At 37.9% G+C, this 116,314-nt stretch overlaps 8 protein-coding genes across 21 annotated transcripts; 4 read left to right on the forward strand and 4 right to left on the reverse strand.

The window, feature by feature from the left end:
• Positions 1-15,768: 15,768 nt before the first annotated feature.
• Positions 15,769-22,015, reverse strand: mtfp1 (mitochondrial fission process 1). Its single transcript, XM_005803743.2, has 4 exons — positions 21,879-22,015; positions 20,631-20,758; positions 19,185-19,417; positions 15,769-18,157 (listed from the first exon to the last, which is right to left on the reverse strand). The coding sequence occupies exons 1-4, from the start codon at positions 21,937-21,939 to the stop codon at positions 18,091-18,093; spliced, it is 489 nt and encodes a 162-aa protein (XP_005803800.1). The 5' UTR covers positions 21,940-22,015; the 3' UTR covers positions 15,769-18,090.
• Positions 22,016-23,572: 1,557 nt separating this feature from the next.
• lman2l (lectin, mannose binding 2 like) lies at positions 23,573-31,134 on the forward strand. Of its 3 annotated transcripts, none has more exons than XM_014470502.2 (9): positions 23,573-23,771; positions 24,122-24,240; positions 24,457-24,574; positions 24,678-24,760; positions 24,885-24,917; positions 27,309-27,470; positions 27,560-27,674; positions 27,914-28,039; positions 28,154-31,134. In XM_014470502.2, the coding sequence occupies exons 1-9, from the start codon at positions 23,573-23,575 to the stop codon at positions 28,294-28,296; spliced, it is 1,098 nt and encodes a 365-aa protein (XP_014325988.1). In that variant the 3' UTR covers positions 28,297-31,134. The 3 variants fall into 3 exon arrangements, with proteins under 3 accessions (XP_014325988.1, XP_023194282.1, XP_023194283.1); XM_023338515.1 differs by lacking the exon at positions 23,573-23,771 and adding an exon at positions 23,775-23,850; XM_023338514.1 differs by lacking the exon at positions 24,885-24,917.
• Positions 31,135-33,571: 2,437 nt separating this feature from the next.
• On the reverse strand, positions 33,572-42,785 carry LOC102217523 (WW domain-binding protein 1-like). The gene is made up of 4 exons (XM_014470505.2): positions 42,568-42,785; positions 41,525-41,627; positions 40,451-40,618; positions 33,572-38,151 (listed from the first exon to the last, which is right to left on the reverse strand). Exons 1-4 carry the CDS (start codon positions 42,628-42,630, stop codon positions 37,595-37,597), a joined length of 891 nt encoding a protein of 296 aa, XP_014325991.1. The 5' UTR covers positions 42,631-42,785; the 3' UTR covers positions 33,572-37,594.
• Positions 42,786-44,212: 1,427 nt separating this feature from the next.
• LOC102217774 (ADP-ribosylation factor-like protein 3) lies at positions 44,213-48,964 on the forward strand. Of its 3 annotated transcripts, XM_023338649.1 has the most exons (6): positions 44,213-44,271; positions 45,798-45,941; positions 46,107-46,223; positions 46,963-47,013; positions 47,216-47,401; positions 48,585-48,964. In XM_023338649.1, the coding sequence occupies exons 1-6, from the start codon at positions 44,269-44,271 to the stop codon at positions 48,630-48,632; spliced, it is 549 nt and encodes a 182-aa protein (XP_023194417.1). In that variant the 5' UTR covers positions 44,213-44,268; the 3' UTR covers positions 48,633-48,964. The 3 variants fall into 3 exon arrangements, with proteins under 3 accessions (XP_023194417.1, XP_023194416.1, XP_023194418.1); XM_023338648.1 differs by lacking the exon at positions 48,585-48,964 and having other exon boundaries at positions 47,216-47,539; XM_023338650.1 differs by lacking the exon at positions 45,798-45,941 and having other exon boundaries at positions 44,247-44,271.
• A 16,386-nt stretch (positions 48,965-65,350) lies between these two features.
• pax8 (paired box 8) lies at positions 65,351-80,798 on the forward strand. 10 transcript variants are annotated; one of them, XM_023337731.1, is made up of 12 exons: positions 65,351-65,489; positions 67,815-67,973; positions 71,494-71,659; positions 71,783-71,980; positions 72,118-72,194; positions 72,399-72,524; positions 73,230-73,414; positions 73,616-73,736; positions 73,939-74,196; positions 77,075-77,176; positions 78,221-78,310; positions 79,920-80,798. In XM_023337731.1, the coding sequence occupies exons 2-12, from the start codon at positions 67,952-67,954 to the stop codon at positions 79,991-79,993; spliced, it is 1,419 nt and encodes a 472-aa protein (XP_023193499.1). In that variant the 5' UTR covers positions 65,351-65,489; positions 67,815-67,951; the 3' UTR covers positions 79,994-80,798. The 10 variants fall into 10 exon arrangements, with proteins under 10 accessions (XP_023193499.1, XP_023193500.1, XP_023193501.1 ...); XM_023337732.1 differs by having other exon boundaries at positions 73,236-73,411; XM_023337733.1 differs by having other exon boundaries at positions 71,518-71,659.
• Positions 80,799-89,789: 8,991 nt separating this feature from the next.
• Positions 89,790-103,359, reverse strand: LOC102218022 (PH and SEC7 domain-containing protein 4-like). Its single transcript, XM_005803773.2, has 16 exons — positions 103,030-103,359; positions 100,135-100,724; positions 99,765-99,846; positions 99,116-99,632; positions 95,715-96,635; positions 94,291-94,371; positions 94,087-94,199; positions 93,938-93,996; positions 93,770-93,859; positions 93,636-93,679; positions 93,380-93,546; positions 92,350-92,420; positions 92,125-92,270; positions 91,867-92,011; positions 91,003-91,149; positions 89,790-90,923 (listed from the first exon to the last, which is right to left on the reverse strand). Exons 2-16 carry the CDS (start codon positions 100,597-100,599, stop codon positions 90,639-90,641), a joined length of 3,333 nt encoding a protein of 1,110 aa, XP_005803830.1. The 5' UTR covers positions 100,600-100,724; positions 103,030-103,359; the 3' UTR covers positions 89,790-90,638.
• A 1,928-nt stretch (positions 103,360-105,287) lies between these two features.
• On the forward strand, positions 105,288-108,399 carry LOC102218284 (zinc finger protein 771). Its single transcript, XM_005803774.3, has 2 exons — positions 105,288-105,595; positions 106,707-108,399. The coding sequence occupies exons 1-2, from the start codon at positions 105,397-105,399 to the stop codon at positions 108,269-108,271; spliced, it is 1,764 nt and encodes a 587-aa protein (XP_005803831.3). The 5' UTR covers positions 105,288-105,396; the 3' UTR covers positions 108,272-108,399.
• Positions 108,400-111,179: 2,780 nt separating this feature from the next.
• Positions 111,180-112,347, reverse strand: LOC106699756 (proteinase-activated receptor 3-like). Its single transcript, XM_014470492.2, has 2 exons — positions 111,464-112,347; positions 111,180-111,379 (listed from the first exon to the last, which is right to left on the reverse strand). The coding sequence occupies exons 1-2, from the start codon at positions 112,255-112,257 to the stop codon at positions 111,313-111,315; spliced, it is 861 nt and encodes a 286-aa protein (XP_014325978.2). The 5' UTR covers positions 112,258-112,347; the 3' UTR covers positions 111,180-111,312.
• Between the last annotated feature and the right edge of the window lie 3,967 nt (positions 112,348-116,314).

The following is a 116,314-nucleotide window of genomic DNA, read 5'->3' on the forward strand; positions in this document are numbered from 1 at the left end:
CAAAGTCTGGGATTACAATCCTGTTAAGTATCTGTTTGATGAGACGCTGGGTAGCACGATGGAAAAGCCCATCTTACTGGGAATCCTTTTAAATCCCATCTATCCCCCTTTTAGCGAGTATACTTTCTAATATTTTGCTCAGTTTTCTCATCACTGCGTGGTGTCATTCTGCATGCATCCGTTACATAATATAACACTTCTCACAACAAGAGGGTGTGACAGAATAGAGGTCAGCATGACTTACTTAGCTTACACTGTGTTTCATAAGAGGTACAGAATCTATGTAGGTTAGTCTCAGAAGCTGCAAAATTCACTCTGGAGAAAAAGACAAGATCTCTGCTCAAGATCTGGAGCTATTCAGGACTTAAAGACAATAAAACACAACGTCCATCTCTAACCACCCTGATAACCTAATTTATTCACCAGACAAAATTAGGATTCATGTTCATAGTGGCACCTGATAGATGAGAAATATCTTGCAACAAGTGAGCATTTTCTCTTAAAATGTGTTATGTTAGAAGGGACAAAAGAGGCATTGGAAATAATGAAAGCATGTTTGACAAAAGCTAAATTGTGCTGCTTATATGGCCAGAGCTTCTTCAAACCTGCAAATCTTGTGGTTTCTGGTCTTTAAGATTCAGTTTTAAAAGTGATCCTTGGGGTGGAGGGGAGTATTGGTTCATCAGAGAAGAAGTAGTCAATCCTGGTTCTGATAACATTGCACGATGAACTACAGTTTGTTGTAAATGGAAGTTTATAGTTTCAGATCAGAGTGCCTATGCTGATCATGAAGCAATGGACGACGGCCTTCCATTTTCTAAAACAATCCCTTTCTAAGTCAATGTACAATGTTGCAGTCAAGCTGAGGCACTGTGGGGCTTTGGACTTTGTTTCATTCAGAAACTTTGGTTCCTGTCATTCAGTTGGATGTTACTTTGACATACAGTATATCACCTAACTAAGCATTGTTGCAAACCCTGTGTATTTTCAGAAACAGTTCAAAAAGGATTTGAAAACAGCTTTAAGATGTTTACTTTGTGTGCAAATTTATTAGACCCACAAGGATGCTCTGGATAAACAAGCAGAATCTGTGGAGGCCCCACAGCCTGAGAGACTGTTACTGGCCTACAGACTCTTTTCCTACATTCAAATTTAAAATCAAGAAATAATCAACAGTGCCGAGAATTTCGATCACTTTCTTTTCCTTCATGCCCGGAGAGAATGGTGTTGCACCATATGATGTAGCTGCCTCTCCAGAGAGACTCTTAGTCTGTTGACAGACTCTGAATTTCAGCAGTCTGGCGCTGGAGGCTCTGTCTTGTCCTCCAGCAGATTTAATGTAACAAGAATCTGAAGCTGGTGAAGAAACTGCTTTGTGGCATAGATCAGTTCTTTCAATGTATAAAAACTTGTGCTCCTGACTTTTGCTGATTAAAGCATTAAAGTTTTAATGAAGAACTAATTACAAACATCAATTTCTGTCTAATTTAAGAAAACAGAGGTTTATAGTTATTTAGAATTGACGGCTCATGTTTCCTGCCATTCAGGCAGGACCAACAGCTCATTAAGATCTGCAAGTACCGTATTTAAATTGCTGGCTATTATGCATAGTTATAGATATTTGTATTAGAAATGGAAATCATCGTGTATTTTTTCTGAACATTACGTAATTTCCCATTACGTAATACTTTTGAATCCTGTTTTCTAAGACATGTAATGTTTACATTATAAACACTGAGTGTTTGTATTTTTTTTCTCAATTTCATTAATTCCACATTTCATTCCCTTACCACTGACTGATTTATTTTCTTTCACCCAAGTTAGGTAACTCCAGACTTTAATTTCTCCACATTTAATGTCTCCATAACACTTTTTTCTTCAGCATTTAGTGATACCATTGTTTTCTCAATGGTGAGTGATTCGATAAATTTTCTCTCAGCAGTAACTCTAATTTGTGTTACTGACACAAAGCGATTGTAGATATTTTTTATTCACTTAAAAAGAAAACCCACTGTGATGTATTATGGTTTTGCGTGGTTAGCTGCCAATAACAGCTTTTTCGTCTTTGTGCTCTTGCTACAAATGACTGACTGAACGTGATTCAAAGGGATTCTCTGGTTTTGCCCGTGGTTGTATGCTAATGAGATTTGGGTGGGGATCAAAAGAATGAGATTGCAGATACATAACAAGATTTGCTTTCTTGTTTCAGCCTAAAGAATGTGTATTTACATGATGACTGCATTCTCTTCAACTACTATGGGAATGTTTCATTCTATGTCTGCAAAGAAAACTGCCGAGGCGGCAAAACTGTAAAATGTTCTATTTCAAAAAGAGAGAAAAATGAATGGAGATTTCAGTTGTTGTTTCTGAATAGCTTAAACTTTTTTTGTATGCTCAGCATTTTTAATCCAGAATTACTTCTTTTTTTTTTTCGCACAGGAAGTTTAAGTTCTTACAAAAACCTGAACTGATACTTTATGTGCAGTCAGGCATTGATGTCAACATTGGGTGAAGGTTGTTGAGAAGCAACAACAGCAGAAACTGGAGTGTCAGGTATCTGATATGATTCTGTGATCCAGCCCAAAATTCAAGCAAATATTTAAAAAAAAATATTTGTTATTGAAATTTGTTTTCCTCCAATAAAGTGCTTGGTGATATGTTCTAACATTTTGCATTAAATGTTTGTTAAAAACGTGAAGTAAGATTATATTGACCCAGTATTATTATTAATTATAAACATATGCAACATGTTTAAACTAGTATTCTCTGGTTTTATTTCTTTATTAGAGTAATTTTCATATCATGTCAGTATTAATATTAAAGTAATATTAAAGAATATTATTCTGTCAGTAAGGATTCTGTCACTTTATGAAACCTTTGATCTAAAATAACAGAGTTTGTACCAGGTACAAGCCGGCACATGATCTGCGACCTCTTATTTCTTCAAAAAAGCAGGGGACGTGGAGGAGCGCTGGTAAGGGAGGGCGAGTGGTGAAAGATATGAATCAGATGGATGAGCAGGGGCTTAGTCTGGCGGTTATTGATCCCTCTGCTCCAGGAATGATCCAGATCTCATTTGGACACTTTTGTCTCCTTTTGTTCGAAACATCCTCAGCGGCTTTGAAAAGACTTGTGCTCGGTTTGACACACTTGGTATGGAGCTGATGGGATGAGATGCTTATCGGTTTGAATAAATCTATTTCAATATGCTGCGTGTTTTCACTCATCAGGCCCCCGCTGACTTCATCTGCGTGAGGAGAAGAGATGCATCTTTGTTCTGATTAAAGATAGCACAGTTGTCCTGACGCTTTGTTGAGACAGTGTGACGAGATTAAGCATATTCATATCTAGACACAAGATGAAGATATTGATGTCGATGTAGATAGACTGAATCATTGCCGCTTAATGCGGTAGATGTTTATTTGCTGACAAAACTGTGGCTTAAAACCGAGCATGGATAAAAGCCAGAAATAAAATAATAAAAACACAGAAAATACAACTGTCTGCTGAGAACATTACCGCATTGCATATTCATGAAGGTATACAGTGCCTTGCATATTTATCACATTTTGTCACATTACACCTCCAAATTGTATTTTGGGTGGTAGACCAACACAAAGTAACACGTGACTGTGATGTGCTAGAAAAGTCTTTAAATATCTTCACAAATGAAAATCTGAAAAGTGTGGCTGCATTTGTATGCAGCCCTAAAAAGTCTGATACCCCTAAACAAGTTAGGCTATCACCTTCCGAGGTCAGAGAACATGATGGAACAACTTGCCTTATTAAGACCAACGAACACACCAAGCTGTGGAAAAGTTTGGAGATGTATGAAGAAATTCACACCTGCTTGTCTTGAGACAGAGTCGAGACAAGAACTTTGTGGTAGGCAAGACAAAGGCTAAAATCAAACTAAGGCAAAAACTAAGTCCGTGATGATAAGAATCCTGTTGTTACTCCAACTTTTCGAAGTTAAAAACTTGGTTGCATTTCAGTGCAACAAGGAGTTTCACAGCAAATTGTGGTTAAAATACATGTTGCAGCTGTGGTCTTGAAACCAAGAGTACTACTTGAAGCTCAAGTGGGGGAGTGTGTGAACCGGACAACTGTCCGTTGTGCCATCTGCAAATTAGGCCTTTACAAAGGAGTGGCATGAAGAAAGTCAAAGTCCTTTTGCAGTTTTCAAAAAACCCAGCAAACAGGTGGAAGAAGGAGAAGTGATCAAATGGAACAAAACTTAACTTTCTGGCTTACATGCATGTTGTGGGAAAACTTTTCTAAAGATGAGGCAATCCTGGAAGAAGGCATGTCCTACGCTGCACAAAACTTGGGGTACGTGTTCATCTTTTAGCAGGACAATGACTCCACACATACAGTCGGAGCTGCAAAGGTAAAACTGGCTGACATCAGAACATTTCCATGTATTAGAATGGCTCAGATAAAGTCCAGAGCTGCGTCTAATTGAGAATCTTTGGTAAGACCATAAAACACTCTCCATGCAATCTGAATTTGTAATCATTATTATTACAGCAAAAATGAGTTCTACAAAGTAATAGGATTGAAATGCTTACCATGCTTTTCAGGGTTTTATTTTCCTTCCACTTCACAATTATGCACTGCTTTGCATTCCATAAAATCCCCATAAAATGTAACGATGTATTGTTTCGCAAAATTACAAGATATGAAAAAGATCAAGGGTTATTGCTTTTCCCAGGCTCTGTGAGTGATACTCTTCAACTCTTTAAAGCCACAACTACAAAAAGGTTCAGATTTCTTTAGATACCAAACTGTTCAAACACTGCATACTTTCATTAATTTGCTTTTTAAAATTATACATGCCACATTAGGCTTTTGAAATCGTGCAAGAATCATAGATGCATGCCCTTTACATTTTAAATATATATATATATATTTTAGCAGCACTTTTTCTTGATGCAGAAAATTTTTGAGAAAAGTTTTAACATTATATAAGAATTATACTTCCCAGAAACCCTTTTATCAAAACCGTACACGATTTTGAGGCAAGGATTACCGGTTCAAAGCAGTTTCCTCAAAAACATACAATATGTGGCCAAATATAAAAATACTGTATCTGACTTTAAGCTATGTCAGAGTAAAGATTTTGTGACATAGCCAATAATGAAACTACTTTCTTACTTTTCCTTCTGCATAAACATGATTGTGATGGTGAGTGGACAAAGAAAGAACCAGGACAGAAATGGAAACAGATGGAAAAAAATTAAAACAGCATGATTGGAAGGAATTTATAATGTGCATTCAGCAATCTGACAGGGAGACAAACAGCTGGACAGTCCTGCTTCCTGAGAGTAAAACCAGAAGTGGACCGAGCAGTTTGGAAAAATAACAACAACGAGCCGCTGACAGTCTGGGACGCCTCAGACCTGCAGACATTCTGTGATTTAAAGTCTCTCGCTTTCCCTCTCTTTTCTGGCTCTGCTATAATTTTCCCAGCTGGAATGATGGATGAGGTGGTGTCAGCCCATGTTCATTATAATGCACACCATCTATTCTTCTCAGCCGCACTCTGCGCTCCAGGAAATGCCAGAGCAGTATTGGACCCACGAAGAGAAGAGGAGACTCCCATATGATTTCGTGGGGAGAATTTGCTGCTAGGTGTGTGTTAAGTCGGCGCACAGTAATCCATCAATCACTAATGAAGATACTTTTAGGCTACAGCTTGCTCTTAAAAGGAGCTTTGCTTTTGGTGAACAGCCTTTGATGCCCATCATCTCCCTTGCAATATGCTCATGTTGAATTAATAATATTCAAGACCTATTTGCCACAGTTACTTCAGTTCAACTAAAGAGAACTTGTTCCCTTGTTAATAATTCCTAGATTTTTTTTTTCTTTTCTTTTCAAAATGACATCTTAATCAAAGAATCTATTAGAATTCATTATGCAAAAAATGTAAATCCAAAATGTAATTTATTTATATTGTTTTTGTTTATCTTATATTACTCCAGCTCTGTCATTAAGAAAATACTTATTTTCTTTTAAAAGTTAACTGTTCTTGCTTTCAGTCTAATATTTCTGGCCCTCCTAGGAGATACTTTTATTTCTAAACACAGAGCATTTTACTGTGTAACGGTTGTCTTTTTTTTTTTTTTTTTAATCAAAAGTCCTCCTGTTTGGTTTGGTGCCATTTTAGTGAAAATATGCAGTGCTTTCCCTGAATAATTGATCAAGCCAGGAGCATATGCTGCTTTAAAGCTATGTGTGTCACTCAGCTTTAATAGCGTCTTCACAGATGTACAAGTTACTCATGTCACATGCACTAACTGAAGCGTTGATAAGAGGCCTGAGAGTCCCTCTGTTTTGCCTGCAGGATGCAGCATTCAGGGTTTTTTTTCTTTCAAGATTCATGTTTTTGTTGTGTCATATCACTGATGAGTTTTCCACATAGCCTCAGTTCTTCTTAAATGACCCTTGACTCAGAAAATACAGAATTGTTTTTGTAGATTTAGGGTTTACTTGAGAAGGCAGCAACTTAAGTATTTTAATTATAGCAGTTTAAAAACATTTGTGTTCCTATTTTTACTGGTTTTGATACCCGCAAAGATATTTATCTGTTGATTTTCAAAATGTTTTGGCATAGTATACACTGTGCACTATATGCAATTTAAAAGCCCTTTCTTGAAATGATATTATGAAGCGCCTTGAACAAAGACTAAAAGTTGCAAAGGAATTCATATCTCTAGATTTTTTTCCCCCTAGATTTTATCACAAAACAGCACAACCACAAATATTAATGTGTTCTTCTGGATTTTGAGTGAATCCGGAAGTGAAGGGAAAAGGTTACATTGTTTTCAAAAGGTTCTACAAATAGAAATGTGAAACATTTGGCATAAATTTGCTTTGAGCTCTAAGTTAATCTTCAGCTGCAATTTCGTCACCAAATTTATTTATATATATGATTTTGCTATTCAACAAAGCATTGACTTTACTGCATCATAGCTCTGGCTGAGTGTTTAAAATTGATGTATTTCTGGAAGGTGAACCTCTGGCCAAGTGCAAGTCTTTTGCAGCCTCCAGTAGCTGCGTCCTTCTTCCTATTGAGTTTGTTACTTTTCAGAAAATATTTAGAAGATTTCAGAACAGTGTCATTACAGATTCATATTTATGTGAATGCTTGAATTAAGCCCCTTGGTAATTATATTAAGATTATGTATTTCCATATATCATGCAACAAGTTAGATGTCTATGCATCAGTCACAAGTTCTAAGTCACAAGGCGTCCAAACCCTGAAGCAAATTATGCCTTATCATATAGTTTAGTCTCTAACCCTCCTGCCATTTTTTTCCTGATTAATCTAAAAAAATGCAATGACATTCACATGCCATTTTCAATGCTATGTTATTTTTTTAACTACTAAAAGAGAGGCAATGTCTGTGTATTATTGTGTTGTAAAACACAAGGTAGATAAGCTTTTCTTTAATGGTATATGAGGCCAGTTATTCTCTTAAATGAGAATCTATCTTGCTTTACAGGACCCAAACATATAAGATCTTGGTTCAGTAAATATTTAATGAAAAACTGAAGAAATCTGCTATATCAAAGATAAGGTACGACAAAACAGGTGTAAAAAAAACCCAAAACACATCTGAACTGACGAAGAGTTACAGATAAGGCAGAGAAGATCATGATAAGGATGAAGAAATGTAGCTAAATCCTACAAGCATTTTCAAGGATAGACAGAATCCTTCTTTTTTTCAAATGACAAACAAAAAAAGAAAAGTCAGTACAAGACTTGTAACATTTCTTTCAATACAGCAAAGTGGGCAAATCCTTTTTACATTTCATTGATACATTGATTTTTCAGGTTCTCTTTCTACTTTCTTTCATTTAATTGCTGAGCTGATTAAAAAATACACAATAAAATCAGTTTCTACTTTTTTAATATCAAAATGTGAAATTTTGGAATTCTATGAGTGCTTTTAGCTAGATGATTTTAGTCCATGTGGCAAAAAGCTAAACAATAAATCAAGGATTTAATCAAAGACTAAGCTAGAAGTTTTGAGAAATGTAAAGAAGATTTTCTTAAACTGACGCTAATTTAAAGAAAATCTTAAAGATCAATCTTTAAGATTCCCTCCCTCATTAAGTGAGTGGGAGGAACATTTTTTTATCTCATATCTTTGCAGATTTCTGCAAAATCTCACTGTCCTTTTTACTGGATACTGACATTTAAAAAAAAAAATTCAAGGCAATGTCTATTTCCAAACATCTCTGGTTCTGAAGAAAATTGCTATTGGAACGATTCCCTTTGAAAGCTGACCCAGCGAGGATCTCCGTAGGAGGAATTATCTTACCTTCGACCTTTTAAGGATTCTATCTTCCAGCCCAGTGCCTCCATGTCTGCCTGTGTTTTCATCATACTCTGCTGCATATTGATCCCACGATGAGCAGGAGACGTGTTTACAAGCTGACCCAAGAGATGGGAAATGAGATGTTATTTAATGAGATCAGAAAATTAGCAATCATACAGCATCTTGTTTGATTTGAAAAACTCACTGAAAGAATAATAAACAAAAGACGTTGCTCAGAAATGTGATTAGAGTAGAGTAGAGTAAATTTAATAAGATTGCAAATGCAATTAAAATCTTAAGTAACAAAACTAATACAAGTTAACATATTGACTTGAATGGAAGCATAAGTTATTTAATTCCCAGTTTCTCCAGTAAAGCTGCTCTCACATAATTCAGATTCTACTGCACATTTTAACCTGCAAACAGCAGAGTGTCGTCCGAGCAGTGTTAGGCGGCTTTCAGGAGAAAGATTACTACAGATACAGTGCTTTAAGTGACCAGCCGGCATTTCCACTTGGCTGCTCCCTCTGATGCCACCTGAACAGGCTTCAGCAGGAACCTTCAAGGTCCTCATACATAATGCATCAGGAGAAGGTCTGCTCAGTTTTCATGTCCTCCTAATTCATTCCACAAAGAGGCTGCGGTCTACCGGCACACAAGGTGCCCAGCTCGGATCACAAATCAGAAATTTTCACTTTACACCTGACACTCCCCTCAACCCCCTCTTTAAACAAGTGCTATCATCAGGTTGGTTTCCATTCATCTTCAGAGATCAAAATGTTACCTACAGTGCCTCAAAAAGTATTTGTTTACTCTTAGACATTTTAAATTTTTTCACGTTACAACTATAAACCTCGATGTAATGTATTTTTATTTTACCCTCAACAGAAAGTCATGCATAAGTGTTTGGTGAAATGAAAATAATTAATGTTTTTCTCTTTATTTACTTATAAAAATATGACAGGTGTAACAATCATTGGTATTCAGCTTCCCAAATTCTGGAAGAAATATATTTTAAATACAATTACAACATCAAATCTTTTACTAAAAGACAGAAAAAAAATTTCTAAAAATTGAAGCACATACTAAAAGACTTTTGATAAATGCTTCAAACTTTAGAATTTCAAATTCTTTGTCTAATGGCACAATGTTAGACAGACAGAATGGCGAGCTCCTATGAATAAATTTTTTTAACATATCTCTACTTATTCTCAGTTGGGTTTGACACAAAATTTCAGCACACTTTCATTCTTAGATCTAAGCTGATCAATTAGTTCTGACTAAATGCTTAGGGTCATTATCTGGTAAGAATATGAACCTCCACCCTAAAGTCTAGAGTCTTTTATAGATCTCACTAAAAATACAATCAAACTTTTTTTGTTCTGTGATTTTGTAGAAAAGTTCAAGGGCATTTGCAAGACATTGTAAAATACAACAAAACAATATTACTAAATAATGTCCTAATTTCATCCCCATCACAGGTAAAGCCTTTGATAGAATCAACATGGCGACTTATCCAGCATCATTCTCCATATTCTTTGTCTTCCCAATTCAGAGACACTTAGTGCTATTTATTCGTTTAATGCTCGGTGACACTGCCGTGGCCTTGGCCATCATTTTTTATCCTGCCCTCTGCGTACTCCTTTTGTGACTGGATTTGATGTGCTGCAATTGTCTTTTGTTTCTCTTTTGCTCACAGCATAAGATCATTCATGAAAATCAATCCAAGCCAGGCCCCATCATCTCCATGCGTTTCAAAACATAGCCTTCTGCTGACCTCAATAAATTTACCGGCGAACATAAAACATTTCAGTTAATGCCCTCAAAGTGGCCTTTCCACAAACACAGTCCTTCTATAAACGGGGCCCACTTAAAGCTTTCTGTGTGCCTGCGTAGACAGAGACTGGTAACGTATTCACTAACGTCGCATAATAGAATTGGGACCCATTACTTATAGCTAACGATGCCATGTGGTTCTTATATTTTATGGTATTTATGGAGCAAAGTCCTGCTGTACTTTTATGTAAAAGTCAAACAATAAAAAGTCCCAATAGGAACTGTATGCAGAGATCAAAACACTTTGTCAGGAGTATTTCCTATTAATGTAACCCAGTGTGCTTTCTTATCTTATGAAACGTCAACGTCAGAGCAAGATGTTTTATACAGAACCACAGTGAAGCTCGCATTTGTATTTCTACATAAAATAATCAGAACTTGTCATTTGTTCTTGGGTGTATTCATAATTAAGGAACAATTAAACCATCTAATGTGCATTTAACACTAGAACGTAAAATGTATATACATTTAAAGAGTCCCAAGTTTAGAAAAACAAAACAAAGCAAACAAAAATGATCACGGTTTTTATTTCATCCTAAAAATTTGTCCAAGAAGGTTCGAAAAATCCCTACAGGAAATTGTGCGAAATTTAAAAGGTTGGATTTTTCTTAGTTCAGAGCACAAGTATTCAGTTATAAGATGAAAATAGTTTAGTTCAAGACAATTTAAACCAGTTTTCATAGATGCCAATGTGTCTTATAAATAAGAGACACTGTGAGCTGATGTATACTTAATTATTCATATCCCAGTCAGATTTAGTCTGAATGTATCTTTTAATTTTACCAGCATGCTAATTCTGAATGGAAGTAATATTACTGTTTTAGAGTGGCCCAACCAGAGTTGAAAATTGAATCTGATAGAGAATCTGTTGCAGGAGCTAAATATTAAAGTCTTTGAACGTCAAACACTTGAAGCTAATTCCCATTGCTAGTTCATCAATATACCAACGAAAATTTGCCAAAAGCAGCTCAGGAACCACAAGAAAGTCTGATTCCTGTAATACCAATAAGGATATTTCCATTGATTAATGAGAAAGGCATCAATACTATGCATTTACCATTTATTTTTTTGAACTGATACTCTTTTTTTATCATTTTATTTTGAGTGCTTGTCTCAGTTCTTGCTTCTTGTTTAAAGGACAAATAATTCTAAATATAAATCTAACAGGTGTAATAGTTTTGGCTGAACTGATGGAATAAACAGGACCTGTACACGTCTTCATCACCGTGCGCTGACCTGTTGTGAAACTCTCTTATAAGTATCATGCAATGCCTCATATTTTAGAGGGAATTTTATACAAAACAGCTGTAAACGACATATACAAGCCTTGGGTCTCTTTACTTACGTTGAATGCTTTTAATGTCTAACCCCTTGCAGCAATATTTCATCTCGTGTTGTGCAGCTACAACATATGAATTGTGGACTCCTTCTCTGGCTTGTTTGTCATTAATTTGACCTTTTTTGTGAGGTTAATTTTAATTTTATGTATTTACTCTGTGTGTTATGTACATGGTTCAAAAACTAGCATCTGTTTACAAGCCTGTTTGCCTTTGCCTCCCTTTTTGGCTAAACATTGTTTCAGGCCTCCTTCATTTTTTTGCATCTCTTGGTGGTGGCTCAAGTAATTACAAATTGTAAATAAATTTGTATTTTTACCTTAGTATGAACTAAAAAAAAAACCTGTACATTCATTTCCATTCATTCATTATCTTCAATTGAGAGTGCCTTGGGCAAGAGAACCATCTTCTTCAATGTAGTCTAAAGTAACTTCTCTTGTTTTTGGCAAATCACTTCTGCATCCACGTCTACAGTGATTACAGTTTGCGTATCCATCAGTCGTTATGTGGCAGAGCTGTCTCTTTACTTTCAATTCACCTGCAGATATTGCTTGGTTGTTTTTTTTTTTTTCTTGCTCTAGCAGCAGGTTATCTGATAAATGATTAGATCTGAATTTGTAATCAACTCTTGGCACAGAAGCACTGAAGAAAATGGATTCTCCATTGAATCACTTGTTAGCCTTAAGCAGGACAGCTTCCTTTGAAAGGAAAACTAAGAACAAAAGAATAAGGGTGTGTGCCTGAAGTTTATAAAGAAAACAACCATAACTACACATTATCTATACAAATTGGCAGGCAGCATAAAATTATTTTTTCAGGAGCCTTAATAAACCCCCCAAAAAACAAAACAACAATTCTATTTAAAGACCCCTTCAAAACTCAACAATAAACCATTTGACTAAAGCAGAAGATTAGAAAACAAAAAATTGCTTTCTGAGTGCGCATCACAATGAAGAGGAATGATGAGCATTAGCTAAAACAACAAATCCTAATAGATTAAATGTTTACATGCCTTGGAAAATATAAAAACACCTTGGAAAAAAAATCTAAACCATGTGTCTTTTTCCTATCACTTCAAGTTGGTGCGTCATATCCTGGTAAATCTTTGATTGTACTTTAGAGTCCTAGAATTAGCAGATAATATATTTACTTATATTTTCTGGTCTTTTAGAAATTGTTTTCCCAATTGATGGTGTACAATGATGATATGTTAAAATGTCATGTGAATATCAATGCTTTTCCAGGCAGGTCACCTTTTTTTGTTTGTGGCAGACATTTTAACATCCTATCAGGAAAAGTCAAATAAAAATATAGCAAATATTGTGGCTCTGTTTGAATTTATTGCATTTGGACTTGGAGCTTCTAGTATTCCTGCTTTGATGAATTAAAATTTTGAAGGCATAATTGTAAAATAATCTAACGTCTGCACATCAGTGGCTTTGCTGCCACTGATGTACAAAGTCTGCAAAAGTCTGAACAACTTTTAAACTTTTGAAATTGTTGCATTCTGAAAATGCAACAAATTTTTAAGGTCTTCTGTCCAGCCATGCCATAAAATCTGCTCAGTTTGATTGATATTTATCATAGCTTATTAGAAATGAAAAGACTAGTTTTGCATATGGATATTAGGGTCAGTTGTGGGGTGCAAATGAGCAGCTGAGGGGTTAAAAAAAAAGAAAGAAATGGGGGAGACAAGTGAGAAGGAGAAAGGGAGGTCTTTTGGCCACTTGTGGCCTTCACAACACAGGCACAAATCATAGAGGGACATGGCAATTGGAGTGACAGATGAACAATGCTAGCGTTTTCCAACCCCCTGTGAACAGGCTCATCCATCACAGCAAGGGAGATTAATTCAATTCATCAGCTTTTTGTCTCCTTGGGCCCCCTAATGCCACCTGATATTGCTCAAGGAGGACTTATAAATGTTTGTGGGTTTGATCTGTGCTCGCTTGCCTGACACTGAATTAAAACATTACTCTCTACTCTTAGCAGTACACTGGTTTTTGCCAACATTCTGACAGCCACTTCTGCCATAACTCTGATTGAGATGAAGTTGTACAAAGTCCAAAACGTTTGCCAGAGGCATCCAACAAGACGTTAAAGCGAAGACTAAAAGAGGACGGACTGATGGGTCTAAGAGAAAATACAGACTTGAAGAATTTATGGGAGTTGCATTTAATAACTGAGGGGAAACATTTAAATCATTGTGACAGAGAAAGATACAGAGCCTTCAGGTATTATGGTCATCTGAGGTTAAAAGTTAAGATTGACTGTTGGTTAATGAACGTCAATAAATTAACCAACAAACAAATAAATTCCAGAAATTCATTATATACTTTAAATAAATTTAAAATGTTGTACTTTGATCAAAATAAGTGAGTAGAGGCAGGATCAGTGCACCCTTCATTATGAATTATTGGCCAGCGTGCACAGATGGCACAAGTGTTAATACTGACATCTAGTGGCTTTTTGATGTCATGTCTCTAATATGCAGGAAAAAAGTAAATTTTCACTTTGAGATTTTTTCTTCGTAATTTAGACATTGACTAATGAATATTTAAAGGGATTTATTAGCAAATAAATTTAAACAGACAACATTTATGGTGTTCAAAGCTAAACGGCCTTGTAACCAACTCTGCTACTGGCAGAGAAACAGTTGCAGGGAAGAGTTTAGTCTGTCATCTGTGGCCACAGCTAGCCTTCCCAACAGGGGAGAGAAGGTACATGGTCAACCACATGAAGATGTTGGCGGCACCAACACCCTCCTTCTGTCTCCGATTGGTTGCTTCTAGATACCATTGGAAGGCAGTGCTTCTTCCCCTCCCACAAAGTTTAAAATTTCATAAGTTACATACTGCAGTTTTACTAGTGCAAAGAGAAATCCCCATTAAATAATAAAAAACTCAAGTTAAATGAGACTGAAAATTTAAAAATTTGAATCGTAGGATGCTTTATTTTACATTTAGGCAAAGGTCTTCTGAGGCATATAATGAATCCTGCCTCCTCTCCAGATGCAAAAGTAATAAGCGGTGCCCAGACATCCTACTAGAGACATCAGCAATACAGCTGTTACAACCACAGTCTTCCACACTCTTGAGTCATGAACTTCATTAGAATCTGAGGGAGACAAACAAGAGTTACACCAAGATGGCCCCAAAGCCGGAACTTGTGAGTTTTAGCAAAAAGCAACCCACCTTTACCCAATAGGAGAGAAGATTCTGGAGTCGTTTGCAAATTGAAGATTTCATGCGGCAACAGTCCATCTTCTGAGGAGTTGTCAGGCAACATACTTTCATCTGGTATAGCAGTATCTTCCTCCATATCGTAATATTCTTCGTTATCCAACTGTGTTATCCAGCGTCCATTAACAAAGACAGGAGAGCCTGAGCAAGATAACGCATGTATGAAAACATAATGAACAAGTCAGTTATTGATTAACTGCAAAACAGTGTCACCTTCTTACCTGCCAAAACAGTTGATATGGCCAAATGGGCCACAAGCACAAAACAGAATATCAACATGACTGCATTGAAACACTTGGCAATTTCCCTTGCCTTTTATTTGCACTCTCTATCACCACAAGTGGAATCAGCTGTGCTCTGACTCAATGACCAATAACCTCAGCTCTTAGGTCAGCTGGTTTTCTATTTGAATAGCTGTTTTATTGGCCTACAGGTGACAGGTATCTGTCAGGCATCAAGGGTCATCAATATTTATGTGCAGGTCATAACTCAAAACTAGTAAATGAATGTGTTCACACATGAGGATTTACATCTTAAAGCATAAATCCTGAATAAATAAATAATCGTATATTTAAAAAATATATTTTTTTCTGGATGGCTTACTGTGATTTTGTGCATTATACTAAGAAATTGTTTAAAATGTAGCTGTGGCTACACAACCATGATAATACTGACAGTGATGAATTTGCACACAAGAAACATGATTAGAAATCTTCAACCAGACTATAAACTGCAGTCCTGTCCACTGACTTGGATGCAGAGTTAAATAAGTATCCATCCATGTGCTATACCTACTCATCCTTGCAAAGTGGGACAGTGGTGCCATCTCTAGCAGTTTTTGAGCAAGAGGCCTGGACAGGTTGCCAGTCCACCACAGAGCCACACACACTCTAAAGGTGATTTAGAGAATTCAAAACCATAACCACCAGTCATGTTTATGGACTGTGGATGGAAAGTGGAGTACCCAGAGAGAACACAGCCACAGGGAAAACATGCTAATTCCATGCAGAAAGACCACAGGCTGGGACATTTCAGACAGTCCATATTTTATTTCCCCACGGCCCAAAAACAACAGAATATGAATTGTGCACATGTTCGTCATACAAATGAATTTAACTTTATATGTCAGATCTGAGTCCCCACAATGTGAACAACAGCAACAAAACAAACTGTACATTTCTTTTCAGCTAAGGCTAAAAATGTGACTCAAGGTCACATCAAAAAGTAAAAAGTTCTGAAATACAATTTCTAAAACCTTTTAAAATATCACGTGAATATCAATGTTTTTTTGTTTGTAGCAGACATTTTAACATCATATCAGGAAAGGTCGAATAAAAACATAGCAAATATTGTGGCTCAGTTTGAATTTACTGCAATTGGACTTGGAGCTTCTAGTTTTCCTACTTTGATGAATTAAAATGTCTGGCAAATGTACTTATGCATAAAGAACACAATGTGTGCTTAAATGTGTAAAATGGTCAGTACAATAAAGACATTTATTTCAATGCTGTCAAGTCGGCCCAAGACAAAGTTGTGCTAATTGCTGATGTCGACACCCAAACTTGTAGCAAAGTTTTTGCATGAACAGAATAAACGGAAATGAAAACAAGAGGCGACATATTAAAGGGGCAGTACAATATATTTTGTGGGTATAGTGTAATTTTATAGCACAATTAAGTAAATATGTTATCTTCAGTTATAAAAATGCTATAAATATCAAACATGACTTAAAAGAAATTTAAGTCATACCTTGAAATTGGGCCTCTGTCTCTTTAAGAAACTCCTGCTCTTTCTGATCCTCCGTCTTTAGGAAGTCATCACAACAACATGTTTCCATTAAGCCTTTAATGTCGATCTTAGGAGCGTTGCACTGAGAAGTAGCTCCTATGATGAGCTCAGAAGATGAGCACTTCCACTACGTGTTTGCTAATTGCTGCTGACTAGTCTGGAGGAACCGAGTGGGGGAATGGGTGCTCTGTGAGGCGGAAGTTCTGCTTGGAGATTGCAGCTGCAAGGAGGGGCTGCATGGAAAAGGCGATCAGTGAGACCAAGCGTTTTGCACACCCGATTGGCTGTCGCTTGAGATTCAAGGATTGCTCAAACATAAATGAAAGAATCAAAGCAACACTCCAGGTATGTTTTTGATTAGGGAATAAAATTAGAACACGGTATAAAATTCAAAAAAGTTGATTTTACATAATACTGCCCCTTTAAACAGATGGCCTAGCGTACGGTATTCCCAGCTGCCTGCAGTTCTTGTTATCAGATTTCCCTTCTTGATTTCTAAATATTTGTAAATTGAGGATTTTTTTAAATGCAGGAAACAATCCTTGCAATTTTAAACTCATCTATACACACAAAGTTTCCCTTGCATAGCTCATGATGAATTGTAGCATCTGACTTAAATTGTCACAGTCTTGGCAAACAGCATCTTAAAATGTGTTATTCATACCTGATATCTATTCAGAGATTACTATTCCCTAATGTCTAATGTACCTAATCTGAGAACTGAAAAACTAAATGTGATTTCAATGCCCAGCCTTTGGAGGTAAAGTCAAATTGCACAGTTTTGCTTTTTCATCAGCTCAGGCAGAGTATACCTACAGTAGATATAAAACTCAGTACTGTATACAGTATTAAATGATCTAAAATTGCTATTTCTAACCGTAAACTGATTTTATAGTGCATAGAATCAAAGAAGCTGGAACTAATGTGAAAAGAAGGCTGTCAGTGAAAGCTCATTAACCTTCAAAAGAAAAAAAAGTTTGAAAAAGTGCACCAAGTAACATCTCTTAAGTGCTGCAGTTATTTTCAGTAACAGAAACCTTTGACAGTGACCTGGCTCATTGACCTGCCATTATACTACAGTGCCATTGAATATGGCTAATTATAACACACTAAGAGCTCACTGATACAAATGCACCTTGATGTTTAGATATTAAGAGCTGCTTCACAAGCCAGAGTAAAAAGACTCATTTCTCTTTTGAAAGATGGCAACATTTTAAGTTTTCTTTGTCTTCTAGGAATTTATTATATCTAAGCTAAACAAGCAGGTAAAGTGAAGATGTTGTGTCATTTCTATATTACTACATTCTCATTAAGATTTATTTTGGTAATATAACCCACACTGCCCTGAGGATAAAACTGAGCCTGCTTTGGAGCAGGATTTCCCTTTAAATCACCTAACCTTGTACATAAATATCCAGCTCTGTCATAAAAACTATGGTAATACAGTTATATCACCAAGCGAGTTTGAAATCTTGCACCATGAAATGGCTGCGTTCCAGAGTGTCTGCATAATTGGTGCAAGTTTGCAGGCTGGTGTGCTTCCAGTCTGCATGATCCTCTTTATTCGTGCTTCTTTCCATCATTGTAGACCTTCCTAAGGCTCGAGTCCAGCAGGAAATCCACTGACCTACAGTGTGCACAGAGCAGAACATGTGATAAATAATGCATTATGTTAAAAACTGATTCACTAAGCAAAAATGTCAGATTCAAATTAAACTTATGACACAAATAGATGGTAAAGTGAGACTCAAGTGGAACAAAAGTAAAGGAATTAAACATTTTGACTGTTATCAGATTTAAAAATGTGATTACACCAAAATTATTAATTATATGAAATGTGTATAATAAAAATAGATTTATTAATTAATTAATTCACCAAAAAAAAAACTACTTTTTTTTTTTAAATGCATCACTTTAAGTATGTTGGGGAAAATCTAATTTGGACATCACCTAAATTTTATCCACTACCTATGATGTTTACATTAAGTTTGACCTTGTTTCAGGTGAATAATGCTGTGAAGTGCAGAGGAAGCCATTTCCATATTGCTGTTTAAAATAATATGATGACAAAGTTTTCTTTGACCCTCCTGTTTTCGCCATTGCAGCTGTGTAAGAAACCGTAGTGCTCCTTAAAAATCACAAAATGTTTCAATGTCACATCAAGAAAAGGCAAAAACAAAATGCCACTCAAACACTTTTTAAAAAGTAAAATGTAAAAGATTCAAAACCAGTTTCTTTTAGGAATTTTTAGAAGTACCAATAATGTTGCTGCTGGTAAAAACAGCATATTTCAGACACAAATAAATCCTACGCTGACTTAAAGTTTGATTTTTCAAAAATGTTCACTGAGATGATTCTGTTGCAGTGAAAGTTGACTTCAAGGGTTCTTGTTATACATCTTAACAAGGCTGCATATAATCATGGTGGATAGTGAAGAGTTGCTATCAGGTAAACCCAGGTTTACACTGTAGCTGTCATCTTGTTGGGGTTTGCTAATCTGCTAAAAATAAAATATATGTCAAGGTTAATGTAATTTTAGCAGCAAGAACAGCTAAAATGACTAATCACAAGTCAAAACCTCAACTGTGAAGTCTTACTGCAATTTACACATGATCCAGATACGACCAGGACAAACACACACATCTTGTGCTAACCTGTCTATTGGAGTGATGATGAAGGGGATGGTGGAGAGCCCAATAGCTGTGGTGGTCCACTTGCGAACAGGCAGAGGCCACTTGGTGGACTTGCCCAGCAGATACAGGGACGCTGCGCACACCCGGTTAATAGTGAAGCCCGGGATGATTACAGAGGCCAGGGCCTGCCACACAAACGTGTCCACGACCGCTACGGCCACTCGTGTCGTCTTCCCTGGATTGTCTCCGTGGGCCTGGAGGGACAGATGGAGGAGCAGAGGAGGAGGTATGACACTCAGTGGGTGGACAAAATAACTGGAGTGTTCTTTTTATCATCTGGTGGTGCATTGTTTCCTTGTTTTCTGCTTTCAACTTACATCAACGGAAAATCACGTTTACCTGTGTTTTATGTGTAATAAAACTGAAATTGCACACTCCACAATATATTTTAAATGATGACTGTATTATTATTAAGGCTGTAGTTCATGTGTCTAATTTAAAGACGTGTATTCTGTCCTTACACAGGTGTGCTGAACTGCGTTAGACAGATAGCCACAAAAAACTCCAAACGTTGAGCCGTCTGGGCTTTAATTTTTGTAAAACTGAAAAATAAGCATAAAAAAAAAATCATACATGAACAGTTTGCATGTCTCAAGTACAGACATTGCTATATGAAAGACATAACTTTAACATATAGTGCCACGAAGGCTGGACACGTTTAATAACGTTAAAGAAAACACAAAAACTTAAATAGCAGACAAACGTATGTCAACCAACATTTGAGCACAATAACACTACTTATGGACAAAGATACTTGTGACTTGAAGCAAACTGTCGCCCTACCACGTTGCAGGTCGAAAACGATAGACAGACTGAATTTTAACGAAAACAAAACCTAACTTAAATCCTGCCACAAGGGGGAAATAAAATAACAGAAAATAGGATACTAAGAAATCTTAGTACTACAATACAGCATAGAAAGCCATAGTTATTTTACTCTGACCAAATTTGTAAACTGTAGAAATAGAAGTTGACTTTCTTACCTACAAATTAATAATTTAAATGTCATTTAAATTATAAATGTCATAAATGTCGCAATTAATCAATGCTGATTATTAACATTTTTGAAGGACAATTTTGTTTACAGGGACTTCATAATCCATTTCAGTTGTGTGTGGTTTTTATTTCCTTTTATGTATTGTTTTTGGTTGTGTTTTATTTTGGATTTATATTTAAAATATTATCCCATTTCAGTGTGGAATGTTCTATATAAAATTGAAGTTTTTAGTGTTGCATTATTACACCATAATCATATTAGCTGAAAATTGTCTCAAAACGTCAATATTATCATTTTTCTCAATGATTTCTGGGACAATTTATCGTCCAGCATGATTTGTTATTGTGACAGGCCTAGCTATTACCACATTTTTTTTATGAAAATACAATAAATAAAGGGTAATGTCTTACCACAGCTGCTTTTTTGCCTTTGTCCACTGCATCTGCGGTAACATAAGCAGTGGCCACAGCATAACTACCCCAAACAAAGCTCACTGGCACCAGAGCACGGAAGGCCTCCCCGACTTCATTGGCATAGCCTGCGGGAATACAAAAATAGATGCAGTTAGGACTTTAACCTTGTTGTGTTCTCCAGATGTAAGAATAGTCTTCTTCCTGCAACCCAGAAGTCTGTTTTTAGATCTGGAAACCCAATACCTGATGACATAACTGAGTTTTTTTAAACCAGAAAATGGAAATACCTGAATATGTTAAACTTGTGTGTGTGTATTAGTATTACATACTCGCAGAACAATTGAACACCCACAGTCTATTTGTGATACATTAACATATCAGCAATATTTGTATTTGATATGCAGGTCAAAGATGTACAAACGCAAGTTAAGAGACATTTAAGTGCACAGTTATTATTCAAATCACATTTTGTTAATGACTTTTTTCCATTGCTTTTTTATATGTAAGCAAACCAGAAAATGAAAGTGATACAACAACAAGTTTTGATTTGAATAACACAACAATGTTCCAAAAAATTTGCAAATATGTCCAGATTTCAGTGTGCACACTCCTAAATATTGATATGGAAATAATTCTTTAACAGACAGGATTAGAGCTGGAAGCAAGCAGATTATGATTTTATAAGGGGGATGAACAGATTTCCATGTCAGTACATGGATACTGCCCCCCAAGTAAGAGGGAGGAACTGCTGCGGTAGATGAATAAAATGCCCTTCAGACAGGATACTGCCCATGCCCTTTACTTTAAATGTTTACAGTACCAACAGAGACAAAAGTCACTATACTGATGCTGAGTACTATCTGCAGAACAATCAGACTGGAGTCTCAATTGGACTGACAGCAAGTATAATGTTCCTTCTTCCTGTTTATAAGTCACTGCCTAAACTTGCTGCACGACTGAGCGAAACGCTTTAATACAGAGCTAAAGAGACTATTCGAGTCTAACTATGCAGCCATTCGTTTGGAGACAATCTTCTGAACAATGCAACACACACACATTGTGTCATCTGGTAGCAAACAGTCCTTCTGACGCCAGGTTTGATACAAATATAGCTTTTAAAGAGAGGGTAGCCAACTATGCTAACTCTGCTAAAAGCTGTGTTGTTCCGACAGTTCCGGTGTCCTCAACATGCTCTGTTTTCTTACACAAACAGCGAGTCACTTCAAACACGTACTTTATACATACCTAAAAAGCGGACCCATGTGTCACGATAAATGTCGACCGTTTTTTCTTCACTTGGACCCATACTTCCCTCTACTCCATCCCCGTATGATGTCCACAACTGCACGACGCGTGACGGGATCCGACGAACCAGCAGGGTCGTGAAGGGGGCGCGGTCTTTCCCCCAGCATCCGACTGGCAGTACGACAGGTTACAAAATCCTAAGTATGGAGCATCAAAGGTGCCACGATTACATAAAATCAGTCAGTCGATACATAATTATTAATAAATGTCATAACTTAAAACAAATATAATTCATTTGTTCATTTAGTTAATGTACATTGTTTTTTTCCTCCTTTCATAGTTCCATTTTATGAACAAGCCATTTTGTATGCATGTACAGCTAAACCATGACGGGTGCCTTTATTTTCATTTTAATTCAGTCTTTTTTGTGAATAATGGTTATACATTGAAAGTCATAAAAATGTTCAAATATCACAAGTAATTAAATACTGTCTGAAAACTACACCTCTATTTCCACTTATTTTGTTTCGGATCCCCATTTGGGCCAGCCGATTCTTGGAAATATGACACATTATGACCCCTGCTCAAACCAAAATAACTCTAAGTGACCGTCTGTTGTTATCTTTATTGAAGTTATATTTTCTTGCACATATAATATAGAAATCTGTCAATTTGTGGATGAACTAAAAATTCCTGGTCAATGGAAAATAAAAGGTACAAATTGATCAAAATTGCAAGCATACTGCAGAGCGTGAAATGAACAGCACTCAAAAGTTTTAACACTTACTGGTGGTTTGCACCGATTGTGATTCAGCAAGGAAGTCCCTGCATCATGCAGGTGCTTTGAACACAACATGCTGGATTCCCCATTCAAATTTACATGCGACACAGAAAGAGGTCAAAAGAGTTGCAAAATACATATACAGAAAATAGAGGCACAAAATTCTATGACAGGGTTGGTCTCATGTAATATGTGATCCCCAGAAACTTATATTGTGTCAGTGCAAATTTATATTATCAGTGGATAGTTATGTACTAAACTCAGGTTGCTTTGATAGGTTGTCATGGAACTTGATCTGCTGTTTAATGTGAAACAAACATCTTGACATCCGCCATTTATTTTGTACCTATAATGATTCTGCCCTTCTGAAAAACCAAGATGTCAATAACGTCATTATAACTGTACTAACAGACTGTTGATACCATTAATCTAGTTAAATAATTTATTAAACATCGTGCACCACTAAAATGTTTGTTTGATGTGTTCACTGACAAACTTATTTGATCATTTATGTTTATTTTACCAGTGTAGTGGAAAGTTTAAATTTTCTCCAGTTTAAATATAGGTTTGATCCGTGGAACAATGCTCATTCTTTTATTTTCTGTTATTTTTGAATACCTGCCAACAAATAAATATCAATTTCCTAAAGATATTTCTTTAAATTGTGGATAGTTTTTATATTGCGTCAAAGCACATAATTCAGGAAATTTACCATTGCAATCTCTTAAACAGCTGTTTGTTTCTAAGGATTCGTAGAGACTGTAAATATTCATTTCTGTTTCTAAAGTAATGCGACCAATTATAATCACGTATTATGACTGACAATCATATTAACCAATTAAAATGGGTCAAACAACACGGTGGACCAATAGAGACGAAGCTTGCGTTTTTGCATGGTGAGTTTTGACCCACCATGGCTGCCGTTAACAGCAGCAAGCACAGCCGCTCCAAATCACAGCTGAACGCTATTTCCAAATGGAACATAATGCAGTACAAACTGTATTTAATTTGTACTTTCCTTCTTTTATTTGTAAGTCTGTGCTTTTCCGACGATGACCACGAAATGGAAGAGTTCCTGAAGCGGGAGTTTTCCCTCTCCAAGCCTTACCAAGGTATGCCATCCGTCCAGGAAAAGCGATGCAGGGGTGGGGGACCGTCTGGAGGACAGATGTTTCCAGAACGACGTTTTCAGTAAATAAACGACACCTTTGTTAAAGTTTATCGCTCACAGTTTAACATGTACGGAAGTCTTTTTCGGACAGAATACAGCTTCCCATCTTAGATTTAGCTGTTATAGTTTACTGCTGCGTTACCACACTATTATTATTCTCTCTTAATCTTTTTTGTCTCTTTCTTTATTATGCCAGCTCTGTTTTTAGCTGACTAAGGAGACCTGCTTTGGCGTTAACAACCACCTGCCGAGTCAGCTCTTTGGTAATGATTGTATCGTTTGTGGTCGCAGGTGTGGGATCTTTAGGCTCCTCCCACTGGGAGCTGATGGGGGATGCCATGGTAACCACTGACCAGGTGCGACTCACACCTGACATGCAGAGCAGACAGGGGGCAGTATGGAGCCGCATTGTGAGTAGCATAATCTATTTCTAATAATTGATTTACTCTTTTACATGATTGATGCTAGTAGACCAGGCAGTCTCTCTCTCTTAGCTCTAATGTTAGCATAACAAATTTCTCCTATGTAGATCAACATTTACTTTAGGAATTAAAGCAAAACTAAAGGTTTCTTTTAATATTCTTTTAATTGAATGATGTCACTTTACCTTTGGCTTCTTCTTTTAGCCATGCCACTTAAAGGACTGGGAGATGCAGGTGCACTTTAAGGTTCATGGGCAAGGAAAGAAGAACCTTAACGGTGATGGTCTAGCCATTTGGTATACCAAGGAGCGCATGCAGAAAGGTGATTATAAGACATAATGTAATGTAGAAATAACTCACTAATATTCACGCATATTTCTAACGTTTCTCTCCATCTACAACACTCTACTTTGATGTGCCTCCAGGTCCTGTATTTGGAAATATGGACAACTTCACTGGCCTGGGTGTGTTTGTGGACACCTATCCCAACGAGGAGAAGCACATAGAGGTATGCTTCAGCTCTTCTGCCTAAATCCTGGTCAGTGAACTAGCGCCTCACACTGGCAAGGTGTTGTTGCAGATTCGTGTAAAGGGGCTGTGTTTCTGTTCTTTGTGCAATCATTTGGACACAGGCGCAGAAGAAGAGATACACCCCCCGCACACAGGTAACCAGGTTCTGTGTTTAAAACAATGTAATGGAAATCCATCCTAGAGTTGCATGTCGCTCCCAAAACCAAAACATTCTGGTTTGCAACATTTTTGTTCCTGCATGGTTTGCTGTGGGGTTCACTGACTGTTTTACTCACATTAACATACTTCACATTTCACAAGCCATTCAAAATATTTTATATCCAACATTACATAAGAAACAAAACTGAAAATAGGAACCTTGCATCAGACTCCGAAAGGTTCTCATTAACAAGAAAATTATATAAGAAATTTTAAATGGCACTGATGCAGCTGCTGTTATAGGTTTAAAAATGTCAGCATCTTAAAGCTTTCTAAATAAATTGCTTTCGATGAGTTGAAGGCATTGACTTTATAATTACTACATAGCCTTGCAATAGTATCCACAGCTTCCTCCACATTTCGTCACAACCTAGATATTAACCTAAATATGTTTTATTAGGAATTTATGTAACAGATTAACACAAAGAAACATATTTGAAATGGAAATAAAATGATCTGGGGTTTATAAAATATTTTACCATTGAAAATCTTAAAAGTTTGCCACCTGAGTTAATATTTAGTAGATTTAGTACATTTAGTTGTTCTTACAGCTGCAAGTTTCTTTATACGTTATGCATCTAAAGATAATTCTTTTGCAAAATACAACAAGTTCAGTCATCTTGGATGGAGAGCAACTATGAGAAATCAAGTCTGGGCCTTTATATCACATAAACTTGCTTCAATCAAAACTATTCCATAATAGTTGTGTCTGTATGTTTAAGGTTGTTGTTTTGCTGGGAGGTGAACCTTCAACCCAGTCTCATGTTTTTTCAACCTCTAGCAGCTTTTAAAAAAAAATTATTTATTATTTTTCCAACATGATGTTACAAAAGTAACATTTTGGTCTCATCTAGCCAGAGCATCTTTGACATGTTTGTCCTCTCCTACTTTCATTCAACTTTCAGAAAAGGTCAGCATAGTAGAGTGTTTGACAGATTTTCCTCTCTAGAGCTTTTAATATGTAAAAAAGACAACAACTTTAAAAGCCATTTATACGTTTCCCTTCACTTCACAATGGTACACCACTTTATCTAGGCTTATCACATAAAATCTAAAAAAGTTGTAAAGTTTATTTTCATACAATAAAGAATTTGGAAGTGGAGTGTAAACATTTAATATGTAAGATGTGCATTGGGTTTATGCCATTTAAAAATGGGCTTTACTGAAATGAACATCTAGTTGGCAGCAAATACTTATTTAGTAACAATAAAAACAAGACCATCAGTTTTAGATATTTTTTATTCTGAACAGGAAAAAAGATAAGAAAACACTACAATGTTCCTACATCCTGGGTACTTTTCTGTTTCATTATTATCGCTATTATTAATACCTTGATTTATTTATATAGGGATTGCTTTCCCAAACATTGATTCTGTGAAATGTTTCAGAGCTCCTATTGTGATTTTCACCATGAGATTTTCACCAAGCAACATCATTGCTAATGATGATTTTAGAAACTTTTGTGGCATTATTTGCCATATTTATGACCTTGTTGTTAATTAATCTTCATATTGTGGTTATATGCCATGTTAACCATTTTGTCAAAAGAAGTATTTAGTATTAAGTATTTAGGTGTTTTCTATTCTTTAAACATTTTGTCAGCATTAATGCAAGAAAAATAAAATGTTTGTTTTTAGCTTTTTTGTCTTTGTCCTACTTTCATTCATATAAAAGCTTAAACAATTAGCTAATTCACAAATAATTGTTGCACCTTTTTACGTTTTTGCTCATATCTTATGGTGCATCTCAGCATTTTATTTTGTTTTGTCTGTCATGATTGTATTGTGACCAGAAATCATCGTTTGTCAAAATGTGAGTGCATGACTGGAGTCAACTTGCGTGACTCCATTAAAAAACCCCATTATTCACACAAATAAAAAGGAATATTTGAATGTGAAATGTGCGGAAAATGTAAAAGGTTCTTGCTACAACAATGTGTACTGAAAGTGGAGCATTCTTTATATCCTACCCACAACTTTTCAACGTTCTGGCTGCCATTGCATCTGATCTGATTCAAATAGTAAACTCATCCCACTCATCAAATTTTTTCTCCCAGGTTTAAAAACAGCAGTTATCAAACCATTGATAAAAAAAAAAAATAATATGAACAAACCACTACTGCAGAATTACAGGCCAACCTTCCATTCATCAAAATTATTGAAAAAGCTGTTTCAGCGGTTAAATTTCTTCCTATGTATGACCAATTTCTTGCATAGTGAACATCCTCAAAGTGATCAGCATCAACATCTTTTGATAAGAGATGAGTTTAAATCAGATTTTCCTGAATTATCTTTGCCGTCTCTCTCCTCCCCCTTTTCAACTACAAGAGGATCTTCCCGTTCGTTATTGCCATGGTGGGCAATGGCACCATTAGTTATGACCACGAGCGGGATGGTCGCCCCACCGAACTCGGTGGCTGCAACGCCATGGTGCGCAACCAAAAGCATGACACGTTCCTCTTCATTCGATATATCCGCCGCAGGCTCACGGTGAGAAACCGCCGACAAAGAGACACGGATAAAGAACGCCTACGCCAGAAATTAAAAATGCTTTTGTTTGGCTGCAATCTGTGGGGCAGGTGATGATAGACATTGATGGCCAGCATGAGTGGAGGGACTGTCTGGACATACCTGGAGTGAGGCTGCCTCTGGGATATTATTTTGGAGCTTCAGCAATCACCGGAGATCTCTCGGGTAAATCATTGACACTCTCTGGAGAACAGCACTGAAAATGTTATCAGCCACTACAAATTGTTCTGCTTCATTTAAACAGAGATTCATCCAGTTAATATGTAAATACACACACACAGACCAAAATTAAGTAATCACACAGAAGGAAGGTTTTGGCTCATCTATGCTCGTTAAATCATTTTGAAAGACTCAAAATCTAAAACGTAGATTAATTGTGCTTTGTTTTTCTGAAACTTGATAAGATAATCATGACATCATTTCCCTCAAACTTTACCAACTGACGGTGTTGCGGAGTAAAAAGGAAGAAAAGGAGGAGGAGCAGGATATAATAACTATCCCCAGCGTGGACAATATGGAGCTCCTCAGACGTAAGACATGCAAAAAAAAAAAACATTTGTTCCATCACATTTAGATCATTCAATATTCTCTCTCTCTCTCTCTGTGTGTTATATTGACTTTTGTTGTTTTTCTCTTCTTCTCAGTGGGTCAGAATGAAGAAGGGATGAGCGGATTAGCCATTTTCTTCACTGTGCTCTTCTCCATGCTGGGATGCATCTTCCTCATCGTCATCGGCATGGTGGTCTACAGCCACTGGAACGAGAGCCGACGTAAGCGCTTCTACTGAGGAACGCCACGAAGGGCTCAGGGATTATTATAACTACTGTGGGCCACTGATCCACAGCTGAGATCAGATGAGAAGTAAGACGCTGCCACTGAGCGGCGGAGCAGCAGAGGCTTTTACCCAGTTTGACAGGAGAAGGAGGACAGGCTTTCCCTGCAACTGAAGCCATTTTTTCAGGAATGGTTCTGAACCAGCTGGAGGGATTTGCATTTTTCACCTCTGATAATTCTTCTAAGTAGTTATGTTCACTGCACTTACTCATAAGTTCCTTAAATGTAATAATTTTGTCCAGATGACTTCCTAAATTAACTTCTCAATATTTAAACCATGTTAAAAGGGTTTGCTCATTATCTGTGGTATAAGTTTGCTGCTATGAGCTTAGTTTTGTCTATCTTACTCGTGTCGTTATTGCGTCGTTCACCACTATCATCGAATTTCACGTTTTCCTTACATCATGCAGCCTTATTCTTTCCTTAAGTAAATAAATTAGTCATTTTAAAATTTGGTCACTAAGCGACATTCAGATGGCATTTTTAGTACTACATTTGATTATGAGCTTGAGAAAAATGTTCTACTTGAATTATTTATTCAGTTGATTTATTATTTAATTTGCTCCAAAGCTTCTTACTGCTCTTTATGAAAAAAGCAAAAACGTTTAAGACAAATACTATGTAAGATATTTGATCAGGTCCATCCATTTATACTTTACATTAGTGTAGTTGTTTTGAACTTCTTTAATTAATATAATTTAAATTGAATCTAGTTCAGGTTCTTCCAGCTGTTATGGGGCACAAGAGGTTGAATTAATGTTGAAAGTTTGGTTTGGTAAAGAATAACATTATGTGAGAACTTTTAGGTCATTATATTTTCAGTTTAAGAAAAATGAGGTGAACTTGTATGTTATTGGTTCATTTTGTGTGGGATGAAGAACACATGATACCTATATAGGCTCTTTTTATGTGAAGCAACAAATGGTTGGAACATAATATCAACCCTGCTGCCCAATATTTCTGAGAGGTTTATAATTCTTCATTGAAAAAAAATACAAACAAACAAAAACACAAAACCTGTTTCTAAAAGATAAACGAAAGCAGACTGAGATGGTTCGCAAACTAGTGTAACAGTTTTTTTTTTATCATCTGGATAAATTTAGTAGTGCCTTCCCTGAATTTTGTCTGGAAGGTAACTTTGTACATAAATCTCAGATTTGAAATAACAAATTTTTCATGTTGCATTAATGGATACTCTGTTTCTTGATCTTAGCTTAGGAAGGGATTCTGGACCCAATTTCAGCATTTTCCACTTGTTTATTGATGTAACTTAGGGTTCAGGTCAGGATTTTTAACAAAGCTGCCTCCCTTCTTACCTTGTACTATCACCATGGTAACTTGTGCTAAAAGCCTAAGCTGCTCCATGGGCACCTTTGGTTTCCTTTCGCGATCCAGTACTTATAAAGCGCCTCCTCTTAACTCATCAATGCCCTGAGAAAACAGAGTAGCGAAAAAAAAACATTGTGTTGAAGGAGCGGCAGCGTTTTCTATCTCCTTTCACATGATTATTTTATGTTCCACATATATTTTTGACACCAGATTGTCTCACCAGAATGGATCCTTATGTACCTGAAACAGACTGATTATGCTAAAATTTTCAGTCTCAGAAAATTAAACTTAGATTTAATAATGTGACATTTTTGTTCCTGTTTCTTCATTGTTATTGGCTCTTTCTCTCTAACACCATCTGTCCTACAAGAACATGCACCTGCCCAAAGTCACTGACACGGCTTTAAATTAACTAGTATCATAATACAACTACAGCATTTGTTGGACAGATTAATAATAATAATATAAAAACAAATATGTTGAAGCTCCTTTCTATTAGAACTCTTGACTGTTTTTAATCCAATGCTGATTTAGCAAATGTCTTGATGCAGAATTTTAACCTGTTTACAATATTTTCATGGAATCCATTAATGCTTAAAGTCATCATCCTCCAAATTCACAAACTTTTCATAAAATGGTGAATGAGGCCAACCCACATGCATTCACATTTAAAGAGAATCGTAACTTAAAAACATGCTGCAGTATCAAATCTGATGTTTGCATGCCTTTTTCTTAAAATGCAAAAACTTTGTCCATTTAAAATAAAATTGAAGTTTTTGTTTTATTTTGAAATGTATCAAGATTTTGTTAAATGATTATAATGTGCTTGTTTATGCATTCTCAAAGCAACATGATCACCTCTCAGTGCTTTTTAGAGCTGGAAAATCTCAGTTTTTCAGCTTGTATGTTGTCTAGACTGCTGTGCCAGTGTACGTGCAAAACTGTACAAAACTGATTTTAAAATGTTCATATGTGTTGAAGGCAAATCATTTATTGTTGGATGTGAAAAAAAGATATGAAAATATTTTATCTTTGCCGTCTTCCACCGTTAGAGAGTATGAACACGACTAGTCTGGGTTTTTAGGCATTTACGAGATAATGTGGGAGAATTTAACTTTGAATATATTTATTAAAGATATTTTTCCTGTGAGAGACTTGAGATTTGCTAAGAATGTAAGCAACATAGCTGCTACAAACAGTCTTTCTCTTTCCTAACACTAAAATGACCTTTTGTTTGTTGTTTCTTTTGTTACGAGTACAAACATGTACAAACATGTCTCCTGTCTCTGTTGCATATCTTTGCTGTAAGCCCTGCGCACATACAGGTCTGACGCAACAGGCTGGTGTTGTTGCACATCATCTTTACGCTTCAAATTGATTTGATTCTTTTTCGTAAGATGACTACTTATTTCTACTATCTTATTTCCCATCACACTCATTTGCTTTCCCTGGTTGTTTTGTTTTTTAATAAAATGTGTCTTATCTACTGTTCAATATAACAAATCACTTCTGCTTTTTTCCTGAGTATTTCACTTTGGCATATTGTAGGACAAAAACATATTTGCAAAGGTGCACTTTATTATTTTAGTATATTTTGTTAATAGCACAAGCACTATTTCACAAACTGAAATAAAGACCTTTGATTACATTAAATCAGGGAGGAAACTGTTATTTCTTTTCATAATTGTCAGTAAACAGTTACTATTATCAAAGTATAAACATGCCACAATTTTATGAGGCAAAATGTTTCAGAAATTTTCAATATATAATTATATATCACTATTTCTATTTCTTTTTTTCATAGTTCTGTGTTGCCGGATATCGTCAAATTATTTTGTCAATTAGTCTGACCATCAAAGTCAGTGGGTGGGTCCACACTGCTGTAAACAAGGCGATTGGTTGAGATACTACACAGGTTAGCTAATCAGATGCTTGGGTCTGTTTGGGGTATTTTTGAGTTGCAATGAATAGATTACCATAAAACAAGAGTTTGTAGTTAAATTTAGAGGATTTAAAATCAAGAAACACAGACGGTGAGCAGAGCGCCAATGTTTGTTTTATTAAAAAAATAAAATACAAACGATGACCCAGACAGTACACAGTAGACTTGTAACCAAAAACCAAAGCAATTTCATCTGTCAGTCATTGCTCTTTTTTTTCTTCTTTTTCTTGTATTCCACTTTACTCAATTTGGCTTCTTTAAAAGTTACCAGAACAACAATGTAGAAAGAGTGGATTTTCCGTAGATGGCTGCTTCCCTTTCAAATTTACATGTTTCTCATTTTCAGCAAAAAAAAAAAAAAAAAAAAAAACATCCTAACCACAGCACCTACTTGTGCTTGGTATTACCTATGGTTTAGAGGAAGGAAAAAACATAATTTGTAGATTTTGCAGAAAAAGTCCCACTGGCAACCTAGACAATGTTTCTTTCGGCTAAATGCTGAGGACTCATTTTGATTGGCCCGATAGCCTAAGATCTGCTGGTTTAATGTAAGCCAACTGTGTTCCATGGTGAGGTCCTTCATGTGTATATTATAGAAATATTATGGTGCTGTATTGAGAGGATTAAAGGCAACGGTTAAATATTCTCTGTAAATTCATAAAGACAGAAAACAAGAAGAAAGTTGCTCTGAACGGCAGCAGCAAAAAGAACATTGTCAACATTTCTCTTTGAGCATGCACAGCTTTGACATGTGGTTTATCCAGAGTTTATCCATGAGTCAAGAGTGGAAAGTTATTGGGCAGCAGATACAACAAACGGCCAAAAAAAAAATAAAAGAAGGGGACGAAACATTTGCTTTTTAACTAAAACCCCTCGGCATACAGAGTTATCATGACATTGCAGTAGCATTACAAGTACATTATTTTTAAAATACATACACATAGACTGATCGATTACAGTACAGCGCAGTGCCACGAGTGCCGACAGTCATATTGCTCGTACTGGTGCCCATGGACATCTGACGGAGAAAGGGGGTCGCAGCATATAACAGTAGGTTTATGTTTTTTGCATAGCCTAGTTGAGTAAAGTTCACAGAGATGCGTGATGTAGGGGGAGCGAATATCAAAACACGTGACAATCATGAAACGTTTCCTTTGGCTTTTTGAGAGACGGTGATCTGAAATCTGTTGTCGCTCTGCTTTTTCCACGATAATAACCCTGAGAGTGAAACCGAACAGACCACGGTCGGGGCGACCTCTTGGGCGCGACCCCTGGATGACCTGCGAAGCGTGGAAATGACGAAGGCCTTTTGCAGATCTACGTGGGTGGATGTGCCCCTTTTCGAAAGGAGTTCAAACGGAGGCAAACAAGCAAATGCAGTTTCTGAGGGTGGAGTCACAGTCCACCGGTAACGTTCCACACATCCACGCATGCAGACGGTTACATGTGCTTTCAGTGTGAACATACGTGTGAGGAGAGACCATCACGCACCTCTGTTAAGGTTGACAAAACAAGAAGGCAAGGATAAAGCCTAAAATAAAGAACAAACACACACACAAGTTCATATACAATAGATTAATATATAAATATGAGCTCCACCACATTGAGAAATGACCAAAGTTCACTTTACGCATCTCTGTGTTCAGATAGTGGATCGCTGTAACTGTGGTTTGAAAAAAGAAAAAAAAGAACAAAACCGATTAATCGCTCAGTAGAGCATATGTCTGATGACAATTTATGATTAATATTTAGCCCTTAGTCTCGGGAAATGTGTAAAAATCAAGGAGGGATTTACAAACGAGCCCCTAACCTCACTGCCCTCCACTGCTGTAATTGGTATTAAATATGTACATGTACAACATGCCTTGTATCCATAGCTCTTGAAGATCTCCACATTTTGTCACATAGCAACCACAAACCTCAAGGTACCTTATGCTTTATGACAGACCAACACAAAATAGTGCATAACTGTGAAGTGAAAGGAGGGCTTCAAATTATATATATATTTTTTTTACAAACAAAAGATTTCAAAAATGTGAGGTATCCACATGCATTTTCTCTGATACCACTAATCAAAAGTACAACCAATGACCTTCTGAAATCACATCATTTTGTAAACAGTCAACCTGAGTATAATTTCATCAAAGGCCTCAGAATCTGGTTCTATGACGAGTCAGCCATGTAGGAGATGCAGCGGTCATGTAGAAGGAAAGATTATAGTCCAGTGGGACCAGTACGGTGGAAAACAAACACGGCGCAGGGATCTGAACATGCCGTTCCCACTGCAAACCATGGTGGTGGCAGGGTCATACTGTGTGGATGCTTTGAACCAGTGAGGCAGTTCAGAGTTGGAGAAAAATCTTTTAAAAAGTCTATAAAAAAACAAACAAGCGAAAAAAAAAAACTTTGGACTGGGGGAAATTCACCTTCCAGCAAGACGACACTAAAGACACAGCGAGAGCTCCGATGGAATGGTTTAGGTCACAACATATTCATGTGACAGAATGGTCCAGTTAAAGCCTGGACAAAAAAACAAACGAATAAAAATCACTACTTAATCTTCAAAGAATTGGTGAAAAAAAAATCTCTAGATATTAGACACCCATACATGTTTTTCCTTCTACTTATGCTCTATTTCGTATTGGTCTGTGATATAAAATACCACAAAACGATTTGTGGTTGTTGGATGAAAGAGGATGGAAAACTTCAGCAGGTGTGAATATTTTTGCAAGGCACTGTGAACAATGGTGAGTCTTTTCCAAAAAAAACAGTAACAGCAACAATCTTGCTTCCTCGTGCTTCAATCTAATGCACAGGAATGCAAAAACAAAACTGAGCACAATAAATCTGGTCTGAACACATTATATCAGTGCCACAGCTATAAGTACACACAGTATTTTTTTAATTCAACAACCACTTCTCAGCAACAAAACCACGTCAGTTCAGTGGCTTTTAAATGTACGCCACATCCTCTAAGCACAGAGCCTGCGAACGTTTCTAAAACGAGATTAAATGCTACTTTCTACTGACACAACAGTGCTCATTTGCTCTCTAATACAACCATGCTTGCACAACTATTACGATTTATAAAAAAAGAAAAAAATAAGACGACTACACCTACTCTAATAAGGCAGTATTACACCAGTTTCCACATACAGAGGTTATATATTATCTGTGCAGCTCTAATCAAGACATCGGCTTTATAGAAATGCAACAAGGCAGTTTAAGGTGTGCTGTCAAAAAAAAAAAAAACACGTTTTATCAAATCTGCTTAGGGGTGTGCAGGCATGCTCACATTGCAACCGCTCCTCTGCAAAGGTCATGTCAGAATGGCTTCATGTTCAAGCACCTGTTAGGTGACACAGCACTATCGCAACAAAAGGACTGGGAACATTTTGAAAGTTTCAGCCCGCAGTGCGTGTGTGCATCACTCTGTCCCGACACGTTATGCCGTGTTCCTCTGCTACATTCTAGCCGCAGCAGCACTCTAACCTAACCAACCACAACCTAGAAAAATAATTTAAAAAAAAAAAAAAGCTGCTGCAGGCCGGTGAAGAGAGGAAACATTTTCATTCTGATGCGCACAAACAAAATGACTTTATGTGTTTTGTGTGGAACTAATAAGAGGAGAACTTTTTTCTCAAGCAACACTGAAGTGTTTGTGTTCCTCCTCTTTATGAAGCCATGGTGTAAACTTCTTGTACAAAAGTCGGACTGGTGTCTGATTCAGGCACTGAACCCATTTTAAAAAACAAATAGGCATGGACCGGCTATCGGGATCGAGGCTCAAGTTTTGTCCAGCTTTTTCAAGCGTATTGTGATCAATTAACAGCCCTCGCCCACTTGTTGATGCACACTGCTTTTCAGCTGGTAAGGAAAGAGCTACTATGCTTTTTCACTTCTAAATTTAGCAAGTGTTTTATTGTGTAAATATTTTTAAAACGTTATATTTCACACCCTGATAATCTCCCAGCCGCCCATGCCTGGTTGGAATATTAAAGCCACTGATATTGCCAAAGAAGCAGCTTTAGAGCATTGCATTGTGGGTGCATGCGTGCACGTATGCTGTCAGATGACCTGAGTTTTTACACACAATCAGAGCAGATGTATAAAAAGCTTGATCTTTTTTCTTTTTTTTTCTTTTCCCCAAACTTCATTCTTTTAAGGTTTATTTCCTGACAACAACTTGTCTCAGACAGAAGAATGTCCATGGAGGAACTTCATTATGCTGCGGCTTTCCCCATCTGCTTTCTTTTTTTTACATATTCCAAGCAAACAAACTACAGTTTGGGAAAACAAGCTGCATGCATTGGTGCGGAACATGCAGTTCATTACAAGCATTTCTGTGGTCGTGCCAAGACCAAATCGACTGTCGAGCAGAGCTTGCAACCATCTCAGCTTGCTAATGTACTGGCCCTCTGTTGCCAGTGGAAAAATGCCACTGCAAATCCCTCACACTGACAAAAGCTATAGAAAGAACAGAAACCCACGACAGCACCAGCTACCTAGTTAGCACTCATCAAGAAAACTACATCAAGACATCGAAAAAGGAATCAATCCACCGCTTTACCCCTAAAACTATTTAAACTGAGTTCCTCAGCCACCGCAGGGTAAGACTGTTGGAAGTGATGAGCAAAGCAAGTATTAAAAATGACGGAATATGCTAATTCACTCAAATATAAAACACCAAGTCATGCCTTGTGCAAAAAGAACAAAAACCCCATCAAAATCAGTGCTTTAAATTTTTACCTCACAGATCTCCAAAGCATATCTCATAATTTTGTCACTGCACTGTCAACCGCACACACCCGCATCCAGGAAATCTGCTGCAAGGAATCATGACACATGTGGCATTTACTAAAGCAGAGCTGGTTATGTGATGAAAAAGCAAAGAGCAACTACATCCTTCAATATTGACATAAAAAAAAACAACATGCTGAGTGATAAAAATTCCCTCAGCGAAAACAAGTTAAATAAAACACAACATAGATCTCCCCTCAATACCTTTTTTTGACTAAAAACCTGCCCATGTTGTTAGTACAAGGGTTTTACTGCAGCTAGGAACTGAAGTGGGGGAAGATCGCATGCATACATGCAGACAATCAATAAATCACTACAATGCTGAGCACCACATTAATCATTCTAATTAGATACCAAGCAGCCCTGGTGACAACATTATGATATCAAAACAAGAAAAAACAACAAGAAAAAACAAACAAAAACAAAAAAACGGGTGGCATTTAAAACACAAGAAGCTGATCTCTTCTCCGCTCAAGTGTTTTAGCCCCTCTGCCCCAACATGGGCTGCCATGACCTCAGAGATGACATCACTGTGCAGCTGTGGCCTAGATTTCACAGCAAACACTCAGTACTTCTACGCATTAAACGGCTTTGGGAAAAATAAAAAAAAACATAATCTGATTCTAATTTTTGCAAGATCAAGCTGATTGCTGAAAATGTTTGTTCTTCCCTCAAACGTGTTCAGTCTTGGGGGAGACCCGAGAAACGTTGTTTTGCCGTGTTTTGCAGCATGCTTCAAACCTCAGTTGGGAGGGCAGGGCGGAAATGTTCTGACCTACGAGGGTTTTGGAACAGAAACGTGAAAGCAGCGCTGTGGAAGATGGCGAGAGAAATGGTCAATTCTGCCTTCAATCCAAAATGGCCGCTTCCTTTCTTTTTCACCACTCAGTGACGTTCTCACGCCGAACAGAAGGTAGAAATATACCCGACAGAGAAGCAGAACGTTTGCTGGATCCCCCCGCTAAGAGAAGTATAGGGGAAAAGCCGTGCCTTGCCCACATTGTTATTGTATCAATCCTAAACAAAAGCCAGAACTGATTAGTTAACATCATCATTTCGCAAATATTAGTTCAGAGAAATAAAGCGTAGCCATTCCCCCTGCGCCAATGTCGGTGGCGATAGTTATGGCCCTGTGTGAAGCTGAAAGCTGCATTAGTTTGCTGGTTGTTGATGCTGTGGATCACACCATGTGGTCTCCAGTGCTGGTGTTGGCGGACTGGCATGGCAGCTCAGAGCTGCACTCCTTCTGCCTGAAGGTCTCCTGCGGGCGTCCGGAGCAGCAGTCCCTGCCGGCACCTTTGCACATCTGGTTTTCCTCATCGCTTTCCTCCTCCGGCCCTGAGCCCTCGTCTACGTCCAGCTGGCAAACGCAAACCTCAATCCCTGAGTCGCCGGTCACGTGCCGGCGTCGGGTTACGAGCTCGTCGTCCTCCTCATCTTCCCCCTCCACCGCCGCCGCCCCCGACAGCAAAACATCTACGCTCTCCTCTTCCCGGGTCTGTGGTTGGTCAGCTTGTGACATTGCCCCCTCAACTGACGAGACGCCGGATGCCTGACGGTGCGCCGCTGGCTCTGCGTCAGGGAACATTCGTGACACGGAGACAGAAACCGGCTGGCTTATTTGAGGAGCGGCCCCCGGAGCTGACTCAGGAGGGTTTTCGGAGTACGGGGGAGGCGGGGTCGGGGGGTGACCCACGACTTCTTCGTAGTCGGGAAGCTTGCAGTCATTCCAAAACCCTGAGGATCATAAAACAATAAGTTGTAGGAGTTTAGTCCTTCACTACGTTGATCAAAAGAAGAGGAATTAAAAAGGAAAAGGATATAAATTTATCTGAGCTCGCTTCCTATAAAAGCAATTAATAAAGGACAAATAAATCTAACTTTAGATTTTTTTTCAAAGCATAGGTATAGTTTTAAAAACGCATTTTAACAATAAAAACAAGTCTTTGTAACCACACCTCCCACAGGAAGTGAGTAACGACAGGCATTTTGTCAATAAATTGACAAAATGATCTAATTATAATTTCATAGGAAAATTACAAACTTTTTTTTCAGCAGCTGGCTGTACTAGTCATTTTTCTAGGGTTTATGCTTCACATGAATGCCAAGCAGATACATTAATAATGTTTGCTTATTTGGGTTTGTTTTGCATCCATTGTTTGGTTTGCAAATTTTGCACCTTAACCTATGTCCTGGTCAAACATCAGTTGCTTTTCAGGTTAAAGCAGGTTGCAAATAATTCACCCTTTCCTTGTCAAATCTACTGAAATTTTCTGTCATAATTTATTTGCAAAATTCTTCTTTTACTACAGCAAAGTGCATTCCCTCAGGTTGTATTCAGCAAAGAGTTCAACTCTCCCCCATCTGGTTCAGTCCATCAGTCGGCTGTTTACGACAGCCAAAGATGGTGATGATAACTGTGAATTTCCCCACACTGACGGGTGAACGAAATTTAGTTACCCAAGACTGCTCAGGTAGCAAAACAAACAAACAAAAAAGATGAAGGGTGTGGCTTTGTAACTTAATTGGTTAATATTTTAATAGAGTGCCACTCATCAGTTTCAGAAAAATGCTGCTTTGACTTGTTTGTAGCAAGATGCAAAGAACACTGTACAAGAAGTAACTCAATTACGCCTTACCAACAGAGCAACAACAAGAGTATTAGGTGTTTGAGTTTTTCATTAAACTTATTATGGATACTATTACAATCTGATGATGCAGTGTTTTTTTAAAAGATGAGTTGTCTCCGTTTTTACTGGATGGAAGGCCTGCTAGACATCGAGAGTGTCTCTGTGTGAGTCACTGTCTAGATATGCATGCAGGTTGGAGTTGTGTTGTCATTCTTGACTTGAAATCAAGCTTGCTCCCTCTGGGTTTTACACTCTGACAAATGGGAAGCTTGTCCAACTGCCACTTGTGATATTAATGGACATGATATCCTTTTTCCTGCCAAGGTCTAGAGTGACCACTGACATTAAGGTGACGTCTCTGCTGTTGGCTGTCACTGCTGCAGTTTCAGCTCAACCACAAGTCTTCAAAACACAAAGATTTGCAGTCGAGTGCGACAAGATCAGGATAAATATCTGGTTTTGGCTCATTAAAAATCAAGAGAAATCGACAATCGTCTGGTATCAGAAATAATAAAAGCATGTGAAGATACGGTAAAGGAGATTAATAAAGTGCAATCAAACTAAAGTACATCAAGAAAGTTTGTCACAAAAGAGATTTTCTGATCGTTTAATATTACTTGACTACAAGTCTGTATCTCATGATCTGTGTTCAGTATAAAGAGATAAATGTGAAAGAAGTTCCTTTGGCAAACAAAAAAATAAATAAATTGTCACATACATTGAAACAAAAACAATATGGACATTAGTTGTGAGATATAAAGTTTGGGCATGTGAGACAACAAAAAAGAGAAATTACAATAATTCCTTGCAAAAGTATTAACGGTCTTTCAATTTTTTGATACTTTTGTCACTCCTTCAACCACAAAATTCAGTGTATTCATTAGGACTTTTTGTAAAGACCAACATGCAGTGTATAATTGTAAAGTGGAAGGAAAATTATATGATTTTGTTTTTATTCAAGGTGGGGATGATGTGCTTAGGGTTATGTGCAGTGTTAGTGTTAGCCTCGCCTCACACACCCAGTATTTTGCATATATTATTAAAATTAAAATTTTGATCTTATCTATCCAGAGTATACTGTGTTCCTTTTTGAGGCTTGAAGCAAACATTAAGCATAATTTAGAGTTGCAAATCTGAAAAGTAACAAATACAAATACATTCCACAGTTTCTGATCTTTATTTGTAACAAGTGTGGAATACCATGCAATGGTTTCTTCCCCTTACAGTTGTGCACTGCTTTGTGTTGTTTTTCCATAGAAATTCACAAAAAAATTCAATTAAATTAAGTTTGTGGTTGTAACATGACAAAATGTGGAAAAAACTTACAAGGGGTGTATAGTACTTACTTTTGCAAGGCAGCATCTTTGACACAAACATTTTAAACCACAAATAAATCACAATCTTACTTAAATTGAGAGGTGGCGGTGTAATGAAGGAGCTGGAAGCACCCTGATAGGCCATTAGGCTGATCTCACGTTGCCGTTGCTCCTGTTGCAGACGCATTTTAACTCTCCGGTGTCGGTAGGCACAACAGCAACTGAGCATTATGATTAGCGTCCATACCAACCAGAACCCTGAGGGAAGAAGCAGTCTCAGTTTAATCTTAGCACTGTACAAGGTTAGGTATAGCTAAAACAAATAATGAGGAGTAAAACATCTTTAATTTTATTGTAAGAAATTAAAGAGAAGGAACTGAAATCAAAGTAAAACACCCTTTATTGCTTTTAGAAATTTAAAATGTCATTTTTAAAATAAGGGCACAGGCACAAAACATAGAAACTCCTAGATTTTTATAACTATTTTTTTTTTTACATTTATCCAAAGTTGAAAAAAGATCAGGTGAGATGTAATAATTGCATCGATTTTTCCAAACTGTCCAGGAAAGCAATCCTTGTAATACAATATAATGTAAATATGTTCTCAATTCTTTTTAGATTATTTAATTTTATAAATGTACTTTCACCTTCCTAGGGTGTCTGGCTTTAAATGTGGAGCATATAATGTGACGATAAAGGAGTGAAAAAATAGAAAGATGAAAGATGGACTTTCATCTTCTGAATGAACAGAATGATGCCATAATGAATTGATAGTCAGCCAATATAATGTAAGGATGGATAGTGAAAAATAAGAGTGCATGTGAAGATAGATAATGGAGATTAATAAATGTGCAATCAAGGACAATGGGTAGATTGATGGATGGTTTGACCAAGCAGGACTACTTTCAGAAAATGGGATATAGTGAAATGCCTGGAAATACAAATATTTTTCCATACTTGTCCAGACCTTGAAAACACTAAACTCCTTACTTTTTCAGACTGAAAAGGAACCTTGAAAGCACCTGATTCAATCACAAAGCAGGTTCTATATTCAATTTAATAGTACCTCCAGAGAACCAACAGTGACAAAAAGTGTATATTCTTTATCATATAGTAGTCACACATTAAAATGTTAACACACACACACTACACATTTGTACTTACACCATAGTTCGTAGTAGTAAGTGCAGCATTCTGTCTCCCCACAGCAGTAACCCATCTCACAGCGGTACTGTTCATTATTTACCCCCGAACAAAATTCTTTTCCCTTCAGTACACAGGAGAGGTAGACACAGAGGAAGGCAGAGTAAATATCCGAGCAGAAAAGTAAACAAATACAAGGCCAGCCAAGCTTGTCCTTTCTCGTTGTCACTTCAATGTCACTTTCTATAAAGTTGGATATGTCTGTCAACTATACATTTAAGTATATGAAATGTACTTTCTTGTGGTAAATCCAAAAATGCTAACACTTGGCCAGTAGATTATTAAATAAAAGCAGCAGCTAAACCATTCAAAATGCTGTTTAAAATTACAAAGAAATTATGCTGTTTGAGTCACATTAGTTTCGTTTAGCTAAAGGCCAAATTAATACACAATAGTTGCTTTAAAAGGGCCCGAGGGGAAAAACATTTTAGTCTGGCTTTATATTTTATGCTAATAAGATTTTAGAAAATACGCGATAACGAAATTCCTTCACTGTCAAAACTATTGTTTAACTATTATCTAGATGTTTCAAATATATTTATACTTTAGACTACCTTTGAATGAGGTCTCTTTCTCATCAAATTGCTTGTACTAAGTTAAAACGTTTATTTATGGTGAAATGTTCTGTCAATAAGTTGCCTACTCGGTCTGGCGAGCTAACATCAGCAGCTATGAATAAATATGTCGATTCGCCGGGTACCCGTTAGCAAAACCGCTAGCGTTAATCTTAACACCTACGGTTCTAACTCTCAAAATGGGCCATTGAAACACCATTGTGAATGTACTTTAGATAGAAAACAATTCTAGTTTTTACAATAATTCTTAAAATATGAAGGGAAACTTTTGCTAACTGACGTCACCCACGGCAAACAGAAGCGAACCGTGCCCCGTTTCCTTTGTGGAGGAGACAAAAAAGAATCGCAGGCGGGCCTTCACCAAGCCCCGGAGCAGCGGTCTGGGCTGGAAGCTTACGCCGACAGGGTGAGCTCACAGTACGGTCTTACCTGCACCAGACAGGTCCCGGTACAAAGAAGACCTACAATTGATCCCAGTGCTTTCTGTGGCATCTCTCTGGGTTATCTGCCGTGAACACGACAGGAACCATAAAGCAATCGGACCGGACCACCAGCAGCAGTGACAGCGGATGGCTGAAAGCTACCAACTAACGGTTCAGCCTGTCACACTCAGACATGTTTTTGTTGTTTGACCGAGAAACACTCCCCAGTACGGATATGAGTCTTGGAACGGGTATTGAACTGTAGGGGGCGCTGTGTGTAAGTGTTTAAAAAACCAAATTAAAAACAAGATTTTACGAAATGAATCTTTTCTGTATAATATATTAACACTGTAGGTAAACTCTAAACTCAATTAAACTCTAAAAAACAAAAAATGAAACAGGATAGAGCAATTCTTTTTTTTTCGTCCCAGTGGGGAAATTCAATACACACAAAAATAAAACATAAAATTGTGCAAAGGAAAAGTAAAATTGCACATTTTGTTTACGTTATGCTTTTAAAACATTTTCAACAAGAAAACAGCTTGCATAAAAAATAAGAAACTTCCCTGTCTTAAACCATGTTCTGAAAAAATCCTGTCCAGTAAATGTTGTCACATAAACATTACACATAAATTAAAGCATAACAGTGCACATATCCCTTATATTTTATTTGTTAAAAGAAGTTAGATGAATAAATAAATCACAAAAGCTAAGAGATATTGATTATTGGAAATAGTCAGAACAGAAATAATAACAGACCAAATAATTACTAAATATCAAATAAACAAATTAAAACTATTAACACTACAATAACAATAACATTATTACAATAATAATAATAATTATTATTATTATAAATAATAAATTATAATAATTCATATACTACTATCATTAAGTAATGTAATAGATATAGTTTTGACAGCCTCTCAACTCATTAAAATTATGTAATGCAAAAATATTATGTTAACATGTTTGTTTTGTTTCCATATAACTCTTCTAATGAAAGTGAAACCTATTCAAAAATCCAATTTGAAAACACAATCTTTCTTCATTACTACTATTTAGACATTTGAGAGAGTCCCTGTTGTAGTAATGGACTTTTGAGTTTCCTCTTTAAGGCAAATGGGCTTGTAAAACAAATCCATTGTTTTTACATAAACTGAGCCCAAACTCTAAGCAGTTCTTACAAAGGTTATGCATGAAGTAAACATCCCAGTGCCGGTGTTTAGAACTGTAACATCTGAATGTGGTACACCTTTTCTTGTCTAAATGAAGCAATATATGCTTATGTTGTATGAATATTATTATATAATAATGAGTTGTGTTTGATCTGTGTATTGGAATGAATTGGATTGGTTTTATTAAATTCAAACTAAATTTCTTTTTATATTTCTATACATAAAATGAATCTGTTAAAGATCTTTGAGGCTACATTAGCTATGTGGTGTGATATGAATAAACTTAGTTGAAAGAAGCAGAATAACAGCTGTGGTACAGTCGGGAAACACTAAATAATGAGAATACAAGAAACAAAATTTTTAAAAATTATAATTTTGATTATTTAAGGATCCTTTTTTGTTTTGTTTACGCAGGCGTCAGAGTTTCCCTGAAAAAAAAAAAAAAGGCAGCTGTTCTGCTGAGACACATGGTGAGGAAGACGTTAATCCACTCAGGCTGAGAAACAACCGCAATAGGACCCGTGGACACCATGGTGAGTTATCTCAATTCTTATCAGCAGGAGCAGATATTTAAAACCTGGGCTGCCTAACTCATGTTTCTCATAGCTATAGACTGATTTAGTTCTGCGGTATTTATTGGAGTTCTAAATATCTCTTGGTAAGGTTGATGAGGCCAGAGTTGATTCTGTTGGCCGTCATAAACACTTGGGGCTTTATTCCATTCTCAGTGCTAGCTTTAGTTCAAGAATCTATTTAGTAAATTGTATCAGATATCCCTCTGGATAAACTAACAAGATAATACCTGATTAAGTAACTGTGACTGTAAAGTCAAAGCTGCAGTGATAAAAGGCTAGTTAACCAATTAGATTTCTCCAAACTCAAAAAACCACCTCACAAAACTTAAAAAAACATAAATTAGCAAAATTAATAACTTTTATAATGCTGATGCCTACAAATATCTTCTGAACATATTAGTGCATTTATTCCACAGATTACCAAGCATTTCTGCAGCAGCAAATTACTCTGCTATAATCAAAGCCTAGCATGCTACCTTCTACAGATGCCTAATCTCAGTCGACTTCAGAGCGTCTTTGAGCTTCTAGTACATTTATAGACGACTTTATAGACTAACAGCTAAATCCTTTGCTCTCTTCATCCATGGTTCTCAAACTACACTACTAGTACCGCTGGTGGGTGGGTTGCTTTTACAGTAGTGGTAAAAGAAATGATTTTTCCAGTTATTTGCAATGTAAATGTTAATAAATTAACTGTGATGTAAAGTTAATGAATGCTAACATTCAAAAATGACGAGCTGTTTCAACACAGCAATGTTTACTTCAACAGGATGTTCTTAAAAGTGCCAAGGAGAACATTTTGAGAACTCCTTGTGCAATCTGAATCAGAAGAAATGCCAGTGGCTACTTGTGCTCTGTTTACCTCAGGAGTTAGAAGTAGATCTTGAAATAAGATCTTAAACTATCTTAATGTGCTTCCTGTTTAATGCTTCAAGTTCAAACCCTAGTTTAGTATATTTATTGATTTGGCCAGTGACCAGGTTAACTGCTATTAGCAAAGCAAACTAACAACCGTTTTCTCTGTATGTTCTTTTTAACAATGCATGCACATTTTTACTAAACTAAGTAAGCAAGTTTAGTTGAGTGTGGAAGCATTAACAAGAATAATAAACAATTTGAACTGCAGATATCTCTTAGTTTTCTCTACACGACACCATATTGGATTTGATAACAGGTTTTGTAAAGAAATTTTAGACTTTCCCACTTGGTATTCAGGCTTTTGTTAAATCTTCTAACTGAGGCTTGAAAACAGAATACAGAATTAAATAGCGTTCTTTGATTATTTGGACAGTTCTAATGGATCCAAAAAAAAAAACTTTATTACAAACATGCTGTAGATGTTTTGAGCTGTTGGTTGAGTGAGTTGATTTTTCCAGACTGGCTTTTGAGGTTATTCAAAGTTTGCAAGATACTGCTAAGTCATCTCATTAACGCTCATCCCACTGAGGTTTAACCGTCTCTAATACGCCGTGATCCTCCTGCAGGGCCTGCTGTCTATTCTTCGGAGACTAAAGCAGTCACCAGAGCAGGAGGTGCGCTTACTGCTGTTAGGGTTGGACAATGCTGGCAAGACCACGCTGCTCAAACAGCTGGCAGCTGAAGATATCAGCCACATCACCCCCACACAAGTACACCCATGCACACGCGCACACAGAAACACTCTGTTAATGTCAAATTGTGAGATACCACTACTTAATTTTCTAGTCAAACAGTCAGGTCATGCATCAGTTCACCTCCTTAGCGAGAGACTGAACTACCCATTAAACTTAATCTATGTTGCCTTTCACCAACAGGGCTTCAATATAAAGAGTGTGCAGTCTTCTGGGTTCAAATTAAACGTTTGGGACATTGGAGGGCAACGCAAAATTCGTCCTTACTGGAGGAATTATTTTGAGAACACCGATGTACTGGTAGGTTCAGTCTGATGTTCTCATATGGCATAAACTCTAGCAATAGAAAAAAGTAATTCTATCTTCTGCTGGTCAGAAGTTTACATACACTAATCATGGGCATGAATGGCATCTTAATTTGGGGCTTTTAAAGACTGAAATGACCATACAGAATATTGCAAAATATTTTATTCACTGTACTGTCGACTTTCTCTGGTTTACCCAAGGTGAAAAATACACAGACACCACTACTAATGTTTGTTTAATCATACCATAGCAAGTTGCTGTTAAGCTTTAAACTTTTTGCACCTATCAACAAGCTTCTGGTATAATTCTTGATATCTACATACACTTCAGATATCAAGAACTTTAGTCCCCAAAAAAGCTTAATCAGACTTGCTTTGGAAACGTCAAGGCAAGTGTCCTGTTGGAACAACCATCCAGCTGTTTGTTTGATTAGAGAAATTGAATAATTTAGATGTAGTCGTACTTCTCCATTATGTCATTCACTTTGTGCAAGGCACCAGCGTTGCTGGCAGCAAAATAGCCCACATCTTGATGCTACCACCACCATCTCTAATGTTGATTATGGTTCAACATTTCTTGTTCTTGGTGGAAACGATTTTAAAACAAGCTGAAAACATGATTATTGTTGTACAAGCTTCTCAGCCAGGATTTACTTTTAAATACTTTTCAGTCTGCTGACTGAGAGGTAAGTTTTTATAATGTCGCTTTAGTATGTTCTTTTTCTGGATTGCAGATCTATGTGATTGACAGCTCAGACAGGAAAAGATTCGAAGAGACAAGTTTGGTGAGACATAATTTACTTTTGCTTGAAAAAAAGTGCAATACAAATAGAAATTTAGATTAGGTATTCACCAGAGACCATCCTGGAAGTACAAACTTAAACTACTTTATTTAAGGAGTGGGTCTAGTTGGCAAAGACTTTATGCAATTACAGCATATGCTAAGACGCTCACCAAAGCATATCCGTTTTCATTTTTTACCCTCAGGAGCTTGCCGAGTTGCTGGAAGAAGAGAAACTTGCAGCTGTGCCGCTGCTGGTGTTTGCCAACAAGCAGGACCTGATGACAGCCTCTCCGGCATCGGAACTGGCAGAGAGTCTCAACCTGCACACAATACGGGATCGCATGTGGCAGGTGCAGGCCTGCTCAGCACTCACTGCAGAAGGAGTGCAGGTAAATACAGTGTGTCATGCAAACACAGTGTGCGATAAGCAGAGGTCGAGACGGAGTGAGCTGTTGAGTAACAACAACTGTGTTTTGCGGTCAGTTTTTGAACCCGGAATAGGGACATTCGCTGCTTTGACATCATAGGAATAAGAGGAAATATGGCGAGTTCTGTTAATCATATACAATTATTCACGGTAGCTTTCTGTCAACCAGCTTGGCCTGTATTTACAATTTACTGATATAAATACCCTGTTGTTAAATAGAACTACTGCAATACTGCCTACAACAGCAATGAAGACGTCATCATGCTGTTTCCTACTCCTACAAATATTTTGGAAGCGTGTCTTATAACTTTGGTAACTTTGCCCTCTACGTACCTTTAGGTTTACAAATTCCTTTACACACCTTGAACTTTGTCACAATTGTGGTACTCAAAACTGACCTTGGTCTTACACATTTTCAAAGTATTGGTCTTGCCTCAATCTTTACTGCATTTTTACCTGATCTTTTTTTTTTTTTTTTTTTTTTACCTGATCGCTCTTGGAAGTGCTGATCTCATGAATTTTTCTCAAGATCATGCAGGATCACAACTGCAACATCCTATTATTATTGCAACTTTTAGTGATATTCCTAATTGCATTAAAAATGATCCAATCATTTAATTTACTTTGAGTCTGAGGCTCAGGGGTCAAGAGGTTAAATCACAGTTTGTTTCTAAAACAAAATATAACCCCCATGAGGAAATTTTTGCTGAATATCCTGTTTTGTCTAAACAACATACATTTGGAGTTAAAAAGAGAAAGGTTAAGAGATAAAGATTTCCACGAATGCTTTAATGTGACCAAAAGATGATATTCGGATGGCTAACAAAGTCAGATTTTAATCTCTTTGTTAGAGCTAAATGTGGACTGGAATTATGAGCTAGCACTTTATACTTGATGAGTTCAGATTTCAACATATTTTTCTGGGCAAGAAGAATTAAATCAAGGATCCAGAAAAGAAACATGGAAGAAGTTGATGAAACCAGATTATGAATGCATTCAAATGTTTTGTGTGGAGGAAAACTAACTTCACGTTAAGTCATATTAGTAGCAACAACATGCTGAGGAGGATTAAGATTTCACTTGACAAGATTCTGTGTATCAATACAATTAATAATTTTGGTTCTTTTCTCACTTTTATCAAACAGGACGGGATGACCTGGGTTTGCAGAAATATAAAGTTTCGGAAGAGATGACCAGTGAGTGGTGACCAACTTACATAAGCACTTTATACTTGATCTATGCAGTAATTTTGAGAACGCTATGCAGCGGCAGCAGAGTGTGTTAGTTTTTTTAATTGTTACTCTTGCCAATATGTTTATGTTTTTTACAAAACATAATCTTACCAGTAAAAAAAAATGCCAATATACTACCAAGGAAGATGTCATGCTGTCTCAGACCTCAGTGTTGTACTGTATATATGTAAGTGCAGTTTTGTTTAGATATTTGTAATATTGTTTTGTAGGTCCAAGCAAGAATTTCCTTTAGTAGTTTTCTAAATAAAGATCCACTTTTGAGGTTTAAAGAACCTGTTGAAGCTGGTATGACTAATTTGTGAACACTAGAGGGCGACATTGCACCACCACACATCATAATTTCCAGTGATCACGTCCTCTCTTTTCAATCGGTGCATCAGCGTGATGGTATTTTTTATTTTTTTATTTTATACAATGGCTGATTTAGTTTTCATGATCATAAAGTTTTTCAAATTTTCAGTATGAAACAGTTTCCATTCATTTACAAACATAAAGCATATTTCTGCCATTAAATCCAATAGACGTGTCTGTTAATGTTTTCCTTTCTCAAACTGGCCCTTGAGTTTCCTAGTTAAGGTCCTGGTTTGGTGCAGAAAGCTAAACATCGTAAAGAGATTCAGTGTGAAAACCCCTTTGCCTTGGTGTCCACAAAGAAGCTAGTTTCAAGACGTCTTTCTCACCTGTGCGGTAAATCGTACAGAAAGATCTTGGCCATTGAATTACTCAAATTCTCACCTTGTTCTCCACGATTTACCACAAGGCAATCGCATTCCCTTTCTCTTTCTCGCTTCTGTCTGTTAGCAGCACATTTGCCACAAGCCCAGCTAATCTGACCTGGATGAGTGCGCCGCTGTGGTCCTATAGGGGCATTTACATACAAACCTTTTCCAGGACTAATAGCCCACTGATACAATTTGCATTTATATAGCCCCCTTCATACCAACATGATTTGGCACCTTTGCCCATGATAAAAATAACCCTCCTCCTTTGGCCTTGAGTTACTGCCCTGCTGCTGGTGCTGTGTGTGCATTGTGTGAGTCCGTCCTCATATATAAGGTTGGCTGATTTTAATATGCTAGAGCTGCCCGGGCCCCTGATGTAGACTGGGACAAGTGCATAACCTCTCAGAATGGGCCTCATAATGATTCAGCCATCAATGTGGGCTTTGGTCCCATGTTCTGTTTGCATGTTTGCTACTGCTGCATCTTAGATTTTTGTTGATCCAGCAATCTGAGACTCTTGGCCAGGGCAAACACTCACCAGGTAAATATTAATCCACAGCAGTTCTTTCTTTACAGACTGAAAATGGAGACCTGCATTGTCTTTTGCAAAGTTTGAAAGGAAACATGATAAGTATTCATTAATTTTTTTCCTTTTTAAGCATCAACAGCATGTGAATTATATTGCAATTGCTGCAAAGAGGCCTTAAATCTCAAATGAATTAAACTTGATTTGCCAAACACAAAGTGGATTGGAGCGAGCGGCCCTGGTTACCTTTGGCTCCATCATCAGAGAGGCAATCAGGCCTGCAAAGGGCCATAAATCACGGGACTTTCCCAGCCACTCAGGCCAACACAGCAGCCTCCCACACAGGGAGAAACCAAGGGGCAGAGAGGCCAGCTGACTCACAGGCCCGAATAATCAGGGAGGAGGAGATCCTGTGACTTAATTAAACCACTTTAATTCAAAGCAAAGCATAGGTGCCTTTCTTTTAAATTACCATAAAATTAAGTAAGTTAAGATGAATAGATATTTGAGACATCACAAAAAAATGGTTAAAAATTTCAAAAATTACTTCAAGTGAAAAGACAAAATGACTTTAAAGTAACACAGTAAAACGTTCTTAATGGTTGGAATAAATTTTAAAATTGAAGCCGTAAAGGAAGCTGTCTGTATTCAAGCTCTCTTTATGCATGTTAAAGTAAATCCATCCCTTTAGTATTTTGGAGTTTAAATTTAACATGACTTTATGAGGCAGATTTAAGAGTTTTCAGTCCAGGAAGTAACTGGAGTATGACTGAGAAAGACAACTTTTCATTGATTGTGACCATATTTGATCTTTTTCAGTCTGTCATCTGGATTTTCTTTAAATACTTATCTGCCAAGCAATTTCTTTCTGGTATCAATCAATGTCATATACGATTCATGATATGGAAAAACAGAATATTTTATGTCGCTGTCCTCTTTTGACGGCACAGCAGTGGTATAGCACACTCAAACTTCACTTAAACTTTGCAAAAAACACTATAACTTACCTAAAGTATTCCAAAACCTTCAAATGCAATATTTCTGAGCAGTAATAATTTAAGCTTAAACTAAAAGAAGCATTAGAAAAGTCAGGTGACATCATAATTACCACTAAACCTATTTGCTAGGCCCCTCCAAAACCTTTTATTTATTTATGGTAGTAACTCACAAGTCAAGTTGTATCCACTTACTTTCTATTAAGTAAAATGTTGAACCAATTCTTTTTTGAGGACCAGAATGTAAACCAAGTGTATTAAACTTTGCAGATATTTTTTAAAAGTCAAAAATAGCACTTATAGACTAACTACTATTCATAAAATAAGAATAAAGAATTATTGTGCAAATCTGATCAGATTTAAACACGAGAAATAAGAAAACAGATATTTACCGTGACAGATAACTTCCTCCTTCCATTTTTCATGTCAAAATAAACTTTGTCCTCCTCGCTTTCTTCAAATTTAAGCTCAGTAGATGCAGCCTGTCCCTCAGATAGCAAGTACAATGTTGGAAACATTTTTGTAAAGCACCGCAAAATCTATCCTGCTTCATTCACAGACTGATTCCTCATGTAAATATAAATTGGTGCTAGTGCTGGATAATAAAACAAACAACAAATGCTCACAGTCCTGCAACGGCTTCTTTGAAGCTTGGCTGGGATTCTTACTTCTTCATGTGCTTTTATCAAACTGGAGAGCCATAAACAGCGAGACTTGAAGACCATAAAAATTATCTGGAACATCACACCTTAGCATTTCAGAGTGTGGAAGGGGTTGAGCCAAGGGTCAGCAGCAGAGGGGGGTCATGTCTGATGTTCCTGAGACAAAAAGCAGAAAATAAAAACAATTGGGTCATGAAAAACCTGGAGCCAGTGTAGATGAAACTATAAACGATACAAACATTTTCCTTTTCATTTTGATCATCGGAAATTCTGATCATTAAATCTGGAGATGATACGACAGCAGCAGGATTGATTCTTGGGATTTTATGGGAATGATGGTTCAAAGTACAGTGAACATGGACAAAATGAAGGAGAAGACCACTAACTCTTCTGGTGGTCACAGCAACAGCATCAGTGTGAAATAAAGCGCATAGATAACCTCACCTGGTAAAAGGATCCTCCGCTGCCTGCATCCTCACAGCACTCAGGACTGTGATATTGAAACTGTTTTGACATACTGCATCTGAAAGTAGTTTTCAAGCTTAAAATAGGACCATGGAGAGGATAGTGAGGGCACTGAAAATACCCTCACTATCTGAACCTCAGAGATTTCTCACATCTTCAACCTGAATGTTTTGAACCGCAGTCATCAGCTTGTCATAGCAACATTAAAAGAACTAATCAGCTATACAGACTTCTGCTTCAAGCTGTTAAAGTTATGATCATGAACATTGTAATAGTGCATTTAATTCATGTTTCATGTATTTGTGCTCAATCTAATAATTTTTTTCTGAGTATGAATCTATCTGTCTAATAACCCTAAAAACAGTAACATGCCATTTGATTAGATGTGAAATTAATTTTGTATATATAAATATTTATATATATACAAAATTAATTTCACATCATATATATATATACAAAATTAATAATTTCACATCATATATATATATATATATATATATATATATATATATATATATATATATATATATATATATATATATATATATATATAGACATTTTGATTCTAGTTTTCCTGTAAAATTCATTACATTTGGAGATGAATAATTCTTCCTATAGCAAAGTAAGTGGCATGGATCAATAACAGACTGACTGGTGTCTCGCTCTACTCTTACATGAGGTCAGAGGTCACACTCTTGACCCCTCACTGACCCCATCTCTGGGAGGAAATAACACTTTCCATCGTCCCAAGCCTTCCTTAATTAACTGATTGCGCTTATCAGCTGACAGATCTGATCCAATTGTCTCTGACTCCCCCTTCGCCCTCTCTCTACGCTTCTACTCCCCCCCCAGAACTAATAATTCGTCTTTTTACCACCCCTCACTAAAACAGAGACCCAACCCCATCTGTCATCACAGAGCACACTGACAGCTCCCCTGACATGCTTGGATTTTTACATTTGACTCAATCCAGGGGCTTACTTTACTGTAACCGATTCAATATTTCTCAAATGAGCTGGCCGATCTACATACACGCTGTGGCGGATGGGATGATCTATGGCATCGCTTTAATAGATTTCCCAGGCTTCCGAGCCGAGCTAGTGAGGGGAAGGAGGCATAATCTGTGCAATAAAAACACAATTATTCACATAAATCGCTTGATAATTTATGGCTTACGTATTAGGCTTAAAGAAACATTCCTGTTGTCAGACTATGTTTATAATTCTATTTGTGCAAATGTACCCACAGCCATTAGTTGACTATCACAATATGTTATTTTCTGTCTACTAAGACTGTAAAACTTTTACTTTAATGATTAAAATCAGTGACAAACATATGTTATACGTATACATATATTATGCTCAGCTGGAATTTCTCCAGACACAATTGGACAACTGTGTCTAATAATGCTCAGAGTATCAATATTAACTAATTAATCAGAAAAAGGTCAAACTGCTGGTCACTCTTTCATTTTTAAGCAATCTGAGGTGAGCCATTCTTCAGAAACAGAATATTTTTTAAATGTTGCTTGAGATTTAATAATACTAACATTACATTATTGCTATATTTGTGTAAATGATGTAGCAATGCCACACATGAGTATGCATTAATCATGTGACTGCATCTTTCAACATCTCTCAGATAATCAAATAAAATTCTGTATCTTAAAGAGTTAGATGCTTAAGAAAGCAATGCTGGAGCCTTATTTATCTAAAGTAGTGAAAATAAGCCTTTGAAGCACAATGCAAATAGACAATTTTGAGACAAAGGTATTGCAAATATATTGTGTAATACAATAAACAGTTTAAAGATTTTCAAATTTCAGTCTGCTGTGGAGTCAAGACAGAAAGTCAAGACACATTTTGTCATGATGTCTTTGTCATTTTTGTTTAAATCCCTCCCCACACTGACTGTCCAATCTTTTAATGGTGCATGTTCATTTCCTTGAGTGCCCCCAAGTGGTCAGATAATTGTTAAATTATACACAAAATACATAGACCCAAATCCCCTGCCTTGTCACCAACTTCAAGCATTCAGCATGCTGAGGAAAGTGAATTTTCATCAATGCAGCCAAAGCATGAGGTGAAGTAACAAATGCATTCACACAAATATAGCTGTCAATGTGCAGTTTATATGACTTCTAAAAGTTGCAAAGCCCTATCAATAAGAGTTTTAACATGTCTAAGACATTTGTGCCATACTGGCTTATAGGTGGAGATCATATTACATTTACTATTATATTAGATAAGTGGAACGGAGATGACGGGTCTTGTTTACTTTAAGCTAGATATGAACCAGTGTGATGATGAGGGTATTAGACTCTTTGATTGCTAATTACAAAGTCACATTATTTTGCAATTTCCCTAATATGAAAATTATCAGAGAGATTGAAAATTGTATCTTAGTACCAAAAGAACCATTCTTAGCTGACATCATTTGAGGACTCTGAGATCATTTCTCAGGTCTTTTCTGTAAACACTGCAAAACATGCTGTCAAAGTGAGGGGGAAAAAACCAAGGATATATTGATCAGCAACCCCTTGGCGGAATACAAGAAAGTCTGTCTCCCTGGAAAAACATATATGTAACAAAATTGAACTTTTTGGTCAGGACTGTATGTTGCTTGTTACAACATACGGCAACCACGATTCAAAACCTTTTATTAGGAACAAAAAGATATTAGCCAAATCAAGAAATGTTCTTAAATTGGTTTACACAATGATTTTGAGAAAATATTCACTACAAGAATCAGAAACCCATCAGATTGGATGTAAAGTGGTTGTTGTCTATGGTTTATTAAGTCTCAGAATTCACTTTATGCTGTCCGAAAGGTTAAGGGGTCGCTGGATGATATCAGTTGCATAATAGTTGGTCTTGGTGGTTTCTGGGTGTAAAAATGAGGCAACCAAAACAAAATAAAACCTTCAACTGGGTTTTAAATGAGTACAAACAGCTGCTACATTCAGTCTGAGCTAAAGATTCAATATAATTAGGACCAGTCATTTCAGATAGTTTATCTTTAAATACAAAATAAGAATATTCCCCTCAGCAAAGTGTGAGAAATTCAATCTGCTGCTTTCGTATTATAAATACATTTAAGATAAAATAACAATGAGAGATTCATAGATATGTCTCTGCAGCGTTCTGTGTGAGACAGCGAGAGTGTGTGCAGGAAAGAGGCAGATAGGGAAATATTGTTTGTGTTTTTATTTTGTTTATTTCTCCCCCTCTTTTACATCCTGCTTTGCAAGCGCCAGAGAGGGTAAAACAGAGGGAGAGACTGAGAGTATTCTCAATTTCCTTCTAAAAAGAAAATTCATTTGCAGTTGCTAATGTAATGTCATCGTTGTGTTTACCGAGCGTGGATGATGTATAGGGGATGTTGCATTGAGTGAGACTGCTTAATGATGCATAGAATTAAGTCTGTGGTTTTCAGCTGAGCTCCCTTCTCTCTCTCGCACACACACACTCCGACTCCCTTCCTCTATCCTTCCCTCCCTCTCACCTCTCTCTTTTCGTTTAATCCCCACTCTCCTCCTCCTCCACCTCCTCCTCACACCAGCCTCTCCTTTTCCCTCTGATGCCGGCTGTCTTGGACTGTTGGCCACACGTTGCTCTGTGTTCTGTTGCTTAACTCCATCAATCACTGTGAGCGCACAGAAAATAGTGTGTGCATCTGCGTGTGTGTGTGTGTGGGGGGGGGGGGGGGGGCAGTGTACGTAGGGGATGAGGAGAGGTACGGAAACAGGAATATACGGTTGGAAGAAATAAGAGAGATGAAAACAGACTTTGAAGAAGGGCTAGTTTTAGGAACCTGGAGGGAAGGAAACAAATGCTTGGGAAGAACAGCTCTTAAATTTTTGAGATCTGCTGGGCCCCGGGTGTCGGTCCAGATAACTTCCTGAAAACTGTCTGCCTCTTTGGACGGAACCATGTTATTTCTGGCTCTCACTGAGCAGGGACCAGGGACAGTAACGATAATGATAATGATGATTATGATTATGATGATGATGCGTTTTTAGTGCTTATGTTAATGGTTATTACCTGAGCGAGATGAGAACCTGAGTGCAAAGAGTGCAGCTCTGTCTGAGCTTGATGAAACAGAAATGAAGACAGTCGCCGCCTACAAACTGGTGAATTTTGCTAAGCTTTCATTTCATTTTGGGAAGATAAATAAATAAAACTGATTACCGTAGTTTTACAATTTTAATTAGAAATGTAATTAGCTGTTCTTGGAATTGAATTAGTGTCCCAATCAGGGCACTTTTAAATGATCTGTAAGTGAGTCTCTGACTAAACTCAACTCCAAATATCTGCAGCTTGTGATTTTTATAGCCACTCCTCCCCCAACAAGTCATGTTTTCCTGGGCCTAAAAATATATTTTTCTATTTTTATATGCACAGCTTGCAGAACTGTTATAATGATAGGCTGTGTGCATTATTTCACTGATCTAACAAATCAGTTAACAATGGTAATTTTTCAAACAATTTCATGGACATTAACCATGTTAGTTAAAACCACTTCCTCTGTGTAATAGATTATGCCTCAGTGTGGGTGAGAAAGAAACATTTGTTTGTTTCAAAGGATTTAAAAAAAAGAGGACATGAATAACATTTTATAGCAACACATTGTAGTTTGTCCTGCAAAAAAGCCCAGTCTGAACGAAATATAAATGTCAGCTGAGAAAAACGGATGTCATGGCATTTTGAACGTTTCTGGTGAGTGAGTCAAGATTGGCACAGTCACAGTGCTGATGCAGACAACAAAGACAAAACAAGGTTTGTTTTGCTGCATTTTGAAGCGTGTGGAGTTAAGTTAAAACTTATTCAGATCCCTTGTAGTCTTAAATGTAAATTTATTTATATGTGACCAAGAATTTTGTTTCAGTTTGGAAATGAGACAAGCATCCCATGAAACGTAAACAATGTAAACAGAGGGTTAATTTTTGAAATATTATAATGCTTTCATTCTTATTTTCTCAAATTAAAGTGTATTGAAAATTATATTAATACTCTTATCAATAACCAACAGAAAATACCTTATTGGCAATAAAGCAGTGGAATGTGTCTTTTACAGTATGGTTAATGTTAAGCAGTATTTTACAGCATTTAGCAAAGGAAACAAATTCACCACATGGATTTAATCAAACACACAAATCAAGGCCTCCAAATGAAAGAAGTGCTGCAATAATATTTAATATTTAGCTGGAAACAGATTATTTACCTGCTAACTGATGCAGAAAGAAGCTGATATGATTGTGAAATACATGCTCTTGGTGATAGAAAGTTCTTGGAATCAGAATAGGAAGGGACATTTTTAAAACAAACAAAAAAGACCTTGTCAACACATTAAAACCTGTAATCTTAAATATTTGTCAATGAGTTACTGCAGAAGCTTTAAAACATATTGTTTTCTATATGGTTAAAAGGATAGAAAAGGATGCTGTGTTCCCCCGAATGACTGGCGCTCATAAAATGATGCACAAAAACCTGTGAGCATTTAAATTGCAAAAGTAAATTCAAGGCACTCTCACAATTGTATCTGTCTGATCTAAATCTGGTCAGACAGCTGACATCTGAGAAGATGAATCAGATCTGAGAAGATCCCATGGGTCTTTGTGGATCTGAAGTCTTTGGGATGACAAGCCTCCCAATAAAAATTCTTGGCCATAGAAACACAAGATGAGTTAGACCATGAGTATAACCGGTATTTAATTTAGACTTTCGACTACAGTTATTAATGTCATGCAATGATTTGCCAGAAAAAAAAGATACAACATTATATTATATGGTAAAATGTGACACAACACAAATGTTACCAATGCAATATGATACAGTAAGAGGCAATATGTACAGAATGACACAATACAGCAACAGCCAAGGCAATTCAATACAATAGGTTTGATAAGACCTGATAATACTATGATTTTAGATGGTAAACTATAATATGTTAAAAATCTGAAACTGTTGTACTATTTAATAAGAAATGATGTAATATAAAATGCCATAATACAAAATGATACAACATAGTCCAAAAATAAGACAATATAACACAAACTTCCAACACTCTACAACACAATACAATGCAATAAATAGGATTCAAAATGATACAAGACACCATTAGCTGACACAATCTGATATGATGTGATACAATATTGTATGGAAAGGTATAATGCGATACGTGACACAATGTCTACAATGTGGTAAGATACATAATGACTGATGTGATTCAATGTGCTAATTTAAGCATAAAGTATGTTAGTACAGCATAAAACCTGTACAGTATATAATGTAGACAAAGGTATTTTTGTTTGTAAGGTTGTGTTCAAAGAGCTTTAGTTCTAATATTATTTCTGCATGTATTTTCAGATGCTCAGACACATAAACTGTAAGTTTTTTTCACTAAATGATTAAATAGACCTATCACGAGCTCCAATGAGGCTGCTGCTTTTTATTCTCTCAAACTTGTTACCAACTAAAATAAGTTATTTTTTACACCAATAACAAAAAATACTCTTCTGCTAAAATTAAAAGAAAAAGAGAAATGTATAATAAACAGTGTATCTTCAGCTTGAGTGGGATGCTTCATAAAGACATGTTAGCTTGGTACAAAACATGTAATGACTTTTCAGCACTCTGGCAATGTTTAGTTTGTGTGTTGATTTTCCCAGTTTCTTTTTCTTTTTTTTTTTCTCCATCTTACTGCCGCATATCCCACTCAGTCACTCACTCCATTGCTTCGCTGTGATCCAGCTGTCCACACCATTCATCATCCCGCCACTTTCTCCCTCACAGAATTATTATTTCTTCGATGTGTTACTAGTTGAAAACAAATCCATTTTTCTGACCATCAATTCATCATCTGGAATGGCGAGTCACACTCGAGTTGTGAGAGCAGTCACGTTCTCGTGGCTTGTACCGTGTACTTTGTGTATCCGGCGTAGGTAGCTACTGTACACGTGAGCATGTCTTTGTGCGCATGAGAAGAAGAATGAAGGCGAAATGAAGAAAATTAGAGGTAAGTAAAAATGTTGTGACAGAACAGAGTGAGAAGTTATTGGAGGAAGTGATGAGGTTGAGGGAAAGTAGAGCTCATTGTGGGTGTGAAAGAGAGGAGGGGGCTTCCCTCTTCTTCCCGTCATCCTCCTTCACCTAACGTCTGTGATAATTTATCACTCCTCCTAGCTTCACTGACAAACTATTTGCAGGAAAATGAGTTTTTCCGCCACGGATTTGTCCTCTGGGAACAGAAAGGGGAGCCGCTGTGTTTTTATTTCCATCGCACACCCATCCAGATGTGTGTTTGTTCACGTGCGCACACACGCATGGTCGTGAGATTTCCCGTATTTATTGGGAGGAGGGGGGGAGGTGGTTAAGATAAATGAGGTAAATTAATAGAGTCACTGAGGGAAAAGATCTGCTTCCACGCCAGCAGACTGCAACTGACACACAAAGAGATCAACAACACACACACACACCCCCACACACAGTTCCTCCCTTATTCACCTGCCTCCCTTCCTCGCGCACTCTCCTCCTGATCCCTCATTTGCCCTCCCACAGATGACAAATGTAACACTCAGACAAACAGCGATCAGGGCCATACAGCATAATGTCAGCTTGGATCAACACTGGGACAAAAGCAAATATCAAAGCATTGACAGTGCATCGCTGGCTCTCAGCCTGTGTGTGAACATGTAGGGGTGCGTGTGCGTGTGTGTGTGCTGCTTCTGGCCTGGGTCGGGAGAATCCAATCTCAACTTTCAACCTCATCAACCAAGATATCGACAGTGTGCTTGACGGAGAATTACACAACAGTAAAGGCCTAATTATACTGCTATTACCCTGGGCTATTCATAATCGTCAAACAGGATGTTATCATAGGAGGATCGCAGCAGTAAATTTGCAGGCGCTCTCTCTCTAATATAATGCCTGTTATATCATTACATTTCTTTGCACTTTATCGTCTGTTGACAATAGATGTAGCAGGATATAGTCAGTCCAGTACAACTGACAGCGCTTTGATTGCGTTGAGGTGAACACATGGACTGCACAGAGCGCTGAGTGTTGCATAACAAAGCTACAACACAAGGTTGTTTTTTTGTTTCCTTTTCGTCTCATCACCTTGAGACTCATCTCCTTCCTTCTGCCCTTCATTCCTTCCTTCCTTCCTCCATGCTTTAATGTTCTGCATTATCTGGAGCATCTTGTTCAATGTGACCATGTTCCAGAGTAAAACACATGTTCACCTATTTGCTTATTGTGCTCAGTGTCTGTTTCACCTTTCTTTAAATACAAATTCAGATTTCACAGTGAGACAGAGAAGCAACATGAGGACCTAGAGAACTTTATGTTGCTGGAATAACTTTCTGCCAAAATATGCAAATTTGTGATTAAGTTGATTAAGCCCAATTGTGTTTCTAAACCTCTTTTAAGATGCCATAAATTGTTCTTCTTGTTCTGGGAAGCAGAAATAAATCCAGATTGAATTTGTTTTTGGTTCCACATTGGTCTAATCTTTACAGTATTGTTTTTCCGAATCGCCTTACAGATAAAATGGCTCCTGAGCCTCAGTCTGCCTCTCCTCTACATACAGAGTCCTTCTGCTCTCTCTGCACCCAGTAGTCAACCCTGTGATGCCTGTTTCCACAGCATTCTCCTCTGGGCTGACGGGCATGACGACAAGCTCCACCAGCTTCTGTGATCAAAGATCCCCACAATTACAAATGTGCGTGGATCTGAGAGAACCAGCATTGCCCACACTGAGGTCATTCATGTAAATCATCAAGGTAATGTCCACACATTTAGCTGAATTCCAGCTCCTTTTCAGGCAGAAAATGACAAAACAGCCAAAGTCTGGTGAAATTTGAGAGACATAAAGAAAGATTTCCCTCCTGGCCACAGCTTCAGGTCACATACGGGCTTAACACAACTAAACATTATGCTCGCTGCAAGCCCCTCTGTTTCTAATGGCTATTACTGCCTGTTTGCCTTTGTGGGCCTCACAATAGCATTCATGCTGGGATTTTGTGTGAGTCTTGCTGGCAACAGTTATTAGCCCCCCAAAAGAAATCTGAAGGGGAAGCAGTCAAGAGAAGAACAAGAAGATTTTGGGGTCCCGGCTGCAGCGTGGGGGGGTGGGGGGGGGTTGATGGAAAGGGAAAGGCAGGGATGCAGGGAGTGAGGTCAGAGGGTAACACAAAAGCGGAAATGGGGGGCACACGGAGAACAAAGGACAGGGCCGAACCAAGACAGGCACGGCTGGAGGGAGGGTGGACAGTGCACAAAACACAGGAAGATGAGGAGAAAAAGATGAGGGGGCAGAGTGGAGGGGAGCCCCCAGCAGATGGTAAAGGCCGGGCGAACAGAGAGGGGCGGCACCGAAGGGATGAAGGAGGGAGAGCTGAAAAGCTTCTGGCAAAACTCATGACAGAGCGAAGAAGAAAGAGTCAACACTTCAACACGTCTGGGTCTGGGTCTTAATGGGAGCACTGAACGTCACCCATTTACAGCTTTTTTCTTTAAAATATATGGAGATTTTATTGTTTTAGGAATTTCATACGCCTCGCAAAAGTACTCAGACACTTTCAGGCGTTCACATTTTGTCACAGTAAACCTAGAAAAGTCGATAGATTTTACTTGGACATGAGTAGGTTGACACAAAGTATTGCATGGATGGCTTCAAAATATTTCTTTACAAAAGCATGAAAAGTGTGCACTTTGTAGAACCTTGCTTGGCTGTAATTACACTAAATCTTCTGTGGCTTTGTACATCTAGAGACTGAAATCTTTTCACATTACGTCTTGCAAAACAGTTCAAGTTTGGTCAGACTGAGTAGCGTCAGCATCAGTTTTTGAATTTTCTCAGGTGGATTTGGGCCTAGACTTTCACAGGGTCACCCTAACAATGAGATAAAACTCTGAGAGTGATGCTGCCACAAAAAATGCTTTATGTTGGAGATGGTGACCTTGTGGTGATGAGCAGTTTTGGTTTTTCACCAAAAATAGTTTCTAATAAAAATGTTTGAATCTTTAATTTTGGTCTCATCCAGAGAAGCTTCTTCATCATATTTGATGTGTTCACTGGGTTCATGGGGGGCAAAATGGACTTCATTTTGCGTCTTTGTTTTGTTTTTATTTACTTATTTATTTTGCAGATACCTTTCTTGCCACTCTTCCACCTGAGATGGATTTCTTTTTGCTAAGTAAGTTGTTTCTGGATTTTATTAAAGCGAATCAGAGTCAAGGGGGCTGAATAAAGATGAGCTTCATACTTAAATCATGTGATTATTTTAACATTTCCACCCAAAGTTTGTGCTGTTCAGAGGTGTGAGGAAACTTCCAAAGTCATCAAATTCCACCTTTTCAGCACTTGTGAAAAATCATTACCCTAATGACTTCATCAATACTCTGCCTTTTCGTGAGCTATTTTAAACCAATTACAGGGCTCATCTCCACCGGTGACCACAAAAAGACATTTACCATCGCGGGTAAATGTTTCAAAGTTGTCAATGGATGGGGGGGAGCGGGGGGAGGGGGGGAGCGGGGGGGGGGGGGGGGGGGGGGCTCACGGGAGCGCGCAGAGGAACAGAAGGGAAGCGACGCATCACTGCGGGAGTGCGCACGAACACCCGCAGTATTTCATCTGGAAAGTTTATTTTCACAAACAGATACTTGATTAGTACTTGACAGGCATCTGCTTGTCTATGATGCTGATAAATTACTCAACTCTCCAGCTCCCACGACGTCAGAGAGTATGACGGCGCAAATTAAAGGTTTCTGACAGGTGAACGTCGGGTGTACAATAGAAAGAAGCCGCTTCCGCTTCCAGTTGTTTTCAGAAACCGGACACTTTGGGCACTACAGTATAAACAGGAAACCTGTTGGCGTATGCATGAAGTCTTATCTAAGGAGTCGGAAATGTTGGTTACTCTGACCTTTTACCCGCAGCTCCGGCAGCCACCTGTCGCCGCAGGTTACCGGACTTTTTTCTTTCTTTTTCTTTTTTAAACGTTGCTTCAAGAAGAATAAATCCTTACATAAACGATGTCTGTCCGAATAAAACATTGAATAATCACATTTTGTATTGAGTTTGAATAGAAAAGGACTAAAACTTCTAGATTATAAATCACCAAATTGGAAATTTGGTCCGCAAGACAACCGACCGAGTAAAAGGATCGAGTTATTGAGCCTGTGGGCTGTGGAAAAATGTTAACTTAATTTAGTTCCAAAAGCGGCTGGTATTAAACGACATTAATGTGCAGATTTTCTACAAGAGAAAATACGTATACCCATTTATTTAGATTTTGTAAGAAAATCCCTTGAATGAATCTAAATGCATGCACAACTCTAATAATTTATAAATAATGTTCAAGGGAGTTTATTTATTTATTATTTGATTAAAATTAAACTCAGTCATTCATCATAATGGTTTTTGTAGCATTTGGGGGGAAAAAAACAACTAAAACTCCCCAAATGTTTTCCTAAACGTTCATATCTGAAATTTATTTATTTATTTATTTATAGGCTTGCTGAGAATCTATTGCTTCTGTCATATAAATCTAACACAACTAACAACTTTTTTTATTTGTTTATTCAATTATTTATGTTTAGCTTAATAGAATAAACAAGCAAAACGTGCCTGTAAAACTCAACCTGAAAGTATTTATTTACGTTTTTAAAGAAACACTCTTCATCTTTTACAGTCTTGATCAGGGTGTGTGTACGAGTCTCATCTCCCTTTGGCAAGTTAGGACGTATAATTAAGCTCTAATTTAATTGTCTTTAGTTTCCAATGTGAGAGATAGCGATCGGTGAGTTTTAATCCGTTGTTCAACTCTCGGTAACCTCTCCTGTGCCTCCTCTCCCTGCAGGCACTTGTCCTTTTCTCTGCCCGCCGCAACTTCTGCCTCCACCTGATGTGAGGAGTCTCTTCAGTCTCTCGATTGTTGTGTTTATTTTAAAACACTGCTCGCTTTTGTCCCGACGTATCGAGGCAGAGGCGGTTCAAAGGCGACAGATGACGGACTTCAGTGGCAAACGGATGAGATAAGAGTTCCAGCTGCAGGAGCTTTGTGTTTTTCATTCCTTCTTCTTTTTCTCTAGTCATCAGAAATCTGCAGTTATGTGTCTTTAACTTTTCTCGAGATTTCTCCCCTGATAAAAACAAAGGGAGTAAATGGAAGTTTTTTTTTTTTTTAGGAGACAGACGACACGGTGCCACGGATGGCTGCCATTAAAGGTGTTGTGTTTGTTTTACACACTGGTGAGAACAACTTCCACAGTGTTTTAAACACGCCGGGGTCCCGACACCCCGCTGTGACGTGGCGCACGTTTGAGGCCTGCAACAGCGAAAGCATCAAGAACCAGCTCGTCTTTCCACGTCTGCCTGTGCAGTTTAGTTATAAAATGTATTTTAACTGGAAGTTAAATAATTTTGCAGAATAAAGAAGTCGAAAGAGCGAATTGAGGCGATTTATTCAGTTTGTGCGCCTGCTTTTCACATGTTTTATTACTTTCCTTGCAGCCAGGGGAGGCGAGCTATTTAAATATAGCTCTGTTTAAAGCAAGGTATTAAAAAGCAGCAAGCTGAGCCGTCAAATCTATCGTTGTTTCCTAAAAGGGCAAATTCAGAACCAAAAGTGGTTTGTGAAGCGCGTTTTTCCTTGACAATAATTTATTTGAATTAATAGGCACGTCTTAATTTGTCTGATCTTTGTGACCGAGAGGCTTTTCATTCATCTGAATCAGATGGACAAGCGGAGGAAGAAAACGCCTCTTGATTCAGAATTGAAGTAGCAAATTTAGAAAGAGCATTACTTCAGTTTAGACACAAAATGAACATTATTAAACAGAACAATGCGTCTTGGTTCCATTTATATAATCACATGGAGATTATGTATATATAGAGAGAAACTGGGATTATTGCTTCATCTAAAACCATTTAGATAAATCGTTTTCAGCCAAGTTTCAGGTGTTTCATTTAATCAAGACAGGAAGAAATGTCCTTAAACAGTCTAATCAAAGCGCGCCTGACACTGGATCTAAATGGAAACCTCAAGTGTTTCCGTACGCTCACTCAGTGGGTGTTATGCCACCAAAATACCAGATCAGTCATCCTCCTTTTTTCCCCCCTTTCGTTTTTTCTTCTTCTTTTTCTTGCACAAAGCCACGCCCCCCTCATCCTCTCTGTCCAATGGCATCAGCGCGCAGAGCTGCGCGCAGCCCGGTTGGATAAAACCTGGGTCAGTGTTGGCTGCACACACACAATCCAACAGCACAGTGTAGTCAGAGTCAGGACACACACCGCGCTTCACTGCAACAGACTCATCAGTTGGATAATAAAACTATATCCGCTGTGGATCTTCTTTTTATTATTATTATTATTTTTTTCAAGCCACAATTTTACCTGGAGCTCCGTCGTGGGAAAAGGTAAGCTCGGTTTTTCACGTCTCTCGCGGGATTTTGTCGCCTGCTTGCCTTTCTCAGTGTGATGGAAATTTGTTGAGCAGCAAAAGCGGAGCTTTAATTTGTTCTTGAAATTCTGCGAACTGCCGGGAGACGGAAGGAGCGCACTGTGGGGGTCTGAGTGGTCACCAGAAAAGTAGACAAACAAGGAAAAATAATGCAGCCTAATGAATATAAAGTGAGCAGCTGAGATGATCCAGAAGTTGTGGCTCAAACTGAATATATTAAAACAGAGATTAATTTACTTGAACTAGTCTGTTACACATTACTTCCTCTGTTGTTGTTGTTTTCAGGTGGTTTTGTCTGTTTGTTTTCTGCCTATATGGTTTTGGTGAACAAGAAATGATGTTTAGCCTGTAGCGTTTGTTGATGAGACAGTAATGTAAGCAGTTCTGCTGAAAATCATAAACCACGATCCGCATGCATAACACATTAGGTAACATAAGTGGAGGTAAAAATGGTGGAAGCGTTTCTGTTGTCTCCTTTTTTATTATTATTATTTTTAAATCCTAAACATTAAAATTTGAAATGAATCCCAGGAACACGACTTTAGTAACTCAAACCTACTTCCCGATATGTTGTGTATGTGGCAGCTAGAGTAATTGGTAATAGATATGCAATAAAGTGATGTCTTCTTCAAATTAAATAATTTATTTCATTGAAAAACTACACACAGCTTCAGATTTTTTTTGTTTAATTTTTATCCTCAATGACATGAAGTGTAACAGTTTTTAAGTTGCATATAACATACTAAAAAAGGCAATACAAAATAACAGAATTAATGACAAACATTGTATTAAATGTAATAGTTTATTCTTACAGTCCCAATTTTCAACCAAAGCACTTTACAATAAAGCAGACTCAATTCATATTTTTTGTATTAATATATGAACAAATAAGTCAGAGTCATTCATTTTACAGTAAAGTCTGTTGGGTTTAGATCTAAACGTTGTTACATGTAGTAACAAGTGTAGATGGAGTAAAATATTTCAATATAAATAAAATGACAAAGTTCAGTCTTTGTACAGGCTGAAATTTAAAGATGTTTTTGTTGATGGGGCTAAACTTAAGTAATCTGATGTATGACAAAGTGAAAGATTTTAAGCTAAAATCAGGCTGTCTGAGTAAGTTTTGTCACATCATTACTTTGGGATAATTATTTCAGGTCACATTCAACAGGACAATGCAGGAGGCGCTTTACTGGAAGTCAGTGTTTCACTCTAATCTTGAGTCTAATTATGCAGCTTGTCTTTAGGAATACAGATGATGTTTGATGCAGGGAAGCCAAGCCAGACTCATATTCTCTGAAAAGTCATATTTTCTGTCATTATTCATAAATTCAGAACTTTTTAAAGCAGAAAGCAGGGCGCTGAGCAGATGGAGCCTTCAAACAATGCTTTGACTCTTAGTGTCTGACAATTGATTTAACAGGTGCTCAGAAATTGTCTCGGCTCTTAACTCTCCTCTTCCTATTTGATGTTGGCCACTTTTAACTTTTAGAATATGAAGCTCCTTCAATTTCTCCATGGATATCATCACACACGCAAACCTGCCATTGTTTTTTTTATTTTTTTTATTTTTTTTATCTTTTCCGCTTCTTCCATGCATGCAGCAATTTATTTAGGACTTTAAAGCTCTAGAGCTTTGAATGATGTTCCTCACTTGTATGAGTCACTTAGGATGAAGGCATTTGCTAAATGACAAAATGTAAATGTAATGCAACTTGTTTTGTCACATTTGGAAACAAGCAGACTGCCACAGAAGAATTATGTTTCCTCAAAGTAAAAGCATTTGATCTTGGTTTGTAATGCTCAATGCAAGTTAACAGACCAGAAAGCAGTTTATTTCTACTTCTATGTGCCTTAGATATTGTTTCAGATTTGTGCATGTTGATCCCTAAATGTCGTTCACTAAAACCAACCACTCTACTTTTTTGCAGTCACACAAACACCATTTATTGAGTTCAAAATCCAAAACAAACAGATTTATTAGCCGTAGGCATTATTAGACCAATCCGTTCTGAAGAAAAAACCCTGAATTAGAGCAAATTTATTGTTTGCACTTCACACATGCCAATATAAATTGTTGTTTTTCACATTTGTCCAGAGGCCTCTGAGACTTTGTCAGCTCCTGTTTGTCTCATTAACATACATGGAGAAAAACAGACATGTATGCTTCCCCATCCAGGACCAGTTCAAGTTGGATGTCATAATGTGTGAAGAGACGAGCCGCGTTTAGGGAAGCTCATGACACAAACTGTCAGTTTCATGTTTTGCTGTCGTCCCGCAGTCTGACATCGGCGCTGGACTCTAAAACACACTCATGTCAGACGAGGCGGGAGGCTCACTGAAGGCACTTTAACCGGGACAGCGGTGGAGCAGGGCATCACGTTCAGCTGGTGGAGTAGGGAGTTAAAACTCAGGGTTATGTCCGGAGGCACTGGAAGAGGTAAGCAAGCTGCCTCTGCTAAGCTCTGATTGAAACACAAAGAAAGAAGATTTCTGTGCCTTCGAAAGCTGGGATCTGTCAACTTTTTAATAATCTGTTAAAGCTGTTTTTTTTTTTTTTTTTTTTTGGTATTCTAAAACAATTGAAACATTTATGGAAACAGAGAACTTGCAATTTCATTTCTGCCATGTTAGGCCGGCAGAATACAAACATTTAAGCAATATATTGTAGTACATTACACAGATGCACAAAAATACTTGTTATATTTTAAATAAAAAATTCATTTTTATGTGATTTTTACATTCTAAATGGATTTAAAGTTAGTAATGTGGCAGTATGACACAATTTACGTTGCTGAAAGCCTTTAGAGTGGTTGCACAGAAACAGACTACGCCCTTCAGACTTTTTGACACTCTTGGTAAGGATGTGTGAAAAGCTTTAAAATAAATATCTTGTTTTTTCTACTAGCATAATTTCACACACACTAAAAAGAAGAAATCCTTTAATCAGAATATATTTGTTCAGTGGGGATAGAACCAAAAATCATGTGTTGAGAAATTACAAAAATGCAATGAAAAAATAAGCTAATCGAAACTATTGTGTTTGATTTATTAATTGCTAATTTTATGAAATGAAGTATTTAGGATTTTTTTGTAAGTTATTAACATATTAGATTAACTTTTATTTATTTATTTATGATGGCTTTTTCTCCTGATATGACACTAGATCCAATTTCTCTCTTCGAAATGTGAAAGTCAGGAAAAGATAACATCAGAGTTTATTGTCACTCATGCTAAAACTAAGTATGTTTGTTTTTTCAGTACAGCAGCCAAAATTCACTTACATCAAAATGAAGAAGAATTCAATATTTAAATGTGAGTACATTTATTCAGGAGGCAAAAAATGAATAAATCCATGTTAAAAATTACTTTAAGACAAACAAATAAAAAAAAATTCTCCCTAACGATTTATGTCAAATAAATGGTACCTTAATCTTTTTGTAATATTTTTTTTTAACTCTAATTGTATTAATTGATCAGTGCCCATAACTTTATGTTTTTTCTGACGTGACATGAAGGCCAACATCTGCTATAGCCATTCTTCAAAATAGTAAAAACAAGAGAACATGCTATTCAAGTTATGGCTAGGAAAACAACCCTCAACCTAAGCTAACTCAAATCTACTGCCACAGCAAAAGATGTAAATGTTTAGAATAAGCTGGTTTTGTGACAAACGACGATGGACGAGGGCAAAAGTTTATTACTCCACTCTCCAGAGTGAGAGTTGGAGTAATAAATAAATGTGAAGATTGCCTGATAACTTATCTATCTATCTATCTATCTATCTATCTATCTATCTATCTATCTATCTATCTATCTATCTATCTATCTATCTATCTATCTATCTATCTATCTATCTATCTATCTATCTATCTATCTATCTATCTATCTATCTATCTATCTATCTATCTATCTATCTATCTATCTATCTATCTATCTATCTATCTATCTATCTATCTATCTATCTATCAGTTTAATAAATTCGTGCTGTGTTTGTCGGTGCGCGTGCGTTGCTTGTGCGCGTGCAGGACCCCCCGGCTGTGCTCCTCTTTAATATCCTGCAGGTTGATGAAGCTTGGCGGCAGGTTTTTTTTTTCTTCTTCTTCTTCTGCCACACTCGGCTGGCAGCGTTAATAGAGGCTGCCCTCCTTCGTCCGGCCGCCGTTTGATGTGGAAATGAAAGCTGGGGGACTCAGTGGGTTAAATTAAAAGCGCTGCTGTTGTTCTGGACGCTGAGCAGGGAGTCTTGGGAGCTGAGGTTTTCTTTCTTGTCGCAGCGCAGGAAAAGCGCACCGTGTCTGCTGCTGCTGCTGCTGCTGCTGCTTGTTGTCGTTTTGAAGGAACAGCTCCTGTCAGATCCGTGAATGAGAGCCTCTATTATGCATCTGTGTATTTAAAACACGGTGACAGCTATAATCTTAACCTCTTTTGAGAAAAAAAAAATGTCAGCCTTTCTCAGCCAGAGACATGATACGCAACAAGCCAAACTGAATTATTTTTATTTGTTTGGTTTTCCATTTTTTTGTGTGTGTGTTTGGTAATTGCTGTTTGAATGCTGAAACTTCTGTATAGTACTTCATGTTGCATTTGATTGCACAAAAAAGTGATCAATATAAAAGCTGATTGAACCAATTGTACATCATTTTTAAAAAATATGTGGAAGATTGACATAAAACACCGCCGTATGTCTGCGATACAGAGGCTACACTCACACACAGTTAAGTGGCACATAAATGAAGAATGGGTATTAAACCAGCAGGGATTATCCATAAGGGGATAAGCCTAAAAGAACAATTAAAAAATCATTACTCATAAAGAATAGACTTTGTTTTCAAAGGTCTATCCTAAAATTATATCTTATTTTCAATGAATGTTTAACTCAAGCTGAAATAGAATATTTATCTATTTAGTCTAGAAATTTGTTGATATTTCATTATAAAGAAAACAATATATTATTAAGCAAGTTGGGGTTTTTTTTCTCTATAGAATAGAATATATAGTCACAGCAGCCAATTAAATAACTATGCATCCTTGCCCAAAACTACAACATTATGTGGGAAGCTGAAATCAAACTCGCAACCTTGCAGCTGCATTAAAAAACAAAAGCATATAAATAGCATATAGCCACCCCAAAAAAAGAGAAAACAACTTGAAAGGGAGCAGATATACCATCTGTAGAAAAAAAAGAGACAAATAATATAGAAAACATATACAAAAAAGCTCAAATATATACATCTAAAGTTAGTTCAACAATGTAAATTTGTGTAGTCAGTCCAGTAATTTCACTGCTTGGGAAAGAAAGTTGAGTATCCATCTGCTGGTTCTGTTTTAGATGTTATGTTTAGTTCAAAACATAAATGTTGAGGGTGTGAAGAGTTTCTAACAATTTTCAGAGGCCTTCATCCCTGAAGCAGAACTGCACAGTTTCAGCAGCAGACATTTTTGTCTCACTAGGGTAGGGCACAGTTATTTCTAATAACTTAACCGTAATCGTCTTCTAAGGCCAAGCAGTTTCTTACATGAAAACAATTAATTGAAGCAGAAATATTGCAGTGACCTTAACTGCATTAGCCCTTTTCCCAGCAGAAAACTTTATCACAATGTTGGTGTTTCTGCTGCTTAAGAGAAAACATTTTTTCTTTTTTAATTCAAGTTTGTCAAATCAAAAGTTGTCGATGCCAACTTTTGCTTTTAGTTTTTATTTGTGTAAAATAATTAGCTTTTTTCTTTGCAAATTTGAAAAACTTAACAGTGAATTATGAAGACACTAACTGTGTGTTTTAGATCAGAGTTTTAATATGTCATGGAGCCAAACTGAGGTTATTTATTCACTAAATAGGACAGGGTCATGTGCTGCTTGAGATTAAATCAGCAGACAGAAGTGTTTGTGTTTGTGAAGTGGGTTGAGCTCTCTGAAGTTCCATGACATTTATGAGTGTTCATCCCCCCTCCTCCCCCAGGCCATGGGGGTCTTAACCAACTAGGTGGAATGTTTGTTAATGGCCGCCCGCTTCCGGAAGTTATCCGGCAACGCATCGTAGACATGGCCCACCAGGGGGTCCGACCCTGCGACATATCCCGGCAGCTCCGGGTCAGCCACGGCTGCGTCAGCAAGATCCTGGGACGGTGAGCACAGCGACGGATCACGCTACTCGACTTCCTTTTGCAGTGACCTTTGAACTGTTTACTTCTCAGAGTTGGTGATTTTTAACATTTTTTTTTTATTAACACAGTAACCCTATCTCACAGATATTATGAAACAGGCAGCATCAAACCGGGGGTAATCGGTGGCTCTAAACCCAAGGTGGCCACCCCGAAGGTTGTGGAGAAGATCGCAGAGTACAAGAGGCAAAATCCCACCATGTTTGCCTGGGAAATCAGAGATCGACTGCTGGCGGAAGGGGTGTGTGACAGCGACACGGTGCCCAGTGTGAGCTCCATTAACAGGTGAAAACCTCAATTAGGAAACATTTATGCCTTTATACCTTTCATCGGGTCTCAGCGACATATCATAACTGAGTTAGTGTAATCTTTCAAGCATTTTTAGAGGCTTAATAATACAGAGGGTCTTTGTTTGTTTGCAGAATAATTCGAACTAAAGTTCAACAACCTTTTAATCTCCCACTGGATGGAAAAGGTCTGAGTCCAGGACATACCTTAAGTAAGTCTCTAATATTTATAAAACACACACACAGTTAAGGTCATAAATGTACTGCATCATCCTTTGCTATTACATCACGCTGAATTATAAAGATTAAGAATTTGCTCATTGGGCCGTAGGATTAAGTTTATGACCTTGTGGGATTCGGATTACTGGAAAAACAATTGTGCTTCTCTGACTCAAACCTGTGGGTTTTCCTCTCAGTTCCAAGCTCCGCCGTCACCCCTCCAGAGTCGCCTCAGTCAGACTCTTTGGGCTCCACTTACTCCATCAACGGCTTGTTAGGAATCCCCCCACCAAATACAGACGGCAAGAGGAGCCATGATGACAGTAAGGACTGAATCTAATTATAACAAAGCTCAGAGTTGCAGAGAGGATGTGAAAAATGAACCTGTGATGGGTTTTCTTTTTAAAGTTCTGTAAAAAAAAAGATGGGATTTATCTCCAGATTCTCATACGGTCATATATGTCCACTGTTTGTACTTGAACTTCATTCAAAACATCATATAGTTTTCACCCTTTAACTTTATGTTAAGTTTTAAATATTGCTAAAACTAATAATTCATTTATGCTGCCATGTAGTGGGAGTCGGGAAGGGAAAGAAAGTTTTGAACAAATTAGGGGTTTGTAATTTTTGTAATGAATGAATGCCCTGAAAATCCATCAGAACCATCTGAAGTCAAGTTCATTGTAAGGTCTACAGACACTTTAAAGTATTTATCATATGCTTTCATACTACAAATGGATATAAAAATAAAGTTTGCCTAAGAGAAGTGGTTCCAAAATATAGCTCTGAGGGACCCCACAAGTTCAGTTAGTTTCTTATTAGGACCATTTTACCTATGCTTCTTCATATTAGAGATTCTCTCAATTAATTACAGGATCAAGTCAAAAACAAGCAAAAATGGATTCCTGTTATTATGTTTGCAAATAATTTCTTAACCTTTTATGTAGTGAATCCTCACACACAAAAAAACAAACACACAATGTTTGCTACATTTGAATTCCCTCCTCTCCTTCCTCCTCGCTGTGTTGATCCAGGTGACCAGGAGAGCTGTCGGCACAGTGTGGACTCCCAGGGCAGCGCAGGCGTCCCGAGAAAACAGATGAGAGTGGAGCACTTCTCCACAGCCGCACAACATCTGGACTGTGGGTTTGATCGTCACCACTACCCGTCGGATTCCTTCAGCTCCACCTCAAGCAGCAAGGCAGAGCAGGTAGCAGTGAAGAATAAGTCTAAAGTTATGTTTACTTCAGTCTGAAAACAATACAGAGACATTTCTGTGCGCTCTTTCTTATTATTTCAAATGCTATACTTGTTTATTTGTGAGGTGATGGAAATCTTGTCACTGAATTTTGCTTGTGCTCACTTTGAAGCAAAATTTAGGCCAATATATCTAATCCCTGTCTGTCATCTTTAGACTTTGTACCCGCTGTCGCTCATCAACGGCAGTCTGGACGAGGCCAAGACCAGCCTCTCATCAAGCAGCTCTGTCATTGGTCGAAATCTGTCAGCACACCCAAGCTACACTGTAGTAACCGGTAAGATACTTTAGGTAATGTCTTCTGACACACATCTGAAATGCAAACTGACTTCTTAGCATCTTTTAGGCTCAGACGTTTCACTCATCCTCACCTTTTCCACATGTCAGCCTACTTCATTTTAACCCCCTGCATTGTGTTTCTTACATTGAGCATTTGTTTCCATCTCTCTCACCCACTCACTGCGTGCTGGCGCTGAAAGAGCCCCTTCAGACTCTGCCGCTCTGTCTGAAGCAGGAAATGTCCCCAGAAGTGACCAGTACAAGCCCCTCACCAAATATGGTGGCATCCACCCTGGCGTACGTGGAGCTGCAGGCGCTGCAGAAACCTGTTTCTGTCAGCAGCAGCTGCAACGGCACCAGCAGCAGCAGCAGCTCCAACTCATATCCCAATGCCTTCAACTCATTTTCGCATCATGCACCGATGTACGGGCAGTTCAGCAGTCAGTCTATTATGTCAGGTAATTCACCCATTCATCTCATTTATGTTCACAATCATAATGTAAAATGTATGGGTGTTTCTGACCATTAGTGTGGGAAGTTTTGGGGGGGGATGCTGGTGCTGAGTCACCCCCATTATCAGCAGCTGAGACCACATGATGTTTTTAAAAACTTTCACAGTTCACTTGCTGAAAAGAACATCTTGAAACATTTTCCAGTTACAATAACGTCACATCAGTACATCAACAACAAACATTCTGAGCAACCAGAGAATGACTGAAAGTTTCTCCAAATTACTATTGTGTTGTCATGATCACTTTTTTACGCTTTTTGCCTCACTCATTAAGGGCATGAACGTCATTATTTTTTGGAACTTTGCTGGTTTATTTGTGCCAATTATTTTCCAGATGGGAAAGACTATCCAAAAGAAACTCGTTGATCCCACACAGGTTTATTCTGTTTTCACTTTGTTGTCACTGAAATGATTCAGATCATAAAACAAATTGTAACATAAGGCAAATAATTTGACATAATCCAATGGAGTTTTTAAATTATAACTCAATTTATTAAGGGAAAATTATCAATCCAAACCCACTTGAGCCTATATAAAATATATTTATTGTGACAACCAGGTATAGCAGGTTCTTATTTGCAGGGTTTGAGTTTTCTTGGATGAACGGCCTGTTTAGGGTCGTACCGCTTCATCTAAGTCAACTTTAAGTACGACTTTTATTCTGCAACACCAAAACCTTCCTTTATGGATTTGTTTTTTTGTTGTTGTTGTTTGTTTTGTCTTGCTTTTAACCATTCACAGCTGGACTTGTCGGTGTACTATGGGTCATTTTCACTGTTGCATAACCCAAGTGAGCTTCAACTTAAGATCATGAACTGACAGCCAAAACAAAAGGAATGATTTAATCGACTCTTGCAGGTCTTGAGGCAGTAAAGTATCCTCAGATCATCACACTACCATCCCAGTGTTTGACTGCGGGTTAGATGTTCTTTTCTAAAATGCTATGTTAGTTTTATGCCAGATACATTGGGATGCAAACATTTGAGGAAGTTCTACTTTTGTATTATCAGTCCACAAAACATCTTCCTCATAGTTTTAGGGATCATCAAGATGGTTTTTTGAAACAGGTCTCTGTGTTTTTCATAGTCAGCAAAGGTTTTGACCTTCAAACTCTCCTATGGAGGTAATTTTTACCCAGTATCTTTTTTCCTGTTGAAGCTTGAATACTGACAATGCAGTTTAGAGGGTGATATATAATTTGAGTAAATCCAAAATGCAGTTTTCAAAGTCTGATTCCATTCATTTTAATTAATATCACCCATTTACTTCTAACTGATTGAGATGTGGAATCAAGAATTTACTTAATTTGCAACATGTCTGATGACATGAAGAAGGAGACAATATCTTAAAAAGTAAAACCACATGGCCTAGTTTTAAGAAATTCAAAAATTCAATGTTGTCAATCAGTCTGGAAAGGGTTACAAACAAACATCTGTTTTATATTAAAGTAGTTTGATGATTATAAATAAAAGGTAAGACAAGAGAAATCCACAGGAGGGAGAATATTTTAGTTCACTGAAAGTATGAGCACAAATGTACAAAAAATGCCACTGAGATCTGATTAAATATCTTTAGCGAAGTTGCACACAGTTTTTGTAGCCATTAAAAGCCTTATGGCATATTTCTAAAAAATGATGAGTTTATATTCATTTACTGCTTAGTTTCCTGAAGGTCACTTGGCTTTAAAGCACAGGTCACAAATGTTCAATAGAGCTGAGGTCAGTGATTTAGGGAGGCAGCCCCAGAAGCCTAATATTAGCTTAATTTAAGCATGCTAAAAATAGTTTTTTTGTGTGTTTGGGATAATTTTTCTGCTTGAACATCTAATTTGTTTGAATTTTTATCCTTCAATACTGCAAAACAAACATTCTGTACTTTTTTAAGCAAGAGGGTCTGGGGGTCTTTCTGCAAAGCGTTTGCTTTTTCTCCCTGTACATGTGTAGTTTTGCTACAGTAAGCTTCCCTTACTGTGCAAAAACATGCATGTTGGGTTAATTACTCTCTCTAAGCTGCTCTTAAACTGAAAATGAGAGTGAATTTGTTCATACATTGAAGTTTTGTCTTGTATGTCTCTGTGTTGCCCCGTTTTAGGCTGTCAACCTTTAGACGTCGATTTTGCAATCATGTTTACTTTATCGCAAAGCACAACAGTGAAATGATTATCTTTTTTAATATAAATTTAATCTTGCTTCCAAATCTTTATTATATAATTTATTTTAAGGGGAATTTGGTGGTAGTTTACATTCTTCATTCCAGCACTTTGTGAAATGGACAAGCACCAAATTATCCAAACAACGTGATGGTATGTCTTGTCATTTTGTCTTAGGAGGTCACCATTTATCTCATGTTACAATGAACATTTCCCTCGTCTACGATAGCAGCTGCAAATTGATGCCGATTTGGATCTTGTTTCTTGATTGGTGCCCTCTATGTTCATGAAACCCATTTCATTGTTTACAGGAACAATCAGATTCCACTTTCCATTCAAAATAATGTATCAGATCTTGGTCTTGCCAAGTTAGAATACTCAATATTATCAAACTAACTTTTTTTTTATTTTTTATTCAGGCTTTATCTCGCATTAGCATTCCACCAAGGGAAAAAAACATCTCAAATAAATTAATAAAATACTAACAATTATGACCAACATGTCCAGGTGTTACAACAGGAGGTTTTGAACTTGCACAAAGTTGTTTTTGAAAGCAAATTGAATAAAAGTATTAATTTAGTGAATACAGTGTTAATGTTTAGGGAACTTACTCTCCAGATTGGCTGATTCTCCACAATAAGACATAACCGAGTTTGTTTTATTTTTGTCGTTTCAGGGCGTGACATGGTGAGCTCCACCCTGCCAGGTTACCCACCTCACATCCCCTCCCCGGCCCAGACAGGATACTCCTCCTCTGCTATCACAGGAATGGTCGCAGGTAAGCTCCACAACTCACAGAGGGGCATTTAAAGTAAAAAGAAGTAAACAACAAATGAGTCACACAGGTAGAAGAAATGCAGGAAGAGAAAAAAAAAAACGTCGGATGGAGGTTTGTAGATTAACTGGGAGGGAGGCTGAGTTAATCAGTAGCCTTTGCCAGGGTGGTGATCTGTGTACAAGTGCACGCGGGTGCACACAGGCCCGGGGGGTACAGAGAACAGGCTGGGGGGTTCCGCCCTGCTGCTCACACCCCCCATCCAGACACTTCTGACCACATATCGCCATGGGAACCAGGGGGCCCAGCAGGGAGATGCAAGCAAGGGTGGGCGGGAAGGGATGTGAAGTCTGGATCCAAACCGAAGAGTAGGAGGTCTTTGTTGCGTGTGTGTGTGCGTGTGTGTGTGTGATGTGCCTTTATATTTGAAGTCTGCCCTCCGAAGCGCGAAATGAGAGGGTCTGATTTATTATTTTTCTGGTGGGCTCACAGTGAGGAAGCGTTGATACACAATTACCGAGTGAAGGAGGAGGGGGTGTGTGGAGGGGTGAGGCAGGAGGAAGAGGAGAAGGAGGAGGTGGGGGTGGGGGGCTCAGGGCTTCATTCCAACCAACATAATTACCAATTAGATATTGGAATGTTATAAAAAAAAAGGAGAGAGAGGGAGAGAGGAAGAATGAGTGTTAGTGAAGCTAAAGCAGGAAGTGCAGGACGAACAAAAGAGGAGGACGTTTCAGAGGGCAGCAACTGAACGATGCGAGTGGCTGAGCGCTGCAGAAAAAACGGCCGCGGAGGCTGGGTGTGTGCACGCACCGCTGGGCTGAGGGATTTCACCCTCAGCCATCCACCTGCACCGCAGATTAATGGTTTACATGCTGCACTAACTGCTGGTGAATTATGAGCTAAGCTCCAGCAGTTGCTGGCACGCAGACAAACAGCCCGACTCTGCAAAGCATGTCCCCTCCTCGCCCTTTAATAACAAATGTCTTCATGAATTTTATCTGCGAGATGTGTCTCCTGACATCATTTTTTTCAATTATTTTCCAGCAGGTGCAGACTACTCGGGTCAGTCCTACGGCCATTCGCCCTACACCTCCTACAGTGAAGCCTGGAGGTTCACCAACTCCAGCATATTGGGTAAGCAGAAGAAGACTCTGACAGCGTTGTGCAATATTTCTTGTTATGCATTGTTGGTTAGCAAGTTGAAAATGACCTCTACTATGAAAGACAAAATGCACAGGGGTTTGATTTTTTTCCCCCCTGCTCAAGCAAAGAAAGCCATGATTTTCCTTACATTTAAAGAGGACCACCTCTTCTGACCTTGTGATGCAAAAACATTGAAGCATGATTTGAATTTGAATGAGCAACTTCCAGAAAATTGAGCCCACGATGCTTTGGTCACATGTTCCATCGGGCCCTTTTGGTCCTTGTGGAAAAAATGCATCAGGATATTAATTGTTTGAGGTGTTTTAACAAGGTGACTATATTTTTTTTAATTTGAAGTCTTCAACCTTTATTTTTCCAATAATATCACATCAACGCTGCCAGACGGTTTTAATGTTTTGGCAAAAATAAATAAATTAAGCAAATCTGAATAGGTTAAAGTAAACACAAAAAGAAACAAAATTTGCAAAACGCCACATTGGTTTAATGTAATGTATTGCAAATATGTCATCTATCGATAGTGCCTCTCAAAGCTTACATCCAAACTTCGGCATGGAGCAAACATACATAAACACTCAACATATTTTATTGGGATTGCATGTTGTTTATTTTGTGTTTATCTGTGAAGTGGAAGAAAAGTTACATATTGTTTACAAAAATGCTGCAAGTTGATTGCCGTTGTATTTAGCACATTTTCTCCTCCAATTAATAAAATCCAGTACAACCTTCAGAAGTCACTTAATTAGACTCTGGAAACGATTTAAGAGAAGCAGCCAGTAGGTCCATGATAACTCTGGAGGAGCTGTGGAGAACCACGGCTCAGGAGGAACAGGAAGCCATGTTTAAATTACCCACTGGGAACAGCAGACAGAGAAAAACTCTACTCTTGTGACACAAGATAAAAACATAGCTTTTGATCGGCAAGAAAAACATTGTCTATGGGAAGAAATTGATGCCCTGAACACATGATTCTCGTGGAGAAACATGAAAGTAGTAGTATCACGCTGTGGGGATGGAAGAAAACGCATTAGAGTCTGCAAAAGACTTAAAGGCTGAAGTAAAGGTTCACCTTCCAGCAGTACAACAGACCTAAGCGTACCAACAAGGCAGAAAAGGAATTAAATGCTTTGTATCAAAGTACATTCAAGTCTTAGAATGGCCTAGTCAACATGTAGACCTTATTCTAACTAAGAAGCTGTGGCAAAACTTGAAAATAAATGTGCACAAATGTCAATCTCTGTTTTTTATATCCATGTATTATTTCTTTCCACTTCACACTTATACTGAGAGAAATTAAATCTGAAAGAAATATGAGGGATGTGAAGTTTTTTATGCCTACCTTACCTTAGAGATATTAAAGTAAATGAACAATAAAATGGGAAAATGAGTTGTTATTAAACACAATGAACTGTTCCTCTGCTGCAGGAGTCTGGTTATGAAGAAAAAAAAATTCAGCATCACAAGTTGAATACTTGAAATGTACGAGATGGAGCTCACATTCAAACCACAGACACTATAACCAGTCTCCACAATGTTTCCACAGCCGTGAACAAACTCCAACTCTCTGTGTCTCCCTCCACAGGCTCCCCCTACTACTACAGCTCGGCCTCCCGCACAGGTCCCCCCTCTGCAGCCGCCGCCTATGACCACCTCTAGTCCCACGCAGCTGCAAGCCAAGACTCTTTGAAATCAGACTGAGAAACGTAGCTAAAGTGGACAGATGTGATCCCGGACCATGAGAGGCAAATCTGGAAACTCTGCTGGAGGAATAATTGTTTCTCGTACCCTTTTTATGGTCTACAACCTCTAATTTTATTTATTCGTCATGACTGATGCCACCATGCAGGGTGACTGATTCATGTTTACACACCCTTTCTGGGAATGTTTTCAGCTCGACTGTGCATTCATTTCAGTTGAAATCTCTTTAAAGCTGTTTTTTGGCCAAAGACTTTTTCTTTTCTGGCACATGTACAACTTGATTCAGCAGTGCAAGTTTATTGCTCGGTGATATGCAACCTCCGCGAACTAAACTATGCCTGATTTGTTTACATTGTGGATGTGTTCTTCCTCTTTTTTTTAACTGGTAAAGTTAAATCCAGTGTCCTGCTTGTGGATTCTCTGTATAGACAAACACTCTGAATCAGAATTAGAGCAAAAATATCGACTTTAAAAACATAATGTCCGTCATAGAAAATTCAAGGATCTCTCCAGCGATGTGTACATAGTGTAAATGATGAATTACCTATGGGGAGGTGATTTTGCTCTGCGAATAAATAATGATCTGGGAGGGATGTAAACAATAAGGCTGGAAACACATTTGTTTTTGCTTCAACTGGTTTCAAGTTTGTTGTCATGCTGATGTTCTGATGTTTGGTAAAAATGGTGACTATTTTTTCTTATACTGTTATTAATATTATTGCAGATGTAAATATTGAATTTTTAAAGAAATATTTTAATTAAAAGCATGACAAACTGCAATTCTCACGTCTCCATCATCATTATCATAATTATTTTAATTTCTTTTCCCCGTTTTTTTTTTGTTTTGTTTTGTTGTTTTTTTTTCAGTTTTTCCTCTTTTAATAGGACGAGATCAATGATCCTGCAAACGCGCATCTGTCTAATTTATTTTTTCTTTCCTTTTCTTTTTTTTATTTTTATTTTCTGCATCATGTAGTTTTATTTGCAATCATTCCGTCCCTGTTTGCGGCCTCATTATCTCAGTGCGTTAACGAGGCCACGGTTCGGCGGCGCCGCGGCCCACCTGGTGCCACCGGGAGGACGCAGGAGGCGCACGGAGGACTCCAACTTCAGCGACCCCCACGGACAGCATGAGTTCAACACTTAATGCTTCTCTTTTTGTTTACTAATTCAAAGTTGGAACTAAGGTGCATTTTAAAACTTTTGACTAGTCTGTTATTGATGAAAAACACAGGTTTTTGGGCAGCAAATTAACATAAAATAGCCTATGGGTATAATATGTTAGACCACATGCCGATGTCTGCAAGTGAAGTTGGTGTTTGCTGATTTTTGAGGAATGGCATATTTAAAATGTGTCACGCACACTGTAAAAACAAGTGTTAATGGGCAATAGATTTTAACAATAAAAATGCCTAATTTATTTAGTAGAATATTAATTTATAAATGTAATATTCAGCATTCAAGTTAAGTTATAAAAAATATTGATAGAAAACATTAACTACCTTAATGGTAGTTTTGATCACAGCATGCTTGCTCATTCATTGTAGCCTGATGTGTTAATATTGGTTGTGTTAATGACAGAATATATCAGCTTATAAGATAAGAACTTTCATAGTAAAAGATCAATACAAACTCTTTCTCCCAATTTGCAAAAACAAATTGACATTATTCTGTTCTCCTTCCTGGAGTTTAGAAGTTATCACAACTTGTTCCTGACACATTCTGAGGAGAACAGTTTCTGTTTTGATGTCTAAGAAACTTTAAGTGGGCGTTCTGCAGTGGGAGAGACTTGTGAAAAGCAAACTTTCTTGAATTCTTGAAGCATGAAATGTACCGAGTTGAAAGAACTTTGTCTCGCCGCCTCAAGCAAAAGGACAAGTTCATATTCTTGCGACGCTTAGAAGTTTCTGTCTTGCAGCAAGAATGTTAGTTTCAATACCACTTTTACTAGCCTAGCATTAAGCTACGTCAAACCTGCTAGCAACCTAAGTAACCACGAGGCAGTCATTGGAAACCGTGGGGTTTCCAGGGAAATGGCTGATAGAATACGGTTAAAAGTTTGTATCCAATTGTAATAAGTTGAGAAAGAACACTAATGCTAAAGCTAAATTTGCGAACACAAGCTAAACTTGATAACTTGGTAACCAGAATCAATAATTGATGAAGAGCAGTACATCTTAGCTGTAGCTAAAAAATTTTTTTATTGCTGTTTCAGTGACATTTTATGACTTAATTGTAAACCAACTCAATTGGTTTCTTTTTAGCATCAGAGGATAAATCTAAAAAGCAATATTAGTAAGAACTTAACCAATTACGTCAATTGCTGTTTATAGTTGCCAACCACCTAAAACGTTGTAATTGTTGGCTGCACATTAGCACAGCTGGCAGCACTGTAGCCTTACAGCAACAAGGTCTTGGGTTTGAATCCTGGCCTGGGCTCTTTCAGCATGCGGTCTGCAGGTTCTCCACGTTGGGTTCTCTCTGGGTACTTCAGTTTCCTCCCACAGTCCAAAAGTATGATTGTTACTTTGACTGCATATTGTAACTTGCTGTCAGGTGGGGGCGAAAGGATGAGTGAGTGCAGAAAATGGATGGGTGGGCAGGTTGATGCCTCTTAGTTGTTAAACTTGCATATTTTCTACTTCACTAAAGAAAATTAATGCAAATTCTTACACAAATTTTATGAGTTAAATTCTAATCAGGGCAATTACCGTATTTTCCGGGCTATAAGCCGCTACTTTTTTCCTACGCTTTGAACCATGCGGCTTATACCCTGGTGCGGCTTTTCTGTGGATTTTTCTTCAACCGCCAGGGGGCTCTTTAGCAGGAAGTGAATCATTGGAAGTCAAAATTGGAAATCAAAGAAGAAAGTGCTGATTTTCATTTAGAACAAGCCCATGCTAGCAGCAGGCATGACCGAGAAATTTTTTCAAACTCATATGATGCAGCTTTTAAGTTGAGGGCCATCGATCTGGCAGTACAGGAGGGAAATAGAGCCGCTGTACGTAAACTCGGCATGAACGAAATCATGGTTTGGCTTTGGAGATGGAGGGCTGCGTCCTTAATAAATCCAGCAGATTTATCCTTATGGAAAACCGAGCACAGCGGAAACACCTGCGGCTTATAGCCCGGTGCGGCTTATATATGTACGTTTCCATTTATTTTTCAAAAAATCTGTAGGTGTGGCTTATAGCATGGTGCGTTCTATAGTCTGGAAAATACGGTACTAATCAAAACTATCTGCTGAGCTAATAATATTTCTTCAGGACTATATTTAGTCTCATGTTAATAAAAAAAAAGTCCAATAATCTAACTGAACGAAATTTAAATTCAAGTCAGTTTGTCATAAAAAGGCAACCAGATTCCTCAGGGGTCTATAGGGTATAAGTGTGAAAATTCATTACACAGTTAAAAGAAAAAAAAACTCATTGTGATTTATGCTTGGGATTTATTCATCAGGATTTATGAAACAAATGTTTTGACCTTAAATTGTTTAAAATGTATAGGAGTTTAGTTTCGTTTTCTGATGAAACAGGATCTTTCTTAATTTTTCTTTCTTCTCCATGATGTCAAATATGCTGATGGAGATCAGATCGATAGTATTTCTGTAAATTTTCTTGATTCATATGCCTTCTTCTGCAATCAGCATACACTTCAAACATGAGCTGCTCTTCAACCCATTGTTTCCCATGAGTCCAGTCACACTCGTTCCATTCAAGAAGCTTCTCAAGCATGAAATAAAACACACATCCAAGTATTCCCATGTAGGTACCAAAGCAGTTTTCAAGTGTGCGCATTTTCCTTAGATAGTCAAATACATGTTTGCAAACATTAAACATTAACGGCCTTTCAGACCAAAAGAGTTAAAAAGGAAACATCACACTGCTGCTCACATACATGAGTCATGGCAGAAATTGCTGCTCTGTGTCCCTCTCTGGGCCTATTAGTGAGGAGGTTTCGGGCCACAGTGCTTCTGGTAATGAGCCCACCAGCACAATACAGGCAGCGGGCCGGAACAGCTGAGGGCAGACAGCACTGGCAGGACGGGGCGACTGGGACTTCCTACATTTAGCACAGAGCTACACTGACACTACGTTCACATGTGAGGTGCAGAGACAGAGAGTCTGTCTCATGTATGGGTTCGTTTGTGTGATACAACAGCGCCTGTGGCCCATTTTTAGAAACGAGCCACAAAAACGGTACCACCGGGGCCTCCCTGGAGAAATAAGTGCCAGAAAGGCAACAGCGGAGTGTGGGGCAATCAGTGGGATGATGGGCTTGGGTTGTCCTGCACCAGTCATCCAGAAAGTTCTCCACTTTATGTGCCGGTCCAAGATGCAGGCCAAGCAATTCGGCCCAGTGAAAAAGCATAATGTTCTCTGGGAATGCAGTAACAACCTGCCCAGTTTATTTCCCCCTTTGTTTTGGCTCTTGGAGAGACACAGATTGTGTTTACCGGCAATTTTAGGTGAAATATGCCTGATGGGTTTACGGCGTGTGTTCCCCCCCCTTATTAGAAATCAATGGTTTTTCATTTCTATCACAAGCAAAGACAGAGACATTCACTAGCTACTGAGCTCTTTGGCAATTTTGAAAACCCACCAAATGGACAAAGTTACTTTTCATCTCAACTACCCTACATGGCAAAAGTTTTAATACCTTCAAACCTTTGTACATTTTGTCACCAAACATCGTCACATTTTAGTGCATTTTATTGGGTTTTCATCTTCATGATTGAGACAAAGCAGTGCACAATCATGAAGATGAAAGAAAAGAATGAATATTGAATATTTTTACAAGTAAAAATCTGAGAGCAGTGAAAATGTATTTAATTTATTAATTTGTAGAATCATTTTTATTGCAGCTAAGTCACCCTAAGTAAGTGACTTAGGGTGTGTATCTCCCTGCTTTGTTCATGTAAAAACAAAATGTTACACCCATTATTATTGGACGGAGACTTTTCCCTGCTGAAGTATAGCATTCAGACAGAATGGTGCTTTGTTTATTGCATGTAAGCCTAAAAGTAACATTTTTGGTAATACACTGCCTGGCCAAAAAAAAAAGTCGCCACCAAAAAATGGTCACACTCTCTAATATTTTGTTGGACCACCTTTAGCTTTGATTACAGCCCGCATTCGCTGTGGCATTGTTTCAATAAGCTTCTGCAGTGTCACAAGATTTATTTCCATCTAGTGTTGCATTAATCTTTCACCAAGATCTTGTATTGATGATGGGAGAGTCTGACCACCGCGCAAAGCCTTCTCCAGCACATCCCAAAGATTCTCAATGGGGTTAAGGTCTGGACTCTGTGGTGGCCAATCCATGTGTGAAAAAGATGTCTCATGCTCCCTGAACCACTCTTTCACAATGCGAGCCCGATGAATCCTGGCATTGTCATCTTGGAATATGCCCGTTCCATTTGGGAAGACAAAATCCATTGATGGAATAACCTGGTCATTCAGTATATTCAGGTAGTCAGATGACCTCATTCTTTGGGCACACAATGTTGCTGAACCTAGACCTGACCAACTGCAGCAACCCCAGATCATAGCACTGCCCCCACAGGCTTGTACAGTAGGCACTAGGCATGATGGGTGCATCACTTCACCTGCCTCTCTTCTTACCCTGATGCACCCATCACTCTGGAACAGGGTAAATCTGGACTCATCAGACCACATGACCCTCTTCCATTCCTCCAGAGTCCAATCTTTATGCTCCCTAGCAAACTGAAGCCTTTTTTCTGGTTAGCCTTACTGATTAGAGGTTTTCTTACGGCTACACAGCTGTTCAATCCCAACCCCTTGAGTTCCCTTCGCATTGCGCGTGTGGAAATGCTTTTGCGTTCACAATTAAACATACTCCTGAGTTCTGCTGTTGTTTTTCTTCGGTTTGATTTGACCAAACGTTTAAGTAATCGCCGATCACGATCATTCAGGATTTTTTTCCGACCACATTTCTTCCTGGAAGATGATGGTTCCCCACCATCCTTCCAGTTTTTAATGATGCGTTGGACAGTTCTTAACCCAATTCTAGTAGTTTCTGCAATCTCCTTAGATGTTTTCTCTGCTTGATGCATGCCAATGATTTGACCCTTCTTAAACAGACTAACGTCTTTTCCACGACCACAGGATGTGTCTTTTGCCATGGTTGTTTAAGAAATGAGGAACTACTCATTGCATCAGCTGGGGTTAAATAACTTGTTGCCAGCTGAAAGATAATCACCTATGCAGTACTTATCCAATAGGAGGCTTGTACCTATTTGCTAAGTTAAATCCAGGTGGCGACTTTTTTTTTTGGCCAGGCAGTGTATTTTTAGTCCTAGTTTGCCAGAAGCCTCCACAACATGTTTTTTTGTTGTTTTTTATTTTTATTTTTAGGTTTTAACAGTTTTAAAAGTAGTCCAAGTTAACTTTTGCATTACTGCAGAGAAAAAACAAGAAAGAACATTGAAATCTACTCTTTTCTCTATTTGCAACATGTCCAACATCCTATCACACAGCCACCTGTCAGCATGTGCTGGACCTCCTTTAGGACAGATAAAGGACGTTTACTTTACTTTAGAGACATTACCATTAGAAAAATATCATGTTGAGCTTTTCTTCAGTTTCCTTCGTCTAAATTTGCCCCACTTTGGCGTTGTTTTCTAGAAAAAACCAAATCAGAGAGCATGAGCTTGAAGCACCACCGCCATGAGCCGACTGCTCCTCTCTCAAATTTCAAGACGCTATCTGATCCGGCTGAAACAAACGTGGCAGTCAAACGGAGCGCAGTGGTCAAACAGAGGGTGTTCCTGTGCACAGGCAGGTGCTCTGTGCCTATTAAACAACGCTCAGAGCCTAAAGGCAGGAAGCTACTGTTGACTGGAAGACATCAAGAAAAACGCACCTTTCAAAGCACACACACGCACACATTGAGGTGGATAAACTCTTCCAGGTATCAGGTACCGCCCCGAGGGATAGAGTTGACCTGTGAAGACCTGAGGAGGCAAACACACCCTTCATTGAGACATACATATTGATTTTACAGACTGATCTGTGAATAATACTGCAGATTATACATTAATCAAGTGACGCAAGAACATATGAACATATCGCTGTGTATGAATGAAGCCTGGTGGTTAAAGAAAGGTAATGTATGAGTGAAAAGATGACACAAGATAAGATGGAGGAGATTGGACTTCAAGCATTCACTTTGCTCCAACAGTTGCTTTAACTCATGAAGCTCTGACCCGAAGGCCCCGCCGCTGCGTGTTTACCCTGCATCTACAAAAGATGCTGGGTCCACATCTGAAGACTGCAGTCTGAGCTGTGAGTGTGTTTATGTGTGTGAGTGTGTGCTGGGAGAAAAAAAAAGGGCAAAAAGAGGTCATGCATTGAAATGCCCTCGAGCAAAGCCTTAACTCCTCTTTAGATGCTCGATCCTTTGCCAAAACGCAAACATTTATAGACTTTTTTTCTAACAGGATCTGAGAGGAAGAAAATTTAAAATGATCCTAATTGAAGCTTCAGAAATGTTTCTCAATCGAAGTACGAATCAGTTCTCTCATTCTGATTTACATTTTTTGAAAAAAGTCCACAGGTAGTCCAGTAGAGTTTCCCCGTTTTCTCAGATTACAACACACAAAGGAGTCAAAGAGGAAGGTACAATGATACATGGTATTCAAACGTTTTTACAAATAAAAATGTGAAAAGTCCGCACATGTATTCAGCTCATTACTACAAGTCTTTCATAGTGTCTCTATCTTATTTGCCCATTTTTCTTTGCGAAATAGCTCACCCTTCAATATTCTCATTTAGATTTGGGACTGAACTTTTACTGTGCCTTTTAAACAATGTCTTAACAGGCTTACTCTGTTATTACTACTGTACTATAGCATACTCTGCATATAGGCATTGGAGTAAAATGGGGCAAATGCATGTCTCTGTTTTCATTTATAAAATAAATAAAATAAGCAAAATAAAAATACATGTTGGCCTGTCACAAAAAATACCAGTACAGTACATTGAGGTTTGTGGGGAACGAATACCTTCCTTTTCGTTAAGTGGATATCAGATGAGAGCTGGAGTGAATAAGTGCAGCGTCAATGCCATCTTGAATAGACGAGGCGAGTCTGAGTGAAAAAAACAAACCACTTGAAAGAACCAAAGAGAGATTTTAAGGAGCCTCGACAGTGAAGAACACTTCACAGGAGCAGGAGTCAAGAGCAAGGAGAGAAAGACGATAAACAAGAAAAACCAAAGAGGAGATCATTTTTGTCCTCAGTGGCATGAAATCAAGTCTTCACTCACACAAAAGATGGAAAGTAACAAATGGAGCATTTTTTTTTTTTGGGTCGCATTTTCTAGTGTTTTTGGCAACAAGGGAACAATTTTCAAAGCCACATTAAGGCATAGCGATGCCTAAAGTGAACAGCTGCATAGGGGGAAAATAAAAGAGAGGAACAAAAGAGAAACTGTGTTTTGAAACAAGCCACTAATGATCCCAACTTGAGCTCTTGGCTTTTTAATTGCCCACCCAGGCCTGACTGAGTCGCCCAGAGCTTGAGAATGGAGCAGCGCACACAGAACAAAAGCAGCCCGGTTCCAGGGACGAGTCGCCCTCTGAACCCGGCAGCTAACGCAGCCCCTGCTGCTGAGGCCCGGCGTTATTGTTGCTGCAGATCAGGAGAGTGATGGCTCTTCAAAGGAACAAGGCCACCAGCACCACTGCTGAAGTCATGCTCTGCAGGCCAAGTGAGAAGAGCTTTAGGACCAAATTGGCACATTCAGCATTAACTGTGGCACAGACAATTAATAAACTCTCCTATTTGAAATCAGAGAAACAATTCATGTGGCCTACATTTTCACATTTTTTCTGCCATTTTCCTTTTTGTTCTTCACATTCCTGTCTTGATCGCACATGGCATAGAGTGAAAACAAATAACTTTATTTCCTTACAAATATGTCATGTTTTATCATTTATAAACCTTCTTCATTCTGCAACAGGATGCCTTTCTCCAGCCATGTTGTTAATGTACAGGTGGCCCCGGGGCCACTGTCACTCCTGTGGCCAATCAGTCATTCTCATCAGCAGAATCTGACTTTTCTTAATGAGCTGTTGTTATTGTTATGGACCGAGTGTTCCTCATGACGTTTACCCACCAACAGAAAAAAATAAATAAATAAAAATCACAAAATAGATGCGAAAAGTTTTGTCAGTTTTTGACACTAAAACCTCACGTTGTGACCGTTTAGTATTGTTCCTGCTCTTTGCTGCAGCCCATTCACATCCCGTTTCTGTATTTACTAGCAGTGTGTATGGGTGTGTTTGCGCGTTAGTTTCGGTCATTGTACTCAACTGCTGATTAACAGGCTGAGAAAACTCAAAACAGGACGTGGGCCAACTTGGTGCCACAATTTACAGGAAAACAGACAAAAACCCAGGACGTTCGCCTGAGACAGTGTGTCTTATTTATGCCGTTTTCAGGTTTATTGCAGTAATTGAAAGTTTAGGAAAGTTTTATATTTAATGTTTTTATTTTTGTGAAGGACATTTTGACTCAAACAAATTAAATATAAAACATTAAAAAGCATTCCACATTTCACTAGTCAGTCAGATGACAACTATCCTAATTTCAAAATTTAGAAAAAAAAGAAATAGACATTTTAGCTTTAATTTAAATAGAAAAAATAAAAAAGAAACCAGATTCAAAAAAAAAAAAAACACAAACTAATTAATTTAATCTAAAAGAAAAAGAAATAAAACTAAATGGAAAACAGAACATAAAAGGTAAAAAATGTAATTAGGAAAAAAATTAAAAGCATAACCAAATAACATTAATAAAGGCTAGCGGTAAACTCTGCATTTTATGTTTCCTGTGAACACTTTATTGATTTATCTGTGAAAACTGAACACAAATGGGTTCATTGATTCATATTTTGCAGTTTGGGCTTAGTAAGGGAATAAATGTCCTGAAGTATTTCAAATTATGTTGCTTTCTTAAATCCTGTCACATTTTCAACCCAAGTTTTTGTTTGTTTTTTTTTTACAGGTGCTAGGTAACATGTTGTGTTACTTTAGAAGTCCTTCATTTAAACAAATCATCTAAGAGATAAATTCATAGATGAAAAACAAATATTAAATCAACATTTTAACATTTTGAATAGAACACTTAGAACTATATATATATAAAAAGTGCAATACAAAAATAAAACTAAAGCAGTTCTTCTTCCTGGTTCCATTTGTTTAGACATGTGCTGTTCTACAGCACCCTCTTGTGGTAAACATCCGTAAGAAAGTTTGTGACCTCACAAAACATACACTTTGACCTAAAAGAAAAACATAAATGCTGGTACCACAATATTTCAGTTCATAAAAGACTTGCAAATTCAGACAAAACTAACCAAGTTAGGTCCAATTCAATTTATGGAGATTATTAGTTGTGCATTTCGCATTTATGTGAAAATGAACTAGACAAAAATAAAAAAAATTACTGAGAGGGCTATTACATGGATCTTTGTAAAAGCCCCTTTTTACTAGTGAAATTTACAGCTTATTTCACTATCTGTAAAATCTCAGCAGAAATGCTTAAAAGTGCGTCTTTGGGCGCAACAATCGCTTCATGTCAGGCCTCCTTAATTCGAGGGACGATGGTCCGGCGATAAGTCCGTCTCTCGGAGATATTACGCTTGACTTTTACTATTGTCGGAGAGTTCACCTCAAGATCCAGAGAAGGACTAGAGTAAGACCGTTTCAGGCCAGCTTCATTATCGTCTTCATCCCCCATGCAGTCTCCACAGGTAGTCTTGTCAAACAGTTTTAGGTCGGCGCTGGCCAATGTGTCGTCCTCAGTCTTCGGCACTGTCTTCCAGGCTTCCATCACCTGGATGTAGGTCTCGTAGCGACACACCTGTGGTTGAACGACAAACACTGAATAACTTGTAGATCTACATCTACTCATGCTTAAGCTCACACAGCAGCTCCAGTACCTCGAACTGCAGGTACTCTGTTCTGACACGGTGTTCCTCCAGATCCCTGGTTTTAGCTTTTTTGCTGTCTGGCGGGTTCTCCTCCTGATGCAAGAGGTCGGCTTTGAAGGAATCCAGTTTTCCTGTGTGACACTGCAGCTGACGTTCCTACATCAGGAAAATGACAGGAAAGAGGACAAAGGTTACATTTCTGGTCTCTAACCAGAAATAGAAGAAAACAGTAAACTTAGATGTTTGTGGATGTGTTGTTTTTGGGATTGTGTGTGATAGACCAACACAAAGTAGTGCAAAATTGTGAAGTGGAAGGAAGAAAATAAATGGAGAGAAGTATAAAATTATAATTACAAAAATTGTTTATTTTGCCTGATTTATTTTATAATTATTTTATAATTATTTATTTATATAAATTATTTTCATTTTAGTCTTGAAAATGGCAACATTTTCACAGAATGTTATAATTTGGTCTGCTTGATGATGCAATTTTTTTATATTACATGATTGTTTTTTTTTATCTTGTACTATAGTAGCTATTTTACCAAATACTTTTTCACTCTAACTTGAGTAATTACTTGGATGGCTAATTTTTACTTTACTTATGTAAAAAGATGTCAAAGTAGTTCTTCTCTTACTTGAGTACAATTTTTTTGTACTCTATCCACCTCTGACTTTGACTGTTTGGCTTCTGCATCACTTTGACTAAAATATATATATATATTTACTGTTTCTTCAATTGATACAGAAAAGTCTGTTGCAACATAAATTGAAAAATTACACAAGCACAATTATCAAAACATAAGGTCTTTTAAAACCGAGCAATAGCAATGCAACTTGTAATTTGTTACCAAAGAAGACTGAAATGCATACCAGAGAGTGTGCAGATTTTGAGGCAGGAAGTATCGGCCTGAAGAACCTCCTCTGGGAGCCGATGGCGGCGGGGAATGGAGGAGACGAGTGAAGAGCGGAAATCAAGTTGATGCGGGAGATCCATGAATTCATCTCTGCTTTGGATCTGAGGGAAAATCCACCAAACACTCAATTTGTCACCATCAATCTCTTTAGAGGAAACCTGCGGTCTTGCACACAAACACAAACATCTCGCCCTGCCGATTCTATGCGACTTACGACGCCTGGAAGAGAAAAACCCTCCAATCGGCCGTCTGCAGGCGGAACACGTGCGGCTTCTTGGTGTAATTGTTCGCCGGCTCAGCCAGGGAGTGATGGACTCCCACCATGTCCTCGGTCACCGGATGATCTCTGCGATAATCATGCTGACACACAACACATAGAACTCAGGATCAAGTAAAAGAGCTACATGATGTTAGGAGAATTAGGAGCTGAGTCACTGACCTTCTGTAAGTAAAGGGTCATTCCCTTCAGCTCTGCAAAGAAAGGTTTCCAGCCCCGTTTCCCCCAGGGAGCTGCCACAAAACAACAACATTCAGCAGATCTATAATGACCAACGACTTGCATCACTAACATACAGCTTTTAATAAAACCTGTCAAGCAACTATCAGGGATCTAAAATATGGCTTTAGCATTACTGTTATGCTCAAAAAGCACATCAAAACTGTTATTATTGATGAATAATGTCATGAACTTCTTCCGTAAGTGAACAAATATACCTATCTTGTAAAGAAATACTAATTTGAATTCAACCACTACAGATTCAAAGTTATGTAATTGTTCATAATTAGTAATGCTAGAGTAGTGATGTCCAAATTAAGGTCCGTGGGTCATTTGTGGCTCTCAGAATGATTTTACATGGCCCACAAACACAACTCAAGATCGGTTGTTTAGGGCAAGATTTTTCTTTATACGGGGCCTTTCAAAAACAGATTGGAAAACGGGGAAATTTTAAATACAACTCAAAGTACTTGTATTTAAGAAGTCACATTTTTTGCTTTCATTTCAATTTCATGCTAAACCTGACTGCAAAAATTCATAAACTTTGCCTCTGAGGCACACTTTATACATCTATTCATTCTGCGCTGTTGGGTGTAAAAGTAAAACTGGTCTCACTTGTACATAAGATATTGGATCTCAATGGGACAACCCATATAAATAAGGAATATATAATATAAAAAATAAATAAATAAACTGCAGTAAAAGCATGTTTGCATTATTTATTACTACTGCTGTCAATTATGTAGCTCTTTCTGCTCTGATGTCTAAACCCAAACTTGGAGCTGGTCTCTCGTCTAGGTCTTTTACAAGTGAACTCGTGCCAATGCCAGCCTTTAAAAATAATTTTTCTATGTTTATACTCAACCACGAAACACCATATAATGTCCATCTCAACACTGGTATTCTTCTGTTTTGTAAATTGTTATGTCTAATGTGATGTAACGTAGGATATATGTGTGTCAGTCCCACTTACTGCGTTTTCCGTTGATGTCGGCATGCAGCTTCCTCTGCAGGAATCCCTGTTTGACCACAGTGGCCGTTTTGTCCTGAGGAACGTCCAAGAACGGGTTGGATTTTGAGCGCAGAGGAGCGTCGTCTCCTCCACTTTCATCCACCAGGTTCTTCAGCTCCTCCTCATCCCTTCGCCACAAGATCAAGTGAAAACATGAATGAGGTCATGTGCAGGAATCACATGGATCTGGTGATGCTTTTTTTGATGGGTTACTTACAAGGCCCACTCCAGCGGTTCACTCTTTATGGAATTATAAAGACTCTACAATATAAATCCAAGAGAAAAGTTACATCAGTTTTGATATACAAGTTTTAAACTTTAGCTAAGAGAAGAAAAATGTAAATATCTTACTTTCAGCAGCTCCTTGTTGAAGTTTCCTCCCTCATTCATCCCATCCAGATTGGTCACAAACTTAGACGAAGACATGGATTTTCCTACATTCTGTAAACGAACATGTGATTGCTTAAAAGCTGAACAAATCGGTGTCAAAAACAAACTGTAGAGGTTGCTTGGTCTCACCTGTCCATGCAAGTCAGTGTTGAGAAGCATCAAAGCGCAGGTCAGAGCCAACGCGGCCCCTGAGGACATCCAAAAGAGACAGAGACAGATGTTAGACATGAATGAATCGTCGCAGCTGCGTCTTCAAGCGTGACGCATGTCTGCCTCACCCGGGGAGGAGTAGGAGTCGGGGTTGCACTCGTGGAAGCGGTTGCAGAAATGCTGCAGCACTCGTTCTCTCTCCTGGGTCTCCCCAATCAATACGACAACCTTCAGAAAAGATCTAGGGATGAGAGCGTGAAAAAGGATTAAAAAATATATATGTTTCGTGATTGTGATTCATAAGACATAAATATCCGTCTGTGGTATTTTACCTGAGGGCATGATCCAGAGTTTGGCCAGAGAAATCAAAGAATTTGAGGTATTCCTCTCCGACAGCATGACTGAAGTCATTACTAAACACGGGAAAAATATTATATATGAATATATTTGTGTCAGAAAATAACATGAAGAAGCCAAGCAAACTAATGGAGAATAGCAGCTAATCATTTAGAGAAACTCATGTATGTAAACTACTACTAACAAAAAGTTCATTTGACCCTAGAATATCTGTATTTATATGAGTAGATTCATATCAACCTCTGATATTTGAAATACTTACACACTTAAGGACGTGATTTGAGATGCTTAGTAACAATTTTCATTTCAAATAAATTTATCAGCACCAAAACCATTTTTTGACACAAATGTCAGATTAAAATGAACAAATCTTACGATTCTTACGTTCTTATGATACGACTTAGTTTCAAATTTCTAAACCATTTCAGGCGCGAAGGTTTTGATTTTTGCAGCAGTTTTTAAAGGTTCAGGACATTTGGTACAAAAAAAATAGATATATTTTACACATTGTATTTTACACATAAAACATAATGAAATATTTTTCATAAGAAACCTGAATTTAAGTTACAGATACAAAAATTACCCTTTTTTTGTTTGTTTATATATCTAAATAGAATAACATTTTTTTTAAATAAAAAAATATATTAAAAATATATTTTTTTAATAGAATAAAAATATTCTGTGTTTAGAATTTTTTTTTTTAAATATTAGGTTAGGTGAAATCATACTCCTTACTTTTCAAATCCAGAGAGCAAAACTGAGCTTGTGAAATGTTTTCAGATTTTCTCTGCCTATTGAATGTAAAAGGCTAATTTACTTCTACTACTAGAGTCAAGACTGACATTTAAAAGCAAAAAAATAAAAGAGTCGGTCATTTGATTGACTTATCCTTGGCAACACTTTCATTTTAGCCAAATTAAAGAACAAATCAATACTTTGATTAAGTGAACTTAAATGTTATTAAACTCCCTCTAAACTGAGCAGTTCAAGGCTTCCCTTTTAATTAATTACATTTCCTCAGCAAGGTTTTATAAATGGGCCAGAGTATCCTGGGATCGGGTTCAGCAATTTTAGAAAATAAAACTCATGATGTTTTCTTCATCAGATGCAAAGACAGAATACATTGAGGTTTCTGCATAGCAGTAATCAGCATATTATGCTAATAAGATGTAAAGTTGAAAACCCCCTGAAAGCAGGAAGTTAAAACAATGGTTTTATGTGCTGATCAGAAACATTTACACACTGTCTCTTGGTCATGATTAAATAATAAAACCAAGCTAATGTTACCTCATCTGCATAAAAACACTTTAATGCTTATGCAAACATTTAAGCTGTATATCTAAAGAATGAAAACAAGCATTTATTGAATAATAATGAAAGAGTCTGAATGTGTGCTTACTCTTTGTCCAGATGCTTCACCACATCTGAGCGTTGGATGTTGTCCAGCTTAAAGAGTTGCTCAGCGAGTCGCTGAGCCTTCTCTCTGTCCACCTTACACCCATTAACGTAAGGCGCCACCGGATCCTCGTGTTTATCTCCGTTAGACACAACTCCCAGTGGACTCTCACTGTCAGTAATCCCAACATCTTCAGTCTGGACCAACGTCTCAGCCTCTTGGCCCACGTGGTTGGACTCAGCCTCTTCATCCCGCGGCGGAGCTTCGCTGTCAGGCGACAGCTGTTCTGTCATTTCTGACTCATTCGTCTTGTCTGAGGGTCCCGGCTGCTCAGACGAGCGGCATGTTTGCTGTGGCAGCTCATTCAGCTCTGATGGATTGCCCGCGACTGCGGACTCCTTAGCTTCATCACAAGCTGTCTGTTCTGGTTGATCCTCTGGAGCTTCTGGTGGGGTTAACTGGTTTGGTGATGCCATCTCTGGGGATTGGTCCTGAAGCTGATCAGACTCTTCTGGATGCATCTGCTTGGGCTCCTCACTCGTTTCACCCGGTTCAGACTCTGACGCAGCTCTGTCTTGGTCACACTCCTGTTGCTCTAAAGAGTTTGTCTCCTCCAGATTTGCAGGGTCTTCCGCCCGATCTGATGAGTTTTCTGCTCTCTCCGCTTTTTCTGCCTGCTCTTCTGACACTTCCTCGTTGTTATCCTCGGACTCTGACAGCTCAGGATCCACTTTCTCCTCCACTTCTTCACACATTTCTTCAGGCAGCACAGAGAGATCGTCACCTAACTGATCCGGTGTCTCTGCGTCCTTCTTGTCCTCTGAATGTCCACTGTCCTCTGGAAGCTCTTGTAGCTCTGTAGGCGTATCAGCAGGTGTGCTTAGTCCAGTGTTGTCAGTTTGCGGCACTTCTGCAGGTACTTCCCTAAAAGGCATCAAAACAAACATGCATTGAGTATATTTTTAAAATAGCCCAAAATTCTGCAAAGGTGTGTACATAAAAGAAGAATTCCGATGTAGGAAACGTTGGTGACTCAACACCGACATCTATTTTGAAAGGTGTGAACATAAAAAACAAAAAAACAAAAAACAGACAGTGTGTTAAACAGGAGGAAATGCTAATGTGGCAGCCTAACTTTTAGAAACAGGATGTGATCAGTGTTCCTGTTAGAAGCAGAAGGCTTCGACTGAAACTACCATTAATTAATTTAAAGCTAGTTTAATTTATAGTGTCATCTTGCAGGCGGGTAACATACTCTCCCAACTTGAACTGGAAAATAAATTGGATTGAACTCTACGTTTTTGTGTCAAGGTATAATTTTCCTAAACTAACATAGGGAAAAAAACACAGTTCATCATTGCACCATGTCATTAGTTCTTTGGCTAAGTCAAAATGCAGAAGTGGAGTGTGAAAATGTCCTTACTGCTTGTACAGGGATTCAGAGGGGAAGTAGCAGTCAGCTAATGGCAATTAAAAGCATAGGAAGAAAGAGTTTTCACTTCTGAACGCAGTTTGCAGGTTTGAAATATTCAGGGGAGTGGTGGCAAAAAGCCGAGAAGGAAAGACATGAGTAATGACTTTAGAGGAGCTCTTTGGTTTTCCACTTAAAGTAACAATTGATCAGAATGAGATCCTCATGGTACAATAACCTTGAGTACAAACACCATAGTTTCACTGTATTCATACAAAAATGTAAAAGCAAATGTATAATATTCAGAAACAGCCACAAAAACAATATATACATATATAAACTATAATTTAATGTAATTTTGATTTGACACAGAAAAACAAACATATAGGATAGATTTTTGCCAATTTTGTGGTTTACTAGTGCTTAATGCAAAGAAGAATACATTTGAGGTATTCTGCTCTTCAGAGAGGAACACAGGTCTAACAATCTTACATTAACTTGTTAATTAGGCTGGATTTTTGCTCAGGTAGCAAATGCACTTGGCTGCTTAGCAACCATGCCAAATTGTACTTTCAAAACAGTATTACTCACCTGTTCAGTTTTCATGTTTGATCCAAAAAGAACAAAATATTTCAAAAAGCTACTTTTTTTTTTCTTGTAAGCGAGGGTAAACTTCTTTCAGACAGCTAACATGAAGTGCACAGCAGCAGCATTATGCTCTCTGAACCACTAAACTGACTTTAAACCATATAGAAACATGTTCGAATATAAAATTTAAGGGAATCTGAAACCTTAACCTTTTCAAACCTTTGCTTAGCTTGACATCGACACCTGGCAGATGCTTAATTTAAAAATTTTCTAAAATAAATAAAAAAAACATTAAAGAGTGGGAATTTAAGAAAATTCCCAATCTTCTGAGGAATAAAAGTTCACATCAAATACTGAGAGTAAGGCTGAAAATGAAATATTTAAGAGTACTAACTGGGAGTTCAATTCCAGTACAATGATTGAACAACTGACTTATTTTGAATCATCATTGCGTCATCTAAAAAATTTAAGTAAGTTTGTAAATTCACTTCTGATCAAACAACAAGACCTGAAGTCCTTTAGATCTACACTCCTCATAGCTCTGCCTAAACAATCTGCTGCTCACATCCTGACTAAAACCAGGAAGATAGAGCACATCGCTCCAGGTCTAAAGTCACAGAATAGACTTCAGAATACTTTTATTGGTTTATAAATTACTGAATACACCAAAGATCTGTTGTTGTTGTTGTATCAGCGTTTCGGACCACTGTGGTCTTTTGATTCTGGTCTGCTCTGCATCCCCAGAACCAGAACCAAACATAGAGAAGCAGCAGTCAGTTTTAATGCTTAATGCACCTAGAACAAATGTCCAGATAACTGCAAAACGACCGAAACAAAGAGTTTCTATAAATCAAGGCTAAAAACTCCACCTGTTTAAAGCTGCCTGTGTTTAATATTAACACCATTGGTTTAATCTGTATTCCAATTTTTCATTACTTTCCCTTATTATATCACTGCAATTTAAAATTTCATTATATAAAGCACTTGCACCAAATATGCTATGCTAATAAACTTGCATTATAGCTGTCAAGTAATGTGGTTAAACATACTGAGAACTTGGGTTGATTGCTTATTTTATCCTAGTTTAGCAACATTTCTGAGAGCTTTACCAGTTTTAAATGTTATATGAAAAGCTCAAATCATGTGGCTGAAATAGAAATTGTGTCTCATATGTGGCAAGTTTATTTAAATGTTAGCATGTTGTAACAGAACGGTTCCTTATCTTTTAGATAACGCTGACTCATTAGCAGTCATGATGAACGAGTAGATGTTCAATGTAACAAAGTTATTTTTATTTGATAAAATGCGGATTGGCATCTGTAATTAATTTTTTCTCTTTTTTTTCCCTCTGGCTTCGCTTTAATTGAAAATGTCCTCTTTCCTTTTTTGAATGAACAATACTCACAGATAACTCAGAGTGCTGACAGTTTCTGCCTCCTCGCTTTCTTCCTCATTGGAAATGTCGGTCAAACTCTGCCGTTCCTCAACCTCGCTCACGTCCTGATGCTCTTCCTGGGTTTCGACACAATCTGCTGCGGTTGGTTCCTCCTCGTTGAAAACATCAGTGAAGCTCTGCTCTTCTTGTCCCCCACTCTCCTCCTCCTCGGTCGCTTGTATAGTTTCAAAACAATCTGCCGAAGCCGGTTCCTCCTCGTCGGAAATGTTACATAAACTCTTCTCTTCTGGAACCTCGCTCCAGTCCTCTGTCGCTCCGTCAGTGTCAACACCGTTCGTCGAGGCCTGTTCTCCTTCCGAGTCTTCTTGCTCACTCAGCAGAACTATGACCTCTTGTTCCTTTTCGAGTTTCACATCTAAAAAAGTGTCCACGTCTTCTGATAAACATTGGATCTTGTCAGAAGTTTTTAATAGGTCCTCATCTGACGTTACTGGGCTTCCATCGTCTTCCTCTGAATCTGAAATTCCTAGAAGATTTGGCAGAAGAGGTTAAACACGGTGAGAAAGGTAGGTCAAGAAGTGACACACACTTCCTCTTAAATTGAAGCACAAATAATCTCCAACTAAAACTAATGTAACAGAGCTGCTCCGATACATACCAGTGTTACTTTCAGACTGCTCTGCTGCTGTATCTTCCTTTTCCTGTTTCGTTGGCTCGTTCTCATCTGCAGCATCACATGGCTGAAAATTGCAACACAGACTACTGAGCATGAGCTTATAGAGAGAAACTTGTGATTCCCTCTGAGTTCATGGAGCTGCACCATCTGACCAACAACACATATGCTCATTTACTCCCACATCCACCACAGAAACCCAAATTAGCAACAAAAACACAGGATGTAAACTCTTAATTCCAGTAAAATTAGGCTTAATGACATGACTCACTTTTAGTTGTGGACTAAATTGTCAGTAACAAGTAACAGAGGCAGGAAAGTGTCACACCTCCTCTTTTTCTGACACATTTCATACCTTATAGTCATTTCCGGCACTCTCAGTAGCTGGGTTTAGAGGCCGTGCCTCAGACTCATCTGGTTCCTCTTTGTCCTCCTGCTCGCAAGGCTCGGCAGTAACATCTTGAGGCTGATGGTGATGAGAGAAGGAAGTGCTGTTCAGACTCGTCACGCCCTCGGAGTAAAGCTGATTGGCCAAGCTGCTGTCAGTCGTCTCTGCGGAGAAGATGGGCATGTCCCATCCCACACTGGCGAAGGAAAGAGAGGAGCTGGTGCAGGTGACGGGCTGCAGAGTCCACATAGTTTCCTCCAGCTGTTCTCCCTCTTCAGGAGAGGTGTGTGTCTCGCTCATCTCTGCCTCATCACCAGACGCCGGCTCCTCACGTTCTCCATTCATGCTCTGATCCGCTGAGATCTGCGAGTCACGTGTCAGTTCTGTTTCTACAACATCCGGCAGAGAAGCACACAGGTTCTCCTCCTCCATTGGCGCCTCGTAGGCAGTAAAGTTGCCAGCTTTTTGTCAAGTTTAGAGAGGGGTGATGAAGCTGTTTATTTACAAAAAGTCCTCCCCTGCTGGATTAGGCCTGATGATTTTACAAGGTGCCATCTCTGTTGGATTAAAAAAAAAAAAATTAGAAACATTTTAATTTGAACTCAGATGAAACAAATAATTTCCTCTAAATTTGAATCAGCTGTGCAGCTAGTTGAATCAAATGGACGATCAAAAGCAAATAGAAAACTGGTTAAGAAAATATCTCGTCGGGACGATTTAAATATTCGACAGACAAAAGCCATTCCCATCGTGCCCTCCAAAAGTATTCATTACAGTCACAAACTCTACTGTAATTTGTTGGGATTTCTTTAGTCATACACTCCACAAACCCAGGGGAAAGTGGAAAAAAAAATTACAAAAATAAATAAAAAAAAGATATGTCATCCCACTGTCATTTTGCAATAATTCATGTAGAAGAAGTTTAGGAGAAAATCAACACTGCTCATCACTCTGAATGCACGATTCTCATCAGATAATGGAAATGATTTCATTCAGCAGGAACAGTAATGGTTGCAGTTAGAGGGTAAACCTGGACGAAAAACTGCTGAAGACTTGAGGCCAGAGCCAATGTTTACCTTCCAACAGGACGATGACCGTAAACAGACAGACAGAGCTACTTTTGATTTTTGTAAAAAGCAAAGTGTGGAGTGGAATGGCCCAGTCAAAGTTCAAACAAAAATCCAGTTAAAGATCTGTGGTTAAGATTTCAAAATCAACCTTCAAAGATACTATCCATCTAATCTGACTGAGATTTAGCTATTTAGCAAAGAGTCTTGCTCAAATTGTAAAATAGTAGATACATATCACAAAACTACCTGCATCTCCAACTGCAATGAAAGGTGGATCCAAAAAATGCTGCCTCAAGCGGAGGGTTGAGGAGTAAGCGTTGGGGGGGGGGAGCAAATGCATTTTTTTAGATGTTTTTATTGTAAAAGAAAAAAACTGAAAGAGATGTATTCTTATCCATTTACTTCATAATCTTGCACTGCTTGATTTTGTTTTGTGGTTGTGACAAAACACGAAAAGGCTTGAATATGAATGCCTCTGCAATGTTGAACATCATCATATTTATAAAGCAAATATAAATGTAATACAGCAAATCAATATAGCAAATCTATATTGTCTATACATCTAAAACTACTGTTAATTTGCTGCTTCTACCAATGTGCCGTGCAAGACACCCTGAAGACAAAAGCCCATTTTTACTTCCTGAGACCAAAGAAGAAAGCCAGCTGAGCAAACGAGCAGCAGAAGGAAGCGGAGTGACGGGGTGTATGCTGTGTTACGGACAGAGATTCGATGGAGAGAGGGTGGGGTTCTGGGGCTGCAGTTCAACCGTTCTGTCCTCTGTTTATCACTTTATCACCATGCGCTGCAAGCACATGCAGATGTCTGTCTGGTGAACTTGATTTCAGAGTGTGTTGTGAACACAAACACCAGCAACGACCCGTATCGGAAGAAAGTCACATGTTATATATCAGATTTTTGGTTTTCTGTGTGATCTCAGCTTAAACACGATCTCATTCTTTCTTGCACTTGCTCGTTTTTAAAACTTTTCTGTCTTTCTTTTATTATTTCATTCATGTCATGTAAGCCAACATCCGGGACAGACCTCGACCACATTTCCTGTGTGGGTGCAAAGTTCTCAGTTCCTGTCAGGGTGCAACAAATGCGACAGGAGTTAACTACGATTAACAAAGAAGAATAGATCAAAATAAATTTGTTTGATGTGTAAGATTTCTCGCTTAGAAAAAAGAAATTTGTCTTTTTTTTTTCTAAAGTAAAGTAATAAATAAAAAAGAGCAGATTTTTTTTAATGAATTTTGGAAAGCAATGAGGTAAAACTGTAAATGCAATACATGACTGAAATGATAAAAAAAAAAGAATGTTTCACGTTACAACAATTGTATTTTTGTTGATCATAAAATCACAGCAAAACCCTTATATGATTATGAAGTTTTCAATAGTGGAAATTTGACAGTTTTTGAAATAAAACATACAAAAATATAACAGGAAACACAAAGCCCAAATTCAACTGAACCTTGTCGACAGGTTAAGAATTAAAGGTTTCTACAGAATAGGAAGTTACTGCAGCACATCACCAGTTTAGGAAGTATGAAATTAAATATTGATGCCTGAGGGGGAAAAATGAAAAGAGGAACAACCTGTCCAAGTTAAAGGTGTGAAATTTGTAAATAACAATGGAGCATGATAGATCTTCTAGAGCAGTTTAGAAAAAACTACCAAGTCTGCTTAGAAAAAGCATCAGTGAACATGATGCATGCAGAAATAAACTTGAGAGAGAATTAGAACAAGAACATCTCTGTGAGGAATTTCTTAGACTGTAAAAGCATGACTTACCCCCTCCGGGCGCTTGAAAGCAACATCATATGATCAACCAGCTTGTGAGGTTTTAAGTCAAGACTTGTGGGAGGGAAAAGCACAGCCGTGTTTCTCCGGGTCTGCCGCTGTGCATTCACAGGCACCCTGAAGCATACCAGTAACGCCAAAGTGACTGTGTTTGAACCTGCTCTGCTTAACAAACAAGCCACACATCTGCTCTCTTTAAGCCAAGACAACCTTTAGTCTCTTACGCCACATAAAGTTACATGCAAGTTCTGGTCCTCCGTCTCTGAGCTTCCTGTCCATATCTGGAGGTGTGTTGTACTTTTTTTTTTTATCTGTTAGTCTCTAAGCAGCAAATAGCAGGAAGGATGACGGAAGAAAGACGAGAATGGTAACAAAGAGGAAGAAAAGCTCCTTTCTGATTGGCAGATGACTCAGAAGTTCGAAAGACACCTGAGAGGCCTCGTAGCACACGCCTTACAGGTATGCAGGCGCACACATACAGGTCAGGTTAAGGGGAGGGGCCAGCATTCATTCCTGCAAAACAAATCAGACAATGTGGCAAAACCAGACCTTACTCAGATTACACTAGTATAAGTCATCGTCACCTCATTTTCTAATTGGTATGTTGGCTTTAATATGCAGTCAGAAAATCCAGGATGGAGTCCTGACACTTTTTCAATCAGGGTTAGTTGGTATAATTTTTAAAATAAAAATTACTTTTATGTAAGTTATGTAATATAATTAATAATAAATTACTTATTAAATAAGAAACACAATTTGTTTAATTAATTAATATTTTGCAACACAGCTCGAAAATTAGCTTTAACATTTAAATGTGTTTGTTTTTTTTCTGTTTGCGTTTTGCACAAATTTTGCATTCTGGAAAATCAATTCAAATATACATAGTAATTTTGATGTAATTCCTACATATATAACGTCTCCAGTGTGGGGGTCAGTGCTCCGATGAGCTAGTAGTATTAAAGTGCACTTAAATATACTTGAATAAATTAGAATGTGGAATAGCAGTATACAACTAGAACAATGGTGGTATAGGAGACTGCACTTGTGGTAAACTTTAAATATTTTTAAATAAACTAAAATGTAAGTATACCTAACAAACCAGTAATAGAATGAATGTACTTTTTACATTATACTTTTGTAAATGTAAAAATTTTCCTATTTAAGAAAAATAAATTTAGTATACATTCTAGTACTACAAGTATATGGAGGACCAAAACTGACATAATAAGAAATAAAAGCACAAATATATATTTTGTTTTTCCTTGTTCTTACACATGAGTTTCTGTCAAGAAATGTATATATTTTCTTTTTCATTTCCCCTAAACATGCAGACAACCAAAAGGACAAGCAGAAAAAGGACAAATAGAAAAAGGACAAGTTGAAAAAGGACAAATAGAAAAACGACAAACAGAGAAAGGAGGAGGCAATGACAAAAGGAGGGCTTGTATAAGGAAAAGACAAAAGATCTACTTTTCTTGACAAAAACGCATGTTTAGAGGAAATGAAAAAGAAAACACATTTCTTGACGGAAACTCATGTGTAAGGACAAGGAAAAACAAGACATATATTTATGCTTTTATTTCTTATTATGTCAGTTTTGCTCCTCCATACAAGTATGGTCTGCAGCACACTTGCTATAGCTATATTTTCAAGCGTAATTAATAAAATCTCCTTACTACTGTAGTACTGTTTGCCAAAGGAATGTATAAAACCTACAAGCCTTGTTTGCTTGAAAATATCCCCACTACTGAAAGTTGCATTTTTGATGCCACGATTGCTAGCTCGTATCTAAATCAGATGTGATTTTTTTTTTTTTTTTTTTTTTTTTTGCTTTGTTTTGTTTTTGGAGCAACCTTTGGCATAAGAGCACATACGCTAGATAAAAACCTAGTTTTTGAGTTCGAAGTACATTTAAAGAGCTGCAGCTCCGTTTCTAGGATGTATGGGAGAGTTTAAAACCAACCTGGTTACATTAGCATTGCCGCTAAGTGGCTTACCAGCTAGCAACACGTTGCTGTTGTTTAAAAAGCACATTTATACACAAATGCTTTATATTTATACACATGGCAATTATTATCAAGGTTCTGTTGTTATTGAAACATGTGTAGAATTACATACGTCGTAATTCTGGCCTTTACTTTTTATATGTAAAAACAGACTTCTTGTTACTCCACAACAGCAGATGGCAGCCTACGTCTCTACGAGCTCTAAGAAAAATAAACTACCGCCTCTTCTGAGAGGAGACAGTGCATTTCCTGTTATGTCTGTGCCGCACACACACACACACACACACACACCTCCAGCACTTTTCCTGCTTCCCACCCGTCTGCGTCTGCTGGGCCGCTTTAGTCAAACACAATGGAGAAAACAAGCGAGTTAAAAATGTGCCTGGAGTCCTCACTGAACCGGATTTTTCAAGCGACGGTGAACGACATTCTGGACTCGGTGGAGCGGACCCTCTCTGAGTACCAGGGGGCCATTCAGACGATCCAGGCCGAGAATGAAGGCCTGAAGCGGCTGCTGTTTGCACAGAGGAGCGCAGAGTCTGACCGCAGAGGTCCGCAGTTTGTTTGTTACCAGTCTCTGCTGTCCTGCACTGCGAGGACTGTGTGTGTGCTTAACTTTCTTTGTGTTTTGATTCAGAAGTCTCATCTTCTTTAAGTTCATTCGGCACATTGCATCAAACCCTTAACGTTCCGTGTATAAATCACAGTTTGGGGAATTACGTAAAAAGAATAGCAAATTCTTCCAAATGCAATAAGCAATTAATTTCTCTATGAAAACAGCTTGACGTTTTCAGCGTTTGCAGACATAATTGTTGCTGAAAGGATGTGTAACAATATCCTTTCACACTGTCTTAACGTTGTTCTAATAAACATAAACTGTGAGTAAATTGTATATTATTACCTCACATGGAACAGTTTTAACCAGAAGAAATGCTATTTTCCCAGCTAGTTTATTTTCATCATATCCCCTCTCGGTAGCATGGTTGTTAACCAGACATTATATTTAAAAAGTAGTGACACTAATTTCTCTAAATATACTACATAGACCTGGCAGAACATAAGAAAATTATGTTTTTTGGTCATTAAAGTATTTTCTGACCAAATAGGTTAGATTTATTTATTTATTTATCTTTGGGCAAATAGTTAATTGTTCTGACTGTAGCTTTGAGCAGGTTTATGTTAGAAGCTATTCATGACTTACAAAGATTAGCACACCTCTGTAGCAGTTGTCTATGTTTTCTTATCTTTCTCCCTTTGAATAGCGACTAAAATAAATGGGCCTCTGTGTGACGTCCTATTCAAGTTTGAAATAGAGAAAATCAAGTGTGTACGCAGGCTTTTTATGTTATAATATTGCTCATATTAATTTACATTTCACCTTCTCATTAGATATTTGAGAAAGTGCTCAAGTTTTAAATCAGATAAAACTTGAGCACTGAGATTGTGTCAAACCTTTAGTTTAGTAATGTCATGGAGATTTAATAAGTTGTGACAGCTCATTGTTGTGTTTAGAGCCGCCCTCTAGTGGAGAAAAATACACTTACAACTCTACTGTGGGTTTTGCATCACATCTGTGGGATTTTTACTCATTTCACTAACAACAAATATAATTCATTCTACACATGTATCAACCTGGTCATTGTTTTCATTTTACTTTTTCAGATGGATGTGAGGAAGATTCTGCCTCCGATTTTAACAGTTGTCCTTCTACCTCCACCCACACCAAGTTTAAGGTGTCCATATGCAGCAGCGACAAGAAAGGCTTAAGGAAGAGGCGTAAGAGCAACCTGAAGGAGAGAGCATTCTCTGCTCCATTTTCTCTGGAGACAGATCAAATAGAAGAACAGTCATCTGTTGACAGGTCCGTAGGGATCTCAGTTCCTGTGAAAATAGAGCCTGGTTTGGAGGAAAGTGGTGCCGTCGACCTCTCCCAGGCTTCTCTGACGGCAAACCTGGTAAAGAATGAGGCCTCAGAGGTTTCCAGTGATTCGTTCACAGATAAGGAACAGCTGCATCCTTCAAGCCCTGACCAAAGAGGCAGTGAGTGCAGCGTTAAAGTCACCGTTGTTTCCAGTCGCTGCACACAGGAGGGACATCTCATCAAGGTTGAGAAAGAGGAGGACACTGACGGTGAAAGTTTGACTCACCCAGAGTTGAAGTATGAACTGAAATATCAGGAGTCAGAGTCGGACCAGAGATGGATGGAGGGAGCGCCCATGCAGGATACGGAGCAAGAAGAAATAAGTTTGGAGCAAAGTGATTCACCTGTTGTTGCTGAAGACGAGACCCAAGAACAAAGTGTCAACCTTTTACGCTGCCCAATCTGTCCGGAGACATTCAGCAAAGCAGCTTTGCTCAATCTTCACATCAAAGTTCACAACAATAGTAAAGATCACAACTGCAACCTTTGTGGGAAACACTATAAGCGTGCCGACCTCCTCTTATCCCACCTGCGCATTCACACAGGAGAAAGACCGTTCGGCTGCAACGTCTGCAGCAAGACCTACGCCCACCCCAGCCAGCTCAGGGTGCACAGGCGGGTCCACACGGGCGAGAAGCCCTACACCTGCTCGTACTGCGGGAAGCGCTTCAACGAGAACAACCAGCTTAAGGTCCACCTGAGGACTCACACCGGGGAGAAGCCATACGGTTGCCGGCAGTGTGGCAAAACATTCCGAAACGTCGGAAACCTGCGGATGCACGAGAGGATCCACACGGGCGAGCGGCCCTACGGCTGCGCTCAGTGCTGCAAGAGGTTCAACAGCCTCGGCGACCTCAAGACGCATTATAGGAGCCACACAGGGGAGAGGCCGTACAGCTGTGAGCTGTGCAGAAAGACCTTCAGTCAGACCGGACACCTCAAGATCCACATGCGGATGCACACAGGAGAACGGCCGTACGGCTGCGACGAGTGCGGCAAGAAATTCACGGTGGCCAGCAGCCTGAAGCTGCACCAGAAGACTCACACGGGGGAGAAGGAGTACAGCTGCGCGTCCTGTGGGAAAAGCTTCAGGAGGTCCTGTCATCTGAAGAGGCACGAGCTGGTGCACACCAAGGAGAAGCTTTTCTGCTGCGGTCAGTGCGGGAAGGCCTACGCCGATAATTCCAGCTTGAGGAAGCACCTCAAGATTCACGCGTCGCAGGAGCGCACCCTGCAGAGCGCAGGAACTACGAGTGAGGCTGGAGTCTCTGCATCTGCGACGCTTCAAGACATGACAGAAACTTAAACTAGTTGGCCTAAAAGTACAGCGGCATATCAGGGCCACTGTACAGAGAGACAAAAAGGAATAAATGTAGTCTCAGAAAAATTCTAGAAGTCCAAAATTTGCCAAAATAAAAATATCTAGAAAGAAAACTTGAAAATTTGTGAGTTTCAAAAGTAAAAAATTACTTTTGGAAATTTCCTTGTTTTTTTTTGTCTAGAAAATTTCTGAAATTAATCTAAAATTTCAGAATTTTTTGGCAGAAATGTCCTCCTTTTTTTTACAATGGCCCTAATACGCGGTCTGTTATTTCTCTGTGAATAACAGAGAAACAGTTAAAGATTCACTGCTGTAGAGTTAGCTATAAATCAGTTTGAGTGTTTAGCATATTTTACTACATTATTTACAAAAGCTGCTCCCTTTTTTTGTCTTTCCTGTTGTAGCACCACCAAAGGAAACATTTTAAAAGTAGTGATTTTGTTATGAAATCTTCAAAGCATTAAATCAAAGGAATGAATAAATGCTTTTTTACATATTTACACCACTGATGTAAGTGACTTGATTATAATTTGTGTGGTCTTGTTTAATGATGTTATTGTCAGCTTTTCTGAATGTGTTTAATATTTGTCTTCGTATTCGTGCTGAGTTCTGTTGATTAAGCTGCTGGAAGATGTTTTTATTGCCTTTGCTGTGATACCAGAAACAGTGACCCGCTCTGTGAATGAGAGGGCTGTTGTTTGTTGTAGTAAATGTACAATTACATAATGTAGCAATGTGCATGATGTATTAAATCTCCAAGCTGTCATTGTGATTTTTGTCTCATTTAAATATATTAGTCAAAAGACTTTTTTTTTTGGTCTCATTTCCCTTTTTATACAACATGATTCATATCTTCAGTCAAACTTTCCAAATTATAGTGTGGAAATTTTGTACACACCAGAATATTTATAAAAGGTTTTTAAGGATGAGTAGCATGCCAGGACCAAATTTATTATCAAAAACCTAATTCTAATGCACAAAACTTGAAATGCTAGTGGGGAAAGAAATGTTGATTAAAAAAAAGTTATGTTTTGTTATGTAATAGGCGGCTTGTACAACATCAAATTATTATGAAGATTTAAAGAATTTTTCAGGCACAGAATCAAGACGTTATCAAATTAGTCCCATCAGAACACAACGGCGGATCTGCTGTAGATATTTCAGCATTTTGTTTGTGTTCCACATGAAAGCCATCAACATTAAAGTAAAAAAAAAAAAAGCTTAGGCGAGCAAAACCAAATCTGTTGGTTGATTTACTGTTGACTCATTGTGGAAACAAGTTCTGTCTAGAAGCTTTTATTTATTAGTTGCTTAACAGCAAGAAAGGCTCAAGACGAAAAACGGGAAAATGTGCAGCAAATAACCGAGGGTCAGAAATCAAACAACCGACCGCAGCCCCCGCATATGGGACAGTTTTCATTTGTATTCTGCCAAATTACATAAACGTGAAAAATGTTCAATGTTAATTCATTTTAAGATTGAATGCAGAAACAGTGTGTTAATGGGTTTTATCAGTACATTCTGCCTCAACCGGCTTTGTGAGGACATATAAGTAGCAAACAAGAAAATAAGTACAATGTCAAAAACAATAACATTACAGAAGGCTGAAGCTACATCTTCGACAGTGAAAACCTGCTACATTTTACAACCAGTGCTAGAAAATGGCTTTGTGCCGATCTCTGCAGCACAGTTCACTCTCAGAAAAAAGGCAAGCAATGGGTTTTTTAATTGGATTTATATAATACATCCAAAAAGCAGAATAATACAGTTTTTAAATGCATATTTCTCCACAGCATGGGTCACTTGCTTCTTAACATAATATGAACCAAAAAAATCAACATTTATTCAACACATAAGAGTTATAAAATTGTGCTTTACGGCATACTTTGTGTTACCTAAAATACTGAACAACGTATTATAAAAACGACACTTCTACTTTTCTAATGTCTTGTATGAGCTAGCTACGCTGCAGTGCTAAACAGGAACTATAAGTTGGGGGTTTGGTTTGAGCTGTGTTGTTTTTACTCATGTCCTTCTTTATAACAGAGCTGAAGCTAACAACATTCCTGCTGACAGAAATTAGCATCTCCTTGCTTAAATAGTCCCAATATCCTCCTGAGTTAATGTTGATATTAGTAATTACAGCATGGAAATTTTTACATGTATTGACCTATAACACATTTTGTTGAAAAGCAGATATAGAATAATATCAGAGATTGTGTAAAGATTTCAGAAGTATTTGATCTGAAGTATAAAAGAACCATTTAGAGTCTCTTCATGAAACAATGGAAACCAGTAAATAGTTAAATATTTTCGATCACAGAATGTTGATATTTGTTAAAAGTCTATATTATTCTTCGTCTATTCTTTCCATAAAGAAGACTTTATGGATACGTGCCTCTCCACACTTCCTCATGGAAGTTCTTCTTTGGACTTTGACAGATTTTTCATTTTTCTTTGAAAGACTTAAAACAGAAACTGAGAGACGCATCATTCTTCAGTTGATTATTTACTATATCTAACACATTTTAAGCTACATAGTTGTGTCTGTGGAAAATTGCCACATTATTCATTTTTATACAAATTTAGCACAAGAAATAGCTGAAGCATTCTGCCTTTGTGATGGGTTGAAATTTACAAAACCGCCTGAGGATCCAATAAAAAAATTGCACTTTTACATTCATTCCTTACGTTTAGAAATGTTTAAATGCCAGAATGATTTATAGAACAAGGCAGAGTGTCTTAGGAACCTGTCATACTGGACAAAGAAGACTCAGGAAAGCCAGAATAACTGTTTAAGACAAATTTGAAAGATTAAAAGGAGTTCCTGGTACACAATAAAAAGAAATAATTGATGAATCAATATTTTTGCAAAGTACAGGGAACTGTTTTGATTTCTTGTGATTTACTGTTGCACATTTATGTCATTGCAATCAAAAATGGTTCTGTTTTGTGTTTTTGCACAGGCAAATTGGAAATGCATGCCTCCCCTGTTCTTCGTTGTGTTCTGTAATCCGCTGGTTTCTTCAGAATAATCCCTCGCTGACGTTCTGTGTCTGCTGGGATAAGCACCAAATCTCTCGTGAGACTGAACTGGAAAAAGCAGACAGAAAACTCATTTATCTATACATTCACTTAACTCTGGTAAAGCATGAGAAATACAAGAATAGGCCTCACTTTGTTTGTGTCTCGTTGGTTGTGGTTCTGCAGCAGTGGAGTCTCCATGGGAACTTTTCCTTGGATAGATAAAGCATAGGTTGAATGGTGCTGCTAAAGTCCATCAAGCCAAAAGCGACATAGTGTATATAGCAGCGAAATACGTCTTTAGAGAAGTATTCTTGAAAGGGGAGCAGTGCAACAGGAGGGAAGTAGTTGAAGACAATGATGGCCAGGATTATCAGAACCAAGTTGAAGGCTCTCTTCTTCACCGGATGCTTTGCGTCCTGGCCGGGCCTGGACTGCTTCAGGGCCCAGAGAATCACTATGTTGCAAAACACCATGAAAGCAAACGTTGAGAGGATCATCACTGTGAAGACCAGTTCAAAATGCACAATGTTTCCAACACATTTAGCTGAAGCGTAGGCCAGAATAATGAGCCAAACCAGGACGGCCAGCGCCGGCCTGTACGGATGGTCCTTCAGCCTGGTGAAGAAGATGGGGTGGATCACGGCGATGTAACGGTCCAGGCAGATGCAGGACAGAAAGAGCGGAGAGAAGTCTTTTATGCCGTAGAAGAAGCGCAGGACGTACCAGGTGCTGCTGGTGGTGAGGAAAACGATGCTGGCCAGCTCCAGCGGAGGGATGAGACAAAACAGCACGTCAAGAACTGCCAGGTGAACAATGAAAATATCCGAGGTGGAGGAGTCTCTCTTGTTCTTGTGGATGAGCCACAGCACTGTGATGTTGGCCGGGATGCCCAGGAACATGTTGGCGAACTGCAGGCTGAAATACCAGATAAGAACTCCTGGCATGTCTTTGCAGCTCTCATAGATGGTTATATTACCACTGAAATTTGCAGATCTCTGAGAGATGTAAAGCCCAGAGACGTTGAAGTCAAAACCCTCCATGTCGGCTGGTCGGATCAGGCAGAAGGACAAAGCTCTGTTGAGCAACAAATCAGCACACGTTTAAATTAAACAATAATTAAACTCCATTTAAGATGACTAGGAACTATCTACGTGTAACATCACATCTGAAATGTGTGCTCTCGTTTTTATGTCATGAAGATCACTTCTCCTTATGTGGATATGGATGAGGGAAACTGTTTAACTATTCCTGATATAAACTGTCATGGAAAAGCATTCAGCTTTGTACTCTAACCACAAACTGCAACAACTTTTATAGAGATTTCACGACAAATAAGCTCATATTTGTGGATGCATGAAACACGATTTTCTTTATAAATTCAATCTGAAAAGTGTGGCACAGTTTGTGCCCCTTTTTCACTTAGCACAACCAATAATCTTCAGAATTCATTTATTAAAGCATTTAGATCCACCTGTATGCATTATGATCAAAATGCAAGCCATGCATGTCAGACACAGTAGATATGTAAAAAGGTTGATTCAGTCACATAAGACCAAAAACGTTTTTGTAGCTCAAACATTTTTTGAAAAACCAAAACTTCACTCAACATTGTCATTCTTCATTTTCTGCTTTCAATGGGGCACACTTTCTATTGAAGTGTCAACAATATTTATTTTATCTTTCTCCAATTTTTTTTTTTAACCACATGTTCCCATATTTTTACCAAGTACTTGCTTTTACTTCGTTTATTTAAAAATGAACAATACAAACTACTTAACCAGACAATTTCTGCAGGTCTCCTCAATGCGCCGGATTCAGGCATTTCAGGCATTTCCTCTTCCTGACAGGCTGATGGTGTTAAACAAAATTGTAGCATCAAATCATAGAATTTGATGTTATATCATTGTGAAGGAAAAATTTAGTAGCAAAGTTTAAATAAATTTGAATGTACACTTTATGATGTTTTTATTAAAGGTTTGCACTCAGTTGCAGCTCAACAGGATATATGCTCTTCTGACCCTCCTCAAATAAGTGAAGAACAGGGTGTTCAGCAGTTAGAAATGTGAGACATGGCTAAGGTGCTAAGCCTAGGTTGTAGAAATTCAGTTTCTAGTATCTGTTTAGCCATCAGCAGAGAGGCCTTTTTGGAGAAACGCCTAAAGTTGAGCTGTGAATGTGTATGCAACTCTGCTCCACTGGAACTGACAGATAAGTAACATATAGATTTTTACCTGACACTTGAGCCAGGGGGTGTGACTAAGTAATGTGTGATGTATCTAATGTAAATGAGGGGACGTTCAGCCCCAAGTCAGAACTCATCCGATTCTCACTGAGATGTGAGCTTTGTATGTTTTCTCCATTTGCAAATGTTAATTAAAGCTGTGTTTGTTCTCTTTTAAAGCTGAAGTTTGGTCTCAAATTTTGTGCAACTTAACATCATGTCATATAACATCAAATTATATGATTGATTAATTTACTGAAATAAAACAGGATATCAACCATAGTGTTTTATGTCACAAACAGGATGACTGATATAACATTTAAATAAAACATGGTAATTCCCAGTTAAACTAAGTTATTTGCTGGCATTCCAATTCTTTCATTATTGAATACAGTTATCTTTCCTTAAATCCTTCTTGATTTAAAAGTGTTTTAATGCAGCATGTAGTTGCTGAAATTATGAGCTTGTATTCAAATGTTGCTCTGTCATCTCTTCTACTTGTTTGCACTTGCAGCTCATTGGAAGCAGAATCTCTAAAAGCATGTAAAGTAAGCAGAAGTCAAATGCAGAAGTAGAAACGCAGCAGTCCACAGTTGTGATAAAACTCTTAAAGTAACCTTAAAAGAAAGCTCAAGTCATATTAAAAAAAGATCATAAGAATTTATTTCTTTCAACTTGTAACATTAAGTTGTTGTATTAGAGATAACTTGTTTTGATTCGTCTCATAATTTAAATTAGATATCAGCCATTGCACTGTCTATTTTCAGTTCCATGTTGACTTAACACCATTTAAATCTATCGTGCTGCTTCAGTGACAATTCACATTTTCACATACAGAATTAATTTGGAGTTGTTATCTTTGACGCCGGGTAAGCTCCAATTTTACAAGAGGCCTATTTTAACATAATTTTATTTTCTGTTGTGTGATACACATTAGTCACGTACAGCACATTAATGTTGTAATAAAATTGATCCAGCATAGCCTTGTTATCAGTTTTATTGTGTAAGAATTGTTTTTAATTCCTCTTTGCCTCATTAGTTCATGGAATATCAAACAACAGTTCATATGAGACATTTAATTAAATCTAATCTGTTACCTCAGGTCATTTTTATTTATTCATCCTGGGCTCTCGTGTTTGAACTTACTAAAGCATTTTTTTTTCTTTCAGTTTCCATGAAGGAGCTTCATGTAAAATAAAACTGCAAAATTTAATTGAAGACAAAATACGCTAAAAGGTCTTGAAAGTATTTTTTACGACTCATTGGTGTTAAGATGCAAAAAATGTTTTGCAACTTCCTTTACACATCACTGGTTAAAAAAAATTTCTCTTCAGCTTAAAACATAAACTTGTCCAAGCATTCTTTAGAGTAATATAAATAAGTAAAATATTTAAAATACATAACATATATATACAGTATATATAGATCTCTTGATGAATTACATTAGATATAATTTAATCCCTACCTGTGAAACAAAACTGTTACATTTTAAAAAATATGAAAACTTGGAAGAATAAACTATGTTCTTTTTAAAACATATCTCACTAACATATGCCTTTAGCTTTTATGATTTTAAATAAAGCCTCATACCTCTTTCAACAGGACCGCAGTCTTGTCTGGATTTAACGTCTATGAACTGAGGTGTGTGAGAGCTTTGATGTCACTAATGTCATTTCCTACTTTGTTCTGTTAGCGCTTTGCCAGGAAACTGCAGTGAAAAATGGCTGCCATGCGTGCCAACAAGTAGACAACTACGTCAAAACACTATCTCTATCTCATGTAAATAAGGAGTCAGAATGTATCCTGGACTTCTGTCACAAATGCCAAGCAGAAAACTCGGGTGCAGATATTTCCATAAAACTGTGCACTCTCTGTTTAAATTCAAATGCTATGAGTTCTAGATTAAGGATAAGCCACACTCACCTGTTAACCTGCGAGGCGACATATCCATCGACTCTTCACTGTGTCTGCAGTGTTCCTGCATGAAAAAACACTGAACCTTCACCTTAAAATGGACAGATTGCATCCATTAGAGTCTGAGCAAACACTTGAGGGATTGTTCAAAATCCTCCAATCACAGTGTGGGGATGAGGGTGTGGAAGCTAAGGATCTTCCCCTAGAATGCCATGATTGTCTTTGTTTGGTCCCTCTGCATCAAGATTAGCATGATAAATCTATTACTAAATTAACAAAATTTACTAATGCATTAACTACATTTATACATTTTGCAAACAAGTTAAAGTTGAAAATGAATATTGGTGAAATCAAGTCACAGCTAACAGTATCCGGAGAGACGGCGTCGCATCTTCCATTCGCACCAATTGACACTGATGCAACAAACTGATGGAGCCCGACGGAAAATCGGCGGTAAACAACTGATGCAACAAGCCTGTAAATCATATCTGATTAAATTCACTGTAACATGGTGTAATATGTTACGGGGCCTTGCAAAGGGATCCATAAATTTGAACTTTTATTTTTGCATTTCGTCCTGTTACGATCCCAAACGGATTTTTATCAGGATTTTATGCAATAGATCAACAAAAAGAAGAGTATAATGGTGAAGTAAAAGAAAACTGATATGTGTTTTCCATTTCCTTTTCCCCAATTAAAATGTAAAACGTGTGGCGTGGATTTATATTTTGCAACCACTACTCTGACACCTATAAAATCAGAGTGAGAAATTACATAATCAACTAATAGTCCGCCTTCAGTTAGTCAACATGAAATAAATACAGCTGTTTTGTGAAGACTTCAAAGATGTTTTTTAGAGAACATCA

The sequence above is a fragment of the Xiphophorus maculatus genome, chromosome 8 (assembly GCF_002775205.1).
Source record: "Xiphophorus maculatus strain JP 163 A chromosome 8, X_maculatus-5.0-male, whole genome shotgun sequence".
Lineage (NCBI taxonomy): Eukaryota > Metazoa > Chordata > Actinopteri > Cyprinodontiformes > Poeciliidae > Xiphophorus > Xiphophorus maculatus.

Bases quoted from the DNA above. Each gene is read 5' to 3' on its own strand.
- LOC102218022 (XM_005803773.2), bottom strand. From the start codon at position 100,599: ATGGAGGAGGAGAACCTGTGTGCTTCTCTGCCGGATGTTGTAGAAACA. The intron at 94,372-95,714 runs GTAAGCACACAT...TCCCGTGTTTAG, and splicing joins GTGAAGCATCTGGACAAAGA to TAATGACTTCAGTCATGCTG. The intron at 93,860-93,937 runs GTGAGACCAAGC...GTTCGTTTACAG, and splicing joins ACACTGACTTGCATGGACAG to AATGTAGGAAAATCCATGTC.
- LOC102217774 (XM_023338648.1), top strand. The intron at 45,942-46,106 runs GTACACCCATGC...TTTCACCAACAG, and splicing joins GCCACATCACCCCCACACAA to GGCTTCAATATAAAGAGTGT. The intron at 46,224-46,962 runs GTAGGTTCAGTC...TCTGGATTGCAG, and splicing joins TTGAGAACACCGATGTACTG to ATCTATGTGATTGACAGCTC.
- LOC106699756 (XM_014470492.2), bottom strand. From the start codon at position 112,257: ATGCCAGGAGTTCTTATCTGGTATTTCAGCCTGCAGTTCGCCAACATG. The intron at 111,380-111,463 runs GTGAGGCCTATT...TGCTTTTTCCAG, and splicing joins ACCAACGAGACACAAACAAA to TTCAGTCTCACGAGAGATTT.
- pax8 (XM_023337727.1), top strand. From the start codon at position 68,764: ATGCTAAAACTAAGTATGTTTGTTTTTTCAGTACAGCAGCCAAAATTC. The intron at 71,981-72,117 runs GTGAAAACCTCA...GTTTGTTTGCAG, and splicing joins AGTGTGAGCTCCATTAACAG to AATAATTCGAACTAAAGTTC. The intron at 73,415-73,615 runs GCAGTGAAGAAT...TGTCATCTTTAG, and splicing joins GCAGCAAGGCAGAGCAGGTA to ACTTTGTACCCGCTGTCGCT.
- mtfp1 (XM_005803743.2), bottom strand. From the start codon at position 21,939: ATGGGTCCAAGTGAAGAAAAAACGGTCGACATTTATCGTGACACATGG. The intron at 20,759-21,878 runs GTATGTATAAAG...GTATTCCCGCAG, and splicing joins CACATGGGTCCGCTTTTTAG to GCTATGCCAATGAAGTCGGG. The intron at 19,418-20,630 runs GTAAGACATTAC...CTGTCCCTCCAG, and splicing joins AAGGCAAAAAAGCAGCTGTG to GCCCACGGAGACAATCCAGG.
- LOC102217523 (XM_014470505.2), bottom strand. From the start codon at position 42,630: ATGCCACAGAAAGCACTGGGATCAATTGTAGGTCTTCTTTGTACCGGG. The intron at 40,619-41,524 runs GTAAGTACAAAT...TTCTTCCCTCAG, and splicing joins TTACTACTACGAACTATGGT to GGTTCTGGTTGGTATGGACG. The intron at 38,152-40,450 runs GTAAGATTGTGA...TATGATCCTCAG, and splicing joins ACCGCCACCTCTCAATTTAA to GGTTTTGGAATGACTGCAAG.
- LOC102218284 (XM_005803774.3), top strand. From the start codon at position 105,397: ATGGAGAAAACAAGCGAGTTAAAAATGTGCCTGGAGTCCTCACTGAAC. The intron at 105,596-106,706 runs GTCCGCAGTTTG...TTACTTTTTCAG, and splicing joins CGCAGAGTCTGACCGCAGAG to ATGGATGTGAGGAAGATTCT.
- lman2l (XM_014470502.2), top strand. From the start codon at position 23,573: ATGGCTGCCGTTAACAGCAGCAAGCACAGCCGCTCCAAATCACAGCTG. The intron at 24,575-24,677 runs GTGATTATAAGA...ATGTGCCTCCAG, and splicing joins CAAGGAGCGCATGCAGAAAG to GTCCTGTATTTGGAAATATG. The intron at 24,918-27,308 runs GTAACCAGGTTC...TTCAACTACAAG, and splicing joins GATACACCCCCCGCACACAG to AGGATCTTCCCGTTCGTTAT.